Raw genomic sequence first — 144,179 nt, 5'->3', positions numbered from 1 at the left:
GCATCTTGGGGTTCCACAGCTGCTCTCTGGCTAATATAGTTCATTACAATCCAGGGCAAATGGAGTCTCTTCTCCTACTGAACTCAATTCCCCAACATTCACTGCGGTACCACAACAGAATGTAAACAACAGGTGGCTATAACCCAACTCAGCCACTGGAGGGAGCTGAGATCCTTCATGATCAGCAATCGTAGTCTTTATATCACATCAAAAAGGATAATACCCGCTACACAAATTTGACCACATTATTGTCTCAAGCAAGAACAAAAAGTCAAGAATTTTGAGGAGGGAATGTATTTCTGACACTTTTTAGCTTTACTTGTTAGCTTTTACTTTTTTTTCCCATGTTATCATTATTAATTATCATATATATATATCCTATAATATAAATGAAATAAAAATACATTTAACTCTGTTGGAGAGTCACAGCTGGAAATGTTATAAATAGTATTTGTCTTTATAAATCTCTCATTTCTAAATTGTACTGGGAGTTTCATGACAGGATTAACTTATTTTGCGAGAGGAAACAAAACAAAATGTGCATACACCAATAATATCACAGGGTTTTTTATAGTTTTATATTTTAGCAAACATTTTTTCTATACATTAATCATTATTTAGTCAACATGTATTTAAGAACAGCAATAATGTTTCACTTAAAAGGTCACTAAAGGCAAACTTTTTTTTAAAATAACAAACATGTTATACTTACCTCCACTGTGCAGCTCGTTTTGCACAGAGTGTCCCCTAACCCTGTCTTCTGGGGTCCCTCGGCGGCTGTCTCGGCTCCTCCTCGCAAAAGCTTTCCACCTTCATGCGAGCGAGCTTGCATGGTGGAAAGCTTTTGCGAGCGCGCTCCCGTGATACAGCAACGGGCATGGCCGCCGACTGTATCACTCGGCCCCGCCCCCTGGTGCGCCGCGTCATCCGATGTGATTGACAGCAGCCCCAGTCAATGGCTGCGCTGCTATCAATCCGTCCAGCCTAGCCAATCAACGGCCAGGCTGGGAACCGAAGAGGATCACATGTGATCTAGGGTGACCACGTGTCCCGGTTTGCCCGGGATCGTCCCGTAATTTAAAATTTTGTCCCGTGTCCCGGGAGCCTTCAATCCGGGACAATGGAGTATCCCGGAATCAAAGTATTAAACACATTTGACTGCCTGCCGGCTGCCACACTCACTGCCGCAGTCAGTGCCGCTGTAATACATAATTCTAAGTCACTGGTTGCTAAGGCCGCCCGCTTGGCGTGTAGCAACCAGTGACGTCACCGTGCCCAACTCTCTCTCTCTCTCTGAGGCTCTGACTCCACCCCCACCTCCTCCTCCTCTCCTCCTTCAGCCGCGGTTCTTTCGAGAGAGCAGCTCAGCAGCACTACCGTGGCGCAGACCGAGCCCTCCGAGCTCTGACCTCTTCCACCACACTCCGCCTCCACTGCTCCAGGCTCCAGCCCACTGCCCAGCCCAGCGCATGCCACCACCGTCCGTCCCGCAACCTCCCGCTGCTGCAGGGCAAGTGGGCAACTCAGTGCACTGCTGTAAATTTCAGGCCTGGCTCCTCCTCCCCCCGCCCGAGCGGCCCGACTGTCTGAGTTAGAGAAGACCGCCCGGCGCTGGTTGAAGACTGCCCCCCTGCCCCACCACCAACAGATGCAGACTTCATCCATATTATCATCATCTTAAAAGGTGAGCAAATAGGGGCAATTGACACTGGCTGGCAGCATCTGATGGGGCACAGTAGTGACAATTCATGGGCACACTGGCAGCATTTGATTGGGCACTGTAGCGACAATTCATGGGCATACTGGCAGCATTTGATTGGGCACTGTAGCAACAATTCATGGGCACACTGGCAGCATCTGATGGGGGCACAGTAGCGACAATTCATGGGCACACTGGCAGCATTTGATGGGGCACAGTAGTGACAATTAATCGGCACACTGGCAGCATCTGATCTGATGGGCACAGTAGCGGCAATTGATAGGCACACTGTCAGAATCTGATGGGGCACAGTAGCGACAATTCATGGGCACACTGGCAGCATCTGATGGGGGCACAGTAGCGACAATTCATGGGCACACTGGCAGCATCTGATGGGGCACAGTAGTAACATTTCATGGGCACACTGGCAGCATCTGATGGGCACAGTAGCGACAATTCATGGGCACACTGGCAGCATCTGATGGGGGCACAGTAGCGACAATTCATGGGCACACTGGCAGCATCTGATGGGGCACAGTAGCAACAATTGCTGGACACACTGGCAGCATTTGATGGGGCACAGTAGTGGCATTGATGGGGAACAGTGGCGGCATTTGATGGGAACAGTGGCGGTATTTGATGGGAACAGTGGCGGCATTAGATGGGGCACAGTGGCTGCATTTGATGGCACAAGTGACTGCATTTGATGGCACAAGTGACTGCATTTGATGGCACGAGTGATTGCATTTGATGGCACGAGTGATTGCATTTGATGGCACAAGTGATTGCATTTGATGGCACAAGTGATTGCATATGATGGCACAAGTGACTGCATTTGATGGCACAAGTGACTGCATTTGATGGCACAAGTGATTGCATTTGATGGCACAAGTGATTGCATATGATGGCACAAGTGATTGCATATGATGGCACAAGTGATTGCATATGATGGGGCACAGTGGTGGCATTAGATAGGGCACAGTGGTGGCATTTGATGGGGCACAAGTGATTGCATCTGATGGGGCACAAGTGATTGCATTTGATGGGAACAGTGGCGGCATATGATGGAAACAGTGGCGGCATTAGATGGGGCACAGTGGTAGCATTTGACGGGCACAAGTGACTGAATTTGATGGGGCACAAGTGGCTGCATTTGATGGGGCACAAGTGGTGGCATTAGATGGGGCACAGTGGCAGCATTTGATGGGGCCTAGGGCCCTCTTTTGATCTTGCACACGGGCCCGCTGATTTCATGATACGCCCCTGCCCCCAAAATACGCAAAAAAATATGTAAAAAAAAACATATATTTTTTAGGGGGGGGTGTCCCTGAATGGCAGTTTGGAAATGTGGTCACCCTAATGGACGCGCGCGGGACTTTCGAGGGGTCAGGTAGGTAAAACGGGAGTTCGGGGGGGGGGGGGGTTACCGTTGGATGTTTTTTCACCTTAATGCATAGGATGCATTAAGGTGAAAAAACATTTACCTTTACAACCCCTTTAAGATATCTTCAAAAGGCTATACATCGCGGCCAAGTAATACGTATTGCAATTTCCAGCAGGAGAATAGGTACCAGTTTTAGTTTTATTTGTCTTTAAAAGGAACTTTTCACAATAGATCTATGGAGTTGTCAGGACTGACGTTTTTGAAGGCACACACTGCAGGGCTGTTATCCAGAACCTGCTTTCTTGTTTTATTAGGCCACATCAGATGTGCCCACCAGAGCTCCCTCTTACATCAGGTGTGCCCACCAGAGCTCCCCCTTACATCAGGAGTGCCCACCAGAGCTCCCCCTTACATCAGGAATGCCCACCAGAGGAGCTCCCCCTAATATCAATATGTTTTTAGAACACAACAACCCCTGAGCCACACTAGCTGCACATCAGTAATAAAAAACAGGGCTTTATGATCGTAAACCAAAGGTAAGAAAGGTTACTTTCAAAGAAAAATCAATTTGAGAGGATATATGTGAAACAAGCAGTAAAGTTTACATTTTTGTATTAGATTAACTAATTGCTTATCAGTATACAGTAACTACAGTATATATGACGCAGGAAAATGTCTAGTGATACTTGTTGAGTGTGCAAGGTTCAGGGGAAAAGAAAGAGCATTCATTTTAATGAAACAGTTTTCGTAAACATATACATTTGCATGATTGTGTTGGTCCCTAGCATTTGCAGTGCATGGCCTAAATAACAATTTGCATCATATTGCTCTTCAGAGCTCATTTAACAGTATTATGATGCCTCCCCAGTCCTAAACTGCCGGTTTTAACTCTTTAAACCCTGCAGCAGCACACCGCAACCACATGCATTGCATGCAATTGCAGGTTAATTGCAGGGTGCCCCATTCAACTGAATGACGTTCCCAGCATATGTACTGTTATACCTGAAGGGTTTCACATGTACTGGCACTTTAAGGCTGGCTCCACCCAGCAGTGATGACAAGGGTCAAGGGGTATAGTAGCCATCTTAGAGAGACCACATGTAGGAAGCAGAGATATGTAATGTCCTGAGATGCATGTTGCAGTGTACATCCTGTACTGAATAAACATCGTTTATACATTGTTCCAGCCCAGAGTCTTGTGTCCCTCACAACACAGAGGATATAACAGTGGCGACGAGGATGGGATTTACAAAGTGTCTATCAGTCTGAGAGAGAGACAAAGACATTGTGGATTGTCACCTGGATTAAAGCAATCACAGATCCCAGCAGGAAAATGTCATTAATCGGGACATTAAGTGAGTTTGGAGAACAGACATCCTGGAGTTCCTGGGTTGAGAGACTGGAACAGTATTTCAGTGCAAATGCCATCCCAGACAACAGGCAAGTAGCAGTGTTTCTGACAGTGGTTGGGGCCAAGACATATGACACTCTGAGGGATCTGCTTTCCCTGTAAAACCAGCAGCTAAGACATTGGCAGAGCTGCTGACACTGCTAGAGGATCACTTCCAGCCTAAACCATTAGAGATTGCAGAAAGATTTTGCTTCTATCAGAGGCAGCAACAGACAGGTGAAGAGATTAAAGTTTATGTGCTCGCCCTTCGCAGACTAGCCTCGACCTGCTCTTTTGGGGACTACCTACCTACTGCACTGAGAGATAAGTTTGTTATGGGACTGAATTGTGAGTCAACACAAAAGAGACTGTTAACAGAGAAAGACCTTACTCTTACAAAGGCAGGAATAGCTTCAGTGATGGAAATGGCTGTGAAAGATACAGAGGAAATGAACCCCCAGAGCAGAAGGGAAGAGGTGAAGCAGGAAGTTTTCAGGACAGCAGTCAAGCCAACTGCTGCAAACTGGAAATACAGACCCCCACCAAGCCGAGAGTCAGCTTGCCACCGTTGTGGCAATACAGACCATGACCAAAAAATCTGCCGGTTTAAGGATCATACCTGTCATAATTGTGGTAGGACCGGCCATCTGAAACGAGTTTGCCGTAGCAAGAAGGTGCAAGATAAACAACCTCTGAACCCCAAGACAAAGACATATATGGTGGGAAGATATACATCATCATCTGAGTCAGAGCATGAGGAAGTGCTCCACAGGTTAGACATACATCATATGCATTCAGCACCCTCCGCAATGACTGTAGATGTAACCGTTGAGGGAAAGAAACTCAGGATGGATGTAGACACAGGAGCAGCAGTTTCAGTTATCACCCAGAAACAATGGAGACAAATTCAGACCCGAAAAACTGTCCGCCCAACACCAATCAAACTGCAGACATACTCAAAGCAGATACTCCACCCACTGGGTTACGCAAAAGTAAAGGTATTGTACAAGGGTCAGACAAAGAGACTGCCATTATATATCCTAGAAAATGGGGGACCCCCTCTCTTTGGGAGAGACTGGATTGCTCACTTTGGTATGCCAGACATCGCCATAAGTCCCTGTAAAACCCTTACCATTCCATTAGGAGATAATGAGGGATGGGTGGTGTCCCTGAAGCAGCGGTTCCCAAAGATTTTTGATGACCAGTTGGGAAAAATAAAGCATGACTGTGTGAGACTCAAGCTGAAACCCAACGCTCAGCCTAAGTTCTTCAAAGCTCGGACAGTACCTTTCGCACTCCGAGCAGGTGTGGAAGCAGAACTAAGTCGGCTGGAGGAACAAGGTGTCATCTCAAAGGTAGAGCACAGCGAGTGGGCATCACCAGTTGTACCGGTAAAGAAATCGAATGGGGACTTGCGCATTTGTGGTGATTTCCGCATGGCACTGAACTCTCAACTGGAAATAGACCAGTATCCCCTACCCAGAGTAGATGACATTTTTGCCTCTCTTGCAGGAGGTCAAAAGTTCACCAAGCTTGATCTCAAACAAGCATATTTACAGTTTGAGGTCCATCCTTCTTCCCGCAAGTTTCTGACCATCAACACCCACAAGGGACTGTATCAATATAATCGGATGGTGTTTGGGGTAGCCTCTGCCCCAGCCATTTGGCAACGAAAAATGGATGAGATTTTGGCGGACATTCCTTTCACTCAGTGCCTGCTAGATGACATGCTCATTACAGGACGGACCGACCAGGAACACAAGCAGAATGTGGAGCTTGTGTTGGCGAGACTCCAAGAACAGGGTCTGAAAGTGAACTTAGCAAAATGCCAATTCATGGTGCCTAAATTGGAGTTTTGTGGCCACCTTGTGGATGCAGAAGGTATACACACCACGGAAGCCAAGGTTGATGCTTTAGTCAAAGCTCCAGCCCCAACCAACGTCCAGCAGCTGCGATCATACCTTGGCTTGCTGAACTATTACCACAAATTCCTGCCAGATCTGGCACACACCTTGTTTCCGTTGAACAAGCTTTTGGAGAAACACTCCAGATGGGACTGGTCGGCTGCATGCCAACGTGCTTTTGAAGTTTCTAAGCGGAAGCTGTTGGCGTCACGCATGCTCGTGCACTATGACCTCCAGAAGCCTCTCACCTTGGCTTGTGATGCCTCACCCTATGGTCTGGGGGCGGTACTATCTCACATCTTACCAGATGGGTCAGAAAAACCAGTGGCATTTGCCTCCAGGTCTTTGACAAAAGCAGAAAGCAATTACTCACACATTGACAAAGAGGCTCTTGCGCTGATATGGGCAATTAAGAAGTTTCATCTTTACCTGTATGGTAGGGAATTCACCATACTGACGGACCATAAACCACTCCTTCAGATCTTTAGCCCTGACAAAGGCATCTCCCAGACTACTGCGGCCCGCCTCCAACGCTATGCCCTATTCTTGGGGGCATACAGCTACAAAATTCAGTATCGTGGTCATGATGCCAATGCTAATGCGGACGCTATGTCCCGACTGACAGGGAGGTCCATGGACTCTTCTCCACCGGTCAAGAGTTGTCGTTACACCAGCCTGTCCTTCTTGTCTTCTGGGGAGATAGCAGCCCATACAAACAAGGATACCTTTCTGAAAACAATGCTCTCCTGGGTACGGTCCGGTTGGCCTGCAACTGTCACACAGGAGTATGAACCTTATTTCCGTAGGCGTATGGAATTAACTGTGGCTGGCAACTGTGTTTTATGGGGAGACCGAGTGATCATTCCACAGACCCTCCGGAGACACATTCTGGACTTGCTACATACTGGTCATCCCGGGAGCACACGTATGAAACAAAAGGCCAGAGGCTATGTGTGGTGGCCAAACCTAGACTCAGATATCACAACATATGTGAATGCTTGTGCTGGATGTGCACAAACGGCAAGAGACCCTCCTCGAGGGTGCGTCCAGCCCTGGACTTGGCCCACGGTTCCTTGGTTTCGCCTACACTTGGACTTTGCAGGCCCGATCAGAGGACACACCTTCTTGATCATAGTGGACGCCCATTCAAAGTGGCCTGAGGTCATTCCTGTTACTCAGCCAACGACTAAGGCAACGGTTTCCATACTGTTACATCTCGCTGCTACGTTTGGATACCCCAGAGAAATCGTCACAGACAACGGTGCACAATTCACCAGTCAGGAGTTTCAGCGTTTCCTGACTGCCCACAACATCAAGCACAAGTTGACCGCACCTTACCACCCGGCTACAAATGGTCAAGCAGAGCGGTTTGTGCAGACTTTTAAACGCTATTTCAAAGCTACAGTGGCTGCAAGTAAACAACAGTCTCTGTCACCCCAGCAGCTGGACTCCTTCCTTTCTGCTTACAGAAACACACCACATGCAACCACTGGGAAAACTCCAGCAGAACTCCTTCTGGGGCGGCAGCCATGGACTGTTTTGGATATGCTCCGCCCTCAAACAGTCCAGGAACATGTACTACAGTCCCAAGACAAGATGGTCCAACACAATGAGCTCCCCCGATTCACAGCCCAACAAAAGGTATGGGCCCGATCTTATGGGGCTTCCAACACCCGTTGGCTTCCTGCTGTCATTGCAGAGACCTTGGGACCCAAGATGTACAAGGTCCGCCTGGAAGATGGTTCCATTTGCAGACGTCATGCGGACCAACTGCGTCCTCGTTCTCAACTGCCCGAATCCCTGATGCCAGCTGAACCACCAGTGTCTCAAGGATCTGCTCCCAGCGAATCAGGATGCACAGAGACTGATGATTGTGGGGACTCTGAACTTTTGAACTCGTCTCCAACAGAGCCCTCCAGCTCTGGTCCGGAGGTCTGTTTACCCTCTGAGCTGGGGGATCCCTTCTTGGCCCCGCCGGTACCCATTCCGGCCAGCCCTGTTTCCTCCGGGCCCGAATCGCTGGATGCCCGGCCTCAACGACACTGTCGCCCTCCTGACCGGTTTCAGTTGCAAGAGCGGTTACGAGACTTTCGACGGGGCCGACGGAAGTGATCCGATGACATATTAACCCCGCAAGCTTGAAGTCCCGTAATTCTCCTGTGTTTGGAGGACTGTTATTGGACAGTTATCAGTTAATGTTTTGTGCCTGTTATTGTTTTGTTGTGTTTTTTTTTTTTTTTTTTAGGGATGGATGGAAGGTGTTATACCTGAAGGGTTTCACATGTACTGGCACTTTAAGGCTGGCTCCACCCAGCAGTGATGACAAGGGTCAAGGGGTATAGTAGCCATCTTAGAGAGACCACATGTAGGAAGCAGAGATATGTAATGTCCTGAGATGCATGTTGCAGTGTACATCCTGTACTGATTAAACATCGTTTATACATTGTTCCAGCCCAGAGTCTTGTGTCCCTCACAACACAGAGGATATAACATGTACAATCCACTATGCTGGCCTAATGGTGTAAACATCAGACATGATAAATTAATTAATGTGCATCCCCCTAGTGTGTACTAGCCTGATTTCAATACACCCAGTGGCCCGGATTCAGAAACAAGATACGACGACGTATCTCCTGAATACGCCGGCGTATCTCTGAGTGCAGGCCGTCGTATCTATGCGCCTGATTCAGAGAATCAGTTACGCATAGATATCCCTAAGATCCGACTGGTGTAAGTGTCTTACACCGTCGTATCTTAGGCTGCATAATCACGCTGGCCGCTAGGTAGCGCTTCCGTATAGTTACGCGAGGAATATGCAAATTAGGTATTTACGCCGATTCAGAAACGTAAGTCCCGCCCGCGCATTTTTTACGTCATTTACGTTAGGCTTTTTTCGGGGTATAGTTACCCCTGCTATATGAGGCGTAGCTAACGTTAAGTATGGCCGTCGTTCCCGCGCCGAGTTTTGAAAATGTTACGTTGTATGCGTAAGTCGTTCGCGAATAGGGCTGGACGTCATTTACGTTCACGTCGAATCCAATACGTTCTTGCAGCGTACTTTGGAGCAATGCACACTGGGATATTTTACGGACGGCGCATGCGCCGTTAAAAAAAAACGTCAAAAACGCGGGGTCAAGTAAAATTTAAATAAAACACGCCCCCAACATCCCCATTTGAATTAGGTGGGCTTACGCCGCAACACATACGTTACGCCGCCGTAACTAAGGGCGCAAGTTCTTTCTGCATACGGAACTTGCGCCCAAAGTTACAGAGATACGTTACGCCCGCAGAAAGATGCGATCATCTTTCTGAATCCGGCCCAGTGTGTTTTCTCTCTGATTGTTCATCCCTCTGCTATCTGCATGCGTCTCTGATATGACTTTAAGCCAACACAACAGCCTCCAGCACACAGCAGGTGACTCAAAAACTCAGCTCTGTATGTTGTTCTAAGAGCCTATAAGCCTGTGTAGACGAGAATGTGTCCCGTTCCCTCCATTCAGATATCAGGGGACTCTGTGCTCTAGCTGTGCAGTGTAAGACATCAGATCTCCACTCCTGCCTTCTAGACCTGAAAAAATCTTCTGACCTGTGTTGTTCTAGAACAATCTACAGAAGAAATTGTGGCAGATAAATGGGTACAACTTATGTAGGGAGATTTGTATTATTCCTGTGTATCACCTGAGATTAGTCACTTCACTGTGTTAATGTAATGGTTTACAACCATTTTGTTGAGGATAATTTTATTAATATTTTCCATTATATAAAGCACGAAAAAAGCACAAGTACAAAAACATATACTCAGTACATATGAAGATGAGAAATCCTCAATAGATAGTGTACACTTTTGAGTAACATTCTTTAACTGCATTTCACATGGCACAAATTGTGAGAATGTAGCTCCTAGTATACATCCAATAGACATAGTGGGGGTTATTTATTAAAGGCAAATCCACTTTGCACTACAAGTGCAAACTATGGGCCAGATTCACGTAGCCCGGGCGCAACTTAACTTTTCCGATTTAAGTTACACCGCCGCAAATTTTCTGCCTAAGTGCCCGATCCACAAAGCACTTACCTGGAAATTTGCAGAGGTGTAACTTAAATCCGTCCGGCGCAAGGCGGGCCCAATCGAATGGGGAGAGTCCCATTTAAATTAGGCGCGCTCCCGCGCCGGACGTAATGCGCATGCTCCGTCGGGTAAATTACCCGACGTGCATTGCGCTAACTGACGTCGCACCGACGTCATTTGCTTAGACGTTAAAGTAAATGGCGTCCAGCGCCATTCACGGACGTCTTACGCAAACGACGTTGATGTTTAAATTTCGACGCGGGAACGACGGCCATACTTACCATGGCTTAAGACAACTAGGGCTCAGCCCTAGTTTTACGCGACGTAACTCGACGGAAACGACGTAGATTTAGATCGACGGGCCGTTCGGGACGTTCGGGGATCGCCGTAAGTCTTCATTTGCATATTCTACGCCGGCCGCAATGGCCTTGCCACCTAGCGGCCAGCCTAGAATTGCATCCTTAAGATCCGACAGTGTAATTCAATTACACCTGTCGGATCTTAGGGCTATCTATGCGTAACTGATTCTATGAATCAGTCGCATAGTTAGAAATAGAGATACGACGGCGTATCAGTAGATACGCTGTCGTATCTCGTTTGTGAATCTGGCCCTATAAGTGCAAAGTGGAAGTGCAGTCGCTGTAGATCTGAGGGGAAGATTTGAAATGAGGGAAATATCTGAAATGAGGGGAAGCTCTGCTGATTTTATCATCCAATCATGTGCAAGCTAAAATGCTGTTTTTTATTTTCCTTGCATGTCCCCGTCGGGTCTACAGCGACTGCACTTCCACTTTGCACTTAATGGCCGGGATTCAGAAAGGACTTACGACGGCGTATCTCCAGATACGCCGTCGTAAGTCCAAATGCGCGCCGTCTTATCTATGCGCTTATGCAGGAACTGAGATACGCCTGAATTTTTCAAGATACGACAGACATAAGTCTCCTTACGCCGTCATAACTTGGGTGCATATTTACGCTGGCCGCAAGGGGCGCTTCCGTAGATTTACGAGTCGAATATGCAAATGACCTAGATACGCCGATTCAGAAACGTACTTGCGTCCGTCTGATTTAGCTACGCCGTTTACGTAAGGCGTATGTCCGGTGTAAGTTTATCCCTCATAAAGCAGGGGTAAGTCATGTTAAGGTATGGACGTCGGAAACGTCGGAACAGCGTCGTATTTTACGTTGTTTGTGTAAGTCGCACGTGAATGGGGCTGGGCGTAAGTTACGTTCACGGCGACAAAGCATTGAGCCGACGTATCTTAGGGAGTATTTGCGACGTGATTCTGAGCATGCGCGCCGTTCGAGCGGACATGCATTTACATGGGGTCACGCTTCTTTACAATACAACACGCCCACTGTTTTACTGGCTGGTATCAGCCAGGTAACACACACAACTGAAACAGGAAGTGACCTAACCCTCGTAGCTTCCGGCTTCATTTGTCAAAGACGGGAAGGAGAAACGGAAATTCTTTCCTCTACTCCACAGATGTCAAACACAAAGCCCGCGGGCCATTTCATGTGGCCCTCATACCTCTCCTGCTGCTTCAGGAGATCTCTAGCCCCCCTCTGGTCCTCCTCCAGACCCTTACTTATTGCTTCCCAGAAGCAGCATACGGTAAGGGGGGCGGTTTAGAAATTAATGGCTGTGTGTTGCGTTATTTTGAAGGGACAGCAAATTTACACTGTTGTACGAGCTGTACACTCACTACTTTACATTGTAGCAAAGTTTAATTTCTTTAGAGTTGTCACATGAAAAGATATAATAAAATATTTACATAAATGTGAGGGGAGGGGTGTACTCATTTTTGTGATATACTGTATATATAAGCACGACTTTTATGCCTCGCTGAGCCCGACTCTTTCCTTATTTGATGCCAGGTGCACATTTGCCGAGGCCCTGCCGGTCTGTTCCTTGACACCCCCTCCCCATTTCTCTTGCCATCACCCTTTGGGGCTATGATGTATGCCTACTGAAATGGCACCTGAATGAATCTTCTTCATGTCTTTATTTTCTGTGACCGTATTTGAGCCATGAGTTTGAGGACACTGTAAGTACCGCATGGAAATCCACTCTCTGCTGTAAGGCCTCGTACACACGACCGAGGAACTTGTCGTAAATGAAACATCGTTTTCCTCGACGAGTGCCTTGTTAGGCTTGTCGAGAATCTTGACAAGCTCTCCTTGCGTACACACTGTCAAGACAAAATCTCGTCGTTCTCGAATGCGGTGACGTACAACACAAAGGGGAAGTTTGATTCCACTGGCGCCACCCTTGGGGCTGCTTTTGCTAATCTAATTTTACTGCGTGTAAAGTAAAAGTTTGGTGAGAGACGATTCGCGCTTTTCAGTCTGTTACAGCGTGACGAATGTGCTATCTCCATTACGAACGCTACTTTTACCGAAGGCACGCTCCCATCTCATACTTTATTCTGAGCATGCGCGGGTTTCTAACCATACACACGAACCAGCCTGACAAGAAACACGACGAGGAAATTGAGACTCTCGACGAGGAAAAAGAGAACTTGTTCTCTTTTTTTCTGGTCGAGTTCCACAACAGTTTTCTCGACGAAAAACATACACACGACCGTTTTCCTCTGCAAAAAAGCTCTGCCACCAAGTTTCTTGATGGATTCTGTCGAGGAAAACGGTTGTGTGTACGAGGCCTAAGAGTTGCCTATATATACATACAGATAGATGTTTTAATTTGATTTTCACTTCGTAGATCATACCCACACTAACTGCAAAACTATGCCTGAAGAAGGAGCCAAATTATTACAAAATGCGTTGGATCTGTTTATGCAACTTTTCTTATAGCTAAAAATCATAGGGCCAAATCCTCAAAAAAGCTGCCTAACTTAACTTTCAGCAGTTAAGTTACACAGGCGTTACATTTCTACCTAAGTGCCCGATCCACAAAGCACTTACCTAGAAATTACACGATGTGTAACTTAAGTGCCTCCGTCGCAAGGCGGTCGTCTGATCGAGGGGGCGATTCCTATTTAAATGAGGCGCGCTCCCGCGCCGGACGTTCGGCGCATGCGTGTGACGTCATTTTTTCCGACGTGCATCGCGCGAACGTACTTTACGCCGGGCTTTGTGGATTGCGACGGGACAATAAAGTTGCGTCGGGTAAAAAAAAAAATACGCGCCGGGAATTTTTTTTCGAAATTTAAAAAAAAACGCGGTGATCGAAAAAAAGGTTTGTTTTTACAAGGTCTAAACAGTTTTGGCCTTGTAAAAGCATCCCTAATTTTACGCATGCAAAACGTAACTTACGCAGAAAACACAAAGCTAAAAAGCTTTGTGGATCTGCCTAAGTACTCATTTGCATACGCAAAGCGGCATTTCGACTCGAAATGCCCCCAGCGGCGGATGCGGTACTGCATCCTAAGATCCGACAGTGTAAGTCTATTACAGATGTCGGATCTTATGCCTATCTTTGGAAAAATCCTTCTGAGGATCGTTAACAAAGATAGCCACAGGGATACGCAGGCTGAACAGCAGTTCCGCCTGCGTATCTCCTTTGAAGATTTGGCCCATAGTGTGGTTATATGTACCTCATTTTTTTACGATGTTATATGATTATTTATTTGATAATTACACATTTTTACATTTTTCGAAAATTTAGCTGGATAATAAAATGTTAAATTTTAATGAAAATACTGTGTACTCTCCTATGTCTTTAAAGAGGGAGAGTTTGGTTTTTTCCATATATCCCTTGAATTGGGCTATAATAAGCAGATATTTGAACCTCCATTTTTTTTTTAATATGTATGGAATGTACGGAACATGTACTACTGAAACACATACAAGAGGCCTACAACACAGCAAACCAAGCTTCACCCCAAACAAAACTCCAACCTTAAACTGACGCCTGTAACACCCTGCGGCCGAGGGAGGCATCAAAAGATGCACTCACATCCACCTTGTAAAACTTAGAAAAAGTGTGGACAGTCGACCAGGTCGCTGCCTTACACACCTGTAACACAGAGGCTTGATGTTGGAAAGCCCAAGAGGCCCCGATCGCCCTGGTCGAATGCGCCGTGACCCGAAAAGGAGGAACCCGGCCCTTCAGGGCATAGGCCTGGAGCACAACCTGTCGGATCCACCTGGAGATGGTGGCCGACGAGACTGCCAGACCCTTTCTGGGACCACACACCGACACGAACAGTGAGTCCGACTTCCGGAACGGAGCCGTCGCCGATAAGTAAACTCGAAGGGCCCAAACCACATCCAGGGAATGTAAAATGGCCTCCTTCGGGTTCTTCGGCTGAGGACATAAGGATGGAAGAACAATGTCCTCATTAATGTGAAAAGCCGAAATGACCTTTGGAAGAAAAGAGGGCTGCGGACGCAGCACCGCCTTATCCTGATGGATGACCAAGTAGGGGGCCTTGCAGGACAAGGCCGCCAGTTCAGACACCCGTCTGATAGAGGTAATAGCTACCAGAAAGACCACCTTCTGCGACAGAGTCAACAAGGGTATTTTCCTGAATGTCCTCAAAGGGAGCTCGCTGAAGCACCCAGAGGACCAAATTCAAGTCCCATGTGGGCAGTGGAGGACGCACCGGAGGAGCCACATGGCGGACCCCCTGCACAAACATGAGTATCAAGGAGTGCGCTGCCAAGGGACGCTGGAAGTAAGCAGCCAGAGCAGATATCTGGCTCTTGACCATGCTCAAGGCGAGAGCCTGATGCCACTTCATCTCCTCACACATAGAGATGTAGGCTTTCCACGTACGATGGTAAATCTTTTGTGAAGTAGACTTCCGCGTGCGCAGCATGGTAGAGATCACCGAGCCCGACAGGCCTCGGTCCTTTTAGTACCTGGCTCTCAACAGCCACGCCGTTAAAGCCAGCGACTGTAAAGCAGGATGGAAGATCGGACCCTGCGACAGAAGATCTTCTCTCAGGGGTAGACGCCAGGGGGCGTCTGCCACCAGACGCACCAGGTCCGCGTACCAGGAGCGGCACGGCCAATCTGGGGCGATCAGGAGTGTTGGAATCCTCTCGGCTTCCACCCTGCGCAGCAGGCGAGGAAGAAGCTTCAGAGGAGGGAAGGCGTAAATCAGGCGATAGCGACCCCAAGGAGCCACCAACGCGTCTGATGCGTCCGCCCACGGGTCTCTTGACCTGGCCACGAATCAGTTACCAGGCATCATAATTATAGGCAGTCGGCAAATGGTTACTTAAAAGAGAAGTATGGGTTTCTTTTTTTTTGCTTACATCTATTCTATGTGAGCTGCTGATATCTATAAACCCTTCCAGCCCTCTCAGAAGTGCCCCCATTCTGTTAAAATCAAGATAAATACTTGTGGGAGGTTCTACAGTCTTTCATACAGCATCATCCAGGCTATGGTGTGAATATAGATTCTGGATCCACCCCCTTTCCTGTCATTTTGCTTGATTGATGTCGGCTCTCCTCCCCCCAAACTATCTAAAGTATGGCAAACAGGTATTGAAACATCCTAGGGATAAGCTCAGCCCCGCAACCGTCAGATTCTCGTTGCAGGTTTTATGCCCTGCATGAAATGTATCAAATTCTCTAGCAAGTATCCAAATAAAATAGAAACATTCACAAAGGTGTCAAACTCAATTTCATCATGGGCCGCATCAGCATTATGGTTCCCCTTAAGGGGCCTGTTGTCTCTGTAAGACTAGATGTTGAGAGTTGAGATGCAGTGGAATTTCGGTGGACGCAACGTTTTCGGCATATTGCTGATAGAGAAAATGGTGCCAATAATGGCACATGAATTTGGCATGATTTTATGGTGTGATTTTCATGAGTCATGTGATTCAAAAGCTACATTAAATTTGTTACCACGGGTGTGTTATCGATGCATTTTTGCTGCGTTTTCAATGCATTTCAACGGGGAGCAGTGTTTTTTTTAACTGACCAAAAATGTAGCAAGCAGGATTTTTAACACCACAACGAAAATGCAATGGACCAGTGTAAAGACCAGGGGTGTTGCTAGGTGGGAAAAAGACCAGGGGCATCAGCCTGCAAAGCGTCCCCAGGACAGTCTTGCCTGTCAAGCCCCAAGTTCCCCGCCAACCCCGCCAACCCCAGGCCTTGGGACTCAGGCTAATAATTCTGTTAAAGACATAGGCCTAGATTCACGTAGGAGACTTACGCCGCTCGTATCTTAGCCTAATTTAAGCGTATCTGGTTTCCAGAATACGCTTAAATATACGATGGTGCAGATTCGGAGTTACGACGGCGTATTTACTTAATCTACGCTAATAGAATTTAAAGGGATGCATTTTTCTTGAACTTTTCTTGCACTAAAAGTACCAATAATGTCCGACAATAAGTTCATATTAATTAAAATTTGTGATATTAATTAAAATTTGGAATATAATACAATTATATATAAAACATTATATATATATATATATCTATATATATATATATATCTATATATATCTATAGATAGATAGGTAGATATATCTATCTATATATATATATATATATATATATATATATATATATATATATATATTTATAAAAACTGTAATTTTCTGTTTCGACCAAGTGCAGCCTGAATTTTTGGTTTCAGCATCAAAATTTCCATTCGGTGCCCCCTAGTTTAAAGCACCCCATGGGATGTGTTTAGAGCCCCCCACCATCAGAAGTCAGGAGTCCCCACCCTCACTTACATCAAGGTGCACACCCATAACCTTGTGCTGCTGCAGGGACGAAGCTGGGGCAGAGCTGAGAAGCAGAAACTGTAGAGTCTGGAGGAGGGCAGGAGTCAGCTGCCAGAGTCTGCTGAATGCTGAGACCAGGGGAGGCGGAGAAGAGAGGGTGCTGCAGCTGCAAAGAGAGTCGGGGGATCTATAGGAGGAGTTCTGTCCTTCTCCCTGCTGCCAAATGCTGAGAAGGCGGGTGCGGGGACAAGCCTCTCTGCCATTGCACAGAGAAGCAAAGGATCTGGCAATGAAATGTTGTTCTCCTCTCTGCTGAAGACTACTGAGACAAGGTGGGGGCATAGACGAGGAGGGTGCCATAGCTGCAAAAGATGTGTGAGGGCCAAATGAACCACACATGTGGCATAGTATGTTACCACCAAAGGAACCAATTTATTACAAAATAACTATACTCAACACATAATTACAAGCCTCAAGATAAATCAGTGTGGAGTCCCGCTCTTCCTCACCGAACACAGGTTACTATCTCTCAAAGAGGCGGCTGCTGTTATAGGGGTGACTGGTTCTGTTCTGTAATTTCATTTACGGCTTTAAGGCATTTTTTTCACTGTCCTGTAAGCCACTTCAAAAGCCTTTCTCTCCCTGAATAAAATGAACATGATGTAATATAATGAAATGGAAATGCATACCAATAGGTTTACAAACCATAAATATATATAAATAACAGCATGGCATATTGCACTGTAAATGTGGAAGACCATCCTCCATTTTTATAAGATTGCTTAAAAATTGAATAGTAGAATGTATGCTGAATAAAAATGACATATAAAGCCACTCTATAAAGGCCAACGGGTTTCTGTGGATACATTCCACTTCATATGGGGCAGATGCATCACTCATCTACAGGAAAAAACATAATTGTGTCAATGCAATCTATGGATGTAACCCCCCCCCCCCCCCATTGAGAAGGAAAAATAGGTGAGGGAAACAACGTTATCCATCCCTGAGAGTACTAACATATATCAACTGTCTATGGGAAATGGAGGCTGCTTGTAGTGTCCCTCCCGGGAGCTGTGGTGAAGGAAGTCCGCAGGGACGCCAGAAGCATACATATGATCCCCAATGGGAAAGAGATATCCAAGTGGTAGTGGGTGTGGACTCCAAGTGTCTAAATATGAACGTAATTGTATAAATCAGTGAATATGCAGGGGTATTGGAATATTGGAAATGAAAGAACCCATAGCCAAGTGAAATAAAAAGCATGTGTAATAAGGTGAGGGACAAACAAAGAATAGCCAAATAGGGGAAACAGAAAAACAAATCAACAGGTTGGTATGTGCTATACTGTAGAACCAACCATAATGACACCAAGAAAAAGAAAATTAAACCAAGTGCTTAAGAGACCAAAAAGGTGATTAAAGAGATGATTAAACTTTTTGCATTGTTACATGTCCCCTAGGATGTGCCCAGCTGAGCTCCCCTTGCTCTTTTTTAGGAAAAGCTGTCAAGTTTACCCCCTTCATGACCAGGAGAGGTTTTTGCTACAGGTAAGCCTATAATAAGGCTTACCTGTAGCTTCCCAGGATATCTCCTAAACCTGCACAGTTTAGGAGATATCCCCTGTATTTGCATGTGCCAATGTCATTGGCACATGCCCTTTGAGAACGTCATATATCACGAAACATGTCAGGGCGGAGCCACACACTGACGTCACCGCGTTAACGTGATCCCAGAAGCACGGGTGTACGTTTTCTTTTAATTTTTCTGCCGGCAATTTTAAATCGTTTTTTATATATGTATCGTGATATTATTTAATAAATACACTAGTACGGTATTTCACTATTGTGAGTCTCCCATCTTTGCTGTGGTTCCCTTCGTGACGCTGAGTCTAGGAGCTGATTGCTTGGTGAAGGGGGAATCATCTACTTGAGGGTTTTTATCCGGATGGGATATATACAGCCTGGAGCCAAGCGAGGATCTGCTGGGAGTGGAGCAACGCACAACCGTTGGGATCTTTCATCACCTATCAGGGTGGATGTTCATGCCTTCATAACCTCGTCTAACAGGGGGTCCAACTATTCTGGTAAGGGTACTCACTTACCACTTTTTTTCTGGTGTGATCGTGAGGAGCAGTTACGTCCAATCAACTCATAATCAAATTGGTGGTGGACTTTTCCTTCACTTTATTATAGTTTTCCTGATGTCACCATTTGAATTGGACACTTCAACATTATTAGGTTTTGGACATTAATTTATCAATCATTTTGGATCTTGTGTGATACATTGCCATTATACCTTGAGAGGGGTGTTGACCTTATTTATTTATTTATTTTATTTATTTACACTTATTTTGCACTAATTTCAAGTTGTGTTTAATTTACACTTATTTCGCACATATTTCAAGTTGTGTAGATTTTTAGCGCTACCTATCTCCCCTTCTTTCCACATCGGCACATGCGCACTGAAGCAAACTGACGCAATGGCACCTATTTGACGTTATTTCAGTGAGTGTGAAAATACCGGCAGCTCCCGCGTGCATGCGTGGGAGCGACGTCATCGCAGCTCCGGCCAATCACATCGCCGGAGCCTGTGATACCCGGAAGTAACTCCGGGAGAGAGTGGGGCTACTAGGACCGCTGCAGGGGGTTTGATGTAAAGTAATTAATAAATTATGTCTTTGTCTTGCAGGTTTTTTTTTTACTAGGGTTTACAACCACTTTAACTGCCAATTGCTGGGTTATGCAACACTGTACCCAAACTACATTTATATCAATTTTTCAAACTAATAAACTTTATTTTGGCGGTATTTAATCACCCCTGGGTTTTTTATTTTTTGCAATATAAATGAAAAATATACCAAACTTTTGAAAAAAGTTTTTCTTAGTTTCTGTTATAAAATTTCCAAATAAATAATCTTTCTTCAAAAACGGAGGGCAAAATGTAGTCTGCTACATTTCTTTGGTAAAAAAAATAACCCAAATCAGTGTATATTATTTAGTCTGTGTGAAAGTAATAGAGTCTACAAACTATGGCATATATACTGTATATTTTATCAGTCCTGATGTACTGACAGCCTATCTCATTTCTTGAAGCCCTAAAATGCTAGGACATTACAAATACTCCCCAAATGACCTATTTCTGGAACGTAGACAATCCAAGGTATTTAGTAAAAGGCATGGTGAGTTTTTTGAAGTTGTATTTTTTTGCCACAATGTTTTGGAAAATGAAAAAAAATGTAAATAGGTTTTTTTTTTTCACTTTTTTTACATACTGACACCAGTGTAAGTAATTTTTTTATGCAATTCTTTAAACTTTTTTCTTTTTTTTAAGATTTTTTTCTTTTTAAAAGATTTTTTCACATACTCTCATCAGAGTAGTTTGGTGTCACCATAGTGAAACTGTACTACTCTGGCGTGGGTAATCATTTTTTTTTTTTTTACACTGTTATTGCTTATAACAGTGATGATCACTGAATCACTGTTATAAGTTAACATTTTAATTGTCATGAATGGCTTTCATTCATGGCAGCTTGCATACTTTTGTGATCTGTGATTGGCTACAGCTAACCATATGGTGCAGGGTTCGGTGATTTGCCTAGGTACCATGTCATAGCTGTGGGCCAATCACAGCATCACAATAGTAAACAGGCAGTTGTGAATGATAGCCATTTGCTTACATGTCATCATGTGATTGATATGATTGGTCATAGCAATCACATGATACCCCAGCCCCTCACAACACCAGTGTGCATGTGGTTAGAGATGTACCAGTATGTCGCTTAGCCTGCTCCCATTTAAACGTACAAACTGAACTTTGCTCGCCTATTCCTGGTGACAAGGTGACAATGCAGGAGCACAACGTCAAAACAGTGGTCACCCTATAAGGCTGAATTCACACCTATGCAGTTTTAGTGCTTTTTGCATTTTGCAGATTTGCAATACAGTCCATTTTATATAGTTAAAAATAAATAGTGCAGCGCTAAAAAAAAGTCAACAAACATAATAAAAGTAATGACTCAAAACCAATATATGCTATGTGCACAAACCACAACTGAATATGATGATGTAAAAGTCCATGTGAGGAAACCACACACTGTGGAAAATGGCACTGGGCAGCACTGAATAAATCAAACAAACATAATAAGTGCTGGGTGTAAAGCAACAACTGTATTTAATAAATGAAAGTCCAAGTGCGGTAACCACACAATGTGAAATATTCTTCAAAGGACAGCACAGGATGTTGAATAACAGGTTGCCTAAAGAAATCTCAGTAACTTCATATATGGAAAAAATAAGGTACTCTTACCGTATGGTGTGGACTCATCTGTTTGGATAGCAGTGAGTCTGATGTGCTTATGGTTTCAAGGGACCTAGGTTGGTGCAACAAGATCTCATCAATTGGCAGAGCGGTCGTGATGCCTCCGGTGCGGTGGATCACAGAAGCTGAAGAGATGAACCAATAGGCCTCCTGCTGCATGATAAGTATGGACCAATTCTTGTAGGCTCAAAAATAGAACAAATAGAATGGCAACTCCCAAAATTTGACGCGTTTCGGCTCAGAAAGCTGTCAACAGGGGCATACGTATGCCCCTGTTGATGGCTTTCTGAGCCGAAACGCATCGGGTTTTGGCTTCACAGCGCCCTATACTGCTTTTATTTTGTTATTCATGTGATCACTTTTACCTTGTTTGTAATTTTTGTATGAGCCCTTTTTTTATTTACCAATTAGCGCCCGCCGCACGCCTATTTACATCCACAGAATGGGACGTACAGGCAGATGGGCGTATATATACGTCCTTGCCTTCTAGCGGGTGGGGGGTCCGATCGGGACCCCCCACTGTGTGCGGCAGGCGGCTTACCTCGGGGAGCGATCCGGGACGACGGCGCTCCGTCGCGATCGCTCCCCGGAGCTGAAGAACGGGGAGAGCCGTATGTAAACACGGCTTCCCCGTGCTTCACTGTGGCGGCGTATCGATCGAGTGATCCCTTTTATAGGGAGACTCGATCGATGACATCAGTCCTACAGCCACACCCCCCTACAGTTGTAAACACACACTAGGTGAACCCTAACTCCTACAGCGCCCCCTGTGGTTAACTCCCAAACTGCAACTGTCATTTTCACAATAAACAATGCAATTTAAATGCATTTTTTGCTGTGAAAATGACAATGGTCCCAAAAATGTGGCAACATTTTCCAAAGTGTCCGCCATAATGTCGCAGTCACGAAAAAAATCGCTGATCGCCGCCAATAGTAGTAAAAAAAAAAAAATTAATAAAAATGCAATAAAACTATCCCCTATTTTGTAAACGCTATAAATTTTGCGCAAACCAATCGATAAACGCTTATTGCGTTTTTTTTACCAAAAATAGGTAGAAGAATACGTATCGGCCTAAACTGAGGAAAAAATAAATTTATATATGTTTTTGGGGGATATTTATTATAGCAAAAAGTAAAAAATATTGCATTTTTTTCAAAATTGACGCTCTATTTTTGTTTATAGCGCAAAAAATAAATTCCACAGAGGTGATCAAATACCACCAAAAGAAAGCTCTATTTGTGGGGAAAAAAGGACGCCAATTTTGTTTGGGAGCCACGTCGCACGACCACGCAATTGTCTGTTAAAGCGACGTAGTGCCGAATCGCAAAACCTGGCCTGGGCATTTAGCTGCCTAAAGGTCCGGGGCTTAAGTGGTTAAATAAACCTTTCATGGTTTTATATGACCTGCACCATCTGGAGCATTCTTTTTGTTCTATTTGTGAGCCTACAAGAATTGGTCCATACTTATCCTGCAGCAGGAGGCCTATTGGTTCATCTCTTCAACTTCTGTGAACCACCGCACCGGAGTCATCTAGACCGCTCTGCCATCTGATGAGATCTTGTTGCACCAACCTAGGTCCCTTGAGACCATAAGCACATCAGACTTACTGTTATCCAAACAGATGAGTCCACACCATACGGTAAGAGTACCTTATTGTTTCCGTATATGAAGTTGCCGAGATTTCTTCAGGCAACCTGTTATTCAACATCCTGTGCTGTCCTTTGAAGAATATTTCACGTTGTGTGGTTACCGCACTTGGACTTTTACATCATCATATTCAGTTGTGGTTTTTGCACATAGCACATATTGGTTTTGAGTCATTACTTTTATTATGTTTGTTGACTTTTTTTTCCTGATTTATTTTGTTTGTTTGAGTGCTGGCAGCTTTACTTTCACTTGTAGGTTAGCGCAGTTTTTTCCTTCTTCACATTTTATATGGTTTACTATGGAACACAATCTGTAGTGCAAACCTGCAAAATGCAAAAAGCACCAAAAATGCATAGGTGTGAATCCAGCATAACAGGGAAGGGTGTTCCTAGTATGAGCTGCAGATTAAAAAATATTGAAAACAAGCTTTGATATTACCCTAATATGGTAAACCTCTGATGAAATTTAAGATTTTGGGTGTAGAGCTACTTCCAAAGCAAGTGAATGTAGCACGTTTCTTGCATATGCATATTTCTCCAAAAGAAGTGAAAGAAACACGCTATTCCACTTTATTCTGATGTCCAACTTCAACAACCCTGTTTTCTGACTCTAACTTCAATTTTTACTAGACTTTTTGTCTGATTGACCACGTCAAATTTAGAATGCTTATTATATAGACCAGTCCATCAAAAAGTGATATTTCAGATAAAAAATGAGCCTGTGAGATGAGTCATCCCCTGGCTTCGTATATGTTTTGGATGCCCGATGAATGAGATCTGTCTGCTACAGCTAGCAACTCTGAGCACTTGGGACTTTTGGGAGTTGCCATCCACCTCTGCATGTTCCATCTCCTGTTATATTCTAAGTAGTATAACATAAACTAAAAATCCAACAGGTAGTGTGGAAACTATTCATATTGATCACAGCAGATATGTAGACCCAGAAACCTTGAGGGTCTGAAAGAAAAAGAACATTTCAGGTGGACTTCCTGGTTGCTTAGGAAAACGTTTTTATTAGAATTTGTATTGATTCTACTGTACATTGAATATTATTTGTTCACCTTTTTAGCCCTAGTCATGATTGAAGCAAAAGCAATTATTCATATATTATCAGTGGGTGAATGGTCATAAATCATTCCCTTGAATTCCTATGTAGTTATAAGTACATTTATAAGGCTGACTAACAAGAAAATGTGTCTGTAAAATGTTTTATTGATAACAGTAGGATTATATCAGCATTTGAAAGATGAACAATGGAAACCAAAATACAATTTTCTAGAACAGATCAATGATTTCACTGCACCCATACGATACTGTTGGGTGCATATTAACTGCAAATGTATTACTCTAAGCCCATTGTGCTAGATTTCTATTCTGAAAAAAGCAAACATTTGTGTGCTACACAAGTTATATTTTTAAAAATATACCATATAAAAAATAATATTTTTATCCTATGACTATTACATCTTATTTTATATATTGGCACCGTGCAGTAAACATAAAGTTTTGCAAATTAAGTAAAAATGTTTTTGGCACCATTTATTACCATTTAAATGTATACAAATGATGGTTGCATTTATGGATGATAATACTGAAGTCCAGTGGCGTTGCTAGGGGGGTGCGGGGGGTGCGGGCCGCACCGGGTGACACCCACTAGAGGGGTGACACCATCCCGATTTAAAAAAATAATACAATTTTTTTTTTTTTTTTTTTTAGCTGACATGACCAGAGGTGCAGGTGGCTGTGTAATGTAAAAGGGGTGCAGTGATGCAGGGTGTTGTGTAATGTAAAAGGGTCCAGAGGTGCAGGGGGCTATGAGATGTAAAGGGGGCCAGTGATGCAGGGTGCTGTGTAATGTAAAGGGGTCCAGAGGTGCAGGGTGCTGTGTAAAGTAAAGGGGTGCAGAGGGCTGTGTAGTGTAAAAGGGTCCAGAGGTGCAGGGGGCTATGTGATGTAAAGGGGTGCAGAGGTGCAGGCGGCTGTGTAATGTAAAAGGGGTGCAGTGATGCAGGGTGCTGTGTAATGTAAAGGGGTCCAGAGGTGCAGGTGGCTGTGTAATGTAAAGGGGTCCAGAGGTGCAGTTGTGGAGAGGGGTACACAGTAGTAACAAAAAGATATTGAAGGATGCATAGGTATGCAGGGGGCACAGTGGGGTGTTTTTACATTTTAACGTGTGGGGGGGGTGCCAGATATTGGATCGGCCCCGGCTGCCAAATGCTCTAGGTACGCCCCTGGCCTATAGGCTCCTGAGATGTGAATTCGGGTTCTGGAGAAAGAGAGGTGGGGGGAGGGGGACAAAGAAAAATGGAGAGAAAGAAGAAGGGATAGAACGAACAAGAAAGATGGATAGGGAGAGAGAGAAAAGGGGAAGAAAGGAGAAGAGAGAGCAAACAGTAGGGTAAAAAATATTTGAAATTTTTTATTGGGGGGTGGGGGTGACACCATATTTTACCGCACCAGGTGACACCAACCCTAGTGACGCCACTGCTGAAGTCTATGGGGTTGATTTACTAAAACTGGAGAGTGAAAAATATGGTGCAGCTCTGCATAGAAACCAATCAGGTTCCAGTTTTGCTTTTTTAATTGAACAAGCTGAAGTTGGTAGCTGATTGGCTGCCATGCACAGCTGCACCATATTTTGCACTCTCCAGTTTTAGTAAATCAACCCCTACCTCTTGCCAAAACCTCTTTATTGGGTAAATTCTATGCATGAAGTTAAAAAAACATTCTCTGTGCAGCAGCCCCCCAGCCCCCCCTTATATTTACCTGAGTCCCATTGTGACCCAGCAATGTGCACAACAGTCGGGGACTCTCCTTCCTCATTGGCAATTTGCTCCCACTGCTGTTAATCACAGCCAGTGAGCCAATGAGGAGAGAGAAGGCACAGGGCCAAGCCATGGCTCTGTGTGCGAATGGACATGCAGAGCAGCGGCTGGGGAGCAAGCCTGCTTGAGTACCCCATAGAAAACTGCTTTCTCTGGGGGGCACTCGGCGGGAGGGTGGGGCCAGGAGTGCCAGCGAAGAAACCCAGGAGGATCAGGGCTGCTCTGTGCAAAAAGACTGCAAAGAGCAGGTAAATATAACATGTTTGTTGTTTAAAAAAAAATTGCCTTTATTATCACTTTAACTTCTCAGATTCTTATTTTTACCACTTTGACCTAAAGAGGTTGTAAAGGTACAATTATTTTCCTAAATAGCTTCCTTTACCTCAGTGCAGTCCTCCTTCACTTACCTCATCCTTCCATTTTGCTTTTAAATATCCTTATTTCTTCTGAGAAATCCTCACTTCCTGTTCTTCTGTCTGTAACTCCACACAGTAATGCAAGTCTTTCTCCCTGGTGTGGAGTGTCGTGCTCGCCCCCTCCCTTGGACTGCAGGAGAGTCAGGACACTCTCTACGTTGCAGACAGAGAAACGGGCTGTGTGTTAGTGGGCATTCTGACTCTTCTGTAGTCAAAGGGAGGGGGCGAGCACGACACTCCACACCGGGGAGAAAGCCTCTCATTACTGTGTGGAGTAACAGACAGAAGAACAGGAAGTGAGGATTTCTCAGAAGAAATAAGGACATTTAGGCCGGAATCACACTAGTGCGTTGCGTTTTGGAGCTGCGTTCTCGTTGCGAATTTCTCTAGAGGGTGTTCTGTGGATCAACTGCGGTTTAGCTGCGGATCGTGTGCGATTTCGAAGAAATTATTTTCTGAGCTGCGTTTTTGGTGAGGGCCAATCATTGTTAGCTGTGTGATGATGTAGGTAATAAAAGGGAGTGACCTTTCTTGGACTCTTCCTTTTTCACGAGCATTCAGTATTGTGTGGAATTGGATTTGGATTTCTGAAGAAATGTGTGCTGCCCTGCCCATGATCATGCCTACAGTTGTTGCTGCAACAGCAGCAATCTTGCTAGAAGTTGAGAGGAGGAGAAGGAGGAGGAGAAGAAGAAGATACTGGGTTCATCCTATCATTGCAAATAGGGATGAAAGAGAGCAGTTCATGATATTATATGAAGATCTCCGTGGGCATGAAGACAAGTTTTTTAATTATACACGCATGTCAATAACCAGGTGATTTTTTTTTTCATTTTGCTAAACATTTTCTTTCTCCATTGTTCCATAGTAAATATTTATTTCAAATTTTTTTTTTTTCAAGTTTTGATGAATTGTTAGGACTAACGTACCCTAGTTTGGAGCGACAGAACACATGCTTCAGAGCAAGCATCCAGCCTGCACAAAGATTATTAATCACATTAGGGTACTTTTCCACACCTATGTGCATTTAAAATTTTATGTTGAAGCATGTAATCTTTTTTGTGTTCAACTATCCAACATCTGTAATTAGAAATGAACAACCAGACATAAGATGCCCAAAAATATCTTTATTTTTTACTTTTCTCCCAAAAATAAAGAAATATACAACATATATTTTCTTGTAATAATATAAAAAATAAAAACTTTGCCTTCAAGTTTAACTCAGGACTAAACTTTGATACAAAATATGCACACATGCTTGTTTACTGTGGGCATAATGTAAACTTTAGAGATGTTGATATGTTTTGGTAAATAATGGTGTGTCTGAGGAGTATTGACTTGCTGAAGTAGTTTCATCAATGTCGGTGCTTGAAGCATGGCTAGACTCGCCATGTGTCTGAGGCCCATGTTGCTGTGGCACATGGTGCTGTGGCACATGGTGCTGTGGGCCATGTTGCTGTGGGCCATGGTGCTGTGGGCCATGGTGCTGTGGGCCATGTTGCTGTGGGCCATGTTGCTGTGGGCCATGGTGCTGTGGGCCATGGTGCTGTGGGCCATGGTGCTGTGGCACATGTGTCTGAGGCCCATGTTGCTGTGGGCCATGGTGCTGTGGCACATGTGTCTGAGGCCCATGTTGCTGTGGGCCATGTTGCTGTGGCCAATGTTGCTGTGGCACATACATCCCCTGCATTTGTGTTTGGGGCCTAATTGAAGGGATTGGGGATGGGATGGGATATGGAGTTCGCCTCTGTTGTACCTCATATATTGAAGTTGGCTCCTGAAAGCTGGAAGTGTAGGATGGAGGAACATAGGGGTAAGGTTGGTTTCCTGGGTCCGGGTACTGGCCTGACATTGGTAAGTGTATGTGTGTTGTTTCTTTTGTTACATATGGCCTTTCCAATGTTGGTTGCTCGCTTGGTACTGTAAATGACTGCAGAACGTGTTCTACTGTGGTTCGCATTTCTAAATATCTCTCAGGTAGAACTTTTTTGATCAATGGTACACAATTAAGCGCCAGTATTGTAGCTGGACATAAGAAAGCATCCACCTTTCCAGCCATTTGTTGTAACATCTCTAGAAGACGCTCGCTTATGTCCATCTGCGATACTGGCGTTCACTTTGGCAGGCCGAGCAATGGTTGCCGGAGCAGAGGAGGGTCCAGGCATAGGCTCAGCCAATCCAGACTCATTCTCTGGGTTTGTGACCCATAGATTTGACCCAAGTTGCATTTCTGGTATTTCCTCATTTGGATCAATGCAAACTGCTGCCACCAATTGGGCCTCAGAATGGCTCTCTGGTTGATCCTCCAAGACATCCTGTTCTTCCCAACTTGCTTCGGTCCTGTTTTTACAAAAAAAAAAAAACATTAATAATGCTAAATATATAGTCACGATACATAGATGATGTAGAGGATAACTTACTCTCTCATCTCTATGAGTGGTTTCAAGAAGGCAAGGTCCTCTGCATACATATAGGGTACTCTAGCTGGTGCCCCCTAGCCACTCCTCACTTCTCTTAGATGTTTGTTGTATTTCTTGAAGGCATCACGCATGCTTCGCCACCTATTCTTGATGTATACCACTGAAAAACAGAGAAGATAATAATTATTTAATATTTCTTATTTGTTGAAGGTACCTAGCTACAGGAAATTCATTTGGAAGTCTCCACTATGAGTTCAAGGTCACTATGTCACTATGTGTAATTTGAATGCAGCTTGAAAAAAAAAAAAAAAAAGATTTTTTTTTTGAAAATATTAAGGACTCCGAAGTTATTCTCTACCTGAAATTGAAAAAAAAAAAAAAAACGTTGCTTTGTGACACTGTTATGTGTGTTCTGCTGGGTGTCATTGTACAGAAGATGATGTCTTTGTAAGACCAGCATGGCCAATAATGTCAAAATAGGATGACAAATACAGATAGTCACTCCCCCAAGGATCTGCAAACATACTTGGTAAAGTGAGTTTACATATTTTGGTGATAGACACACACGCAGACTCATACAAACAATGACCAAGGGTGTGGGAATGAGTCCCTTGCCACCAGCAACACGGGGACAGGGTGCATTAGGATTTTGCTAAAACACCATGCCAAGATAGAAAACATGTGGCATGGTATGGGTTAGCACACTTTACATTCCCTGACAGAATGCATGCTTGGATAAAGGCCTGCTCTGGATTTGTGGGGGGTACGCACTGTAGTTATTGGGGTCTACTTAGAAATATAATTTTAGAAGTTAGGGAATGAAAAAATAAATCAAACTTACCTTTGTCAGCTTGAACTTGGGATGAGCACATGCTCCACTCTGGCAAAAGGCTTTTGGTAATTTCAACCCAGGTAGTTTTTTTCAAAACATTGTCCTTATATTTAGTATGCCGGGTGTCATAGAGTTGTGGGTTCTCCCTGACAAGGCGGATAAGCTCCTCGGAATCCACACAGTCCTTCACCTTAGCAGTGACTTTTTTGCTCCGTCTTTTGGACATGGCTACTCACCTCAGCAGCATGAAACAGACAGAGGAGGAATTAGGAAAAGGGGGAGGTGGTGGAGGAGGAGAAAAAACTTCCGTTCAAACCGCAACACATCTGCGAATTAGATGCGTACCCATAGAAGATAATGGGACTGAATTCGCACCTGAGCCGCACCGCAAGACATAAAAACCGCACACGGTTTGGAGGCAATGCGCAGTGCGGATGCATCGCACATATGTGAACCAGCCTCATTGAAAACAATGTATTTTGAAATGTCCTGCGATTTGGATGTGGTTGAAGCCGCACTCAATTCGCATAGGTGTGAACCTGGCCTTAAAAGCAAAATGGAAGGATGAGGTAAGTAAAGGAAGCTATTTAGGAAAAAAAAATTGTACCTTTACAACCCCTTTAATCAATAAAGTGCAGCCCACCACCAGCTCATACACTCACCAGCTACAGGTGCCCAAAGTCTGTACATTTTGTCTCTAACAGCATAAAACATGCATGAATGGATGGATGGAGCAATCAAAAGCCTCATAGCATGTCTCTTCTCTTTGGCTTTCAATCCAGGTATCTACTATAAAACAAAATACAAACATTATTAAAATTGCATTCACAATTTTGTACCAATATAGATTAAAGCGGGAGTTCACCCATTTGTAAAAAAAATGTTTTTCTCCCCTTAGCTTCCTGCTCGTTCGGTCTAGGGGAATCTGCTATTTGTATTAAAATATGAGCAGTACTTACCCGTTTTCGAGCTGCATCTTCTTCCGTCGCTTCCGGGTATGGGTCTTCGGGAGCGGGCGTTCCTTCTTGATTGACAGCCTTCCGAGAGGCTTCCGACGGTCGCATCCATCGCGTCACTCGTAGCCGAAAGAAGCCGAACGTCGGTGCGGCTCTATACTGCGCCTGCGCACCGACGTTCGGCTTCTTTCGGAAAATCGTGACGCGATGGATGCGACCGTCGGAAGCCTCTCGGAAGCCTGTCAATCAAGAAGGAACGCCCATTCCCGAAGCCCATACCCGGAAGCGACGGAGAGGATGCATCTCGTAAACGGGTAAGTACTGCACATATTTTAAAATAAATAGCCGATTCCCCTAGTAAAAACGAGCAGGAATCTAAGGGGGAAAAGTGCCCTCTAAGGGTGAACCCCCGCTTTAAGTTCGCAATAGTGTAATACTATGAAAAAAAAATCATTTATTAAAATTGCATTTACAATTTTGTAAATGATCCTTTTGTTTGTATTCCTGATAGGGAATTTTCCTAGAATAAATACAGTGGGATAATAGGGGAAAAAAACTGTTCTATCCCCTCTATACTCTATCCAAAACAAAATGAAAACGTTTAGCTAGAGATACATTCTAACATTAACGTGGAATTAAACCTAAGAACAAAAATGAATGTATTATAGTGCAGCTTACCAGTACTTAGATGTGGTGATGGCATTTGTTTTTTAGGCTTTTTTCTTTATTTTCAGATTACTTTTAATTAATTCCAAGGGAAATTATTAAAGCGGTTGTAAACCGCATAAACTTTTTTTTTTTTCCCCCCAAACCTGCAATGCAAAAGGCATAATAGGCTAGTATGCACCGCATACTAGCCTATTATGAAATACTTACCTCGGAACGAGGTGTGTACCACTTACCTGGTCCACGCCGAGCAGGATGTCATCTTGCTCCGGCGTGTCTTCCGGGTATCGCCGCTCCAGCGCTGTGATTGGCTGGAGCGGCGATGACGTCACTCCCGCGCGTGCGCGCGGGAGATTTAAAATCGGCAGGGTCCGGCGATGCCGGTCCTTCAGCCGTGGATTCCCCCCTGCGCATGCGCCGCCCGCATTGCGGGGGTAATATCTCCTAAACCGTGCAGGTTTAGGAGATATTCTCCTTACCTACAGGTAAGCCTTGTTGTAGGCTTACCTGTAGGTAAAAGTCCAAATAGTGGGTTTACAACCACTTTAAGAAACGGTTACATTCAAATAACACACAATAACTAATGGAAACAAGACACAATAACAAGCAAAACAATTACCACCAACAGTAAGTTAATAATAAATAACAAACTAATTAAAATGTAATTAATGCTATTCTGTAATAAACCATACTATCCTATTAAAACACTACATAGAGTAAATAGCAACAATTAAAAAATTATAAAAAAAAAAAACTACCAAAATGCAAAAATCCTCCTCTCTGACACTGTTGTTAAAGACCCCAACTCCAATCCTACAACATGATTGGCCTTGTAAATCAGTTTATTGAGTCTGTTAATATCAGCTACCTTAAAGGGTCACTAAAGGAAAAAAATGTTTTTGCTGAAATGACTGTTTACAGGGTATAGAGACATAATAGTTAACTGATTCCTTTTAAAAATGATTAAAAATAGATAAAAAACAATCATAAACATGTATCACAGATGAATGTATGTTCAACTGGCAGGTGACTGGGGCTCCCATCTAAATTAGATAATTGATAACATTAATGAAACCCAAATGGGTAAGTAGTAATTGGGTTATATAGTTAAATAGTTTTAAATGAGCGGCAGCTGCTGCTTTGATCCAGACACTCTTTCCTGGTGTCATACCAGCATGACGCTGGTCGGGCTGGGTGGTTAACATCGGGAGCATTCACTTAGGACATCAGCTTAAGGCTAATCCTGCTTTACATATCCCTATTTACTGGGTCTCATCTCCATACAGGGTAACAATTGCCTCTTTATTATCCCCAGCTACTACCTGGGTTAGGGGCTTTTACTATATAACCCAATTACTACTTACCCATTTGGGTTTCATTAATGTTATCAATTATCTCATTTAGATGGGAGCCCCAGTCACCTGCCAGTTGAACATACATTCATCTGTGATACATGTTTATGCTCTTGGTTTTCCCACTGGCCCTACCTCAGTTCCCGGTTGCAGACAACCCTAGCGACCCGTGCGTTCCTGGTTGCACATCCTCACATGCTGGGATTGAGTACGTTTTTTGGAGATGGCCTTTTTTTCATCTCTTATTGTTTCCCATTATTTGGGTGTTATGCTAAAACTTACATATTATACCTGTGTCCTTCTGCAGATCTTACCCCACTACGCATCCGCCCCTGAAGATTGGCTAAAATGCCATGAAAGGCGTCTCGGGCTTACACAGATGCTACATGTTTCAGTTTTAGGACCTATCTTGGGTTTAATGATCCTATGGGCCAGATTCACGTAGCTCAGCGGATCTATAGATCCGCTCGATCTACGTGAATTAAGATCCGCTCCCGCAAGTTTAGGAGGCAAGTGGCTAATTCACAAACCACTTACCTCCAAACTTGCGACGGCGGATCCTAAATCCCCCAGCGGAATTCAAATTCCGCGGCTAGGGGAGTGTCATATTTAAATCAGGCGTGTTCCCGCGCCGATTTAAATGCGCAGGCGCCGTCCGGGAAATTTCCCGGCGTGCATTGCTCCCACTGACGTCGATAGGACGTCAGTGGTTGCGACGCTTACGTAAACGACGTCCGTCCGTATTCGAGAACGACTTACGCAAACGACGTTAAAAAATTTCAATTCGACGCGGGAACGTCGGCTATACTTAACATTGATAAAAGATAAAAGAAAGGGTAAGTATACAACGGAAAACCGCTACAGAAACAACGTAAGAACACTGCGACGGGTCCGCGTACGTTCGTGAATTTGCGTATCTCGCTGATTTACATATTATTTATCGTAAATCAGCGGGAACGCCCCCGGCGCCATTTTAAAATTGAAAAAAAGATCCGACAGTGTAACACATTGTAACACTGTCGGATCTAGCCCTATCTATGCGTATCTGATTCTATGAATCAGGCGCATAGATAGGACCAGTTTACGTCAGAGATACGATGGTGTATCTGTAGATACACCGTCGGATCTCTTTGTGAATCTGGCCCTATATTTTTAAATAATGCAATGTACAAGTTGTTATACAATCTTTATGGTTTTTGCATCATGCTTTTTATATGCACTGTCATGTATGTTTACTATTATGTATACATTCGAAATCTCATGCTCTGCTATGTGTTTTAGACAAATAAACACATCCATATTACACTGTCTTATCTTTGAGTTCTCTCATGCATACCTCATTTAAAGTCCCAAACCCCTCTTCTTTTCTACATATAACAGGGATGGAGATATATGTTAACATATTTCTCAAGTATAAAGCTGATAGTATCTCAAATTTGCTGCAAAAGTGGAAATACCTTTTAGGCAATAAATCTGATGTGACCCACCTTTGCAGCCTGAAAAATGAACATAGTATGTTGTTCTATAGTATGTAGATGTCTCTCTCCAAAGCAAAGTGTGATTTCTCTCTGCTGTCTCTTTCCTCTGCTATCAGCATAAGTCACTGCTGATTGGTTTACCTGACACCTGGAGGAGGGTGAAGGAGGATGAAGCTCAGCACACAGCCTGTGATTGACAGCCTCAGCTGTGAATGTTTCTTATGTGCTGTGTAGAGGGAGATGTGTCCCTTCTCTCCAATTCAGGGTCAAATTTCACTGAACTCTGTGCTTTAGCTGTGTAGTGTATGTGTGGCATCATATCCACACCCTCTGCTTTCTGCTGCTGAATTAAAAACCTTTGATCTGTGTGTATTATAAGACTGTAGAAGACAGAGGGCTGCAGATAAACAGGTACAACATATGCAGGTGTTTCATCTATGTGTATCACCTGAGGCTAGTCACTTCACTGGGTATATGAAAGGCTTTACAACAACTCTACATTTTCATGTTGAGTTTAATTTGTCCGTGCTGTGTGTGTGTGTGTGTGTGTGTGTGTGTGTGTGTGTGTGTGTCTGTCCAAATCATTACTGGATGACATACAGCTTGATAGGGACATGATCTTAAACCAGCAAGAAGTAAGTTCAAAACTAATCTTTGAAAGTATCATTTTACTAAAAGAGTAGTTGATGTTTGCAATAGACTTCCAGCAGAGGTAGTGAGTATGTCAACAGTAAGTGGATTCGAAAAAGCTTGGGACAAACATCAATCTATACTCAACAACACAGTTAAAAAAAAATCATATAAATAAAAAAGATGTGGCAGACTCAATGGGCCCCTTTGCCTTTCTTCTGCCATCATGGGAATGGTAACACAAAGACAAAGGTAGCTATAAAAAAAAAATTGTCATAATAGATGGAAATTAAGGAACAGTGTGATGTAAACTACCAAAGAAATGTGTTAATGGTTATTCTCCACACTTAAAATCAGGTATATATCCTAAACCATTTAAAAAATGCCTACAGTGCAGGCTTGTTTAAGTTGACATGCCCCTAATTACAAAGTATTTTGGAACATGAAAAAAATATAGTGATCATTTTCTAATAAATACTTTTTTGATTACAACCTTGTGAACTCAAAGTTCAAGAGTAGCCAAACTTCTTGTATGTTAAAAAGATAAAGTTAATCATTACCTCTAACAAAATATGGCAACACCTCCAACATTATATGGAATACTCTTTAATGAAAACCATCCAGTTCTTAGTGGAATACCAAGAAAGGTAAGCAAATGGAAATTTGAATTGGCTTTTAAAATGTGGAAGGAAATGCTAGGTACAAATTTAAATTATATCGCTTTATATTACATGTTATTAGATTATATTTACATTGATTCTTGGTTATGTGAACATGACCTAGCATTATTGAGCCATATGTTTGCTACATACCTAAAAACACATAATATAATATAATAATAATAATAATAATAATAATAATAATAATAATAATAATAATAATAATAATAATTTTGTCTTACTAAGTTATCTTTATTTAGTAAAACACATTTAAAATAATTCAAGAGAAGATATAACTAAAATGTTGTATAATTCTGTTTTATTTCCTGTATAGGATTTGCTATTGATAATGTAGTTTTCCTCCACCATCCTCTGTAACTTATCATTATTTCTATTACTATTATCATAGTTTATTTATCTAAATAGTGGGGCAGATCCACGTACATCGGCGCATATTTGCGTCGGGCGTAGCGTATCTAAGATACACTACGCCGCCGTAACTTACTTTTTTTTTGTATCCTCAAAAGAATGCGCGTCGTAAGTTACGGCGGCGTAGTGTATCTTTGGCGGGGTAAGGGCGCGCAATTCAAATGGATGTGATGGGGGGGTGTTTTATGTAAATACGTCGTGACCCGACGTAAATGACGTTTTTTTTCAACTGCGCATGCGCCGTCCGTCGGGGTATCCCAGTGCGCATGCTCGAAATTAAACCGGAACAAGCCAATGTTTACGACGGTGATGTCATTCTACGCAAATCCCTATTCGCCAACTACTTACATAAAACCCCGTTAAAAATTCAAAATTTGACGCGGGAACGCGGCCATACTTAACATAGGATACGCCTCATATAGCAGGGGTAACTATACGCTGGAAAAAGCCGAACGCAAACGACGTAAAAAAATGCGCCGGCCGGACGTACGTTCGTGGATCGCCGCATCTAGCTAATTTGCATACTCAACGCGGAATTTCGACGGAAAAACCACCTAGCGGCCGGCGGAAAAATGCACCTACGATCCGACGACGTACTAAGACGTACGCCTGTCGGATTGATCCCTCATTCCGTCGTATCTTGTTTTGTGGATGCAAAACAGATACGACGTGGAAACTTTGAAATTACGCGGCGTATCAATAGATACGCCGGCGTAATTAGTTCGTGGATGTGGCCCAGTGTCTTTAATTTAGATTATACTATACGAAATTGCTTTACAGTAGGGCAATTTGTAAATGGATATTAGTAATCATATAGTACTATGAATAATAGAGGTATGAGGGTCCTGCTTATTAGAGCTTACAATTTATTAGAGAAGTGTAAAAAATACATAAGAAATATAAAGTCTTAATTGTAAACCTGTCACACATGTGATGCAAGATCATGGTGTTCTAAATCAGGCCGAGACAATGAAAAATGTACCTTTACTTTTTAAATCCATGATGCTGTTTACCAGTAACCAGAAGGAAGGTCAGCAATTACAACCATTCTGCTTAAATTATTGAAGAAAGCACGCTACTAGCAGCATAGAAGAACCATGGAGTTGGGTCACTCAAAACTCTTCTGTGTTTGGATGCCTTAGATAATTTAACATACACTATATTGCCAAAAGTATTGGACCGCCTGCATTTACACACACATGAACTTTAATGGCATCCCAGTCTTAGTCTGTAGGATACAATACTGAGTTGGCCCATTCTTTGTAGCTATAACAGCTTCAACTCTTCTGGGAAGGCTGTCCACAAGGTTTAGGAGTGTGTCTATGGAAATATTTGGCCATTCTTCCAGAAGTGCATTTGTCGGGTTAGGCACTGATGTGGACAAGAAGGCCTGGCTCGCAGTCTCCACTCTAATTCATCCCAAAGATTAACAGGTTGTGGTCAGGATTGTGTGCAGCCCGTTCAAGTTCCTCCACCCCAAACTCACTCATCGATGTCTTTGTGGACCTTGCATTGAGCACTTGTGCGCAGTCATGTTGAACAGGAAGGGGCCATTCCTAGTCTGTTCCCACAAAGTTGGGAGCATGAAATTGTCCAAAATGTCTTGGTATGCTGACGCCTTAAGAGTTCCCTTCAATGGAACTAAGGGGCCAACCCCTAAAAAACAGCCCCTCGCCATAGTCCCCCCTCCACCAAATGATTTGGACCAGAGCACATAGCAAGGTCCATAAATACATGGATGAGTAAGATTTGGTGTGGAGAAACTTAACTGGTTCTGACTTTAACCTGATAGAACACCTTTGGGATGAATTAGAGCAGAGACTGTGAGCCAGGCCTTCTTGTCCACATCAGTGCCTGACCTCACAAATGCACTTCTGGAAGAATGGTTAAACATTCTCATAGACACACTTCTAAACTTTGTGGATAGCCTTCCCAGAAGAGTTGAAGCGGTTATAACTGCAAAGGGTGGGCCAACTCAATATTGAACCCTATGGACTAAGACTGGGATGCCAATAAAGTTCATGTGCGTATAAAGGCAGGCGTCCCAATACTTTTGTTAATATAGTGTAGATACGACTATAGATCAACATTATGAAAATTCGTTCAGTGTATTAATGAATTGCCTTAACCACTGATGCTGTTTGTTTATGCCTCTTATCACAAATGGTCAATAATTGTACACAATGCCCAAAATCAGAAGCATCAGTTGTAATTTATGGCCACTATAGAAGTGCCAGTAGCGTAATGATTAGCATTGGGTCTGGTTAAATAAATAATGTAATTAGAGACACAGATGTCATGGGTAAGTAGTAGGATAGATCGTGAAGAGGAGTCACCAATAAATAAGTAGGAGAAAATCAAAAAGTGGATTGGGATGCACAGTGGAAGAGAATGTGAGCATAACCAATGAGCTAGAATGCAAAAGGGTTTCCTTAAGTGGTGTGTTTTCTTAAGCCCTGTACACACGATCGGATATCTGATGGAATCTAATCCAATGGATTTTTTCGTCGGATATCCGATGAAACTGACTTTCATCAGTCTTGCCTACACACCATCAGTCAAAAATCTGACTGTGCCAAAACGTGGTGACGTAAAAAACTACGACGAGTCGAAAAAAATGAAGTTCAATGCTTCTGATCATGCGTCGACTTGATTCTGCACACGCGTGGATTTTTATCCGATGGAGTTCCACACAGACGATTGGATTTTTCTATTGTTTTTTTATCCATAGGAAACATTTAAAACATGTTCTATTTTTTAACACCGATGGAAAAAAGACCGATGGGGCCCACACACGATCGGTTTGTCCAGTAAAAACAGTCAATCGGTCTGTTTCCATTGGACAAACTGATCGTGTGTACACAGCTTAAGGGAAAACTTGAGGTAGTCATAATTATAAAATGGTCTGATACATGGAGCGAGGGCATTCCATATTAAGGTGCAGCACAGCAGACTTTTATCCCATCACAATCATTAGAACTGAAGAACTGATTTGGACACGCTGCAAAGCGTCCTCAACCTTACGGAGCAAGTTTACTGTAATGTGGCTGACTACTACTAGTTATACCATGACCTCGATACATTTAAATTTTCACAGACACATTATGGTTTTAAATCTGTAGAAATCTTATGAAGATTCTCATGCTAATAATTACATTTTTCAGTATTTGAAATATTATAAAAATACAGTGGATGGTCCATCTTTTCCTACCTGATTCCACATTGATGGTCACCTACTTTTTTTTTCTACTCGTACATAAGACGTTGGTCTCTTATTTTTTGTGCCTAACATGTCTACATCAACATAGTCTGTACGTATTGTCCTATCCCCTTTTTTCCCATTTGAAAGTTTCTTTATATATTCTACTTAGAAGTTTTATAGATCCTTCCCTATAGTCCTTCTTATTTACCATAATTTTGCTGTAATTATATCTTCACCCTGTGGCTTGTTTTATTCCACATGTTAAATGAGTTACACTATAATGCAGCATATAACCTGTGAGTGTAGTATTCAGTGTTGCCAACCTACCAGACTGAAATGTACTGACAAACCACCCATAATTTACTGACACAGCCATTTTTTTTGGGCATTTCCAAAAGTTAAAAAAATGACAGATTTAAGTGCAAATTTCAGTATTTAGGCTACAAACAAGTACAATATGCAATTAGCAATATGATTTAAGATACATAATAATGCAAAGAACATATGTCTTATTTTATTTTCGATATAGCAAGTAAGTACCTCAGGGACAGGTCTCAGGAGGGTAAGAAATTTGATTGGGTTAGGCACACACATATGAAACTGACTCTCCCAGTGACAATGACAGCAGTGTGCAGCAGCACAGATCACCGACACGACGTGTCCCCTCCTGAGTCACAGCGACAGTCCTAAGCATGTCAGTGCTGTTTAGACTGGAGGGTCCATGTGCATGGAGAGTCTAAACAGCACTGACAGTCCCGCTCCCGGCATGCCTTGCTCCCGACCCGCACACGAGGCTCTGGTCACTCTTGGCTCCCTTGCACCATGACCATAACAGGACATGCTCAGGCACCACCTCCGCCAGAGCCGCCCAAACACACTGTAGCAGGCATTCGGATCGTCTCGGCTGGATCTGGACCTAGCCAAGCATCACAGCCATAATTTTTACTGGCAACCTTTTCCTTTTACTGACATTTACTGGCAGGAGAAAACTGCCTGTTTTTTACTGGCTGACAAGTAAAAATACTGACGGTTGGCAACACTGGTAGTATTGGATGTTTACAGTATTGTCTGAGCTCTTAAAGAAGTATTCACAGGCCATTATGTCTCTTATTTTCCTATTAAAAAGTGGAATACTGAGGTTACCCCATGAAATACAAAGCTTTCCCGTGTGCCAAGGTTAGTATATATGTAAAAACATGCTTCCTTGGTGATAATCATATAAATAAAATTAGACAGTTGAAATATTCTCAAAAGAGCAAGTAATAATGTTTAAATAAGTGTGAACCTTTATTAAAAGATATTGCTTGGTAATTCAATACTTTACATATTTTCTTCTTCTATCATAGAGCTACAAAAATGAGCAACATCAGAAACTGGTTTGATAGGAACAATCCATTGAATCGATTCAAAAAAGGAAATGCCAACTCTACAGAAGAACCTCCAGCTGAAAAAGTGAAGATACATTTGGAGAATAAATACTTGGTGGCCAGACCCATCTATTCAGATGATGGCTTCCATGAACAGAATGAAATAGTAGACAGACATCACACCTCAATATTGGACCATTTAAAGAGGACATGTGGGCAAGTAACACTTCATTATACTGTGAATAAAAAAATCTTCGTCTACTAGGAACAAATATATGTAGATATAAGCAATATAAGCAATGTGTTTATTTTTAATTTTTTTTGTATTTTAAGATTTTTACGTTGGATTTTTTTTTCTCCTGTCATGCACTGAAAATTTTAAAACATTATCTAGCAGTTTCAGTATTTCCTAATCTTTTTCCTTTCTTCATTAATCTTTGGGTCAATCACCCTTGTGTGCCCCTTAGGGAATTCACTCACAGGATTTCACTTATCACTTATTACTAAGAAAGGTCAAAGATTGCTTGTGTGTATTCTTATCCTTATTGTCTCCTTTTAATTATAATATAACATTTGATAAACCATGCTTACCCAGTTTACATTTCACCTTATAAATTCATAGGTCCATGTATAAAAGAATGTAAGGGAAGATCTCATACTGTAAAAACTTCCAGACAAACTATTAATATAAAATACAATGCATAAAACTTGCATTTGATGAGTTTTATCCTCACTCGTATTATCCTGAACACTGAAAGAAAACACAGATGATGTTTATAATAAAGTTTCAGACTAGGTTCACACTATTGCAGGTCCTGCATGCCATGTTTGTGCGGGCACAGCAGCCCATTTATTGGAATGGGCTGCTGTTCCTGTGAGAAATGCAGTAAAAAGGTATATTTTCAGATGCATGCGGGTGCCATTAGGCACATTTTGGCTGTGGACGCAAGAATGTGTGTGATTTGTACCCACAATAGTGTAAACCTGATCTTCAGATGGTTTCTTTTATTTCTCAAAGATATTACTTTTGTTTGGTTTATGTAAAAATAGAAAACATTGATTTAGAGATATGGGGCCAAATCCTCAAAAAACGGGCTTAACTTAACTTTTCCGAGTTAAGTTACACTGCCGCAAATCTCCCAAGTTAGGTGCCGATCCTCAAAGCACTTACCTGGAAATTTTCGGCAGTGCAACTTAACTCCGTCCGGCGCAAGGCGTTCCTAATACAAATGGGCGATTCCCATTTAAATTAGGCGCGCTCCCGCGCCGGACGTACTGCGCATGCCCGTGACGTCATTTTTCCCGACGTGCATCGCGTGTTTTTATGATACGCCGAGTTTTGAGGATCGCGCCGGGTAAAAAAGTTGCGTCGGGTTAAAAAAAAGATACGGTGGAAAAAAAAAATCAAATTTAAAAAAAAATCGCGGCGATCGAAAAAAAGGTCTGTTTTTACAAGGTGTAAACAGTTTACACCTTGTAAAAGCAGCCCTAATTTTATGCATGCAAACGTAAACTTACGGAAAAAAAACAAAGCTGAAAAGCTTTGTGGATCTCCGTAAGTCCTCATTTGCATACACGAAGCGTCATTTCGACGCAAAATGCCCCCAGCGGCGGATGCGGTACTGCATCCTAAGATCCGACAGTGTAAGTCTCTTACAGATGTCGGATCTTCTGCCTTTCTTTGGAAAACTGTTTCTGAGGATCAGTTCCAAAGATAGGCACAGGGATACGCAGGCTGAACAGCAGATCCGCCTGCGTATCCCTTTTGAGGATTTGGCCCATTGTTTGCATGCATAGGCGTGGGCACAGGGTGTGCCAGGTGTGCCCAGGCACACCCCAATCACCCGGTGTAGCGCAGATTCCCCCTGTTTAGACAACTGATATTTCACCCAAGCCCCCTAAAAAATACAATTGTAAAAAACAATAAAAAAGAAAATAATAAAAATCAAAACTACTGACATCGTCCACTGCCCTACTGACACTGTCCATTGTGCTGCTGTCAGTCATTATACACATGAACACACCAAATGGGTTTGAGCTTTGGGGTGCACACCCTAATGCAATAGGCTGTGCACACCTATGTTTGCATGTATATGCATTTTGTGTACATTATATTATTTTATATTGTAAGTAAATATCTGCACAAAATTTAATTTAAAATCTAAGGAAATTAAAAAACTACATTTGCAGTGGGGATTCCCTCTGTACTGCAAAGTTTAAATGCTAGGGTAACATTGAAAAGCACCTTTTCCTTCCTTATCCGTCACTGTCACAAGCTTCCTCCTCTCAACCGGTACACTAAACTGCTGCTCTTTGCCATCACATCTATCTGGTTGCACTCTGATGTCTTCACATATAATGCAGGACCAGCAGTTCTGCATTGTGAGGACATTGAAAGTTCACCCACAATGTGGAGAGTTAGGCCTCGTACACACAGACGGACTGTCCGATGAAAACGGTCCACCGGACCGTTTTCATCGGACATGTCCGCTGCCGGATTTTGGTCTGATGGTTGTACACACCATCAAACCAAAATCCCCACGGACAGGATACGCGGTGACGTGGCCGCGCCGTCGCCGCGCCGATGACGCGGCGACGTGCGCGACCCTGGAAGGTCAATGCTTCCACGCATGCGTCGAATCACTTCGACGCATGCGAGGGCTTTCGGCCAAGCAGACATGTCCGGTGAGTCTGTACAGACGACCGGACATGTCCGACGGAGAGGCTTCCAGCGGACATGTTTCTTAGCATGCTAAGAAACATTTGTCCGCTGGAAACCTGTCCGATCCGCCGGAAAATTGTCCGGTCGGACGTACAGACGACCAAACATGTCCGCTGAAACTGGTCTGCGGACCAGTTTCAGCAGACATGTTCGGTCGTGTGTACGGGGCCTTAGAGGAAATCAGAGAACGCCAACTCCTAGGAGAGCAAGAAGTAATGGCCTGTACACACGTTCCGAAAATCAGATGACAGATTGTCTGTTTTTTTTTTTTTGCATGCTAGTCGCATATCAAAAATGGAGAGGTTACTAAAGTGATGAAAATTCTCGCACGACAGAATAAAAAAATTGGAAATGATGTCATGTGTTGTAATGCATTTCTATTGTATTTTCGGACAACAACTATACTGATTAAACGAAAATCGTTTTGGTATTGTATGAGAATTTTGTTTGTTAGTTCGATCGGATAATATCAGATCAACTCTCGTGAACGGCTCTCGAAAGGTCCGTACTAACAATCCAATTATCGTATGATCGATTCGAAAGCGGTATTTTCAGTCCGATTTTCGGATCGTGCGTATGGGCCAGAAAGTGAAAAAATTGCATTTAGCCCTTGCAGTGCCTGGGGCTCTACTGTAAGGGTGTTTTTTTTAATTCCCCTGGAGCTCACCTTTAAGGAATATGTGTAATGTAGACATTATGATACTCACTCCCCACCCCAACAAAAAGCATTAAATAAAACTGTGGAAGGAGGAGGACTGATGTGAAAATTGCATTTGCCATATCCATAAATGTGAGGCCGCGTACACACGACCGGTTCATCCGATGAGAATGGTCCGACGGACCGTTTTCATCGGTCCACCGCTGAAGTGGCCTGATGGTCTGATGTGTGTACACACCATCAGTTCAAAATCCGATCGGGTCAGAACTCGGTGACGTAAAACACACAACGTGCTGAAAAACTAAGTTCAATGCTTCTAAGCATGCGTCGACTTCATTCTGAGCATGCACGGGTTTTGAACCGATGCTTTTGTGTACTAACCATCGGTTTGGACTGATCGGTCAGCGGTCCATCGGTTCGATTTTAAAGCAAGTTTAAAAATTTTGGTCCGTAGGACCAAAGACCGATGGGCCGTAAACACGGTCGGTTTGGACCGATGAAACTTAACTTCGGTCCATTCTCATCGGTTTTGACCGACCGTGTGTACGCAGCCTAAGTGCCTTTTTCAATCATAGTCAGGAAAACGATTACAGTTAGGCAGTGGCTACAAGTAACAGCAGGGTCCTCACTGCTATAGGCTCAATACATGTGACTTTAACACTAGGAAAGAATCATTAATTTAGCCATGACTGTCATTTTCAAATTACAAAGATGAAAACAAATGTCATTTAAAAAAAAAAAAAGTATCCTTCTCCTGGTGTGTTTGTTTTGTGAACTGAGCCTATAGGCTAACTCCACAAAGCATTACACAAAGATAAATATCTTTATTTTCTGGCACATTGTAATGAGAGGATAAGTATGTATATTTTTAGTCACATGTCATTTTCAAATCATATTGAGCTCAACTGAAAATACCTGTCACTTTAAATAAAAATAAGTATCTTTATTCTAGTGTTTTAGCTTTGTGAATTGAGCTTTACATGTTTTAATAAATCCGTTCCTATCGTATAAATTGAATCCAGATAGATAAACATAGACAACCTCCTGTTCCTACTCTACTCTCTCTCTCTCTCGCATTTTTGTGTCCTTTAACCAGTTACCTACTGCCCTATAGAGCTTTAACAGCTACAGGGTGACCGCGCTGAGCTGCATTTCCGGGTATCGGGTACAAGTGTGAGCTGCCGACGGCTCACTCCCGCTCGATTCTACACAGTCAGAGCTGATCATGGACCCAATGTCCGCCAGCACCCACTGATCATTCTGTACACAGGAAGAATGGTGATCTGCCTATATAAACAAGGCAGATTGCTGTTCTGTCACCAAGGAAGGCATGGATCCTGTGTTCCTGTAAAGCAGGGACACAGATCCATGGCTTTCCCTAGTACAAGCACCTCCCCCATTACAGTAAAACACCAGCTAGGCACACAGTTAACCCTTTGATCACCCCTGATGTTAACCCCTTCACAGCCAGTGTCATTAGTATTGTGACAGTACATATTTTTAGCACTGATCGCTGTATTAGTGTCACTGGTCCCCAAAAAAGTGTCAGTTTGGTGTCCGATTAGTCCGCCAGAATATCGCAGTCCTGATATAAGTCGCTGATCGCCGCCATTACTAGTAAAAAAAAAATCCATAAATATATCCCATAGTTTTTTATTTTACCAAAAATATATCCCATAGTTTTTTATTTTACCAAAAAACATGTAGCAGAACACATATTGGCCTAAATTGATGAAGAAAATAGATTTGTAAAAAAAAAAATTATGGCATATGTTCTATAGCAGAAAGTAGAAAATATATTTTTTTTTCAAACCCGTCAGTTGTCTTTTGTTTATAGTGCAAGAAATTAAAAACACAGGTGATCAAATACCACCAAAAGAAAGCTTTTGGTTAAGTTGATGCAGTGCGGTATAGCAAAAAATGGCATGGTCAGTAAATCTTTCAGAGCTAAAGTGGTTAATGACCAGAGCTCACACTAATCGGGAGCAGGACTTCCCCATCAGTAGATAGATGATGAACTAGTTCCTAGACCACAGGCTACAGCAGGCTGTCCTAGACCCACGTCCAGGGCCGGAAAAAGGGGTGAGCAGGAGGAGCAGCTGCACAGGGCACAGGGCACCACAAGGAGATTGAGAGGGGATTTTTGTTGGGAGGAGAATTTGGGAGGCAGCAGGGGGGTAAGAATTGCTCTAGGAGGGGACATTTGAGGGGGTGCTAGGAGTGGTTATTCAGGGGTAATTTGTGTTGAGAGGATGATGCGAGAAGAGGAATTGTACTAGGAGGGTTGATTTGGGGGGTTTGTGCTAGAGGAGGTGATATGGTAGAGGAGGGAGGGAATTTGTGCTAGGGAAGATTTTTGCTGACACATAATGCTCATACATCTTTGAGGGGGCACCGTTTGGCATGTTCGGGACCTTGTCACGGCACTGCCCACATCGCTAACCTTTCTCCCTCTCTTCACATCATTGGTTCATTCTTGACACTCTCTGGACTAATAAAGCAAAGGTAAACCCATCGATTCAACTGTTTCTCAAGACAGTTACATTCAAGGCATATTCAAATGGTGGGACTAAGACAGCTGCTTGTGCCCTCAACCAAACTGTCAAGCCCATGGAGACTTCAGGCTAAGATGGCAGCTTCCTTAGCTGCATAGGATAGAATGGTTTTAGGTGCCCTTTACCAATATTCCTTTAATTCAAGTAGAACACGTCAAGTTGGAATGGTGGATCAGTAGTGTAACTTCATTCATAAGCATCATTAGCTCAAACACAGACCCCTGGGGAAGCACCTAATACTTATATTATCTACATTTATATAGTGTAAAACGTTGTTATGTGCATCGTGGCTACAACAAAGACATTTCAGAATTGTTGTGCCATCTACTTAAATCATCTACTGCAGCTACAGTTTGAATTGTAGTTTTAGTGCCATTAAATTTCAAAAAAGAATTATGTAACGGTTATATCACTTTTTTAAATTAAAGGAGCATTGCCTTTTAAGTAGAAAGTTGCATGGCTTGGTGATATGTGTTGACACTGGCCCTTTTCTCTGTTTTAAATGTTTATACATGTGCCCCCAGTTACAAAACATGTGTATATATTGCAGTATACAAGTGAATTTTTTTTTTCCATGACCGGTTACCTTTAAGCCTAATGTAATTGGTATGTTGGTGATCTGTAGGTTTCTTTACATGTATGTTGTCAAATGGTTCAAAGTACACAAAAAAAACACATTTAATAATTAATCGGTTATTGTCTTCATACATAGGTGTTCTGCTCAGAAAGCAAAGAGAATTGCATTTACTTATTTTCCAATTATGGCCTGGCTTCCACAATATACATTCAAGGAATGGATTCTCAGTGACATCATTTCTGGGGTGACAACAGGCCTTGTTGCTGTTTTGCAAGGTTTGTTATTTTCATGTTTTTTATCCAAAGTACTCAGTAATAAATTAAATGGCTATGGCTATAAGAAAATATTTCTTCTCTCAACAACACTAACAACATTCAGTAACACTGTTCCATGGGTCACTGGTGGATGGTATATATGTCACTACCAATGGTAGAGAGGTCAGTAACCCCCTTATCCACACAACTTGTGCTTAGCAGACACTTAAATAAAAACTAAACCCACTGATTTAAGTGTTTTACAAAATAATTGAAAACAGGCTTCTGTTGATGACTATCGCAATTTTCAGTGTGCTTATGTCAGCTCTCAGCAGAACTGTCTAACCCTCAAAGGACTGGAGCCATAGTTGGTCATGTGCGCAGCACCATGCAACTGCAGATCTAAATAGGTGCTTAGATTGGGTCATTGTCAGCTCTAAAGGATAGAAATGTTTAGATCTGCTTCAAATATCTAAACTGATCAAGCTGTTGGTATGGATTTAGTCCAAAATATGGGTTTAGGAAATATTGTAATTGTAGTGCAACTTAAACCTTGATACCATGGGAGAGACAGGACAACATGAAGTACCATGGTCCTAAATACCACACCACTCTGACCAGATGTAGAATGCAGCCTGCATGTACAACAAGCAAATCTTAGTTCATAATGAGCACAATTGTGTCAAGAATCATTAATCAGACTGAGACAGAAATGCAGAAAGAATCACACCTTTTAATGTAATCATAAAAATAGTACAGATCAGAACACGTAGTCAAAGCCAGGGATCGGAAGCCAATGCGGGTAGTCAGACAAGCCAGTAATAAGGAAACCAGAGATCAGTGTAGTCAGTGGCAGAGAACCAGGATCAGGAACTAGAAGGGATGTCAGCCGGCAAATTCTTTCACAGGAACACAGCACAGAATCTCCAGATATGTTGACCAAGGCAAAGGCACAAATGAAATGAACAAGGCAGTTTGACAAGCAGGAAATGATCACCAGATGAGCCACTGTGGAAACCATGAGTGCTGACAATTATCTGACAGCTGAGCAGCCTGATCACAGAGAAGAGAACTGCCAGCCCTGACAGCACTCCCTCTTAAACTACCCCCCCTCGGAGGGGCATTGGGTTTGAGGTGAAAATGTTTATGGAAAGCAGGGAGGAGGACAGGAGCATGCACATCTGAGGATGAGACACAGAGCATTCTTCCAGACTGTACCCTTTCCAAAGAACAAGGTACTGTATGTGCCCTCGGAACCTACAGGAGTCAATGATAGATTGTATCTCATACGCCTCATGATTCTCAACCTGAACCGGGCGAGAATGTAGTACCGAGGGGGTGAAGAGGTTGCACCCCAAAGGTTTTATTAATGAAACACGGAATACGTTAGAAATACGCATGTTGAAAGGAAGATCTAAAGCGTAGGACACTGGGTTGATCCTACGGAAAATATAGAAAGGCCCAATATACCGCAGTGCCAGTCTTGGTGAGAGAACATGGAGTCGGAGGTTACGGAATGACAGCTAGACTCTCTCTCCAATGTGGTAGGAAGGCACAGGTAGGAGTCGGCGGTCAGCATGAAGTCCGTACCTATCACTTGGCATGTCGCAAGGATTCTTGGACCTGCACCCAAGTGGAACGCAGATGTTCCTCTAACGCAGGAATTCTTTGAGAAACAAATGTGTCAGGCAACATGGATGACTGGAACCCATAATTTGCCATAAACTGAGACAATCAGGAAGCAGCATTGACTGCACTATTGTGAGCAAACTACGCCCAAGGTAAGAGGTCTGACCAGTTGTTATGGTGGTCAGAATTTTTGCAACATAGAAACTGCTCCTAGGCTTGGTTGGCTCATTTTGCGGCCCCATTGGACTGTGGGTGATACGCCAAGAAGGAAAGCTGAATTCCCAACTGTGCATCAGGTGAGCCACTGTGGAAACCATGAGTGCTAACAATTATTGGACAGCTGAGCAGCCTGAGCACAGAGAAGAGTGCTGAGCACAGAGAAGAGTGCTGCTGAGAGCCCAGCCCTGACAAAATGTCAATATTTTTTGATAAATAGGAATGAGAGAATATTAATTAGTGTTCCAATAGTGCCTAATGTGCAATGTCACATATAATTTATGTCAATCTGATTTGATGGGCTCCTGTATCTTGTTTTAGTGATCAATATGTAAGTATTATGTTTGGAATTTCATGTATGTATGTTTTATGTATTATAATGTAATTTGCAGTGTTGATGTATATTATTGATGTAAAATGAATGCAATTATCAGTCGAGGTAAAATGCAAAGGTAATCAAAGGTCCTAAAATATGTCAGATTGAATGAGTCACTTCTTAACTACTACAGAAACATGGCAATTTGTTACTTTAACATAGTATGAGAAATGTATGTACTAACAGGATATTGAAACTTCACTGCCTGCTGTGTGTCCTGCTGATCACCTTCAGCATCCTACACTACCCTCCACACATTTTCCTTGCTAGTGAGTGAGGCCAATGTCTGGCTGCCGATGCAGCCAATTAGAGTTCTCCTGTCCCTGATGCACTGTCCTACTAAACTATGCTTAAAAAAGTACCCTGTTGATAATTTAAGATATAGTTGTTAAGGTTGCATAAAGACTATCCAGTTCAACATGAGTGTGTGTGTGTGTGTTTATGTCACTACCATTTTCCACATTCCTCTACATTGTAACACATCTAAAAGTTTATTGAATTCATCTAAACTCCCTACTGACACTACCAATTGTGAAAGGGATTTCCATATCCTTACCACTCTAACAGTAAAGGACCTCTTACGCAGTTTAACCCTTTCATGCCTAAGCCTATTTCTGGCATGTGTTGCTTACAAGTTAAAATCCATATTTTTTGCTAGAAAATTACATAGAACCCCCAACAATTATATATATATATATATATATATATATATATATATATATATATATATATATATATATATATATATATATATATATATATATATATATTTTAGTAGAGACCCTAGAGAATAAAATGGCAATCGTTGCAATATTTTATGTCACACTGTATTTGCGCAGCGGTCTTTCAAATGCAATTTTTGGGAAAAATACACTTTCCTTAACTAAAAAAACAAAACTAAACAGTAAAGTTAGCCCAATTTTTTGTATAATGTGAAAGATGATTTTACGCCAAGTAAATATATTTCTAACATGTCATGCTTTGAAATTGCGCATACACTCAGGGAATGGCGACAAACTACGGTACCTAAAAATCTCCATAGGCTTCTTAGAATAACAGCCAAAAGGTTTTTAAACACATCGGTTGTTATCACTAAAAAGCCAATCACCCTCTCTACAAAACGGTACCAGGGTGATGCCTGAAGGGGTTAAGATTGAACCGCTTCTCATCCAACTTCATTGTGTGGCCACATGTCCTCTTTAGAGACCTTAGGTTTCTACCCGATGCTAGACTCCCCTTTTAAAGATTTGTTTATCATGATCACATCCTCCTTTAAGTGCATCTTCTCCAGGAAGAAAAAGTTTGATGTTTGGAGTCAGTCCTCATAACTGAGGTCCTCCAGCCCCCTTATTAGCTTTGTTGCTTTTCTCTCTAATTAAAGCACATCCTTCCTGAGGACTGGTGACCAAAACTGGACAGCATACGCAAGATGTGGCCGAACCAAAGTTTGTTGTTTGACTTTTGTCTAATTTTGCAGCAATACCCTATATTAGCTGCCAATTTAGGCAAGAGGAGGTAAAAAATTTAGTTTTTATTAGTTTTCTTCTGGAAAAAAAAGTCAGCTGTGTGTTTGAAAAAAATTACTCCCACTAAGATCTCTTAACTTTAAAGGTCGACTGAACCCAAAATAGATATTTTAGTTACATTGTAATTATGTTCTGAGCAGAGCATGTAAAGGTTCATAAATGAAAACCCTGTCTTATTTCTACCCTATACAGTAGGTCCCCAGGTTACAAACAAGATAGGGACTGTAGGTTTGTTCTTAAGTCAAATTTTTTTGTAAGTTGGAACAGTGGCGCAGGATAGAGCGGTGATGTGCATGCTTCACTAGACCGCACTAGGCCAGACCAGGCCGCGACGGGCGGTTTTAGCGTACCAGGCCTGTGGATGGGCAGGCAGGATGATGAGGGGGCCCCTTAACTCACAGCCAGGACAGGAACGGCTCACTCCAGCAAGGCACAGGCCAGGAAGATGGCAGCGGCTGCGGGTGTGTGGGATCGCCGCAATACAAGCACAGGACACAGCAGGGTATGTTGAGGAACAGGCAGGTAAATCGGTTGTTTTTTTAGCGTTTATGTGCACGGATGGCTAAGGATGGAGTGCAGGATTCTTGGAGCTCCTCACTAACAAGTAGGAGTCGTTTGCAACTCGGATGTTCGTAACTTGGGGACCCCCCTGTAGTAAGTATTAATAAAGAGTATTTTTGGGATATATTATTTTAATACATTACAGTCGTCTTAAAAAAGGTAAAACAGTGTTTTGCTACATGTTAATCCTTCAGGAAAAACTGTTTGATTTTTAGCACTAAAAGATTTCACTAAATCAGTCATTAAGAAAATGCCAAACTGCACTCTATGAATTGGCATAATTTTCTATCTGTAATAGTCTGCCTAAAGCACCAGTGTTTTTTTTAATGGCCAATATTGCATACAATATAACTGTCTGGTTTATTTAGGTTTGGCATATGCTCTGCTAACAAATGTACCACCAGGGTATGGACTGTATGCAGCATTTTTTCCAGTTGTGGTTTATTTCTTCTTTGGAACTTCTAGACATATTTCTGCTGGTGAGTATTTTTTCACATTTTCCTGTTTAGATATACAGTATTAATAATATATTTTTACATTAAACATAATATGCTGGATACAAACCTTGTTTCTATTAAGGGTTAAACTACATGGGCAACTTTTAGCTATGTAATTGCACTACTAAAATCCCCCTCTATTTTGGAGCACATTGCTTTCAGTGGGGTTGGCTACATGGGAACTTAATGTAATCTCATGTATATTTGCAGGGTTTTAACAAGCAATGCGCTGGAATGAATGGGTCCTACATCATTTAGCCAAAGCCAGAAGAAAGTATAGGTTTATTTGCAGAGATTTCCTAGAAAGCACCAATATTTCATACTTCCTTTAGTTTTCACTGAAACGGGGAGAGGAAAAATCTCCCAAATGGGCCACAACCATACACTAGTAGATTTTTTTTATTGTTAATTTTAGTATGTTTATTTATTTTTCAAATCATTAGCCAAATTGATGTTTGTTGTTGACCGCAGTGACAAGAGAATCAAAAACATTTTCTCGAATGAACACATTTTTAACAACGTATGCTTTTTATTTGGTAAGGTCCGCTTGTTCTGAAATTTAATGTTAAAGCACTTTTGAACAAAACTTATCAAGTAATAAAATGCACTTGTAATTTTGTATGAATTTTCACACTATTGTTTTAAGGATTAGGGATGAGCCGTACACCCCATCCCCCCGGTTCGGTTCGCAGCAGAACATGCAAAATAGGCAAAAAATTAGTTCGAACACGCGAACACCGTTAAAGTCTATGGGACATGAAGATGAAAAATCTAAAGTGCTAATTTTAAAGATTAATATGCAAGTTATTGTCATAAAAAGTGTTTGGGGACCTGGGTCCTGCCCCAGGGGACATGTATCAATGCAAAAAATGTTTTAAAAACTGCAGTTTTTTCAGGAGCAGTGATTTTAATAATGCTTAAAGTAAAACAATAAAAGTGAAATATTCCTTTAAGTTTCGTACCTAGGGGGGGTGTATAGTATGCCTGTAAAGTAGCGAATGTTTCCTGTGTTTATAACAGATTCTGCACAAAATTACATTTCTAAGAAAAAAAAGTAATTTAAAACTACTATAATGAATAAACTACTATAATGAATTGTCGGGTCCCGGCAATACAGATCAAAGTCATTTAAAGTCATTGAAAAGTAACTAAAAAAAAGTGTGGGTGCCCCCCTAAATTCCATTACCAGGCCCTTCATTCAGGTCTGGTATGGATATTAAGGGGAACCCTGCGCCATAATTAAAAAAAATGGCATGGTGTTCCCCCAAAAATCCATACCAGACCCTTATCTGAGCACGCAACCTGGCAGGCCACAGTAAAAGAAGGGGGGACGAGAGAGCATTAGAGGGGGTGGGGTCACCCATCCACATCACGGATGGCCCCTCCCTTGGTTATAAAAGAACCATCAAACAGCTTGCGCTTCATTAGGCCGGGTGCCTCAGATGCAGGGAGGATCGTGTGTCGTTCCTTGCTGGAGTGGAGAGCATCGCTGGAGAATAAGAATTTGCTGGAGCATCACTGGAAAATAAGCCCCCCGCCCGCAGATCCCCACAACCACCAGGCAAGGGTTGTGGGGATGAGGCCCTTGTCCCCATGTTAAGGGCATGTGGCCTGGTACAGTTCAGGAGGAGGGGTGCTCTCTTGTTCCCCCTCTTTTCCTGCGGCCTGCCAGGTTGCATGCTCGGATAAGGGTCTGGTATAGATTTTTGGGGGGAACCCACGCCATTTTTTTAAAATGGCGCAGGGTTCCCCTTAAAATAATCATACCAGGCCTGAAGGGCCTGATATGGAATTTGGGGGGACCCCTACGCTTTTTTTTTATTTTGGTTTGGGGTTCACCTTAATATTCATAACAGACCCAAATGGCCTGGTAATGGACTAAGGGGGGAAGCCATGCTGTTTTTTTTTTCAATGACTTTTATCTGTATTGCCGGGACCAGACAATTCATTATAGCCGCGAATAGTTTTAAATTACTTTTTTTCCTTTAGAAATGTAATTTTGTGCAGGGACTTTTCTACAGGCATACTATAGACACCCCCCAGGTACGAAATCTAAAGGAATATTTCACTTTTATTGTTTTACTTTAAGCAATATTAAAATCACTGCTCCTGAAAAAACGTCAGTTTTTAATACTTTTTTTGCATTGATATATGTCTCCTGGGACACAGCTGGCAAAAAAATGAAAAAAGGAGAGGTTTTAACAATTACTTTTGTTATCCAAATGTTTTTTTATAAAAGACGTATATACTGTATGTTCTTGTTTATTTTGCCCTTTTGTATTCCGTCTCTAATGCAAAGTAGAATATAGAGAGATTCAATGAACCAAGGACAGCCATAATAAGGCAGCACTGTGGTTAAAATAATAGAATACCTGTTTTAAAAATATGGTTCAAGATGTCAGTACTATGGGCCAGATTCACAGAAGAAGTACGCGGGCATCTACTGATACGCCGGTGTACTTTCAAATTTCCCCCCGTCGTATCTTTGTTTTGAATCCTCAAAACAAGATACGACGGCTTCTGAGTTAGATCCGACAGGTGTACCTCTTCGTAAGCCTTCGGATCTAAGATGTAATACTTCGGCGTCCGCTGGGTGGCGGTTTCCGTGTCGGGTATGCAAATTAACGTTTTACGACGATCCACAAACGTACGCGCGGCCGTCGCATTTTCGAACGTCGTCTGTAGTCGGCTTTCTCCGGCGTATAGTTAAAGCTGCTATTTTGCGGCGTATAGGTAGACTTGCCATGTTAAGCATGACCGTCGTTCCCGCGTCAAAATTTGAAAAAAAAATTGCGTAAGTCGTCCGTGAATAGGAGTTAAAGTTAAAAAAAATTAAAAAAAAAAGTTAAAAAAATGACGTCAGTGCGACGTCATTTCACGCAAAGCACGACGGGAAATTTAAAAATGGAGCATGCGCAGTTCAATCGGCACGGGGACGCGCTTCATTTAAATGAATCACGTCCCCTACCCGCCGATTTGAATTAAGCGCCGAGAGATACACTACGCCGCCGTAACTTACAGCGCAAAATCTTCCTGGATTCGACTTAGAGCCAGGTAAGATACGGCGGCGTAGCGTATCTCTGATACGCTGCGCCTGGGCATTTCTATGTGAATCTGGCCCTATATCTTTAATCCTAATCAATAATATATTGATATATTGATATATTGAATGTTGGCTTAAACTTGTGTTGCATACAAATGTTGTTGAAAATTTTGATCGTCAAGAATGCGGTGACGTACAACACGTACAGAAAAATGAACTTCAATAGGCAGTGCGGCTCTTCTGCTTGATTCCGAGCATGCGTGGATTTTTGCGCATCGCAATTGCATACACACGATCAGAATTTCCGACAAGAACTTTTGTTGTCGGAAAAATTGAGAACCAGCTCTCAAACATTTGTTGTCGGAAATTCCGACAGCAAATGTCTGATGACACACGGTTGGAATATCCGACCAAAAGCTCACATCGAACATTTGTTGTCGGAAATTGTGATCGTGTGTACGTGGCATTGGTTTAGCCAATGAAAAATCTAATGTTTGCAACCTGAATTTGCAGTTGTATTTTACACCTCTGCTAAGTTCAAGATAATTTGTTGTGAAATCTCATTGTGATTGTCCTAACATAAGATCAAAATAAATCAAATCATAAAAGAATGCTTGGAAAAGCAGCTGGTCAATGTTTAATTTGCTTGTGTGTTATGAATGTGCAATTCTGCATTAAACTTCCTTTGGCAATTATTTCTATTGTACAATCAGATGTGCAGAACATCGTAAAATTCTTCCACAGAGTGGTTTTATATGCAGGTTTATTTTTCCTGCTGTGTCGGGTGACTTTGCATAAAATATGTTGCAATCTAAAAGTAAATTGAACAGTAGATTTGTTGTTACTGTGGATTACTGCTCATCACTGCGCTTTGTATTTTGCTGCTAAAAAAACACATTTAACATTAATCTCCAAACTGCCTAAATCATTGATGTTTTTCTGTGTAGGTCCCTTTCCTGTCACATGCCTAATGGTTGGCTCAGTGGTGACAAATCTTGTAGGCAGTGCATCCACGAGCGCCGGCAATTCTACTGCAGGCAACAGCACAGATGAAAATTATATAAATGAACAAAAAGTTATGGTGGCAGCATCTTTAACTTTTCTTGTTGGAATAGTGCAGGTTAGTTGTGTCCATTGTTAAGAAAGCTCAAACTTTGCAAAAATATTTCCAAACTAACTTTTTTTTTCTTTGATACAGTTGGCTTTGGGGTTTCTGCAGTTTGGTTTTATTGTTATATATTTGTCAGAGCCATTAATTAATGGATTTACAACTGCTGCAGCCATTGAAGTTGTGATATCTCAACTAAAATATGTTTTTGGATTAAACATTCCTGCTTTTAATGGACCACTTGCCAATTTTTATGTAAGTATTAATAGTAATCTATAATTCATGATTCATAATTCAACATTTAAAATACAACGATTTACATACATTGCAGATTTTAGAACACACATAAAAATACATACCACCATTAGAAATGTTGTAAAATTTTTAAATTTTCACAGTTTCAAACGAAATCATGGGATTTTGGTGAAATTCTACTACTAGGCAAAACTCATTTGAGTCAATAGGGAAAGTAAAGTTAAAGTGATTGTAACTCTTAAAACACCTTTTACTGGCAGCCCCTCCCTTTTATCTGGTGATAACTCACTCTGTAATGCCGCGTACACGCGATTGGTCAAACCGATGAGAACGGTCTGATGGACCGTTTTCATCAGACCAAACCGATCGTGTGTAGGCCCCATCGGTTATTTATCCATCGGTTAAAAAAATTCAACCTTGTTTTAATTTTAAGCAATGAATACATAACTGATAGAAAAAAAACGATTGTTTGTAGGCACGTCCATCGGTTAAAAATCCACGCATGCTCAGAATCAAGTCGACTCATGCTTGGAAGCATTGAACTTCGTTTTTTCAGCACGTCGTTGTGTTTTACGTCACCGCGTTCTGACACGATCGTTTTTTTAACCGATGGTGTGTAGGCACGACTGACCATTAGTCAGCTTCATCGGTTAACCGATGGAAAAATTCATCAGACTGTTTTCATCGGATGGACCGATCGTGTGTACGCGGCATAAGTGTTTGTTTAAAAAGATAGCTCTAAATACCTTTTTCTGTTATCTTCAGGCTGGTCATGTGACTCCTGACCGCTCTGCTACTACGATTCAGGGCTACAGTGGGAGGGGCTGAGATCTCCCTCTGATGTCAGCCGGGAGTCAAGTGACCGCTGTGTTGGCCTCTCGGCACCTCTCACTGTAGCCTTGGATCGTAGTAGCAGAGTGACTGGGAGTCAAGTGACCAGCCTGAAAATAACTGGAAAAGGGTATTTAGAAGCATCTATTTAAACAAACATTTCCAGGATAAAGGAGAAGGGCTGCCAGGATATTTTGTAAAGTTTTTTATTATGAATAGCAACAGGAGTTGGGGCGGAAACAGAGTAACAGACACGGGAGCTGACAGGCAGGAAGGGAGGAGTGAGGAGGACAGAGGAGAGCTGCGGATGATTGAGGCAGGTAAGCTGACCACTGTAGTCAAAGTTTAGCAGCCAAGATTATGGTGGTCAGCTCACAAAGGGGGACACAGGAAGTGTTTTTTTTTAGAGAGGGACTGATTAGACAGCACAAGCATTGTGCTGTTTAATCTTCTATAAGGGAACAGGATCTCTTTTTTTTAGGGTTACAAACACTTCAGGGTGTTTTTTGGGTGATTCAGGTGCAATGATCTTTAAAAAACTCTTGGTGGTACTAGAAGCTCTTTTCAATTATCATGTACCAGTTCCTGTGCCATGACTGGCCTCTCATTAATCTCATTAAAAATGTACTGACACTATATTAATAATAAAATACACCAAAAGTAAAAAGATACAAACAAATCAAATTAAATAAGCTAAAGTACCCTAAATATACCCCCATCCCAAAAAAGATCAAATAAATCTGTTAATTACAATGACTGAATAAATACTGCAGAAAATAATGCAGTATGTAATTTATGGGTATATTATATTCATTACCATGAATGTATTTCCTAAAGTTTTCGTGATTGTTCTTAAATATTGTCATTTTTTTTTTCAGTTTAAATTCATATTTCTACATATTTGTTTTATTTATTGCTATTCTGTATTTGTTTTAGGTGCTTAAAGCTATTTTTGATAATTTACGAATTACAAATATCGCATCTCTAATTATTTCCATTATTGTAATGGTTGTAGTTTACATTGTGAAAGAACTCAATGATTATTTTAAAGCAAAAATGCCTGTTCCTATTCCAATTGAAATCATACTGGTGAGTATCAGATTTTCCTTCTGCACCCTATGATCACAAACATGTCTCTCACATTTTACAATAATTCTCAATCAGCAAAAAGAAACAAAAAATCACAAATACCAAAGAGCATTGTTTAGATATGCAGGGATTATCCTGACAATTTCACTAGTCATTAAAGTTAAAATAAAAGTTTTTGTTGGGCTTTACTCATGCATTTAGGGTTGTCCAGCCATACAGACTAGAATTTGATGAACTGGGATATAGACACATTTTTAGTTGCTAGCAGTCTCTCTATGTAGTATTGGTGAATTAGGGTTAATGACGTGTCTCTAAGGATTCACACCTATGCATTTTTAGTGATTTTACATTTTGCAGATTTGCGCTACAGTGCATCTAACATGGTTTCCTATGGAACATGCAAATGCAAAATGCAAAAAGCAGTAAAAATGCATAGGTGTGAATCCAGCCTAATGCCGCATACACACGATCGCAATTTCCGACAAGAAATGTTCGATGTGAGCGTTTGGTCGGAAGTTCCGACCGTGTGTAGGCCCCATCAGACATTTTCTGTCGGAATTTCCGACCGCAAAAATTTAAAAGCTGGTTCTCAAATTTCAGATGGGAAAAGTTCTTGCCGGAAATTCTGTTTGTCTGTATGCAATTCCAACGCACAAACATCCTATGCATGCTCGGAATCATTGAACTTAATTTTTCTTAGCTCGTCATAGTGTTGTACGCCACCGCGCTCTTGACGTTCGGAATTTCCAGCAACATTTGTGTGACCATGTGTATGCAACACAAGTTTGAGCCAAAATTTCATCGGGAAGAAATCCACAGTTTTGTTGTCGGAAATTCCGATGGTGTGTACGCGGCATAATAGTAGGTGTGTCAGGGGATTTCCAAAGTTTAGTGATGTGAAGTTTGGTCACCAGGAAAAGATGGATAAGTACCACCCTAAAATGGGGAGGAACTTGATCAATCCCCCTAAATATAAGATTGAGGAACAGTTTCTGTTTTAGTTCCTACAAGGTCAGACGCTAAAGAAAGAAATGTATTCCAATACGAGTGCAGAGATTTACACTTCCACAGAACATGAAATATAGAGCCAGTATCCCCACATAGCCTCCAGCATTGGTCTCTCATATTTCTTGAAGGAACATTTTATATAGGAATGGATATTAATAAAGGGAAAAAGTCTAAAACATTAACTGCTTGCCGACCAACCGCCGTTATACGGCGGCAGGTCGGCTCTGCTGGGCGAGATCACGTAGCTATACGTCATCTCGCCGAGCAGCCAATAGGGGTGCCCCCCGCTCGCCCCTGACTCCCGCGCATGTGCTCGGCAGGCGCGGTCGCTGCCGGGCACCCGCGATCGCTCGTTACAGAGCGAGGACTGGGAGCTGTGTGTGTAAACACACACAGCTCCCGGGCCTGTTAGGGGAGAAATGCCTGATGTTCTGTTCATACAATGTATGAACAGCGATCAGTCATTTCCCCTAGTCAGTCCACCCCCCCTTCAGTTAGAACACACCAAGGGAACATACTTAACCCCTTCCTCGCCCCCTAGTGTTAACCCCTTCCCTGCCAGTGGCATTTTTATAGTAATCAATGCATTTTTATAGCACTGATCGCTATGGTCCCAAAAATGTGTCAAAAGTGTCCGAAGTGTCCGCTATAATGTTGCAGTACCGATAAAAATCGCTGATCGCCGCCATTACTAGTAAAAAATTCCATAAAACTATGCCCTATTTTGTAGACGCTATAACTTTTGCGCAAACCAATCAATAAACGCTTATTGCGATTTTTTTTTACGAAAAATATGTAGAAGAATACGTATCGGCCTAAACTGAGGAAAAAAATAGTTTTTTTTATATATTTTTGGGGATATTTATTACAGCAAAAAGTAAAAAATACTCTTTTTTTTTTCAAAATTGTCGCTTTATTTTTGTTTATAGCGCAAAAAATAAAAACCACAGAGGTGATCAAATACCACTAAAAGAAAGCTCTATTTGTGAGGAAAAAAAGGACGCCAATTTTGTTTGGGAGCCACGGCGCACAACCGCGCAATTGTCAGTTAAAGCGACGCAGTGTGGAATCGCAAAAAGGGGCCCGGTCATTGAACAGCAATATGGTCCGGGGCTGAAGTGGTTAAGGTGGTGGTAAACTCTGTTCTATCACTTGTGCCTACAAACAAGCCTATAGTAAGGCTTACCTGTAGGTACTGTGAATATTTCCTAAACTTGTTTAGGAGATATTTAGAGTGCATGAAGCTGGTGACGTTACCGGCGTTTGCACTCTGATGGTCCGGCATGCCGCGCAGAACCTTCAAAAACCTGTGCCGTAAACAGCGGCTCCCGTGCATGCACAGGAGTGACTTCATTGCGCCCCTGGCCACTTAAGTAGCCGGAGGACGTGAACCCGGAAAAAAGACCAGGGGAATATGTCAGCCCTCTCAGTGGTGACTGAGTGCAGCACTGGAGGGCTTCATTCTAAGGTAAGTCTCTCATAATGTGCTAGTATGCAAGGCATACTAGCACATTATGACATTGCCTTGCGGGGGATATGTTTCCCATCCACTGCGGTTTACTACCGCTTTAACATTTTTTTTACCCTTCAAAGTAGTTTTAAAAACAACATGTTCATCTAAGAGGGTGACATAGTTGAGGCATGATTTAAATGGTGAAGCCCCAGACCATTTGGCTGGCCAAAGACCAGGCCACTTTTTGCGATTCAGCACTGCGTCGCTTGAACTGACAATTGCGCGGTCATGCGACATGGCTTCCAAACAAAATTGATGTCCTTTTTTCCCCACAAATGGAGCTTTCTTTTGGTGGTCTTTGATCACCTCTGCGGTTTAAATTTTTTGCGCTATAAACAAAAATAGAGCGACAATTTTGAACAAAATGCAATAATTTTTACTTTTTTCTATAATAAATATCCCCATAAAATATATATATATATAAAAAAACATTTTTTTAGGCCGATACATATTTGTCTACATATTTTTTGGGGAAAAAACGCAATAAGCGTTTATTGATTGGTTTGCACAAAAGTTATTGGGCTAGATTCAGTAAGATTTCGGCGGGCGTAGTGTATCTCAGATACACTACACCGCCGTAAGTTAGAGCAGCAGATCCTGTATTCACAAAGAAGTTGCGCTCTAACTTACGGCGGCGTAGTGTAACTGGGCTGGTGTAAGCCCGCCTAATTAAAAATAGGCTGGTTGGGGGCGTGTTCTATGCTAAATACTGTTGACCCCACGTATTTGATGTTCCTAACGAACGGCGCATGCGCCGTCCGTGAACGTATCCCAGTGCGCATGCTCGAAATCACGTCGCAAATAGTCAATGCTTTTGACGTGAACGTAACTTACGCACAGCCCTATTTGCACACGACTTACCCAAATGACGTAAACGATGGAAAATTTGACGCTGTCCCGACGTCCATACGCCTCATATAGCAGGGGTAACTTTACGCCGGAAAAAGCCTTATGTAAACGAAGTATCTTTAATGCGACGGCCGGGCGTACGTTCGTGAATAGGCGTATCTAGCTGATTTAAATATTCTAGGCGTAAATCAGCGTACACACCCCTAGCGGCCAGCGTAAATATGCAGTTAAGATACGATGGCGTAGGAGACTTACACCGGTCATATCTTAGCAATATTTAAGCGTATCTCAGTTTGAGAATACGCTTAAATATACGACGGCGGGGATTCGGACTTACGACGGCGTATCTACTGATACGCCCGTCGTAAGTCTACATAAATCTGGCCCATAGTGTCTACAAAATAGGGGATAGTTTTATAGCATTTTTATTAGTACAGGTTGCCATTAGAGTCCTCCTTCTCTCCTTCATGACGACATCACAGAGCTGGTGGATGTTAGGGACGCGAGTGTCTGATGTGGAAGGTCCCGGGTTAGCAGCTTGTCAGGGTTCTGCAGACTGGAGTAGGCTGCGGTGTGCAGAGCAGGAACAGGAGACAGCCAGGCAGGCAACCAAGGGTTAAAATCAGCCAGGATCAAGACAGTAGCAGAGTTTCAGGAATAGCTGGGGTCATCAACAGGCGGGCAGCAAGGAACCAAATCATAAACAGAGCCGGGTCAGAGGTGGGTCTGAGCACAGGAACAGAATACGGAGCCAAGGTCAAGAACAAGCCGGGGCATAAACTAGGAGAGCGCACAGGATGAGATCAGGATACAGGACACAGCTGTAGATCAGTCAGCACTAAGACTCCCTTTAAATAGGCCGTTGGGTGCCAGGGGGAATTAAGCCCGTGCGTGTGTGCACACGTGATTGCAGACTCCTGCACGCATGCGTGCTCCTGTTAGCCGTTCTATGGGTAAACCTATGATCTTGCGCACATCTATGCACCAGACGTCTCACAGGGATTCCCTGACAGTGGGTGGGGAGATACAGGTTTACTTGCACTTTGTCTGAAGTACTTTTGTTTGTAGATAATTTTCCAGTTTCTGCCTTAGTTGAACTGCCATGTTAAACTTCAATGACATTTATGTAGAAATTTTTAGAACTTGTAGGAACTATCATAGCATAAGTGCCTGAGCCACCTGGCAAAATACCTTCCCTAAAAGCTGGTCTTAATTGGGTGGGAGAGTGTTTGTCAACAGGGACTGATTTAAGACACAAGGAGGAAAAGGGAAACTTTTACACTAGAGCTGGCCATAAATGTTTCATTTTTTTTTACTTCATCCAGAGGGCTAGGTGAAAAAAATCTGAACTGATTCCTCCAGTCACACATTTGAGGTGGATGGGAGAATCCTATCTGTTGAGCTATTCTATTCTGATGGCAGGGGGACTCCTCCACTGTCAGAATACACAGATCAGAGCTACATTCATTGGCTGCAGGTGCTGATCAAATGGCTTTTATCTGACAGGGTGTTTAAACTGCAGTCAATCAATAGAACAACTTCTGTTCAACTGCAGTGACCACACAAGGATCAAAATACGGCTGGTCCCTGCTGAACTGGCAACATTTTGATCCATCTATGGCCACCTTAAGACAGACCCCCTAAGACAAGCCAAAGCCATAAAGATAACATCAGCTCTCTGACTAAACAAGATAACAGGAGGGTATATTTATACCAATATAGATATAAGATAAACAGCGGTAGGTTAACCACTTTCCGCCCGCACTCTAGCTGAATGATGGCTATAGCGCGGGCTTCCAGCACCGGGAGGTCAATAGACGTCCTCCTGTGATTGCTCTGCCCGTGCACACTCTGTGACTGACGAGTCCTTCCAGCTTAACTGATCACAGAGCAGGTTAAAGGGCCAATCAAAACGGCCCTTTACAAGATGATCAGCTGTCAGCCAATGACAGCTGATCACGGATGGGATTTGTAGTTCCGTAACAGCACCCATGATCTATGGTCTTCTCATCACAGTTTCCCACTCTGAGCTACTGGGAGAATCTCAGCAAAAACTGTATGGGAAGAACATTGCTCACCGCATGGAGCCATGGAGCCAAACACCAGGAGGGGTCAGATATAGTGTAGTTTTTTTAGACTAACTTCACAAGCAGAAAAAATCATAAAAACACATCCAAATGCTCAGTACATGTCAAGAACAGTAGTGCACCTACTCGTATGGCCGCCAACTCCAAGATCGGAAATGGCGGTGTGACATCAGCTCATAGCCCCACCCGACATGTTTCGTGCCAATGCACATATTCAGTGAGTCGACATTCAATACTCTTAAATAACCTGTGCAATTAGCGAAAACAAACACTAGGGCCAGAGGAACTATCGGGCATCATTTTCCTGTAGTCTTGCCAGCCGCAGCGATTTCCCTTAGTCACTATAGTGTATAGAATTAGCACACATATGCTAGATTCAAAGGGAGCATTAATCAGGCGGCATTTTGATGTAAACCTGCAGGCAAGGTAATTTTTCTTTAGTTCACATAAATCAGCAGGACTTCCTGGCCCCATCTTAAAGAAATCTTAACGACACAGGTCCAAATTTTAGGTATTGACCTTAAAAACAATTTCCGGTGTATCAAAAATACATTATTATTACAAGAAACAATTCACATTATAATATAACATTAGGAAAAGACTATGCATAAATAATGCAACTTATACCTTATGTTAAACAGCAGTCTTCTGTAAAATACTAAACAAAATATTACATAGAATATTGTGAAGCTTCGAACATCAATAAAATAGATCATTAAATAATTAATTAATACAAAGAGGAAAAGAGGAAATTCCATAAACTGCAAATATAAATGTATTACAAGTCCTCTGTACTGATGAGCAGCTCCTTCTAGTGGACACTTTAGTAATTAGCCACTATTTTTTAGCGTAATGGTCATAGTTACTTAGGGCCAGATTCAGGTAGAATCGCGGCGGCGTAACGTATCGTAGATACGTTACACTTCCGCAATTTTTCATCGCAAGTGCCTGATTCACCAAGCACTTGCGTGAAAAATTACACGTAAGCCCGCATAATTTAAAGGGGCGTGTGCCATTTAAATTAGGCGCGCTCCCACGCCGGACCTACTGTGCATGCTCCGTTTCGAAATTCCCGCCGTGCTTTGCGCGAACTGACGTCATTTTTTCGATCGGCGACGTGCGTAGCGTACTTCCGTATTCCCGGACGTCTTACGCAAACGACGTGAAATTTAAAAATTCGACACGGGAACGACGGCCATACTTTATACAGCACATACGTGAAAACGCGAAAATCCGTCGTGGATCGCCGTAACTCCTAATTTGCATACCCGACGCTGGTTTACGACGCAAACTCCCCCCAGCGGCGGCCGCGGTACTGCATCCTAAGATTCGACAGTGTAAAACAATTACACCTGTCGGATCTTAGGGATATCTATGTGTAACTATGAATCTGAGATACTCCGTCGCATCTCCGCTGTGAATCTGGCCCATAGTTACATAGTTAGTCAGGTTGAAAAAAGACACAAGTCCATCCAGTTCAACCAGAAAAAAAATAAACAAACAAAATAAAAAACACAGTACAATCCCATACACCCAACTCCATACCCACAGTTGATCCAGAGGAAGGCAAAAAAAAACAGCAGAGCATGAGATCCAATTTGCTACAGCAGGGGAAAAAAATTCCTTCCTGATCCCCCGAGAGGCAATCGGATTTACCCTGGATCAACTTTACCTACAAATCTTAGTACTCAGTTATATTATGTAGTGCTTAACCATGTCATCAAATATAATTAAAAATTCAAATCACTCCAAATTTATACACTATAGGCAACATTATAAATGAACAGGGTGTATACACAAATACAATTAACTATTTAAAATATAACCATTGATATTTAAATCAACGTTCAAGCCAGAAGAGGCCAATTTATTCATATAGTAGATCAAGCAAATCTCCATATTTGAGATCTTGCGGGTTCTATTACATTCCATCCAATGAGGTTTTCATTTTCTATAGACATAAAGCTTGATCTCGAGGAATCTCTATTATGGTAGCTCCTAAAGTGAGCTGATAGGCTGTGGGCATGTAAACATTTCCTAATATTATCCCTCAGCCTATCCTTCAGCATTCTGGTGGTCCTACCAATGTACTGTTTATTGCAGGAACATTGCAGGAACTATACAGGAACTATACAACATGTCTAGTTTTGAAAGTAATGAAATATTTTACTTCATATTGAATACCTACCAGTACTGGCTGAACTAAAGGTAGTGCATTTCTTTTTTTCTAGAGCGATCTAGTTTACAGATTGTGCAATTGTTACACAGGTAAAAGCATTTTGTGTTTAAATAATTCTGCTCTCGCTGAGGGTTCAATAATATTGGATACTATTTTATCCCTTGAGTTAGGTGCTCTATGGGAAATTATTTTAGGGTTTTCAGGGTTTTCTGGGTTTTCAGGGAGTAATGTGTTTGAAATAGGGTCCCTCTTCAGAATATCCCAATGTTTAGATATTATGGGCCAGATCCACAAAAGGGATACGCCGGCGTATCTACTGATACGCCGTCGTATCCCTGTTTCTATCTATGCGACTGATTCACAGAATCAGTTACGCATAGATATTCCTAAGATCCGGCAGGTGTAATAGTTTTACACTGTCGGATTTTAGGATGCAGTACCTCGGCCGCCGCTGGGGGCATTTCTCGTCGAAATTCCGCGTCGGATATGCAAATTAGCACTTACGGAGATCCACGAAGCGGTTTCCCTTCGTGAAGTCTCCGTAAGTTGTTAGTTTGCAAACGCAAAATTAGGGCTACTTTTACAAAGTGCAAAGTTAGTACACCATGTAAAAGTAGACCCTTCTTTCCCGCGACGCTGTCAAATTTTTTTTTTTTTTTTTTTTTTTCCCGCCGCATCTGTTTTTTTTCCCGACGCAACTTTTTTTACCCGGCGCGATTCACAAAACTCGGCGTAACGTAACTTCGCGCAAAGCACGTCCGGAAAATCGCGTCGGGAGCGCGCCTAATTTAAATGGGACTCGCCTCATTAGATTGGGCACGCCTTGCGCCGGACAGATTTAAGTTACACAGCCGAAAATTTCTAGGTAAGTGCTTTGTGGATCGGGCACTTAGGTAGAAATTTTGCGGCGGTGTAACTTAAATAGGAAGATTTAAGTTAAGCCCGCTGGCTGTGGATCTGGCCCTATATTTCTAATCTGTTTCTATTGAATGTAAACATTTGTAATAAAAGGGCAGAATATATCAGGATTAGTATATATAAGGACTTCAGTTAAATCAGTAAACCTGTCAGAAGAAGAATATGGAGACTGCCATTGCTTACCTCCTTCTGGAAGGTAGGATAAAAAAAGCAAAATATACACTATTGTTTCTTGGCCCTACTACAGGTATAACTATAAACAATAATAAAGTGCACACATACGTGGTGTTGCTGCAATCACCAGGAGCATTTATTTTGGGTTGTTCTTTGGTGGTACATTATGTTAATAGCAAGAAATATACAGCTACGTTTAAAAAAAATATATATATATATATATTATGTTTTCTTTTGATAATAATAAAAATCAGGAGATATCCATTACCATTCACCACCAAATTAAAGCCCAATTTGTCCTGAAAAAACAAGGTATAATCTACGTAAATATACTAAGTAGTTGCTATGGTAGGTACAGTTTTACATTGTACTAACACATGTCAAAGTTTTAAAACTGTGCTCAGGCATTAGGATTTGTTTTGCTTTGCCATGAAAGGGTTAACAAACAGCAAAAACACGTCAAAGACAGGAAAAAATTATTGTACATGCATTTCTGGTGCATTTCCAATGAAATCTTTGGGGCCAAAATTATTATTATTATACAGGATTTATATAGAGCCAACAGTTTACGCAGCGTTTTACATTAGGGCAACCGGTACAGTAATACAATTCAATACAGGAGGAATCAGAAGGCCCTGCTTATTAGAGCTTACAATCTAGAAGGGAGGGTCAACGGATACAAAAGGTAATAACCGTGGGGATGAGCTGATGAAGAAAATAAAAGTTCAAATGTTAGGTGGAGGCAGGATGGGCTTCTCTGAAGAGAAAAGTTTTCAGGGACTTCCCTAAAAGTGGATAGAGTTGGAGATACTCAGACAGATTGGGGTAAGAAATTCCAAAGGATGGGAGAGGTTCGGGAGAAGTCCTGGAGGTGAGTATGGGAGAAGGTGATGAGGGAGCTAGAGAGGAGGAGGTCTTGGGAAAAATGAAGAGGACGATTTGGTTGGTATTTTAAAACTAGGCTAGTGATGTAGCTGGGGGCCAAGTTGTGGATATATCTGTACGTTATTGTTAGTATTTTGAATTTAGGTTGTTGGGTGAGTGGCAGCCAATGCAGGTAGCGGATGCCAAGCGGTTTGTAAGGTGGATGATAACACCTAACACCCTGGCATGTGGAGATGGGTTGACGGTTGTGCCATTAATCTTGACAGAGAAATGAGGGGAAGTGGCACGAGGGGGGGGCGGAAATATTATGAGCTCAGTTTTGGACAGGTTGAGTTTAAGGAAGTAGTGGGACATCCAGGCTGATATATCTATTAGTAAATTATTGCTATGTGAGGAGGCTGAAGGCGTCAGCTGAGGGGTGGGGAGAGATTTGGGTGTCATCAGTGTAGAAATAATAGTGAAAGCCATGGGAGACTATTAGTTGACCAAGGGAGGAGGTGTAGATTGAGAACAGGAGAGGTCGAAGAACAGAACCTTGGGGGACCCCGATGGAGAAAAGAAGAGGAGAAAATAAAAATGTGAGTGACACTAAAGGTGCGGTGGGATAGGTAGGATGAGAGCCAGTGAAGAGCACAGTCACAGAGACCAAAGGAATAAAGTGTAAAAATGTTATACTCAGCGCTGTTCCAACAAAATGTAACAAACAATAAAGTGCCTATGTTAATATATGGTGTAACCAATACAATAAAGGTTAATCAATAATATAAAGTGCTTAGTGCAAATATAGTGCAAACATATAAAGTGCAATCATATAAAGTCCATCCATATATATGGTGTGCTGAACTTGTGCAACTTGTAATGTGCAGATACTGGTGACACTTCGTGCTTCCCTCCTGGGTCCCCACTCATGAATAATTGTCTTTCAAATTGCCTGCTATATGGGTTAAAGTATCACCTTCCACCAATAATGTGGATTACCGGATGTATCCTGTATAAAGGTGAGGATGTCACCTTCCTTCCACTGATAAACTGTTAGGCCTTGTACAGACGGGCAAACATGTACAATGAAAACGGTCCGCCGGACCGTTTTCAGCGTACATGTCTGCCCGGGGATTTCTGTATGATGGCTGTACACACCATCATACAGAAATCCGCGTGTACTCGATGACGCGGCGACGTTCGCGGCCCTGCCAGTTCAATGCTTCCACGCATGCGTCAAAGTCATTCGACGCATGCGAGGGATGGCGGCCGCTCGGACATGTACGGTAGGTCTGTACAGACGACCGAACATGTCCGACGGGCAGGATTCCAGCGGGCATGTTTTAAAACATGTTCAGAAATATTTGCCTGCTGGAAAAAGGCCCGGCGGGCAAATGTACACTGGAATCCTGTCCGCTCGGGCCTACACACGACCGAACATGTCTGCTGAAACTGGTCCGCGGACCAGTTTCAGCAGACATGTTCGGTCGTGTGTACGGGGCCTAAGACGTCAGGTATATCCTGTGTGCGGGTGAAGATATTACCTATCCAGCTCTCCCAGTGATCAGATATCCATGTTTTGGGCGTATAGCAATGAAGAGAGAGAGAGAAGCTTCTGAAGACGCCCAGTGGGAGGGGCAAAATATGTCAAGCGGAGGAGACCTAGTGAAGGTTGTTTGCACACCAAGGCAGCGATTTTTGCTGGTTTTAAAATCTTTGATGTAAGTGTATTGATATTTGATTTTTAACAATAAACCTAGCAGTATTACACTATACATCTTTCTCTCTTCATTACCATACACCCAAAACATGGATATCTGATCACTGGAAGAGCTGGATAGGTGATATCTTCACCCGCACACAGGATATAGCTGACGTCTTACAGTGTCACCAGGATCTGCACATTACAAGTTCAGCACACCATATATATGATTGCACTTTATATGTTTACAATATATTTGCACTAAGCACTTTATATTGTTGATTACCCTTTCTTGTATTGTTTGTTACATTTTGTTGGAGCAGTGCTGAGTATAACATTTTTACACTTTATTCATTGTTTTTTTTTTACCTTGAACAGCAGCAGCCCTTAAGCCCCGTACACACGACCAGTTTTCCTGCCAGGAAAACTGCGGGAAGAACTTTTGGCCGGGAATCCCGGCGGTGTGTATGCTTCCTTGCAGTTTCCCTGGCAGTTTTCCTATGGGGAAACACCGCGAGGGAGCATACACACGGCCGGGATTCCCGGCCAAAGCTCTCCCCGCAGTTTTCCAGACGGGAAACCCAGCCGTGTGTACACGAGGAAACTTACCAAGCAGGTTCTCGGGTTTCCCGTCGGGATTCCCGGCGGACTTTATACCGCCGGGAATTCTGGTCGTGTGTACAGGGCTTTAGAGTTCTTTTTCTTTTATTTATGTTTCTATATTTGTTTTGCATATCGCAGGTATTTCTCTTATTATTTTTTACACAGAGACCAAAGGAGTATAGTTTTTTTTTGAGGAGGGGGTGGTCAACCCTATGTCAAAATCAGCCAAAATATACAGAAGTAGGAGCACAGCATCTTGCTGCAATCGCACCAATATAACACAGGACCCTGTTCCAGAAACATGCTGTGCTGCATTGATGTGAACCACAGAGAATAATGTGATTTCCATCGCTATGCGATTCTGTGCAACTTAGATTACATCTGAAATCGCACAAGTGTGAACCAGGCCTAAACAAGCGCACATTGGTAGAAGTAGATGTTCTCAAATCAGCCATCAAATACATGTCCAGAACTATGTTGTTTTTTGGTTGACTTTAGCTGCATACTTTGGCTTGTCATCTTACATATTATTTCATAGAGACATTTTATTTTGCAGACAATAATTGGTGCTGGAGTGTCTTATGCATTTGATTTCCAACACAGATTTGGTGTACAAATTGTAGGAACAATTCAAAGAGGGTAAGAATTTCAATTAATGTATTGCTGTTTGATTAATGACAAAACATAGTGATACTACATGCAAACACCAGCATAATCAATGCTCACTATACCCAATATTGAGCATCTGTGGGGCATCCTCAAGGTGGAGAAACGCAAGGTCTCTAACATCTACCAGCTCTGTGATGTCGTCATGGAGGAGTAGAAGAGGACTCCAGTGGCAACCTGTGAAGCTCTGGTGAACATGCCCAAGAGGGTTAAGGCAGTGCTGGAAAATAATGGTGGCCACACAAAATATTGACACTGTGGGCCCAATTTGGACATTTTCACTTAGGGGTGTACTCACTTTTGTTGCCAGAGGTTTAGACATTAATGGCTGTGTGTTGAGTTATTTTGAGGGGACAGCAAATTTACACTGTTATACAAGCTGTACACTCACTACTTTACATTGTAGCAAAGTGTCATTTCTTCAGTGTTGTCATATGAAAAGATACAATAAAATAGTTACAAAAATGTGAGGCGTGTACTCACTTTTGTGAGATACTGTATTACAATTTTTTTTAAATAATCCACTGAATATGTTATATCATAACGGACTGCAAGATTGCATGAGGTCTGTTGTGTGGGAGTTGAGACAACTAATCCAAAAAGGAGAAAAGTACAAAATAAAGACGTGTTTCATTAGCAAGCTGAAGAAACAAAATGAAGTGGCTGTAAAAGATGGAGGGGGAACACCCTACGTCAATACATTTTTTAGTTATAAAAACAAAGGTGTGTATAAGGAGATACACTCATTGTCATCTCATTCAAGGAGGCATCAAAGAGGATGGCAAAGAAGAAAAAATACATTTTCATAGAAAAACTGCTCTACTCTTGGTAGTTCTCTATTTTTGCTCTTCTTGTGTCTTGCTAAAGCAAAAGATTGTACCATAGTGTTGAAACCCTGCAGAGTTAGATCCCTATAAAATACTAGAGATGCACTGAAATCCAAGGTGTGTTATTCGTTTTCAATGCATTTCATTTGGGAGATGTGTTTTGGTATTTAAAAAACTGTCATTTTTGGTTTCGTTTTTTGGCAAAGTGCACCCTGCATTTTCGGTTTCGGCACCAAAATTTCCATTCAGTGCACCTCTATAAAATACCCATGTCTTCTGTGAATAATGCACCATTTCAAAAATGAAAAATAAAAAGGTAAACAAGGGATATAACATAATATTTAACTTTAAACAGGGAAATCACTAGGCTAATAGGCTGTAAGGCTAAATTTAAATGACTGAAAAATGTTGTCAGGTTAAAAAAATTTACATTATCTACACCAAGAGAAAGGAAAGGAAACACATAGATAACATTAGTAGCAGGGAAATGTAAGGTATACATGTAGTATAACTTAACATTGATCTGTGTCCCTACAGCCTATGAAAAAATGCCAATATGATCTTTACTGAAAAAAAATCCTGTTTCCTGGTGCCTCCATGGCAGCATACAGGTGATAGAGCTTCACATCTACTCCTCCCCCAGGACTAATGAAAAGCATAAATTAAAGACACAGTCCCTCCTACAACATTCTCCTTTTTTTTTATACCTCTTGAGCTGGTGAAGAGTAGCAGTATGTCTATACCTCTGCCTTTGGCAGCTTCCCCTGGTTCAGCCTCTCCCGGGTGCAGTCCCTGTTCTTGGGCCGCTCACAGCACTGATAAGACTGGGAGCCCCTTCTGTGGATCTTTTGGGGTCATCTTGCAGAGTTTCCTTACAGGACATATCATCATGATGAATTCAGGAGGGTTCACAGAAGGATCAGCTCTCATATCCCAGGCTTGTTGCTTTTTCTTTCATTTATTTTTTTTTTTTTTTGTTTTTCATCCTTCCCCTGTATTTTTTGTTATTTGTTTGTGTCATTTCCCCATTATTTTTTTGCATAAGCGCAGTGTGGCACTGATCGGCCCGTTCTTGGTGGGCTCTCTAGGGCTATGTGTTAGTTTCTGGGGCAGCTGGGGGCTTCCTCTTGGGGTTGCTTTTGTTCCCTTGCTATGGAGCTTTCATTGTCGGATACACAGTAGTGCTGGAAACTGGAGTGCTCCCGCAGCGTTACCTGGCCAACATACTGCTGCCTGGCAGTTTTGGTTTGGGTCGCAAGGTCGGCAAATGCGCAGTCCTGTGGCAGAACTCGTGCACGCCAGCCAGCAAACTTCTCTGACCGAGAGCCTCTGTCTGCGGTAGGCAGTGCGGAAGACATTTTGCTTTCTGGAAAGGATAATTTTGCCTTTGCTGTTGGTTTCTAATTAGATGGGTGAATACAAGAATTAACCCACCCACCTCCTTAGTTATAAAGTGTCAGAGTCTTTCAGGGCTAGGGCTGTCAGCAGTGTTCAGCCGTGCCCGGCAGGACTCCTCTGGTACTGCTTAGTGATAGGTTAAAAAAAAGGGGGAGTAAAAAAAAAAGAAGGGGAAAGAAAAGGGGTAGGGCATATATATATATATATATATATATATATATATATATATATATATATATACATACATATATACATGTATTCAGAGTCAACTCTTATTGAATTTTGAAGTTCTTTCTATCTCTTGCTATATTTCCACAGCTGATCCTCCTGTCCAAATCCGCCATGAGCCATTTATCTCATAATCAAGATCCTCCCACTTCCAATAGGTATGAGACCAACCGTACGGAAGTATAAAAAAAAAGAGTGCGCTTCCGGTGAAGATTCCTTTCATCACAGCCCTGCAAACTCAAAAAAGTCCAGAAAGTCCTTAAGACACTGTGATGATTACATTCCAGACTATAGGTCCTGTTCCTCACCTCTTCATTTCCTGAAGATCTCTCGGAGGACTCTTCAGAGGAATCATATCCTTCTATGTTCAGTTATGCTCTGGTGCAACCTTTCATCCAGGCAGTCAAGACCGCAATCGCCTGGGAGGCCCCCGAGGAACCACCTCAAGAAAACAAGAGGTATTTTCCATTCCTTAAAAGGAAACAGATTGTCTTTACTTTAATGGGCGAGATCCGAGAAATCATTGAAAACTAATGGATTAAGATGGATAAGGAATTTTCCTTGGGCTGGCTTAACAAATTGTATCCATTGGCAGAGTCAGAAACACAGTCACTAAACTCCATGCCGATAGTAAATGCAGCAGTAGTACGCCTTGCAAAAAATATCACTCTCCCGATGGAGGATTCTGCATCCTTCAAGGACCCGCTTGACAGACAGATTGACTTCAATCTTAAAATAAGCTACTTAGCCGCAGGCGCAACTTGTAAATCAGCTATCGCCCTTATTTCTGTTTCAAATGCCATCAGAGCCTGAACAGAAAATATTGAAACAGCCTTACGCCAGGATGGATAAATTGTCGGCAGACTTTGTCGGGGAGGCAGCCATTGACACAATTCGTTGTTCAGCAAGATCCATGCTGCACTCAGTTATGGCAAGAAGGGCCTTGTGGCTGAAACCCTGGATGGTCTGACCCTTCGGAACAGAACTGGTGCAAAATCCCATTTGATGCTAAGGCACCATTTGGAGACAAGTTGGATAAAGCTATCTCCAGAGTGACAGGAGGTAAATCTGGCATGCTCCCCCAAGACAGAAGGGTGCGAAGATCCAGAGTCAATTCATCTAGATTCCATCAGTCAAACTCAAGAGATTTCAGGAAGTCAAGGTAGTTCAGAGACAACAGAAGGCCTTGGAAGGGCACTCAGGCATCCTTTTTGAACACCTGGAAGAATAAGACTCTTACAACTCCACAAGAGCAAATGCAGTCTTTTTGACACCAGGTTTTACGTTCCGGTCTGGGCCCATTGCCAGACCCCTGGGTTCTGTCAACAATCCAGTGGGGGCACTTTTGAAAATGTTATCATCCTCTTTGGACATCTTTCAAAAGAACAGAGGTTCCAACCTCTTCACTAAAGGCTCTGGCATTAATACAACTTCAGGGGGCATCTGTGCTGGTTCCCTTGGCAGAACGCTTCACAGGTTTCTACTCCATCCTGTTTCTGGTGCGAAAAAAGACAAATGGGTGGAGGCCTGTGATAAACCTAAAGAGGCTCAACCAGTACATCCACCTCGAGAGCTTCAAGATGGAATCTCTGCAGACGATTTTTCAGGCAGTCCAGCCAACAGATTGGATGGTCTCAGTCGATCTGAAGAATGCTTACCTGCACGTCCCAATTCTCCCTGCATTCCAGAAGTACTTGCGGTGGGACGCAATCCACCTAGTGTTTCAGGCCCTGCCTTTTGGTCTGTGCACCTCTCCCCAGGTATTCATCAAAATACTAATATCTGCTTCAGCCATTCTGCGGAAGAAGAGCTTGAGGATATACCACTCTCTGGACGATATCCTCCTCCTGGCAAGCAATCCGGATCAGCTGATATACCACAGAGATACTGCTGCAGTCCCTGATGGAACTATAAACTTCGACAAAAGTCAACTAGTGTTGACACATCCGATGGTCTACCTGGGCGCAATGTTCGACATGCAACAAGGGACAGTGTTGTTACCACCTTTGAAAGCGAGGATTGTCATTCAGAGGATGGTCAAGGTCCTCCGGAGCCCACATCTGATGGCTTCACAATGCCTGAGCCTCGTTGGCACGATGTCCTCATTTATACCCCTAATTCCTTGGTCTTATTGACATGTGAGGTGTTTCCAGACAGGTTTCTTGGCACAGTGGAGGAGACCACAACTCTTTTAGACGATCCTACTAATGGGAGTAATGCGCAGGAGTCTACACTGGTGGACCGTTCCAGAGAATCTCTCCAAACCTCGTCACCTGGGCACCCTCTCCTGGACCATGATTACGTCTGGCTTATGACGTAGTGGACTAGGTTGGGGAGCCCATTTTGGGTAAACAAGAATACAAGAATATGGTCTTGTCCCACCCTGGGAGTGGTATCCATTATCTTGGAGATGAGAGCAGCATTCCTAGAGCTGACTTCATTGGCATCTCAAGTCAGAGGGCAGAGAGTACTGCTACACCTGGACAACAGGGCAGAAGTTGCATATCTGCAAAAGCAAGGAGGCACTCGCAGCAGAACACTTCTCATCCAAACCCTCAGAAGTTGGAACTTCGAATCTGGAAGTTGAGAGGCGAAGGTTTGAGGGCCTAAGTTGTTCCTCAGGGGTCATATCCACCTTTCTAAGAGCCAAAAAACCTGCAATAAATGCAGTATTTACAAGGATCTGGGACAATTTTTTGTCATTTGCTGCCAGGAATGACTTTAATCCAATCTTCCCCTCTACGTCCAATATTCTGGGATTTCTTCAGACAGGTCTTGATCTAGGACTTGGCTTGAGCTCCCTCAAGGTGCAGGTAGCAGCAATTTCTGCAACAACAAATAAAAGATGGACAGAGAATCCTTCGGTGGTCACTTTCCTCATAGGAGTGTTAAAGATTCATCCACCTGTCAGACGCTCATTGGGATCAGTGGGATCTGTCCATAGTCCTTGAAGTTCTGTCTGGCCATACGCTCGTTCCAGTGGAATAGGTAGCCATATGGAATCTAACCCTGAAGACTGCTTTCCTTTTGGCCATTAGAGCAGAAGAATCTCAGAGCTTCACTCTTTATGGATAGGTGATGACCATACCTCCTTTTTCCCAGACAGAGTGGAACTTTGACCTCTTCGGGGGTTTACACCTAAGGTCGGTACTCCAAGCTACCTGTTGGATCCCTGGGTGTTACCAGTATTTACTTATGCAGATTCAGAGTCCTGTCAATCTCCAGAGTGCTCAGGGCCTACTTAGAAGCCACTAGATTCTTCAGAAACTAATTTTACCATTTGGTAAATACAGAGGTAAAGAAGCTTCTATCAGAATTCAGGCATCTTGGGTTGTAAAGTTGATTCAGGATGCCTACAGGGCAAAGAATATGGAGCCTCCGTCCTGAGTGAATGCTTATTCTACAAGTGTGATTTGGTTTTAATCTGTGTTATGTTCCATTTTAGAATTTTTATATAGTATAAATACTCCATATGGAATGCCCCTGAAGAAAAGAGTCCTAATCGGTAGACATGTGCAATTCGTTCTGTTTCTAATTAGTTTTTTTACGAAAATGCGGAAATTCGTGAATTACGAATTTTCGTATTTACAAATTTTTTATTTACGAATTTTCGGACTTCCGAAAATTTAGAATTTTCGAATTTACGAATTTTCGTATTTCCGAAAATTCGAATTTACGAATTTTCGTATTTCCGTTTTTTTTTACGAATTTCGGAAATTCGGATTTTCGGAAATTCAGAAATCCGAAAAAATTTCGGATTTTCGAAATTCCGAATTTTCGAATTTTTCAATTTAAAATTTTTCAATTTTCGAGTTTTTCAATTTTCGAATTTTCGAATTTTTCAATTTTCGAATTTTTGAATTTTTCAAGTTTCGAATTTTCGAATTTTTCAATTTTCGAATTTTCGAATTTTTCAATTTTCGAATTTTCGAATTTTTTAAGTTTCGAATTTTTCAATTTTCGAATGTTACAATTTTTCAATTTTTCAATTTTCGAACTTTTCAATTTTCGAATTTTCGAATTTTTCAATTTTCGAATTTTTCAATTTTCGAATTTTTCAATTTTCGAATTTTTCAATTTTCGAATGTTACAATTTTTCAATTTTCGAGTTTTCGAATTTTTCAATTTTCGAATTTTCGAATATTTCAAATTTCGAATTTTTTCACTTTTCCAATTTCGAATTTTTCAGATTTCGAATTTTTCAAATTTCGAATTTTTCAAATTTCGAAATTTCGAAAATTGAAAAATGTTTCAAATTTCGAATTTTTCAATTATTGAATTTTTCAATTTTCGAAAATCGAAATTTCGAAAATTGAAAAATTCGAATTTTAGATTTTTTCCAATTTCTCCATTTTCGAATTTTTCAGAAATTTCGAATTTCGAATTTTTCAATTTTCGAAATTTTCGTATTTCCGGATGGAAGATGGAAACATTCGAAATTACGAAAATTGAAAAATTCGAAAATCTAAATTTCGAAAATTGAAAAATTCGAAATTTCGAAAATTGGAAAATTCGAAATTCAAAAATTGAAAAATTCGAAAACTGAAAAATTTGAAAATTCGAAAACTGAAAAATTCGAAATACGAAATTTCGAAATTTCGAAAATACAAAATTTCGAAATTACGAAAATTGAAAAAATTCGAAATTTGAAAATGGAAAAATTCGAAATTCTAAAATTTAAAAATTCGAAATTCGAAATTTCGAAAATTTCGAAAATTCGTAAATTTTCGAATTTCCGAAAATTCTTTTTTTTTTTCGTTTCATTCGTTTTTTTCGTTTCATTCGTTTTTTTGCTTTTTCGGAAATCCGAAAATTTCCCGAATTTACGAATTTCCAAAAAAAGCAAAAAAACTAAAAAAAATTTTTTTTTCAAAATTCACGAATTTCCGAAAAAATTAAAAAAACGAATGAAACAAAAACGAAAAAAATTTTTTTTCGAATTTCCCGAATTTACGAAAAAATAAAAAAAACGAAAATAACATAAACGAAAAAAACGAATTTTTTGGCAGTGCACATGTCTACTAATCGGTTCTAAAACGCGTCGGTCTCACTACTAGGAAAATTATACTCATATGATCCAACTCTGCTATTGTTTTTATGTATTTTGATATATGGTGATGTATGCACCACATTTTTTTATATTTCTAATAACATTTCTATAGTTCTATAATTCTGTTGGTTATTAGTTGCCATTAAAGTCCCTAGAGTACATTTTTGGGGGGTACTGTTTCTATATCATTTTACAAGTGTAGTCTCAACTTCTTGGGCACCAAGGGCTAATGTTTCTTTGGAGATGGTTTGCAGGGCCGCCACCTGGTCTTCTTATCATACGTTTCTCAGACAATACCATATTGATCCGAGGGCTCTCACGACTGTAGAGTTCGGAAGGAGGACGGTTCAGGCTGCAATGTCCTTTTAAAATGAAAATACTTATTATTGGCATTATCCAACCAGTGTCAGCTAGTTATTTATCATCTGTATGCTGCCAGGGAGGCACCATTAAAACTGAAAATTGTATCATACTTACTGTAATTTTCCTTTCCTGGTGCCTATCCATGGCAGCATACACTCCCACCCTCGGTATTCTATGTTATGTTGGGGGAGGGGCTGTGTCTTTAGTTTATGCTATTCTCTAGTCCTGGGGAGGAGTGGAGGTGGAGCTCTATCTGTATGCTGCCCTGGATAGGCACTAAGGGCCAGATTCACAAAAGGGATACGACGGCGTATCTCCTGATACGCCGTCGTATCTCTGTTTCTATCTATGCGATTCATAGAATCAGTTACGCATAGATATCCATAAGATCCGACAGGTGTAATTGTTTTACACTGTCGGATCTTAGGATGCAGTATCGCGGCCGCCGCTGGGGGGGGGGGGTTCGCGTCATAAACCAGCGTCGGATATGCAAATTAGGAGTTACAGCGATCCACTACAGATTTTCGCATTCGCTACGTCGCCGCTAGTCTAGTTTCCCGTCGCAAAGTTAGTCGTCGTTTTGGGTGCCCTAACTTTAGTCAGCAATCGTATTGCTGTCTAAAGTATGGCCGTCGTTCCCGCGTCGAAATTCAAAATTTAACGTCGTTTGCGTAACACGTCCGGGAATACGGAAGTACGCTACGCACGTCGCCGTTCGAAAAAATTATGTTACGGCGCACAAAGCACGACGGGAATTGCAAAACTGAGCATGCGCAGTAGGTCCGGCGCGGGAGTGCGTCTAATTTAAATGGCACACGCCCTTTTGAATTGGCCCGCCTTGCGCCGGAGGCTGCCAGCGTAGTTTTCATCGCAAGTGCTTTGTGAATCAGACACTTGAGTATGATACTAATTTCAATTTTCCAGCAGCATAGCCAGGCCTGTATTTTCATACAGCTTTGCTGAAAACATGCTGTTCCTGGTCACCACAAGAGGGTGCTGTTAGGACACCAGTGGCCTACTTGCCTACTTTGCATTGAGCTAAAAGCTAAATGGTAAACCTGCTTTTTCAGTAAAAGTGATCTGTCACAATGCAGGCGCGAAGGTGGATTCGGGCCGACTTTTGGGGCCTATGCTTCACCTCAGGACGCTTTGGCGCAGACTGTCCCGGACGCATAGCCTGAGCTCGGAGCGGTCTCTTTTGACCTCTTTCCTATTCAACCCCAGGATGCCTGATAGTTTGATCCACCAGATGTCGTCACCTTGGGTGTTGCGTGACCTTTTTCACTTTGGCCACTTAGTGGACCCCATAACACGGAAACTCCTATCATTTTCTGATTTACAAAAGAAATTCAACCTACCCCGCCAGGTGTTCTATGGGTATCTGCAGATAAGACACTATGCACAATCATTTGCCCCCGGGCTCCAATTCTCAATGCCAACGCCTTTCGAAAAACTGGTACTGGAGGGATCGGCTCGCCGCGGGTTGATATCTGATATGTATCGGTTGTTGAACTCTCGCTCTTTCCCCACCCAGGGTAAGCATGCATACATGCTGCGATGGGAGAGGGAGCTCGGGGAGGAGATCTCGGAGACGGAGTGGCAGACGATCTGGTCTCAGGCGGCTAAAAGCTCTCTTTGTACGTTGTATGAGGAGAATGCTATAAAATACTGTATTTTTGGTTCATGACGCCAGCTGTCCTCCACGCTATCTATCCATCCAGCTCAGACAGGTGTTGGCGTTGTCAGGGAGCCAAGGGAACCTTGTACCACATTTACTGGACCTGTCCCAAGATAGTACTGTTTTGGACGGAGACCCAGCAGTTGTTGTCTCGCCTCCTGGGAGTGCCGGTTCCCTGGTCCCCAAAACTGTTTTTAATAGGGGTGTCAGCCCTGCGGATCCCCAAGTCCTCCCTTAACCACCCCCCCCCCCTCATCTTCTCTCCCTGTCTACCTGCGTTTGCAGTCTCCTTTCTCTGCTCTTTCTTCTTCTCTTTTTTTTTCTTTCCTTTTTTTTTCTTGACTCCCTCTTTTTGTTTCTTCTTATGCCTCTGCTACTTAGGGGCTTGTTCTACATGTGCTTACTTTTGTCTTTTGGCAGATTGTGTTTTTAGGTTGGCTGCTTATGAGTGGAGTTACTGAACTCCCCCTGATATTCGCCTTGTATTGTACTGTTATATGCTATGCACTGTTTTCATTTCTGCTGATGTTCTGCTGACATCCCTGTACTGTTCCTTTTATGGCACGGGGGTTACCTCGTGTCTAATAAAAATTGTTAATTGAAAAAAAAAAGTGATCTGTCACACTGACATTTTTAGACACTGCTGGCACAAAAACAAATGCAATTTTTTTTAGGGAATGTGCAATTATACCTTCTTTCCCATAACTACTATTTTGTTAAAGCATTCTCAATAGAATTCATTATTTTCTTGCAATATTAATGCAATATTATTTCCAACAGTTTCCAACCTCCTGTTTCCCCAAGTACTGCTGTTTTTCAAGCAAGCATAGCCAATTCCATCTCCACTGCTATTGTTGGTTTTGCTGTGGCTTTTTCTGTGGCTCAGGTGTATGCAGTGAAGCACAATTATACCATTGATGGTAACCAAGTAAGACACAAAGTCATATATGCAAATCAATTATATATATTTATATAATTATTCAATTAAATATATATTTCAAATCAATTCCCTTTACAGTGTTTATGTAGAACCAGAAAACAAAATCACATGTTTTGTCTGTTCTGTTGTAGGAATTAATAGCATTTGGATTGTGTAACGTAGTATGTGGTGCATTCAAAGGCTTTGTAGCAAGCACATCGTTAGCCAGGTCATCAGTACAAGAGAGCTCAGGAGGCAAAACCCAGGTATGTATCTCTTTATCAAACGTACTTACTTATTTACTTACTTATACTATACCTCCCAACTTTTTGAGATGGGAACGAGGGACGCCTATTAGCAGAAGTATGTAGGCATAGGTGTGGAACCCCCCTGCCACACCACCTCAAATGAGAATTGTAAAAAAAAGGGATTGGTTAAGTGCTTTTTTTTACTACTACTATTTCTTTATATTGGCTTTTGGAATTTACAAATGCAGCAATTTAGTATTTGGATGGAATGTTTAGCACTGTAAAACTTTTTGGGATAGATAAGTAGTGCATTTTATATACAACTATATACTGTAGATCAGACCAAAATGAGGGACAAATGAGAAGGAAATAGGGACAGAGGGAGTTTGTTCTGAATCAAGGATAGTCCCTCAAAATCAGGAGAAATGTGGGAGCTATGCTTATACCAGACTAGTACACCATAGAATGCCCATTTTGCATATGTATGACTTATTTTGCCAGTTTTTAATGCTATACTTGCAGTTTTACACTTCACAACCATAATTCATGACACCCTGTTTGGAGTCATTACATCAGTCAATGTAATATTTATCTTCTCAACCATTATAAAAAATGTATTGATTACACTAAATATAACATTTAGCATTAAAGGTAATTTGGACTCAAAGAAAGAGCCATTGTACTAGGCAGGGCTGGTACAAAGGGTGGGTGGGCAGAAGGAACGAGTGCCCTGGGCTCACTGGAGCCGCTCTGTTCTGAAGCTGCTTCACTTACAGAATTAACAGTCATTACTGTCAGGCAGAGCAGAGAACGCAATAGCTGCAGAAGGGAGGAGACTGCTCTCTCCTCCCTCCAATAGCAACACCTCCGTCTGTGTATAGAGAGCTGGAGAGTGAGGGAACTGCACCCTAAGTCTGTTTCCACAGATCAGAGAAATGTAGCCTTTTGCCAACATTCGGATTAAAAATAAAATGTATGTGTGTGCAATCACTGCCCCCCGCATACCAGGCTTCTGCTAATCTCTACAGTCAGTCTATGTGTGTCCTATGGAGGGAGAAAGCTGCAGAGAACCGATTGGCAGCATTTCCAGAAGTTGATAGCAGCATGGAGGAACTGAGCTGAGCCACTGCCCTCTATTACTGTTACTGAAAGGAGGGAAGAAACAGCTTCAGCTACAGCCAATGGTTATTATTATAATACAGGATTTATATAGCGCCAACAGTTTGTGCAGCACTTTACAATAAGAACGGGGACAGTATAATTACAATACAGTTCAATACAGAAGCAATAGGAGGGAGCTGCTCGTGGAGCTTACAATCTAAGGGAGGTGGAGGTAATACAAAAGGTAATGGCTTCAGGGGATGATCTGATGGAGGGGAGGGAGCCAAAAAAAATAATTTCTCCAAGATCATCACCAATGCCCTAAACCGTCCTCGCGAACTCTTCAAGTTGGTTAGTCAGACCATGAACCCAGCCTGTCTTGAAGCCCCCAATTCTGATACCCAAGAATTTTGCAATGAATTATCGGACCATTTGATCAACAAAATTGAAAGGATCCGTGTAAGCATTCTGCAAAACAGTATCCCCCTCAACCCCCTCAGCAGTCCCCAGCCCAATCATCACAGGAATCAGGCCCAAGTAACAATGTTTACTCTAAAACCCGTCTCCCTGGATGCCACTAAAAATATTATCTGCACTCTACGAAATAGCACAGCGCCTAACGATATTATCCCCACCAAACTGCTGAAGGAATGTGCTGATATTTTGGCACCACCCATCAAGCAGCTGATTAACCAGTCATTCAGGGAAGGCATAGTGCCCTCCCTATTGAAACAAGGAATAATCAAACCCATCTTAAAGAAACCCACCCTTGACCCCAAAGACCCTGAACATCGTCGTCCCATAACAGGCCTGAACGTTTTCTCCAAGGTAATGGAGAAAGTGGTGGTACAACAGCTGCAACAGCATTTAGACACCCATAGTTTGCTTGATCCTTATCAATTGGGTTTCCGTCCAGGGTACGGGACGGAAACAGCATTGCTCAAAATATGGGATGATGCTCTTGAGGCCGCAGACGAAGGAGAACCTTATCTTCTAGTACTGTTGGACCTTAGCGCAGATTTTTATACGGTTGACCACAAACTATTGCTAATTCGGCTAGCTGAAGTAGTCAAGATCGCGGAATGTGACTTACCCTGGTTCTCCTCCTTTTTGGAAAACTGATCACAAGTAGTGAAACTGGGACCGGTGTCATACGGAGTCCCTCAAGGATCACCTCTGTCGCCGGTGCTGTTTAATATCTATCTTCACCCTCTTTTTGAAATTATCAGCAGCCAAAAGCTGCTCTATCATTCCTATGCGGATGACACACAATTGTATTTTCGTATCTGCAACAAAAAGGATCACCATCTCAATCTAGAGAAATGTCTCTCTTTGATAGAGAACTGGATGACAAAGAGTTATCTTAAACTCAACGGCTCAAAAACAGAACTTCTCCTGTTTCATGCCAATTGGAAGAATCAACTGGCAACAACCTGGACTCCTCCACCCATTCTAGGAAAAATCATCACCCCTAGCACCAAAGTCAAAAGTCTCTGGGTCTTCTTTGACACCCACATGACAATGGATGCACAAATAGGGTCAGTAGTCAGCGGATCACACCATCTGCTACGCTTATTACGCAGACTAACCCCATTCCTAAAGAAGACATAGCAGTCGCGGTGGGAACAATTGTTAACTCCAGGCTGGACTATGCAAATGCCCTCTATCTCGGACTCCCAAAGTACCAAATCACGCGCCTGCAGGTCGTTCAGAACACGGCTGCGCATCTGGTGACTGGGAAAAAAACATGGGAATCAATCTCCCCATCACTGAGAAGCCTTCACTGGCTACCAGTGAAAGACAGAATCACTTTCAAAGCACTCTGTCTAACGCATAAATGTATTTGGGGAAATGCCCCCGATACCTATGCGACAAAATAAAAGCCTACAACCCCAATCGCGCTCTGCGATCCTCCAACCAAAATTTACTCCAAATCCCCAAAACCAGTTACAAGTCCAAAGGAGAAAGACGATTTGCTGTCCAAGGCCCTCGACTTTGGAACACTTTGCCAACTCCATTCGGTTGGAGGAAAACCACTTGGCCTTTAGGAGAAAGATCAAAACCCACCTTTTCTGAGCTCAAGGGAGAAGTGCTCAAACAAGCGCCCAGAGGCGATTCAGTTCGCATGTGTAGCGCTCTTTACATTTTTCACTCACTCAATCACTCAAGTACAGTTCTTAGGTGGAGGTGGAGTGGGCTTCTTTGAATAAGTGAGTTTTCAAGGATCGCCTAAAGATGGACAGGGTAGGAGCTAACCAGACATACTGGGGCAGGGAGTTTCATAAGGATGGGAAAGGCCTTAAAGAAGTCCCATAGGCGAGCATGGGAGGAGGTAACAAGGAAACTAGAAAGCAGGAGGTCCTAAAAGGAGCGGAGAGAGCGATTTGGGCGATATCTGTGGATGAGATTGGTGATGTAGCTGAGGGCAATGTTGCGGATGGCCTTGTATGTTATGGTTAGCATTTTTAATTTTATACGGTGGGGTAGGAGAAGCCAGTGGAGAGGTTGGCAGAGAGGGGCAGCAGTCATGGATCAGTTAGTAAGGTGTATTAGTCTGGCAGCAGCATTCATGATAGACTGAAGGGGGATAGCCTGTGTAAAGGTAGGCCAGTGAGGAGGGAGTTGCAGTAGTCAAGGCAAATAGGGAACAGGAAAATAACCAAGGTGTGAATAAGTTGTTCTGTGGTGTCGTTAGTCAGGAAGGGGCGAATACTGGAGATGTTGCGGAGGTTAAGGTGGCACGATTTTAGCCAGTGATTGGATGTGGGTGATGAAGGAGAGGTCGGAGTCTAAGATTACACCCAGCACCCTAGCATGTCTGGAGGGACCAATGGTTGTGCCATTGATCTCAATGGTAAAGTCATGGGGAGGGGATCAGGGAGGAGGAAATATTACAAGCTCAGTTTTAGAAAGATTGAGTTTGAGGAAGTGGTGTGACATCCATACTGATATGTTGCTCAGTAAGTTTGTGATGCATGAGGAGATCGATGTGGTGAGTTGAAGAGTCGAGAGATAGATCTGGGTGTCCTCGGCATAAAGGTGGTATTTGAAGCCATTGGAGGTTATCAACTGGCCCAGGGAAGAGGTATAGAGAGAGAATGGGAGGGGCCCAAGGACAGAGCCATGGGGAACCCCAACCGAAAGAGGAGCGGAGGAGATGTTGTTGTATGTGACACTGAAAGTGCGCTGAGAACCAGGAAAGAGCAAAGTCACAGAGGCCAAGGGAGTGGAGTTTTTGGGGAGGAGTGGGTGGGCAACTGTGTCAAAGGTAACATAAAGGTCTAAGAGTATGAGTATGGAGTACTGCCCATTGGTTTTAGCAGTTAGAAGGTCGTTGGTGAGTTTTAGTAGGGCAGTTTCAGTGGAATGTTGTGGGCAGAAGCTGGACTGTATGGGATCGAGAAGGTTGTTGTCAGTGAGGTAGCAACTCATACAGTTGTGGACAATACGTTTAAGAAGCTTGGAGACAAACGGGGGCAGGGATAAGGGTCTTAAGTTATTCAAACAGGTGGCGTCCAGTGACGGTTTTTTAAGTATGGGGGTAACCAGTGTATGTTTGAGAGGAGAGGGAAAGGGGCCAGAAGAGAGGGAAAGATTGAAGATGTGGGTTAGAGAGTTTAGGATAGAGCAGGAAGGGGGTCACAGTAGTTGCAAGGGGACAGGATCTAGGGGACAGGTGGTAGGGTGGGCTGTGGAAAGGAGTTTCAGAGCTAACAGGATTGAATGAGGAAAGTGTTGAGTGTGGTGTTGGACTTGGTGCATTGGTTGGTGGAAAGAGCTGGATGCTGGATATCTCATAACGATTGCATATGGTTTTTGGGTGGCCGATTAGGTCATATTCTGCAGGTAGTACTGCCCAACGAACACTACAGGGGATTTTTTTTGCCATACAAAGCATCACAGCCTGGCATGTGTATATCTCCATATACAAAATAATTTACAAGATTTTTTCCTTATATCCAATATTTACTATAATCTGTACCCAGGACTAGCTACATGTTCTAATGCATATCAGGTCTGGCATGTGTACTACTACTCTCTAAGAATAAGGATATGACTATACTCTGATAGGTGTAGACATACATAAGAGGAAGCATGTCAGACCTGCTATGCATTACAATGTATACCTCCACATAGCTGCTCTTGCAACTTATGAGGTCATTGGGGGATATGGTAGGTTGTAATCATTGCAGCACATGCTGTAACCAATGGATGCATATGTTTCTCTACCCCCCCCCCCAACTCCTTGGGTGGGCACAGTTTGGCATTTTCACCCTGGGCACTAGTTTAACTTTGTCCCGCCACTGATTGTAGGTTCAGTGTAAGCATTGGTATTTTGAACAATCTTTAGTGTCCAGGCAGAGAGCAGGTTTAAGAATCCCTATGTCATACAGCTTGTTGATAAATTGCCTCCATTTTAAAAAATGACTGTAAAACTGCTGGATTTTCTAACACTGATTATGAGGTATCAGCAGCATAGATACAAAATACAAAAGAGGGTTCTATAATTTCATTTTTTTTAAAGACCTGGCTTTGTATGTAAGGATCACTTTTAAATTCCTCATCTGTAAAATTTGTGCACAGGCATAACTTTCAAAACACGTTCAATTTAAATGACATTGATATTTCTACAGATTGCTGGGATACTATCAGGTGTAATAGTTTTGATAGTAACACTCGCTCTCGGATATCTTTTGGAACCTCTACCAAAGGTAATGTACATGCTTTTCTTATTATAAACTTGTGAGTCTAGGTTCACACTGAGAATTACACAGGAATTGCACCGCATTCCTGTGCAGATCTCATGCGATTCTATGCGGTGTGATTTGAGCCCATTCATTTTTGATGGCTCAAATCGCACTATATCCACCATAAAAAGGTGCAGGCACATTTTTAGTCACACTAGAATCAGATTGCATGGTGGTTTATACCCATGTGATCCTGTTCCGGTTAGCACACTGCCATTGCACTGCCATTGCACCCTGCTTTTGTTGGGGTGTCATTAATTTAGAATTTTGAGTTCCCAGCGTTTCCCGCTTCACACTAGTGTGAACTGGGGCCTCAGATACTGTAACAACTCAAATATTCTATATATCCTTTTGAATATGCTTATCCAAAGTGTATAAGGAATTTATGGATGATGAATCACCTTCTCTTTCACCATTTTGCAGCAGTGTCAGCCTTCTTTGAATTGTTTTTATTAAAGGCTTAATAGAGGTAAACATTTTGATTAGAATTATTGCTGTGTCATCATCTTATGACTGCCCAGCAGTCTTATGACTTCAGGGTATGTCTACAAGAGATGAGGGGAACTTTCCAGAGACAACGAGAATATGTAAATTATGTAAAGTAATTTCTCTTATCGTCCATGGATGGACACAGCTCCTTAAATCTTGACAAGTGGGTTATGTTCCTGTGAACAGGAACATAACCCACTTGTCAAGATTTAAGTAGCTGTGTCCATCCATGGATGTCAGAGAAAGGGATTTTACGGGGAGTACAAAAATCCTATTTTCTCTAAAGCCCTGTACACACGATCGGTCCATCCGAATCGGTTAACCGATGAAGCTGACTGATGGTCTGATGTGCCTACACACCATCAGTTAAATAAACGATTGTGTCAGAACACGGTGACGTAAAACACAACAACGTGCTGAAAAAAACGATGTTCAATGCTTCCAAGCATGCGTCGACTTGATTCTGAGCATGCGCAGGTTTTTAACTGATGCTTTTGCATGCTAACCATCGGTTAGGCGTCCATCGGTTCAATTTTAAAAGCAAGTTCTAAATTTTTTGACCGAAGGTTAACTGACCGATGGGGCCCACACACGATCGGTTTGGACCGATGAAAAGGTCCTTCAGTCTGTTTTCATCGGTTTTGACCGACCGTGTGTACGCGGCCTTATCGTCCATGGACGGACACAGCTCCTTAAATCTTGACAAGTGGTGTTCCTGTTCACAGGAGAGGTAGTCCTCTCCTGTCAACACTAACATAACCCATTTGTCAAGATTTAAGGAGCTCTGTCCGTCCATGGACGACAGAGAAAAGAATTTTACAGTGAGTACAAAAAATTATATTATTGCCAAGGACATCATCCAGTGGAACAGAAGAGACTTGAATGCCTTACTGCCTTAGCTTGAAATACATATGGACTTACAGTATGGTGGTTGGACTGGAATTAAGTAATTCGTTACTGTTAACCTATGATTGGATGACTATATTGTATGACTAATTGTAAGAACCAATAAGCTTATACTTTATTATCTTGTTAGTAGAGTACATAAAACAAATACGGTGTTGAGTGTGGTCAGTCATTGTTTACAGCTCATGTCAAATAAATCATTATCTGATTTGGATTTACTCACAGACTGCTACTGTTTACTTCAAACAGAATCCCTATTCAAAAGGCATACGATGACTTAATCTCTAAAGAGTTGATTTCTTTAAAATGCCTTAATTCCTGCTGGACAGTCAAAGTTTGAGGGAGCAGCTCTAGGCTCCCCCTGATAACCCATTACTGCTTACATCTAGCGTGTCCCCTTTGATACCAGGCTCATGTAGAAATGAAAGCTACATAATTAAAAATAATAATAAATACAAACACAACCAGAGTTTATTGCCCATAGGACTTTAACAAGTCACACCACAAAGTTAGACATTCTTTGCTCCTTTTCTCTTTACATTTTGAAAGATTAAAAACTTGCTTCCTCAGGAGAGGCACAGGTGAATATCTGGAGATAGAAACAAAATATAAAAAAAAAAAAGGAGGGGAGGGAAGGGAAAAGCAAAGGAAGAAGCACCCAGCCCCACAGTCTGAACTTACGGTTATAAAATCATTTCAGAAGACCTCCACATATGTACAGTGGTCGTGTCAATAAACAAATGAATACAATTTACAGATCCGCCAAATGTAACTCGACAAGGCAGACTGGACAGGAACAAACAATGGTCTTCAAAGTTCACCTCGGGAGTTGAGGAGGGAGGGGAGATCAGACACTCACTGAGCATGAAAAACACCCCCTTACTCTTTCTAGCAGTGACCATCAATGCCATCTTTAAGGCTTTGATAAAATCGAAGCATCCTTGGATCGTGAGCGGAATCGCCGCAATCTTGGCAAATCGCAGGATGCTCTTGTGATTCCCAAATGGCATCCCAATTGACACAATTTTCAAACAAATCACGTTAAAATATGCGGAAAAAGAATTGCGTTTGCTTGTCACCCAAAATAAGTTCTTGAAAGAACCAATGAATCGCGGTAAAATCACACAAACAAAATCGCGGTACGCCTGTCACCCTAAAAAAGTTCTAGAACTTCTATTGGGCGACAGGCGTACCACGATTCTGTTTGCATGATTTTACCGCGATTCATCGGACGACAATAGCGGCAAAATCATGCCACAATTGGGGTGCCATTGGCAGTGACAAAAATCGCAAGGGCGTCCCGCGATTTGCCGTGATTCGGGATAGTGGGTAGAATCGCTGCAATTTCCGCACATGATCCAGGACACCTAGATACGAACGGAACCTTATACACCTGCCCTTAGCTTAGGCATGAAGGCAGGAGGGTGTGCTTAGCTGAGAAAGCCCCTCCTCTAGATGAAATAAAGTAATATATGCCCATGAAGACTCATGGTATATATGGCATTATTTTGGCCTAGGTCAGAAACCAGAAATCAACTGAAAAATTGTAAAAAAAATTGTAAATATAATAAACCTTCCTATCTATGTACTAATGCTAGTAGCATAGTTCATGTTGATTGAGAGAATGGGTCCTAAGGAGTCCAAAAGGTGCAATATTAAAGCCTTGTCTTTTTTTTTAAATAACAAACATCTTATACATGTTATACTTACCTGCTCTGTGCAGAGGTTTTTCACAGAGCAGAACCAATCCTCCTCTTCTAGAGAGCAACTGTCTCCTCCCTCCAGCTAAGGGCACCCAAGCAGGCTCATTTTATTCACAGACAGACCCGTGGCATGGCCCCACTCCCTCTCTCTACTGATTGATTCACTGACTGTGATTGACAAGTAGTGAGAGTCCCTGGAGAGCCGAAGCTTTCGTGCACATTGCTGGATTGAAATGGGGGTCAGGTAAGGGCTGGTAAGCAATGGAATAGATGAAGGTAAAAAACCTTGAGCCTTTAGAAAAACTTTAACTAGGTCACCAACTGCCGCGGCCATCCACCCCCCAGCCCAAACAATTCCCCCCCCCCCAGCCTGCACAATCAAACATCATGTGCCTGACTGTGTACTGTGTTTGGGGCGCCGGACCAACAGGTCTCTACCAGGTTCGTCACCCCCCTCACAAGCACGTGACCAGAGCCTGAGGCCCCAGTTGGCCTGTTTCATGATGTCCTCTGCCCACTGTGCCTGACACCATCCCACCCTGCAATACCAACAAATGTATACTTGGCTTCCTGCCCCGGCCAATCAGGACCGGAGGTCGAAGACCCAGAACCCGGTAAGAAGATCAGGTCAACACAGAAGCCACAGTGCCGGCACCAGGGGAGACGGGACCACTGGAGGGCTCCGCCCAAAGGGTGAGTGTGGACCTGGAGGGTGGAAGCACTACCCCAAAATCCTTCAGCACCTGCTGCCACTGGTCACCAATGGTAGTTGGTAGAAACGTATCTATTCCCACAGCGCAGAATCATACAAGTTATCCACCAAATGCCCACACTTCCTTTTTTCTGGCACACAGACTGATATCAGTGGGGCACTACCCCACACGTAATTGCATTTAACAGGGGAAATAGCATCTTGTACTAGCCAGACTGGTGCTATCATGAGGTGAGGACAGCATATCTTTATAATTTTAATAAAAAGCTGTGAAAGTAAAACCAAAATATTAATTATTGAAAGAATAATGGATGAGAACCCAACACATTGAATTATAGGAACGATTGTGGGCATTGCTGGAAATGTGGGCATTTTAGTTATTTGCTCTGTAATATAATGTTTATTGTTACAAAAATAATTTATTGATAAAATACTGGCTCACTCTATCAAAGATTTGTTTTTTAAATTAAATTTATAAGGAAATCGTGTATAGTATTTTTAATATTTTCCTTTTATTTCAGGCTGTTCTTGCAGCTATTATTATCATAAACTTGAAAGGAATGTTGATGAAATTCAATGAAATTCCTATATTGTTAAGGAGGGATAAGTATGATTTGGTAAGTATATGATATGTAGTAAAACCTAACTAACTCATTACTGATCTCCACAGGTTTGTATCAGACAACGATGGTGGTGTTTTGGAGTTGATTTTTTTGCTCTGTGTATAAATACGTGCTTTTCAGAACCATTTTCTGGATACACCCAGAAGAGGGAACCTAAGAGGTTCTGAAATCTTGCATCCTTAACCCACATAACACATATGTGCGACAGCCAGGAGTGTGCGTCTTGATGCCCACATGCCACACATATCTGTCAAAGAAGGTGCCACCTGAGACCCTATTTCTACTGCTGCCATGGTGCTTCTATAGGAACCAGCTATGACACCAGTTATTTGAGGCTTTAAAGATTATGAGCTGACAGAAGCACACAGACAACTGTGAAAGTTATCCAGAGGCATGCCTGAAAGCCTTGAATGTAGCATACATTGCCCATTGACTAAATTATAACTTTTTTGATGGAGCAGTGAGAAATTAGAACACCTGTCAGGCTTTTATTGTCTGTGTCCCCATTAGGGAGATTCATCCTCTCTATATGTCCTATTTACTGTTATGATTGAAAGTGAAAGAAAATACAAAATTTTGAGTTATCCCCAGAAACGTAAACTCTTCCAATGGGGGCACTAGTTCTGGTGACCTCGGGGTCCCCAAGAGATTCCCTTAATTTTCATGAATTTCCACCCACTGCTTGCTTTGGCTATGGGACAGTAAGTGAAGGGAAATCTCCTAGATATGTGCACTGCCCAAAAATTTATTTTAGTTTCATTTGGTTTCTTTTTAGTTTTTTCAGGTCATTTGTTATGATCGCAATTTGTAAATTCATAAATTCGTAAATTAGAAAATTAGTAAATTTGTGAATTAGAAAATTCATTAATTCTTAAATTCGTAAATTTGAAATGTCATAAATTCGTAAATTAGAAAATTCGAAAATTAGAAAGAAAATCCAAAAATTAGAAAGAAAATCCAAAAATTAGAAAGAAAATCCAAAAATTAGAAAGAAAATCCAAAAATTAGAAAGAACAAAATCTGAAAATTCTTAATAATAACTAACCTACTAATAATAACTAACTATTAAATTATAGGTATTGGAATTTCCTTTTAAATGTTGCTGTTAGTGAACGTAACAAATAAGAATTTATCCAAAGTTACGAATTATCCAAAATAACGAATGCCGCATCTAAACAAATGAAACAGAACTAATTAATAATAAATAACAATAAAAAAATATTTTTATTATTATTAATATTGTTATTTATTACTATTAATGCATAACGTTCCATTCGTTTAGGTACGGCATTCGTTATTTCGGATAATTTGTAACTTCGGATAAATTTGTATTAGTTACGTTCACTAATAGCCAAAGGCACACCTCCCCCTTCCACATAGACAGAGCTCTCTGCTGATCTATTTATAGCAACCTCCCCACAAATTTCAGCCTGCTTTTATCTCGGTTGACGGAGAACTTGACAGAAGTTATAATGCTGATGACAGAAAAAGAAACAGCAGCTACACACTGGACTCAGGTCTTTGAAAAGAGATAAGTAAACGCTACAGATAGATATGCTATGGCCTGTTCCATGAATCAGGTTTACATCCACTTTAAAGAGTATAACTTACACCCTAAATGCTCTGTGTCATTGTTAAAATCCAAAGATGTTGCACGGATAGTAATGTGGTTAGATTTCAAATGTCATAACAAGAATAGACTTTCACTACAATCACAGTAAGACAGTAATGTCTAGAGTAAACATAATTGCATAACAGTTGAGCTAGTTTAAGCAATTTGCCATTGTGCTACTGTATGGTGGAAAGCTAAGTTACAATGCTTGTCACTGTCTTTATGCAAGTGGCTAGCATTTATGGAAGTCTGATTGTTACATGAAAATAAAAAGGTCTGATTGTGTTTCTTTACACATACTGCGTTTCTTCTCTATGTACCTTTTCTCATGTCTGTATGAAGTTGCCCCTATCTATAATATTTCAGTATAAATATTCATGATCATAGGTTAGATAAATACATGCGTTTTAGGCATGTATCCCTTTCTACAGTCACACAGTGTTAAGATGATTTTTTTTATATATATTAATAAATGTTCAAAGAACTGGGAACACATTATCTGCTATTATTTTTTTGCAGCTTTAGGTTTGGGTCACGTTAGTTAGGGCTGAGGGAAGATGTGCATTCCATTAACCCAGAAGCTGGTCATGAGACCAACTTCTGTTGGACAGGGAGCTGTTTGCACGCGTCGAAAGTCAGCCGGTTCCTGCCTAACCAACTGTTTTCGGCCACTTATTGGCCTGTGCGTACCCATGTCTACAGAGATCACAATTGCTGTAACTTTTAAATTTGTGCTGGAAAAATGCATTTAAAATTATTACACTTTTGTATAATACTGTATGACAAAAATCTCCTGCAATTGGTCAGGGATCCCATTAACAATCACACCGATCTATTCTCATTTGTTACTATTGTGAACAACACTAGATGTGTTCCTGTGATTATCCAGGATTGATCGACAATGCTTTAAGATCAGCGATGGACAATCATAGGAAACCTGCACATTGACATGTTCTTTCCTTGATCACCTGGAATTAATTGCACAATTACATAATTTTATATTCAATAAGAGCTAATAACATTAAATGGAAAGCAAGTGTGTAGTAATTATAGTATTTTTTTTACAGGTTGTGTGGGTGGTAACATTTTGGGGTTCAGTCATTCTTGGCCTGGATATTGGGCTTGCAGTGGGTGTTGGAATTGAGCTGCTGACAGTGGTTTTCCGCGTACAGTTGTAAGTACCTGACCAAATCATGTGGCACTCATATGTAAAAGCACAGCAAATTGCATTTCAGTACCTGTTTCTCAGCTGTGCTTAATTTTAAAGTGTATGTTATCCAAACATTTCATATTCCTGATATGTGTATGCTGTACCATGTACTTGTATTAACCACTTGCCTACTGGGAACTTTACCCTCTTCTTGCCCAGGCCAATTTTAAGCTTTCAGTGCTCTCACACTTTGAATGACAATTACTCAAACATGCAACACTGTACCCATATGAATTTTGCGTCCTTTTTTTCACACAAATAGAGCTTTCATTTGGTGGTATTTAATCACTAGTGGGGCAGATCCTCAAAGAGATTACGCCGGCGTATCTGTTGATACGCCGCGTAATTTCAAATTTTGCGCGTTGTATCTTTTGTTTGGTATCCACCAAACAGATACAACGGCATCTGTGTTAGATCCGACAGGCGTACGCCTTAGTACGCCGTCGGATCTAAGATGCAATTTTCCGGCAGCCGCTGGGTGGCATTTCAGTCGTTTTCCGCGTTGAGTATGCAAATTAGCTATTTCCGACGATCCACGAACGTACGAGCGGCCGTCGCATTTTGTTACGTCGTTTTGTTTCGGCTTTTTCCGGCGTATAGTTAAAGCTGCTATTTGGTGGCGTACTCAATGTTAAGTATGGCCGTCGTTCCCGCGTATAATTTTGAATATTCTACGCCGTTTGCGTAAGTCGTCCATGAATGGGGCTGGACGCCATTTACGTTCACGTCGAAAACACTGACGTCCTTGCGATGTCATTTGGAGCAATGCACCCTGGGATTTTTGACGGACGGGGCATGCGCAGTTCGTTCGGCGGGGGGACGCGCTTCATTTAAATGAAACACGCCCCCTACTCGCCGCATTTGAATTCCGCGCCCTTTCGCCGCGAGAGATAGACTACGCCGCCGTAACTTAAAGCGCAAATTCTTTCTGGATTCAAACCAAACCCAAATAAGTTACGGCGCCGTAGCGTATCTCACATACGCTGCGCGGGTGCAGATCTTTGTGGATCTGCCCCTAGTGGGTTTTTATTTGTTGTGCTATAAATAAAAAAAAATGAAAATGTTGTGTAAAAATGCCCTTTCCTTTGTTTATGTCATAAAATTATCAATTTCTGTCTTTTATCATAACGTCTGTGTTTTTAATTGGTCATTGCACTTACACTATTGCCAGGTGTGCCAAAGGTGGCTGAGAGCACAGAATAAGTTATCCTCGTCCCTCAAGGGACTCTTGTGGAGCCTGACCTTCTCACCACCGATTTGGTGAAAGGCAACCTTAACTCACTACCTGGCACATCTATGTGCACATTGAGAGGCAGAGTAACGGACTGAACAAAAAAAGCAGCTCCTGCAGGGGTAGCGCTATATATATATATATATATATATATATATAAATAGCTTCTTTAAAGTTTATTTAATTTAACATCTTTTTTACTTTACAGCCCGAAATATGCATTATTAGCTAGCGTTAGAAGAACAGATATCTATAAAGACAAAAAGGATTACAGTGATGTAAGTTGGTCAGTCGCAATCAAAAATGAGCATTGAAGTAATTTCAATACTTAAAACCATGTATATATAATATATGTTTACACTGTCCACAGATCTATGAGCTAGATGGAGTGAAAATATTCAGATGCCCATCTCCTGTCTTTTTTGCTAACATTGATGCCTTTAAAGAAAAACTTATTACCTGTGTAAGTTTATGTTTACTTCTTTTATTTTTTTTAATACATGTTAACTACTGCCTACTAAAACAATTATATCTTGTAGGTTGGTTTTAATCCACTGTGGCTCCTTCGTAAACGCAATAAGGCTCTCAGGAAAATTACAAAATTAGTCAAAAAAGGAGAATTACGTATGACACCGGTAAGTCTAAAAAAATAACCTGTTGTATAAAACTGTCAAAAATCTTATACCAACTTTAGATGGATACAGTAGATAGATAGATAGCGAGATAGATAGATAGATAATACCACTAGAGATAATTATGCATAAAACCCAACAATTCAGAATGAACATTATAATGCAAATAGTATAATGCAAGAATAATATAATATATTTTTGGATCGTTTTTTTATGTTCTCTCTTACTTGTAAAATGAATGATCTACTAATACAAATACAATACATATACAATAAAATTAATACAACATTTTAACTCTTTTCGAAATTCGAAATTCACTCTAAAGAAAGGTTTGGTCCCAACATCAAATGACATCGATATATCTGATGATGAAGAACTACACAATAACAGAATAGAAGAGTTGGATGAACCCCCTGAGGATTTGCCCATTGAAGTGAACTGGAGTCAAGATCTTCCCAATAACATTCTAGTTCCAAAAATTGATCTCCACACATTAATTCTGGATTTTACAACAGTGTCATTTATTGATATGTCAGGAATGAAGGTTCTTAAAGCGGTAAGCACATTCATTTTTTATGTAAGCAATAAAAACATCTGTGCTTCTGTGCTAACCCAACTTATCTTTGGTCCATCAAGGGTCATTTTGTATAAAGATCAGACACAAAGAAAAAATAATTTAATAGTCATGATGAAATTGTCCTACACCAATTCATATTGGCTGCAAGCTGGGACATTATGAAGTGACCAAGGTGCTGGCAATGCACTAGGCAAATGTGGAATTTCAAAAGGGATGGATAGCCGCACTCCAAAGAAACTTCAAAAGTTGTCTTTATTGGTAAAAATTAGGGTTGTCCCGATACCGATACTAGTATCGGTATCGGGACCGATACTGAGCATTTGCGCGAGTACTTGTACTCGCGCAAATGCTCCCAATGCTTCCCCCGATAATTTATTTTTTATTTTTCTCCTGAGTGGGGGCGGAGAGGGGCGGGGAGCGGTCGGAGAGGAGACCGAGAGGAGACTGAGGGGCGGAGAGGAGGTGGGATCGGAAGGCGGAGAGGAGGCGGGATCGGAAGGCGGAGAGGAGGCGGGATCAGAAGGCGGAGAGGAAGGCGTAGAGCAGAGCAGTCCTCGGGTATGTATAACATACCACTGTAGGACAGCTGCTGCCGCTGCCACCGTCTAGTTGTTCGGCGCTCAGGGAAAAACATAACAGCTTTCATTTGAATAGCTGTGTGTTCCCCGCCGTGCGTCGTCATAGCCCCTCCCCCATGTCCGGGCACTTTGATACACAAATGACCCGTCCCAGGATTGGACGGGTGATCTGTCTATCAAAGTGCCTGGACAAGGGGGAGGGGCTATGACGACACGCGGCGGGGAACACACAGCTATTCAAATGAAAGCTGTTATGTTCCCTGAGCGCCGAACAACTAGACGGCGGGGGGGATGAGACCTACACAAAGCTGCATTTGGGAGGGGGAGACACAGACAAAGCTGAATGGGGGATACACAGACAAAGCTGAATGGGGGAGACACAGACAAAGCTGAATGGGGGAGACACAGACAAAGCTGAATGGGGGAGACACAGACATAGCTGAATGGGGGAGACAAAGAGAAAGCTGCATTTGGCGGGGAGACACAAAGCTGCATTTGGGAGACACAAAGCTGCATTTGGGGGAGACACAAGGCTGCATTTGGGGGAGACATGGCTGCATTTAAAAAAAAGTATCGGTAATCGGTATCGACGAGTACATGAAAAAAAGTATCGGTACTTGTACCTGGTCCTAAAAAAGTGGTATCGGGACAACCCTAGTAAAAATGGACAAGCATCACAAAATACGGCCAAAGAAAGGGACAGCTGATGCGTTTCACACTAATTCAGTGCTTAGCCATGACTAAGCACTGAATTAGTGTGAAATGCGTCGGCTGTCCCTTTCTTTGGCTGTATTTTGTGATGCATGTCCATTTTTTACCAATAAAGACAACTTTTGAAGTTCCTTTGGAGTGCGGCTGTCCATCCCTTTTGAAATTCCACATGAAGTGACTAGATGTTCTCTAAAGATCACTGATTTACTGAAAAGGGATCTTGTGGACCTCTCGTCAGTCCACTTTTAATTAGAGAGTGTGCAGCCTGTCCCCTATCTATAAAGCCCACATTTCAAGCCCAGCCCAATCACCACAGGAATCAGGCCCAAGTAACAATGTTTACTCTAAAACCCATCTCCCTGGATGCCACTAAAAATATTATCTGCACTCTGCGATATAGCACAGCACCTAACGATATTATCCCCACCAAACTGCTGAAGGAATGTGCCGATATTTTGGCACCACCCATCAAGCAGCTGATTAACCAGTCATTCAGGGAAGGCATAGTGCCCTCCCTGTTGAAACAAGGGATAATCAAACCCATCTTAAAGAAACCCACCCTTGACCCCAAAGACCCTGAACATCGTCGTCCCATAACAGGCCTGAACGTTTTCTCCAAGGTAATGGAGATAGTGGTGGTACAACAGCTGCAACAGCATTTAGACACCCATAATTTGCTCGATCCTTATCAATCGGGTTTCCGTCCAGGGTACGGGACAGAAACAGCATTGCTCAAAATATGGGATGATGCTCTTGAGGCCGCAGATGAAGGAGAACCTTTTCTTCTAGTACTGTTGGAACTTAGCGCAACTTTTGATATGGTTGACCACAAACTATTGCTAATTCGGCTAGCTGAAGTAGCCAAGATCGCGGAATGTGACTTACCCTGGTTCTCCTCCATTTTGGAAAACCGATCACAAGTAATGAAACTGGGACCATTCACTTCTGAAAAACGCACGGTGTCATGCGGAGTCCCTCAAGGATCACCTCTGTCGCCGGTGCTGTTTAATATCTATCTTCGCCCTCTTTTTGAAATTATCAGCATCCAAAAGCTGCTCTACCATTCCTATGCGGATGACACACAATTGTATTTTCGTATCTGCAACAAAAAGGATCACCATCTCAATCTAGAGAAATGTCTCTCTTTGATAGAGAACTGGATGACAAAGAGTTATCTTAAACTCAACGGCTCAAAAACAGAACTTCTCCTGTTTCACGCCAATTGGAAGAATCAACTGGCAACAACCTGGACACCTCCGCCCATTCTAGGAAAAATCATCACCCCTAGCACCAAAGTCAAAAGTCTCTGGGTCTTCTTTGACACCCACATGACAATGGATGCACAAAGAGGGTCAGTAGTCAGCGGATCACACCATCTGCTACGCTTATTACGCAGACTAATCCCATTTATTCCTAAAGAAGACATAGCAGTCGTGGTGGGAACAATTGTTAACTCCAGGCTGGACTATGCAAATGCCCTCTATCTCGGACTCCCAAAGTACCAAATCACGCGCCTGCAGGTCGTTCAGAACACGGCCGTGCGTCTGGTGACTGGAAAAAAACATGGGAATCAATCTCCCCATCACTGAGAAGCCTTCACTGGCTACCAAAGAAAGACAGAATCACTTTCAAAGCACTCTGTCTAACGCATAAATGTATTTGGGGAAATGCCCCCCAATACCTATGCGACAAAATAAAAGCCTACAACCCCAATCGCGCTCTGCGATCCTCCAACCAAAATTTACTCCAAATCCCCAAAACCAGTTACAAGTCCAAAGGAGAAAGACGATTTGCTGTCCAAGGCCCTGGACTTTGGAACACTTTGCCAACCTCCATTCGGTTGGAGGAGAACTACTTGGCCTTTAGGAGAAAGATCAAAACCCACCTCTTCTGAGCTCAAGGGAGAAGTGCTCAAACAAGTGCCCAGAGGCGATTCAGTTCGCATGTGTAGCGCTATATACATTTTTCACTCACTCACTCACTCAATGGATCATGGACACTCTACCCTTCAGAGACCTCCAGTAACCAGTGTAAGCAGGACCCAGGGACCAGGGGGGATTCCCCTCATTTTGTGGGGGCCATGCCCTAATAAAGAAGAACAGTATTTTCCTAATTAGTTAGCACCAGAAAATCCTTTTCCAAAATATCCTGCCCTCTAAATATAACAGGATTGTTTATGACATTCCACCTGCATTTCTAACTGGTGGTCAATGGTGAGGAGGTAGAAGACCTGTGCTCCAAAATAGACTGTGGCATGCTAACTGTCTTTTACACCAAATCATTGGTACAGTTAATGTTCTGAGATTCAATACTCTTTTTTTTATTTTATAAATGAAAGGAAAGAATTTAGAAAGCACAGAAAGAACATAAGCTCTACCATAGACATAACTAAGTGATTCCAGCGGTTACATAGAAATTAACAATGCTGACCATATATGAGCAAAAGCTGCTGCATGAAATAGATGATATTAACAGAAATTGATTAGAATGTCACCATATATTTGATATGAGCATACTACCATCTATGGTTAAATAAAGAAAATGGGAACAAATTAGACTTATAGGCACAAGATAGTACCGCTATATACTCATCCACTCACTCCAAATAGGAGTGGACTCAGTGGCAAAGCCAGCATATAAAAAGAACAGAACTGTACCAAGGTAGAGGATACGGTTCAAAGTATCACATAATAGAGCCACAGGGACATAGTGGGGGTTATTTACGAAAGGAAAATCCACTTTGCACTACAAGTACAAACTACAAGTGCAAAGTGCACTTGAAATGGCACTGAAAGTGCACTTGGAAGTGCAGTCGCTGTAAATCTGAGGGGTAGTTCTGAAATGAGGGGAACTCTGCTGATTTTATTATTCAATCATGTGCAAGCTAAAATGTTTTTTTTTTTTTTTTCCTTGCATGTCCCCTTCGGAACTACAGTGACTGCATTTCCAAGTGCACTTTCAGTGCAATTTCAAGTGCAATTTGAACTTGTAGTTTGCCCTTGTAGGGCAAAGTGGATTTGCCTTTCGTAAATAACCCCCAGTATCTCAATAATACAAAAAATCAGTGATCAAAAAATACAAAAGTTTATTAATAACCAATTAAAGAAAAAACACTTGTTATATGCACATCCTACACCTACCACCATCTTAAAGTATTTTTTTCTATTTTTTGATCACTGTTTTTGTATTATTGAGATACCATGGGGGTTATTTACGAAAGGCAAATCCACTTTGCACTACAAGTGCACTGCATGTGCACTTGGATGTGCAGTCACTGTAGATCTGAGGGGGACATGCAAGGAAAATAAAAAAACAGCATTTTTGCTTTCACATTATTGGATGATAAAATCAGCAGAGCTTCCCCTCATTTCAGATCTTCCCCCCAGATCTAAAGTGACTGCACTTCCAAGTGCACTCGCAGTGCACTTGTAGTGCAAAGTGGATTTGCATTTAGTAAATCAAACCTTATTTCCCCGTGGCTCTATTTTGTGGTACTTTGAACTGTACCCTCCCTCTACCTTGGTACAGTTCTGTTCTTTTTACCATCCATGGTTATTTGACTTGTTGAATATTGTTTTTTGATAAGCTGTTTTTTACTTGGGATTGAAAGTCTGATGTATAAATGACTACTTCAACTACCTACGATCAGTCCATCCGATGAGAACGGACTGAAGGACCGTTTCATCGGTTAACCGATGAAGCTGACTGATGGTCTGATGTGCCTACACACCATCAGTTAAAAAAACGATTGATTCCAACGCGGTGACGTAAAACACAACGACGTGCAGCGAAAAATGAAGTTCAATGCTTCCAAGCATGTGTCAACTTGATTCTGAGCATGCGCAGGCTTTTAACCGATGCTTTTGCATACTAACCGTTGGTTTTGACCGATCGGTTAGGTATCCATCGGTTGAATTTTAAAGCAATTTCTAAATTTTTCGACAACAGACAACAGATAACGGACCGATGGGGCCTACACACCATCGGTTTGGACCGATGAAACGGACCTTCAGTCCGTTTCCATCGGTTTTGACCGACCGCGTGTACAAGGCCTTAGGGTGATTGGAGAACATCATGTAATATGTGTCGGATATTAGATGTCTTTGTGTGTCCTGTTTCCAACAGATCACTTCAAATGGTGTTTTTTGGCAAGACCAGATTGGAATAAGATCAGGTTTATTAACCCCCCTCACGGTAAACCCGAGCGTGACTCGGGGTTGGTTTTTCATGTTAGGATCGGTAACCCCGAGTCACGCTCGGGCTGGACGGGCTTACCTTTCGCTGGATCCACAGGCTTGGTTTACTTACCTTGTCCCTGGATCCAGCGATGCCACCCCGCTGTGTGAGTGAGCGGGACCTCCTCGCTCGATTCACAGTCCCCGTGTGCCGCCGATCTCCATTCCCTGCGACGTTACGACGCACGGGGGCGGAGAACGGCGCCAAATTCAAAAAAGTAAACAAACACTTTACATACAGTATACTGTAATCTTATAGATTACAGTACTGTATGTAAAAAATACACACCCCCCCTTGTCCCTAGTGGTCTGCCCAGTGCCCTGCATGTACTTTTATATAATAAAAAATGTAATTTCTGCCTAAAAACTGTAGATTGTCCAAAAGTGTCCCTTTATGTCAAAAATGGTTTTAGATCAGCTAGAAAACAGCGATAATAAATTATAATCACTTGCAGAAATGTGCGATAGCGATTTGCGGGGAAATTATGACAGCGACAATTCTGCAACTGCAAATTTCAGTGATTTTGAGTTGATTACATTATTGAATAATTTTTATTATAATTATATTATTATTTGTTATAATTATTTATAATTATTTATTATATTATAATTTATAATTTTGTTTTAAAAAAAAAAATCATACCCGGGATGCCTACAAGACTCTTGCTTGGACAGATTTAAGTGAGTTATTTCTAAAAATTACAGGCCTACAGTATAAAACGCCAATTTCCTTGCAAAATAATTGTACCGCTTTTGGTACGTAATTCCAGACAGAATCATACCGCCAGGGAGGTTAAGGAAGTGTCGGATTTGGACTTATGTCCAAAATGGGAATGTGTGCGCTGTCATGCGAGAGGAAAGTGAATGAAGGGTTACAAATTTCCCCTTTTTGAAGAAGTGTTCCGCATCTGTTTTGTCATGTGGCCAGATCTCCATTAGAAAGGTATTGGACAAACCAGGGGAGACGAGAGGATTGTGGCGTATGGGGGTCAGAGTACCTGGTACTGAGGAAAGCTTGTGTTTTACACATGCTTCTTTAAAGATGTGTAAGATGGTTCCTATTAAGGGATGGGATTTGCATTGAGGCTGTATATGTTCCTGAACTGTGCAAGGGAGTTTATATAAGGGTAGGGAGGAAAAAGAGTGTTCCAGCTGTACCCAGTCTTTAACTTCTGAGTGGATGTTCCAGTCTATTATCCTCACAAGGCTGCATGCTCGATGGTATTTAAAGATGTCAGGAAGGCCTATGCCTCCTTTTAACTTCAGTTAAGTTAGTTGATCATAGCTTATTCTAGGTCGGTTCTTACCCCATTGGTGCACACTTTTTTACACAAAGAGAAAAAGGTGGGTGGGAGTTTAATTGGCAAGGTTTGCATTAAAGAGACTATCTTGGGGAGAACGGTCATTTTAATGATGGCTGCTCATCCAAACCAGGAGAAGAGCCCAGTTGACCAGGATTGTAAGTTTTGCGTAAATTTTTGTGCGGTCGGGAGTTTTTGGCATATAAGTTGGATAGTTTGGAGGTTAGTTGAATGCCCAGGTATGTAATCGCTTCTTGCTGCCATTTAAATGGGAAGTTAGTTGTATTACCACATCTTGTTTCAATGAAATATTCAGGGCGTGGGATTTTGAGAAGTTGATCTGTAGGTTGGTCATGGTTTTGAAGTCAGAAAAGTCTTTAAACAAGTCTTTAACCACTTCCATACCAGGCACTTACGCAGCTTCCCGCCCAAGCCAATTTTCAGCTTTCAGCACTGTCGCACTTTGAATGGCAATTGAACGGTCATGCTACACTGTACCCAAACAAAATTGGCGTCCTTTTTTCCCCACAAATAGAGCTTTCTTTTGGTGGTATTTTATCACCTCTGCGATTTTTTTTTTGCGCAACAACTAAAAAAAGGCTGAAAATTTGGAATTTATTTTTTATTTTTTTCTGTTAATTTTTTTGTAAATACGTTTTCTCTTTCAATTACGGGCACTGATATGGCGGCACTAATGGGCACCGATGAGATGGCACTGATGGACATCGATGAGGTAGTACTGACGGGCACAGATGAGGTGGCACTGATTGGCGGCACTGGTATGCGACACTGATGGGCACTCATAGGCGGCACTGATGGGCACACATAGGCGGCACTGATGGGCACACATAGGCGGCATTGATGGGCACACATAGGCGGCACTGATGGGCACTCATGGGCGGCACTGGGCACTCATAGGCGGCACAGATGGGCACTCATGGGCGGCACAGATGGGTGGCACTGATGGATACTTATGGGTGGCACAGATGGGCACTGGTAGGTGGGCACTGGGCATGGATGGGCACTGTGGGGTGGCACTGATGGACACTGTGGGGTGGCACTGATGGACACTGGGGTGGCACTGATGGACACTGTGGGGCAGCACTGATTTTGCCAGGTTGCCAGTCAGTGCCCATTTGTGGGCACTGATTGGCATCTTTTTTCTTTTTTAGACTTCTTTTTTTTTTTTGCAGGCTTTTTTTTTTTTTTTTGGCAGGCTTTTTTTTTTGCCTACCCTTGGGGTTCCAGGGTTGGCATCCTTGGTGATCCAGTGTGGCGATCAGAGGGGGGGCTGCGCTGATAAACAATCAGCGTGAACCCCCCCCCTGTCAGGAGAGCCGCCAATCGGCTCTCCTCTACTCGCGTCTGTCAGACGCGAGTGAGGAAGAGCCATCAACGGCTCTTCCTGTTTACATCGTGATCAGCCGTGATTGGACACGGCTGATCACGTGGTAAAGAGTCTCCGCCGGAGGCTCTTTACCGAGATCGGAGATGCAGGGTGTCAGACTGACACCCCGCATCACCGATCGCCGCGATGCGCGCCCCCACGGGTGCGCGCGGCATGAAATCCTGCAGAACGTTCTAGAACGTCCTGTCAGGATTTCATAACCACTTCCCGGACGTAAATCGGCTATAGGCCGGGCGGGAAGTGGTTAAACAAGTTTGGAATTGTCGTGATGGGATTGGTCAAGAAGAGAAGAATGACATCCGCGAACGCGGCCAATTTATATATTTTTTTGACAATTGTTATACCTGATATATCAGGGTTTGCCCTGAGTCTTCTGAGTAATGGTTCAAGTGTGAGGACAAAAATTATGGGGGACAGTGGGTAGCCCTGTCACGTTTCACAGGATATTTAGAAGGCATTCGATAGATGGCTGTTGACGCGTAATTTCGCTGTTGGTGAGGAGTATAAAGCTAGTATAAAGTTCAGTATGCACCCCCTGAGTCCAAGGGCCACTGGTGTTTCCAACATAAAGTCCCAGGCCACTCTATCGAATGCCTTCTCTGCATCAAGGGACAGAAAGAAGCCAGGGTAGTGATTGGTGGTCAGTCAGTGGTGTATATTGATTGCTTTTAGAGTATTGTCCCTGGCTTCCCTTCCTCTAATAAACCCAACTTGATCAAGGGAGATAAGTTGAGGTTAAAGTGATAGTAAATGGTTTGCAAGGATTTTGGTGTAGAGTTTGAGGTCTATGCTGAGTAGGGAAATGGGTATGTAATTTGTGACCAAAAAAGGGTCCTTACCTGGCTCTGGAAAAACTGTTATGTGCGCTTGTAAGAGATCCTTTAGTGGAGGGATGTGTGCTGAAAGTGTATTAAAGGCTATCAAGAACTGGGATAAGTGCATGTCTGAAAAGGTTTTGTTGTAGCACACTGTCGGTTCATCCAACGGCGGATCCAGGGGGGGCAACAGGAATTTTTTTTTTTTTTTTATGATTTTCTTTTTCAAAACTGCTTTACGGTGCCTGCAGCTGCCTATGCCAAGTCTCTCACTCTCTCTTTCTCATCACCAGGGCCGGACTGGCCCAGCCCAGTAGGCTGCCTGTCCTGAGGCTGCTTTGAGCTGTAGCTGACTGCAGCGCTCCTCCTCTCTCCTGCGTGTATGACACCGGGCATCTCTCGCTGTGTGTGAGAGCTGGGTCTGTGTTCGGCTGTGCTGCCTGTGCTAGACCTGCTTGTGTGATAGTAGATGGAGATGGAACACTGATTGAATCAGTGTTTTGTCTATCACACAAGCCCGTCTAGGGGGGGACCTTGCAAGAGCACACTGCCCTGCCGAACACAGACCTACAGCTCCTGTTTGTTCCATGACACACGTCGGGAGAGGAGATACCTGCTGTGTGTGATCGAGACAATGCCATGGTGATGCACAGTGGGGCTTCATTTATATACAAAGTGGGGCTGCATTAATATACAAAGTGGGGCTGCATTAATATACAAAGTGGTGTTGCATTCATATACAAAGTGGGGGTGCATTTATATACAAAAGTGGGACTGCATTTATATACAAAAGTGGGACTGCATTTATATACAAAAGTGGGACTGAATTTATTTACAAAAGTGGGACTGCATTTATATACAAAAGTGGGACTGCATTTATATACAAAAGTGGGACTGCATTTATATAAAAAAGTGGGACTGCATTTATATACAAAAGTGGGACTGCATTTATATACAAAAGTGGGACTGAATTTATATACAAAAGTGGGACTGAATTTATATACAAAAATGGGACTGCATTTATATACAAAAGTGGGGCTGCATTTATATACAAAAGTGGGGCTGCATTTATATACAAAAGTGGGACTGCATTTATATACAAAAGTGGGGCTGCATTTATATACAAAAGTGGGACTGCATTAATATACAAAAGTGGGGCTGCGTTCATATATACAGTGGGGCTGCATTCATATGTACAGTGAGGCTGCAATGATGGGCACTGATGAGGCTGCATTGATCTCTTGTACCATGTCTTCAGTCTCTGACCATCCCTTGTACAATATCTGCAGTCTCTGACCATCTCTTGTACCATGTCTGCAGTCTCTGACCATCCCTTGTACCATGTCTGCAGTCTCTGACCATCTCTTGTACCATGTCTGCAATCTCTGACCATCTCTTGTACCATGTCTGCAGTCTCTGACCATCTCTTGTACCATGTCTGCATTCTCTGACCATCTCTTGTACCACGTCTGCAGTCTCTGACCATCTCTTGTACCATGTCTGCAGTCCCTGACAATCGTCTACAAACTATGGGATAGATTTATGGCATTTATATTTAAATATTTTTTACTAGTAATGGCGGCGATCATTGATTTTTTTAGCAGTACTGCAACATTGCAGCGGACACACCGGACACTTAACCTCTTGACCACCGCCCCATGTCAAAAAGACGTCCTCTTTTTAAAGTTGAATATCTCGATAACGGCAGCAGCTGCTGCCACAACCGAGATATTCATCTTTTCAGGGGGCGGTGGTGTACACGATAACGGCGGTCTCCGCGGCGGATTCGCCGCGAGATCGCCGTTATCGGTGGCGGGAGAGGGGCCCCCCCCTCCCGCCGCTCTCCCGCGCCCTCCGCCGCTTACCGGAGCCGTCGGTAGCGGCGGAGGGGATCGGATGTGTCCGGCAGCTGAGCGGGGACGGGACTGAAGGAGAAATCTCCTTCACCCGTCCTCATAGCTCTGCTGGGCGGAAGTGACGTCAAAACGTCAGTCCCGCCCAGCCTCTTAAAGAAACATTTTTTTTTTTTGTCATTTGAAAAAATGACTTTTTTTTTTTATTTTATTTTTTTGCATTTAAGTCTAATTATGAGATCTGAGGTCTTTTTGACCCCAGATCTCATATTTAAGAGGACCTGTCATGCTTTTTTCTATTACAAGGGATGTTTACATTCCTTGTAATAGGAATAAAAGTGATCAATTTTTTTTTTTTTTTTTTTCAGTGTAAAAAATTATAATACTAAATAAAAATAAATAAGAAAACCAAAAAAAAATTTTTTAAAGCGCCCCGTCCCGACGAGCTCGCACGCAGAAGCAAACGCATACGCGAGTAGCGCCCGCATATGAAAACGGTATTCAAACCACACAAGTGAGGTATCGCCGCGATCGTTAGAGTGAGAGCAATAATTCTAGCCCTAGACCTACTCTGCAACTCAAAAAATGCAACCTGTAGAATTTTTTAAACGTCGCCTATCGAGATTTTTAAGGGTAAAAGTTTGACGCCATGCCACGAGCGGGCGCAATTTTTAAGCGTGACATGTTGGGTATCATTTTACTCGGCATAACATTATCTTTCACAATATATAAAAAAATTGGGCAAAATGTATTGTTGTCTTATTTTTTAATTTAAAAAAGTGATTTTTATCCAAAAAAAGTGCGCTTGTAAGACCGCTGCGCAAATACGGTGTGACAAAAAGTATTGCACTGACTGCCATTTTATTCCCTAGGATGTCTGCTAAAAAAAAATATATAATGTTTGGGGGTTCTGATTAATTTTCTAGCAAAAAAATTGTGATTTTCACATGAAGGAGAGAAGTGCCAGAATTTACCTGGTGGGCAAGTGGCTAATTGAGTTCTGTAAGCAACACCTTATTTTCTGGCAGTGCCCCTTTCCGAGACTAGACTCTGGATCCGCCCTTGGGTCCATCTAGGCTAAGGCTTTTTTCAGCTTTTAACTGTTTAAGGACTTATTTTGTTTCCTCCACTGAGAGAGGACGCTCCAGATCCTCCGCTTCCCTGTTGGATATCGACTTGGGGCTACACTTTTGTAGGAATTTATTGAGCTGTTGAAGTTTGGCAGTATCCTCTCTAAGCGGGTCCAATGGGGGTAGGTTGTAGAGGTTTGTATAGTATTGGTCAAATAGGTTGTCTGAATTTGTCATAATTTTGTATCCCAAGGAGTGTGTCAGGGCGTGGATTGTAGTGGCCACTCTTTTGGTTTGAAGTGATTTTGCTAGCATTTTCAAGGATTTATTTTCGTATTCATAAAACACTTTTAATATAGAATATACTTACTTAAATTGTTTTAATTAACTCCTCTACTAGTTCAGTTCTAGCTTGAATAAGGTCTGAGAGATTGAGAGGCCTGTGGTATTTTGCGACTATCTCCAAGTCATGGATGCGGGCAGGGGCGGACTGACAACTCATGGGGCCACCGGGCACTAGGGGATCATGGGGTCCCTAGGTTTAAAGCTGGCCACCACAAAGCAGCCATATTTCTGATGCAAAATTAATGCAGCACAGCCTTTGTGGAGGGGCACCTAGCTTGGTGACATGAAGAGTGGCAGGAAACTTAAAGCTGGTGAGCCAATAAATGTACTGGGAGCCTACTATGGGCAGTGCCACCTTAACAGAATGGGCTTTGAAGGTCCGGCACTGTAAGCCGGACTTTCAGAGTGTATGCGCTGATAATGTCGTGGGCAATCAAGGTGTCGAGGCGTGATTGCCGTTCACACCTACGCTAGGTTGATAGGGCTATTAGTTCTCCCCTCACCACACATTTGTGTGCTTCCCATTTGATTAGCTGGGATGTATCGGGAGATCATTTTGCTGGAAGTATTGGAGTAGATGGGTTCGTATCTTCGTTATCATGGTGGGGTCCGTAAGGAGGGAAGGATCTAGACAGCAAATTGAAGAGCGGAGGGAGATTTCTGGAATTTCCAGGGACATAAATATGGGGTGGTGATCTGACAGGAACATTGGGTCAATAGTTGTGCGGACGAGAAGTGTTAGGTTTTGCTGAGATATGAAAAGGTAGTCAAGTCTTGAGTAACTTTGGTGAGGGGCCGAGAAGAATGTATAATTTTTATTATGTGGATTTAGAGTGCGCCAAGAGTCATGCATATTAAGTTCCTTCAGACACATTTTGATCGCTCGTAGCGCTTTATAGGGAAGAGAAGATGTACCATTGGACAGGTCTTGTAGTGGGTTCAGGGCGACATTGAAATCGCTCCCAGTATCAGAGCGCCTTCTTTTAATGATGCCAGCAGGTGGGTGATTTTACAGAAAAAAGTTATTTGGTAGGAATTTGGAGCATAAATATTGGCCAAGGTGTAGGGCTTCCCTAGTATCTTACCTTTCAAAAAAATATATCTAGCCTCCGTATCAGACAAGGAGTCTGAGGTGTGGAAAGGATGATTTTTGGCTAATAGTATCGATACTCCCTTGTATTTGGACATTGGGTTACTGGCATGTATGGCTGTAGGATTATGTATGGCGGGGATTAGACCGCTTGGGGATATCGCCCTTCCGAAAGTGAGTCTCTTGTAGGAAGACTATGTCCGCCTTGCTTCGCTGCATTCATAGAAGTAGTTGTGACGGTTTTTCTGGTATATTGTGGCCGCGAGCATTAAAAGAGATAATTTTAAGGGGGTCCCGTTATCTTTCGGTTGTGTAACGGCCATATTTGTGAGGCTGTTCTGCTTTGAAAACCACTATAGTGCCAAGCGTGTGGTGTATAGTGGCGCTGTAAACTTGCCACTAGGTCAGCAGCAGAGAATAGATAGGGGACGGGGGTCGGGTGGGAGAAAGTCTCAGGGGTGTGGTAGGAGCAAGAGAGTAAGTATCTAAAAGGAAAAAACCTTTTACATTTATACCCTTTGTAAACTGCCCATTGCTAGTTGTAGTAATACATAGAGTAGGTGTCCTGGATGGTCGCAACACCATACTCTCCCTATGTTTTGATACAAAAGTGTATCGAGACCTACATTTCCTGGATCCGTGTTTGTTTTTCCGCGTTTAGACAAATCATCTCTTTTTCTCAAGAATGGCTGTGCAGGCAAGTGGTCAGACTTTTATATCTAACAGATTGTCTGCAGTCCATTTATTGGTCAAAGCCATATAAAATCATTACTTATTAAAATGAATCTTAAATAATCTTTATTATAAGAATATGTAAATAGTTTAAAAGCTAAAAAATATTAAAACAAATATTAAAATCCAAATTCTATTCAAATGCAAAGAATATTATATTAATGTTTAATCCTTTAATGAATGAATGAATGAATGAAAAACTTATAAAGCGCGGCGCATGCGAACTGAATCGCTTCTGGGCGCTAGTTGTTCGTGTCTCATGACATCAAAAGAGCAGAGTTTTGATCCGTCTTCTGAAAGTCAGGTGGTTTTCCTCCAACCGAATGCTGGTTGGTAAAGCGTTCCATAGTCTAGGACCCTGAAAAGCAAACCTTCTTTCTCCTTTGGACTTGTATTTGGTTTTTGGTACCCTGACCAGATTTTGGTCGGTGGATCGCAGAACGCGATTCGAATTGTGAGGTTCTATCTTGTCGCAAAGATATTGCGGAGCCTTCCCATGGATGCACTTATGTGTCAGGCAGAGTGCTTTAAATGCAATTCTGTCTTTTACTGGCAGCCAGTGAAGGGTTCTCAACGAAGGTGAGATTGATTCCCATTTTTTTTTCCCAGTCACCAGTCTGGCGGCCGTATTCTGAACGACTTGCAGACGGGAGATTTGGTACTTTGGGAGTCCGAGGTACAGGGCGTTAGCATAGTCCAGTCTGGAATTCACGATTGTTCCCACCACGACTGCTACGTCTTCTTTGGGGATAAATGGAATAAGTCTGCGTAGTAGGCGCAACAGATGGTGCGCTCCGCTGACTACTGACCCTATTTGTGCGTCCATTGTCATGAAGGTGTCGAAGATGACCCCGAGACTTTTGACTTTGGAGCTAGGGGTGATGATTTGGCCCAGAATGGGCGGGGGTGTCCAGGTTGTTGCCAGTTGACTCTTTCGGCTGGCGTGAAACATAAGGAGCTCTGTTTTTGAACTGTTGAGTTTAAGATAACTCTTAGTCATCCAGTTTTCTATCAAAGAGAGACATTTCTCTAAACTGAGATGATGATCCTTTTTGTTGCAGATGCGAAAATACAGTTGTGTATCGTCTGCATAAGAGTGATAGAGTAGTTCTTGGCTACTGATAATATCAAAGATAGGGCGAAGATAGATGTTGAAAAGCACCGGTGACAGGGGGGATCCTTGGGGGACTCCACATGACACCGTGCGCTTTTCCGACGTGAAACAACCCAATTTAACTGTTTGTGATCGGTTTTCAAGAAAGGAAGAAAACCATGGTAAATCACCTTCTGCGACTTCTGCTACCTCGGCTAGTCGCATTAGTAACAGTTTGTGGTCTACCGTGTCAAAGGCTGCGCTTAGGTCCAGCAGAACCAGGAGACAAGATTCTCCTTCGTCTGCGGCCTCGAGGGCATCGTCCCATATTTTGAGTAAGGCCGTTTCTGTCCCGTGTCCGGGACGGAAGCCTGATTGTAATGGATCTAGTAGATTGTGGGTATCTAGATGGAGCAATAGTGTCCATTTCATAAATCCATTTGGATTCTTTTCTCAGCATCTTATACATATGAATGCCTCCTTGTCAATCTGGTTTCACTACCTGTATTACACTGAATGAGATCCTTTAACCATTGTTTTAAAATGTTTAAAGGGTAGGGATTTAACATTTCTTGATAGGATTTTACAGAAACGTTCCTTGATTTTTTTTTTTTATTATTATTCTCAACTCCTTTAATGGGCATTGTATACCATAGATAACTTCTTTGGTGGTAAATTAATATAACTTTTAATATGATACTTCCTATAACCCTGTTACATTGTAAACCCTTAATTTACCACTCCTTGCAGCTTGTTTGCATGGCATACATACATTGCTTGTAAATGTTATCTTATCTCTTAGAGTATGTGTCTTCTTAGTTTTTGCCCATGTTAATGGTGTAATGTTAAGGCTCAGATTATTGTCCTTATTGTCTTTCTGATAATAGTTCCAACAAACTATGTTTGTGCTTTAGGTTTCTCCAATTAAGTTCTCTTGTATTGTACCCTTTTTCACTGAATTGTAAAGTCAGCTCTTTATCACTTTACTGCTTCTACACAAATGTATAAATTGGCCCTTTTGGAATGTTCATTATGCATTTTAGAAGATGACAGCTAGAAGTCTACAACTGTTACAGTCTGCTTCTTTTTTGTAGGTGTTTGTTCACAGTCTATTATTTTCCACAAAAATGTTTAAGTCCAAGGAACTAACCTCAGGATACATAAAGTGTAATAACATTAATGTTTGTTACCCTATGACCACAACGCAAATGCAATTCAGACAACTGGCCAACTAGGAATAAATAACGCAATTGTTTATCAACACATGGCATGTATAACCATAGCAAAATTATATTTAATACTCTATATCGGAATTAGTTGCAGGATAGAAAATGCTCCATGCCTGGCACTTATTTTTTAAAGCAATTTCCATTTCATTATTTTTAATAGATATTAAAGGAATTCAATAAAGTAGAAGTGGATACATATATTGCGGGTGCTGATTGTAAGTACAATTTTGTAAATTAAATTTGGAATCTGCTAAAACCAATTATATTTTTGCAACCCTGTCTAAAAATAATGCTTTTGTGTATCATTTTATGTTATTCACAAACATTTCTAACTTATGTATTGTATTGGACTCTCTGGGCCAGATTCACAGAAAAAGTACGCCGGAGTATCTGCTGATACTCCGGCGTACTTTCAAATTTACCGCGTCGTATCTTTATTTGTCATTCACAAACAAAGATACAACGGCTTTTGGCTAAGATCCGACAGGCGTACGGCTTCGTACGCCTTCGGATCTTAGGTGTAATTCTCCGGCGGCCGCTGGGTGGAGTTTGCGTCGTTTTTCAGCGTCGGGTATGCAAATTAGCTGATTACGGTGATCCACGAAGGTACGCGCGTTCGTCGCATTCTCTTACGTCGTTTTTTCATGTCGTAAAGTTAAGAGTGCTATTTACATGGGGTAAAATTACTCCTCCATGTTAAAGTATGGCCGTCGTTCCCGCGTCGAATTTTAATTTTTTTTTTTTTGCGTAAGTCATCCGGGAATACAAAATTACGTTACGCACGTCGCCGTTCAAAAAACACGTCGGGCCGCGGTAATTTCGCGCAAAGCACGGCGGGAAGATTTAGAACGGAGCATGCGCAGAACGTTCGGCGCGGGAGCGCGCCTAATTTAAATGGTACACGCCCCATTTGAATTAGGCGGGCTTGCGCCGGACGGCTTTACGTTACACCGCCGTAAGTTTACACGCAAGTGCTTGGTGAATCAGGCACTTGCGCTGAAAACTTGCGGCGGTGTAACTTAAAGACGATACGTTACGCCGCCGCAGATCTCTATGAATCTGGCCCTCTATGTGTTACCTTGCAAAGGTTCCCTACTCCCTAACACTTCTTATATGCATCAGCACAGGGTTGCCAACTCCCCACAACTTTTTATAGCAACAAACCAAGCTAAATTTACTTACAGAACAAATTTTACTGACAACCTAAAATATATAGTACAATTTTGTAAATTAAATTTGGAATCTGCTAAAACCAATTATATTTTTGCAACCCTGTCTAAAAATAATGCTTTTGTGTATCATTTTATGTTATTCACAAACATTTCTAACTTATTTATTGTATTGGACTCTCTGGGCCAGATTCACAGAAAAAGTACGCCGGAGTATCTGCTGATACTCCGGCGTACTTTCAAATTTACCGCGTCGTATCTTTATTTGTCATTCACAAACAAAGATACAACGGCTTTTGGCTAAGATCCGACAGGTGTACCGCTTCGTACGCCTTCGGATCTTAGGTGTAATTCTCCGGTGGCCGCTGGGTGGAGTTTGCGTCGTTTTTCAGGGTCGGGTATGAAAAATAGCTGATTACGGTGATCCACGAAGGTACGCGCTTTCGTCGCATTCTCTTACGTCGTTTTTTCATGTCGTAAAGTTAAGAGTGCTATTTACATGGGGTAAAATTACTCCTCCATGTTAAAGTATGGCCGTCGTTCCCGCGTCGAATTTTAATTATTTTTTTTTTTGCGTAAGTCATCCGGGAATACAAAATGACGTTACGCACGTCGCCGTTCAAAAAACACGTCGGGCCGCGGTAATTTCGCGCAAAGCACGGCGGGAAAATTCAGAACGGAGCATGCGCAGAACGTTCGGCGCGGGAGCGCGCCTAATTTAAATGGTACACGCCCCATTTGAATTAGGCGGGCTTGCGCCGGACGGCTTTACGTTACACCGCCGTAAGTTTACACGCAAGTGCTTGGTGAATCAGGCACTTGCGCTGAAAACTTGCGGCGGTGTAACTTAAAGACGATACGTTACGCCGCCGCAGATCTCTATGAATCTGGCCCTCTATGTGTTACCTTGCAAAGGTCCCCTACTCCCTAACACTTCTTATATGCATCAGCACAGGGTTGCCAACTCCCCACAACTTTTTATAGCAACAAACCAAGCTAAATTTACTTACAGAACACATTTTACTGACAACCTAAAATATAACACTCCTGATACAAACAACAAACAATCTTGCTTTATAGTAAGTCAAACAGTCAACAGTCAAAACGTTTTTGGTTAATTGGATGCTTTGAACTCATTATTGAGAACTGATGTCTAGACTGCTATTTGTATCTCCTCTTTGTTGCACTGATTATTTGCGGTTTGTTATACATTAATATTTTAATGTCACAGAGATAAATGTGCACTATTTTTAGTGATCTAATGCTTCACCTTGAAACTATTGATAATGTTGATCAAAGAAGGAATGCAACCTACACTAGACAATGACTTCAAATAGTCTGGACTGATCACACATTATTATTAATAGAAAAATTGGGCAATACAATTTGATCGTTCAGGTTAGCATGGTAAACAAATACTACATAGTACTATGGCCTTATCCAACCATTTAATCTATGGCAAACATGTTCAGTTACTGATAATTTATTTCTTACTTACACAATAAAGATTAAATGACAACAAATAGGTGATAATAAATAAATATTTAGAATAGGGTTGATTAACATAATGAGTTGATAATCTTAAAGCAGAGCCTAAGTTCCACTGTCACAAACAGCGAGCAGGTAAGCTCTTTACTGCAGAAAAGGCATGCAATGTTTATTCTGCAAAAAATATGCTCCTACCTGCTTGCTTGCTGTCTTCTCTAGCATGTAAAATGAGCTGTGCATGCGCAGTTCAGCTGACACTACCAACCAGGTCTCTGTGGGCAGGATGACTGACTCTTGCACATGCGCAAAAGTCTAACAATACTATGAGGGCTCCGTCTTTAAAAAATAGTAACTAAATGATAAATTGAGCACTGTATGACACTTCAACTATACAAAAAGCAAAAAAAGGTAGGCGCTAGCCCTTCTGTTAAATTAAATATACAATAACCTGTGAAAAAAATCTATCAAAATGTCCATAAGTGTAATATAAAGTCAAGCTATTTCATAAGGAAATCCCCAATCATGTGATATTTTGAAATCATGTACATAAACATAAACCGTAATTTTTCTTCTTAATATAACAAAGTACTCTTCCACGCGCCGTAGTGAAATTTACGCTTATCAGATGGTAGCGACCGTCAAGCAGCCAACAAGCCTATATATTAAATCCTGTGAACTGGCTCCCAAATCTTCTTCATAGAAATCCAATCATTAGTCCACTTGTGGATGTTTCCAATCTAAATTATCATTCACTCAAGAAGAGTAAGAAACCCCAGAGATAGTATCATAGTGTAATATCATAGTGTAGTAGGTTTTATCACAACAACAGTAATCATATAAAAAATACACTCACATTTAGCAGGTGCCAGCAGGGCACCAACAAATACAGCTCAAATGCTTTTTCCTTGCAAAATGAGACCAGATGGGTAAATGAGCTCAACACTCTCCTGGTAAGAAGTAAATAAACTCACATGTTAAGGTATCTATATTCTGGCACCTGGTGTATGCAGCATTGCTGATTTTTGAAGACCCTCAGACATTGTTATGGGTGGTTTTGTATTCTAAATTGAATTATGGGTATATGTTTTTTTTTTGTTTTGTTTTTAACTCTATCTATTATTATTAAATACAGGATTTGAGTATACCCTCATTAGATGATATCTGAGAACTTAATATCATTTATTTGTTGGAATATTTGGGCTGCTTATCACTATTCGTATTTTAATAAAAAAAAATTGGATATTTTCATTTTTCTACATTCTATTTTTTTGTATTTTTTATGTCATATTTGTATATATATACACATATACATATATATATATATATATATATATATATATATATATATATATATATATATATATATTTTTTTGGTGAGGTGTTTTTTGCAGCCCACAGAAATATATATCCTTTGGTGGATTGTAGTTCATGATTTTGAACACTAGATGGAGGTGTGTGTATGTGTATATATATATATATATATATATATATATATATATATATATATATATATATATATATATATATATATGTATATATATATATATATATATATATGTATATGAGAAGGTAAGGAACTGTTGGCTAGATGATAACACCACGGCAACTAATGTAGTAGCTAATGCCTAGATTGACAATATGTCTGCAGTTTGTTAGTGTTTTGACCCAACTATTCTCATGCTGCACTCTCCTGTCGGTACCAATTTGAGCACATATTATCCTGAAATGACCCTCTCCCCACATTGGGGTTATAGTATAAGTTAAGTTAGGATGTTTAAGATGTGTGTTGTGCCCTGTTGCGGCATGTTGTCGCAACAGAGGAACTGCCCTTGCGTGGGCAAATATTCGGCCCCTGCGTGAGGCTAGTCTTGTATGCCAATGTAAACTTCAATAAAAAAGATTTTGCAAAAAAAATAAAAAATTAAAACAATTGAGATGACTTAGATACGACTAAAACTAAAATGGCATTTTAGTCAAGACTAAGACTAAAACTAAATTAAATTTTCGACTTCAAAATGAACACTGGTCTGTAGTGCATGTTTATATCTCAATACCATAAATAATAACACATGAGATTTTTCACTCCAGCAGTATATAATGAGTTTGGAAATTGTAGAGGAATGTTCACTAATGCATTACACTTTCATTATACCCATTAGATTTTAGACGACTAAAATGATTCTAAAGCAGGCCATACACGGTCGAATTTCGAACAAATTTTTTTTTTTAAATCAGAAATTTTTTTTTTTTGTGATCCGATGATGCCACCATTGATTTTTCAAAATTCGGCCGACCAAACCTTCATGTTGCCGGGAATATTCTTTTCTCTCTGGGAATATTCGTTTCTCTCCCTGAATATTCTTTTCTCTCCGGTAATATTATTTTCTTGCACATGCACATTTTCTTTTGCATTACATTTTTCGCACAATTCTCCCATAGTTAATCAGAAAATCATTTGTTTTTCCAAAAAATTCCAACATGTCGGATTCCTCAAATTTGATTGCCGCACGAACATCGGCTGTTGCTGCAGCCCACTAACGGTGCAAAATTTGTTACAGTAATTCTTTGATGCGATTTTTGAAAGAAAATTATTTCGAAATTCGAACCGTGTATGGCCGCCTTTAGTCGACTAAAATGTACAGTAGATTTAGTCGACTAAATATGACTTAAACTCAAACAATTGCAAAAGACTAAAATGGAACTAAAACTAAAATGCCATTTTAGTCCTAAGACTAAAACTAAATCAAAATGTGCTGCCAAAATTAACACTGATATATATATATATATATATATATATATATATATATATATATATATATATATATATATATATATATATATATATATATATATATATATATATATATATATTGTCATATTTTTTACAATACGTGTATTTATATGTAAATACAAAGAATAGGTGTGCAATTCCCAAGCAATTACAAGTACAAGTGATAAGTGCTAATTGAAATAATGTGAGCGTGTGATATACACATAAAAAGTTTGTAAACCAAAGGAAGTCCCAAAAAAACAATGGGCCAGATTCTCAGAGATTTGCGTATCTCTGCGGCGGCGTAACGTATGTCATTTACGTTACGCCGCCGCAAGTTTTACAGGCAAGTGCTTTATTCACAAAGAACTTGCCTGTAAAGTAGCGTAAATCCTCCGGCGCAAGCCCGCGTAATTCAAATGAGCCGGGTAGGGGGCGTAGAGCATTTAAATTAGGCACGTTCCCACGCTGAACGTACTGCGCATGTGCCGCCCCTAAAATTTCCAGACGTGCATTGCGCTAAATGACGTCGCAAGGACGTCATTGGTTTAGACGTGAACTTGGTTTTGACGTAAATGGCGTCCAGCCCCATTCACGGGCGAGTTACGCAAACGGCGTAAAAATTTCAAATCGCGACGCGGGAACGACGGCCATACTTAACATTGGCTGCGCCTCATAGACCCAGGGGTAACTATACCCCGGAAAAAGCCGAACGCAAACGACGAAAAAAAAAAGCGACGGGCGGTCATTTGTTTCTGAATCGGCGTAACTCCTCATTTGCATATTCGTCACGTAAAAAAAAATGAAACGCCACCTAGCGGCCGGCCTGGAATTGCAGCCTAAGATCCGACGGTGTAACACAGTTACACCTGTCGGATCTTAGGAATATCTATGCATAACTGATTCTATGAATCAGTCGCATAGATACGACCGGCATAACTCAGAGATACGACGGCGTATCAGGAGATACACCGTCGTATCTCTTTGTGAATCTGGCCCAATGTGTGCGTCTCATAAATAAATATATAATATATATTGATCAAGTGAAAACAGTCCCATAACATATATCCTTGTGAGATAAGATAAGTGGGTTCTGATGACAGAATAATATCCAGAAATCTGAAATCATAATGATTTGTGGAGAAATTGTGACTATGCAATAAGTACTAGAGTTATCCAAAAACAGTATAAAAATTTTACACAAAATTTTAAATAAGTTGATAAATAGAAAATGTTGTCTTAGGCAACCACTTTTTTTAACATTTGTTTTACTTTTGTACATTTGTTTCCCCAGGTTCCATTCTGGACAAATTAAAGAGAAGTGAATTTTTTGATAAAGACATCAAAACATCAATATTTTATGTCACTGTCCACGATGCAGTTTTACATGTACTTGAAGCAAAAGGCATAGAGGATGCATTCAAGTGTGACCCAGAAAAGGTAGCATCTGATTTAAATGTTCATAGTATGTCAAAGACAAAGAATACACGATAAAGTACTGGTACTTGTTACTTGGTCTGGACCTTCTCATTGTCCAGGGGGAGTAGTTTCCATGGGTATGATCCCACTTTCAGCAAGGGCCATGAAGTTCCCAGTAAGGAGTGTATTCCAATTGTTAGGGCTGGGGATGATCACATAATCCATATAGAAGGCATGGCTCCAACCTTAGCAGGAATGAGATTTTCAACCATTGCTTCCTTGTATCCTGCCTTTGTTGCTAGGCAATCAATCATGCTTTTCGAGATACAAAGACACAAGCTGAAATCAGCCAGTAAGTCAATGCTCCACTGATATACAGACAGCAGTAAACTGATAGCAATTAGTGGCAATGAATAATAACCCAAAGTCCAAAAATATAGTGGCATCCAAACAGGTCCATGTAGAAACAGTGTGGATACTATTATCTGCAGTCTCCGGCAGCTCCTTACAGGTATGGGAATCCCACAGGAACATGCAACATAAAGAAATGGCGCTAGATCAGATGGAGTAAGATTTAGGTCAATTTATATAGTCACTATATATAGTCACTTCCATACAAACTTTCAGAGTCCGTGTACAGGGTGGGTTTGAAGAGCAGAGCGATTAAACAGCATTCTGGATGGACTGGTGAAGCCACAAGTAGTATGATCAGGACCCATTGTGGAAGATGGAAACTGGCAGCATCTCTAGCAAGCACACACATGCCCCACAGAAGTTGGGAACAAACAGGAGCGGCCCACAACGCGTTTCCGAGGCTCAACTTCCTTCATCAGGCAAAACAGTGAAAGGGACTCTGGAAAAAATGTACCTGAAGCATGCCTTTCAAGTAGAACTAAAGGCAAAACTTTTCTTTTAATTTTTGATAAAGCAAGGGAGGGTTATAACCCCTGTCATGTTTTTTGCAACCTGTGTCCCATTGGAGAGATTTCCCTTTACTTCCTGTTGCATAGCCAAAACAGCAAGTCAAAAGAAATCCCTCCAAAGTGAAAGAACCAGTACCTCTCAGTTGTGACCAGGGACACAAGAATTATTCCCTGTACACACGATCGGTCCATCCGATGAAGACAGTCTGATGGATTTTTCCATCAGTTATCCGATGAAGCTGACTGATGATCAGTCGTGCCTACACACCATCGGTCAAAAAAACGATCGTGTCAGAACGCGGTCACGTAAACCACGTACGACGGCACTAAAAAGGGGAAGTTCAAATCCAATGGCGCCACCCTTGGGGCTGCTTTAGCTGATTTTGTGTTAGTAAAAGACGATTCGCGCTTTTCTGTCTGTTACAGCGTGATGAATGTGCTATCTCCATAACGAATGCTAGTTTTACCAGAATGAGCATGCGTGGATTTTTAACCGATGGATGTTCCTACAGACGATCGTTTTTTTCTATCGGTTAGTTAACCATCAGATAATTAAAAAAAAAGTTCCTAGTTTTTTAACCGATGGTTAAAAACCGATGGGGCCCACACACGATCGGTTAGTCTGATGAAAACGGTCCATCAGACCGTTTTCATCAGACAAACCGATTGTGTGTATGCGGCATTAGTGTCCCCATAAGAAGATTTCCCTCTATAACTGGTCTGGGGGCAATCTAAAATTTAGGATTTACTTTCACTATTGATGATAATAGTTAACATGACAATAGGGTAAACCTCTCTAACAGGGACACAAACAGCAATACAAACCTGACAAGTGTTCCAATCCCTAACAACTCTAACCAAAACTAAAAAGTTATACTTTAACTTTGCACATTACTCTACAAAAGCCTTATCCCAAGGAAGGCCATGGAGACATAAATGTTTTTGATTTTCATGTCCTCAGTCCACCAGTACCCTCTTTAATTTACAGGCCTTTGCCAAGACATGTAGCCTGCACCAAAATCATTCAAACCACAAAGGCTGAAGTATAAATAGTGTGCTATAGGAAAGTTCCTTGTTGCTAAAAGCAACCAATCAACTGCCATTCCAGCAGTCCGTGTTTGAAAATAAAGTATTCTGACTGGTTGCTAATGGAAACAGAATTTTTTTCTGTAGCACATTTTTATACAGCAGCCCTTTAAGGGAAGTTTATAACAGAGGTTGGATATTGCTTTCTGCTCTCATCTATAAAGCAGAATGTAGGTATACATTACAGCCCAAAGACCATTCATTAAATGCAGGCTGCCATGTGGAGCCTGCGGTCTGTACAAGAGATCGGCTGTGACCTCTCACCATGTTGTTCCCCTTTTGCCACAACCAACATGGTGCTTGGTGGAGTCCTCTTTCTCTACCTGGCTGTGCTTCTGGCCCATCTCCAGCAACATGGCATGCAAAGCTTCCCTATGACAATGGGTTGTCTTTCTGCACAGATATATTAAGGTCATTGGAACATAGACAGAGGCTGCAGCCCGAAACAATGGTGCACCATGGGAGTTGAAACTCGGGGAGGCGCTTCATGTGTGTATTTATGACAGGTCTATGGTGCAGGCACACTGATTTATGTCCATCATATGATGGAGGCAGAGAAACTCACATTTACATTGGTCCCTCTGGTGCTGGCATAATCTCCTGTGTGCCAGTTTTTGGGCCTCTTCCATGGCCAGCGTGGAATCACATCACTACTGTGCATGCATTGGAGCTAGTCATCCCGGCACACAGGATCAGTCCAGCCACTGTAGGCTTGCTCAGCTCAGCTTACATTCCAGGGATTACTGTGATCAGGTGATCATTGCAGAAGACACATTGCATGTATTTTCTGCAATTAATGCCTGCCTGCTCACACAGAGTTACAATGACATTTTATTTCTGCTTAGAGAATTGGTAAACTGACATATATTCATTTTTTGGTACCACATTATGAAAACCACTGCACATCTTTTACACAGACAACACAAAACAATAAAGAAATACACACATGAATACTAGTTTAAAGCCAATGAGAATAAAATAGGCAGCTCTAAAATAAAGAAATGATCTAATGAATAATCCCAATAAAAACTTTAGGTGGGAGCCCACCACTTCAATAAGCAAAAAAAGAGAAAAGAAGATTCCACAGTGCTTATACCTGAGTGGCTGACCCTGGTAATGTGTCTATGTTATTGGTGCACTATACATTGTCAGTGATGACCAGGGATAGAAAGTCAGGCTCCGGTCACCATCTTCTCTGACTAGGGGAAAGAATATTCAGAGCCCCCTGAAATTACACAGCGTTCGGGCTCTTTTTCAGTTTCTTCCACTTGCCGGGTAACAAGTTCCAGCAACACCAGTATCTCCTGCAAGTGGATTGGTGTGTCTGTGTGCACCCTCCAAAGTGGTCCCCAGTGTACTTTGTCGCTGAAAGAAAAGTACTGGGTTTTCCATTCACAGGATGTGTTAGTACAGTACCGAGAAGTGTATTGAGCTTTACATTTTTTAGAGGACATGCGGCCTCTAAATTGGGCCCAAAGTGTCAATATTGTATGTGGCCACCATTATTTTCCAGCACTGCCTTAACCCTCTTGGGCATGGAGTTCACCAGAGCTTCACAGGTTGCTACTGGAGTCCTCTTCCACTCCTCCATGACAACATTACAGAGCTGGTGGATGTTAGAGACCTTGCGCTCCTCCAACTTCTGTTTGAGGATGCCCCACATATGCTCAATAGTGTTTAGGTCTGGAGACATGTTTGGTAAGTTCATCACCTTTACCCGCAGCTTCTTTAGCAAGACACTAGTCATCTTGGAGGTGTGTTTTGGGTCGTTATGTTGGAATACTGCCCTGTGGCCCAGTCTACGCAGAGAGGGGATCATGCTCTGCTTCACTATGTCACAGTACATGTTGCCATTCAAGGTTCTCTCAATGAACTGTAGCTCCCCAGTGCTGGCGGCACTCATGGCGCCCCAGATTATGATACTCCCACCACCAAACGCATCAGTTTGTATCCTGTACCCTGCTTTGGTTTGTACTTTTGTTATTTTGCACAATAAAGCTGTTTTTATTGGAGTGCGGCTGTCCAGACCTTCCCTCTTCTAATGGCTGCATGTTGAGTTATTTTGAGGGGACAGCAAATTTACACTGTTATACAAGCTGTACACTCACTACTTAACATTGCAACAAAGTGTCATTTCTTCAGTGTTGTCACATTAATAGATATAATAAAGTATTTACAAAAATATGATGGGGTGTACTCACTTTTGTGAGATACTGTATGTATGTATGTATGTAGATAGTGTAGAAGTGGGCCACCACACAAGCTTGTAGAGATATTGGCTCAGGTACAATCCACAGAAAAAATATTTAAAAATATAAAGCAGGTACCGTAGTAGTCACACTCAGCGGGAACTTACAACAGGAGGAAAAGGTTTATTAAACTATGTTGGAAAATTCCTCCCTGTTGTAAGTCCCACTGAGTGCACCTACGGCCTGCTTCATATGTATGAATGTTTTTAATGTATGTAAGTCGACATTACTTGTGAATTTAAACTTTTTTGTTTTTTCATAGGATCCTGGAACCATTTTATCTTTATATGGTGTTACAAATGGAACCAACTACATCCAAGACCACGTTGTAAGTAAAATAAATATGTCAGACTTCATATTTAATACCCCTCATTTTGAATTAGTGTGCATACTGTACTGCAACAATAACTGCTTCCACACAACAGATGTCTTTTTAGGGTGACAAAGTCATGTACCTGTTGTAAACTGGTACATGAATTGTAAAGCATGCACCACATTTAGAGGCGCACCAATACCGGAGAATCCATACAGGAACTATGTGCTTAGTGGAGCTGAGCTTCCTCCTTTCAACTGCAATTGTCACACAGACAGTGCAGCAGCCAAGGAGTTGTAAAGCCAGGTGGGAGGAGCCCGATGGAGCCTGATGGGGATTCACAAACACTATTTTACCATCAGGTTCACTTCCTTTGTGATTAACAGCAGGCAGTGGGCAGATGCATATATAATAGAAAGCCTGCTATTGGCTATAGAATCTGCCCACTACCTGCTGTCAATCAAAAGGAGAGAGTGGACCTGATGTTGAACTAATGTCTCAGCTTCCTCCTCAAATTCCCCCACAGGCAACATCACTAGTAGACATGTGCATTCGTTTTCGTCCGAATGCATTTTCGTCCGAATTTTCAGGTATTTCCGTTATCGTTTTAACAAACGATAACAAAAGGGCAGAGAACGAAAACCGAAAGATCCAACATAAACAAATGCTTTATTTTTATTTTCGACAAAAGAGAGAAAAGATTCGACATAGAGAGACAAGATTTGACATAGAGAGAAAAGATTCGACATAGGCTATAGAAGAATTCTAATGTTGGTTGACTAGTAATAATAATTAATAAATATAATTATTATTAGTCATACAACATTAGAATTCTTCTATAGCTTGTAGGTGGAACATTCGACCGGAAATGTACGATTGCAGCGTCGTACAGTTTCGTTGCTCCGTCAAATCTTTTTTTTTTAAAAAAGATTCTGTCAAATCTTCTTTTTTTTTTAAAGATTCTGTCGAATCTTCTTTTTTTTTTTTTAAGATTCCGTCGAATCTTCTTAGAACATTCAACAGACACCATAAGCCTTCAATGACAGATTCGACCTTAACTAATTTGGATTTTCGGACTAATGCGTTTTTTTAAAGAAAACCAAATAAATAAAAACGAATTTCGGGAGTAACTAAATAAATAGATTTTTCGAACGAAAACGAAATTCCAAAACAAAATATTTCAGTGTGCACATGTCTAATCACTAGTTGGTTGGAGGCTGTCAGCCGTAAAGCCAACACTGTTCTTAACAAGCAGTGACAGATGAGGGGGGCAGGAAGTAGTGGAAGCAAATATGTTGTCTGCTACACCGCGTACAGAGACAGGAACTCTGCCTGTCTCTGTATGCCAACTTAGAGTTCATCTTAATTATCTGCAGTTTTATTATCTGCAAACAGGAGATAATTATTTTTGAAATTGATGCAGTAATGGTAAATTTGGCACTAATAAGAACTACCTAAACCTGAAGCATGTATTTATAAAGCCATCAAAATGGACCACAGGGACTTTTTTTAATCTAGTGCAGGCCATTTCAAAGGTCCATACTGCCAGAAAAAGATTGCGAAGACTTTATTGAATTTCCCCAATTAACTTTTGTTTATATTTTTATTGTATATATACTTGTGAACTGACATTGTGTTTCTCTCTTCCAGGTCTCCTCTGAAACGAAATTCTAATCTGTTGACTGTATTATAAAAATATCAATGAAACGTTTTCTGCTGGAATCACAAATGTTTTATATTATACAGTATATGATGAGTAAAAATGAATCCTAAATACATCAATCTGTTATCTATGCTATGTTCCCTAATATGTTATCTATGTTATGTTCCCTAATATGTTATCTATGTTATGCCATTATTGTTAATAGGAATCATTGTGTACATTATTATCCTTTACCAACATATGCAATACAATACAGCCTTGGCAAGTGGGTTCTTCTTATCAATCAATATCCTAGAGTTTCTATAGGAATCTCATACTCATGTCTATGTGAGTATAACACTTGTTTACCACCTCCTGTATTCAACATTTAATCAAAGTATAGCTGTTCTTGGTCATCACTGAATATCAGTTTGGACAGTACATCCAACTGGTGTTTTTTGGGCTACACGTGACCCTCTTTCCTTTAGTGGTTTAAGGATAAAAAAGGGATACACCCCAGTTGTTGTTCTTTATCTGATAAATTATATGTCCTTACATAAGTTTGTAGTTTAATATTTCAGGAAATATTTCATTGCCCCTTTCTCTGGGATTACAATTTACAATTACAAATTGTAAATTTAAATTTGAACTATAATATTAAATTACAAAGTACCCTAATCTTTTTCTAGAATTAGGTAGGTACTTCTCCTAGTAGACAAAATGCAGACTTCTTAAAGATTTAATACCCTGTGTCCTGAAAAATTATAGCTGGGGATTTTAATAACATATTAGATGGGGCGCTAGACACTACTAACCCATCCAGGCTTCCTAGGTCAGACTTGACTTATTGTGCCACAGCTTTTAATCTTACAGAGATCTGGTGGTGGAAACATCCCCAGGATAAAAGGTTCTTGCACCTCCCTGCTGCCCATCTTTCTGGCTCCCGGATATACCTTGTTTTTTGCACCACATCCACTCTATCCATTCCCTCCTCTGGGATCTCAGATAATTTTCCACTAAAGGTCATCCTGCGGCTGGGCGGGGGCAGAGGGGGAGGTTACTGGAGGCTTAATACTGGCTGGTTTCGGCATAGTAAAGTGGGGGAATTTATGAATGGGAAAGATGCGCACTATTGGGAGCTAAATGAAACCTGGTGACCTGGGAAGCCTTTAAAGCCACTGAGAGAGGCGACTACATTTCAGCTACTAAGGGGGACTAGAGTCACAGGTGTGGGATGCTGGGGCTAATTTTGCAACAAACCCTTCTTTAGAGAGTATGCGTTTCTTGCTCAGGCAAGGAGATCTCACTCCATGCATTACACTGAATCGACCACCTCAGATGCCAAGCTTTTAAAGGTCAGATTTTCGAGTCTGGGGACAAAAAACAGAGGCTCTTGGTCAATCTGGTGGCTGACCCTAAATTCCAAATGGTAGTATGGTAGTTCTTCTTGTCCAAATGGCAGGGGGGCGAAGTCTCCTCAGATCCCACTGTTATATTGCAAAAATTCTGCTCCTATTATACCTTTTGTAACATACTGTTCCATTCCCTCCCACCTCGGATGACAGACATTCTGTTTTTCAGCAGCTATCTTTACCCTAAGGCCCCTTTCACACTGGGGCGGGGGGCGACGTCGGTGCTAAAGTGCCGATATTTTTAGCGGCGATTTACCTTCATTTTCACTGCGATATTCAGCCGCTAGCGGGGTGGTTTAACCCCCCCGCTAGCGGCCGAGAAAGGGTTAAAAACCACTGCAAAGTGCCTTTACTTTGGCGGCGGTATAGCCGCTGTGCACAATTGATTTCAATGGGCAGGAGCGGTGGAGGAGCTAGCAGGACTTCTTTTACCGTCCTGCTAGAGGTAAAAGATACACTATATTGCCAAAAGTATTGGGAAACCTGCCTTTACACGCAAATGAACTTTGATGTCATCCCAGTCTTAGTCTGTAGGGTTCAATATTGAGGTGGCCCACCTTTTGAAGCTTTAAAAGCATCAACTCTTCTGGGAAGTTTATCCACAAGGTTTAGTAGTGTGTCTATGGGAATGTTTGACCATTCTTCCAGAAGCGCATTTGTGAGGTCAGGTACTGATGTTGGGTGGGAAGGCCTGGATCGCAGTCTCTGCTTTAATTCATCCCATCGAGTTGAGGTCTGCACTCTGTGCAGGCCAGTCAAGTTCCTCCACCCCAAACTTGCTCATCCCTGTATTTATGGACCTTGCTTTGTGCACTGGTCCAAATCATTTGGTGGTGGGGGGGGATTATGTTGTGGGGTTGTTTTTCAGGGGTTGGGCTTGGTCCCTTAGTTCCAGTGATGGGAACTCTTAAGGCGTCAGCATACCGTAAAGCAAGGACCATAAAGACATGGATGAGCGAGTTTGGGGTGGAGGAACTTAACTGGCCTGCTCAGTATTGAACCCTGGCAGTCTCCGTTACATTTTTTTTTAAAATGGCCTAGGAGTGATACTGTATTTAAATAGTCCCCTGTCTTTTATTGCTCAATTGACAATTGTACGGTTCATGGCTCATGGTTTTTTGACGACTCAGCACTTAGGATAGTGGAGAGGGATAAATTCCCCAGGATACATTATACTGTCATTATACTGGTCCTAGAAGTCCGGGGAGTTTCCTTGAGTTCTATGAGAAACAAGGGTGGGGTTTCTTTTTTGTTTTTTAATTTAAGTTCATCTGTTACTGTTTTTGTTTCTTTGTTTATGTGTGTTATTGTATTACCTTGAGCTGGGGTCTACCCAGAGGCTCTGTTTTGTACCTTACCTTCCATTTCCTTCCCTTATTTTTGAAAACAATAAAAAATAAGTTAAAAACATGATTTACTCCCCTAATTGTTGCATCTGAGTTTGACATGCCTGTTCTAGACCTTATTCAGAAGTACATGTATATTTTGTGTAACTATTCTGTGTTTTCTACACTCCAGCAGATGCAAGTACAGTATGTGTCACATATGTTAGGGAATGACTACTACCATTAGGCCCCATACACACCATAGAATCTATCCGCAGATAAATCCCATCAAATGGGTTTCTGCGGATAGATTCTATGGTGTGTACACTCCGTCGGATATTTATCCGCGGATAAATCTCCCCTGGGATGGATTTCCAGCAGATGGATATTTGCTGACATGCTCAACAAATCCATCTGCTGGAATCCATTCCAACGGATGGATCCGCTCGTCTGTACAGACTTACCGGATCCATCCGTCCAAAGGGATTCCCCGCACGCGTCGTAATGATTTGACGCATGCGTGGAATTCCTTATATGACAGCGTCGCGCCCGTCGCCGCGTCATAATAGCGGCGACGGCGCGACACGTCATCGGCAGAGGATTTCAGCGTGGATTTCAATGCGATGGTGTGTACACGCCATCGCATAGAAATCTTCTGAAATCCTCGAGAGGATTTATCCGCGGATACGGTCCGCTGGACCGTATCTGCGGATAAATCCTCTCGTGTGTATGGGGCCTTAGACGCATAAGGTTTTAATTTTGACATTCCCTAAACATAATACAAGCCTTCTTTGCCCAGCATTACTGCCTTGTACACTTTTATTTTTTCGTTTTACACACTGAGTTTTTGATGTGATGATGTCATTACTCTACACTATTTTTTATGTTTTGCCACAAGGTGGTAGAAGTGTTAAATGCCTGTGAACATTTTCCATGGCAATTAAAGGAAACAAAAAACACACATTTCATTAAAAAAAAAAATAATAATTTGGAGAACAAATCAAAGGAAGGGAAATTTATAAATCAGGAATTTAATGTATTTAATATTCTTTCAATTGGTATTTAGCTGAAATAAATACTATACATTGCTAATCAAATTTTATTTTCATTAATATTAGGGCCAGATGTAGAATGTCTGATGTAGGGGTGCTGTCAGGGGGCAGAGGATGGGAGGTCAGCAAGGCAATGGATAGTGTTGGCAGGTTGTAGGACAGTGTACAAAGGCCATTTGTTTGTAGGGCAGTGTACAGGGGTCAGCATGACAGAGGATATGGGTCAGAAGGGCAGTGTATGGAGCCTGAAAGATGGAGGACAGGGGTCAGAAGGGCAGTGTATGGGGTCAGCATGGCGGATGTCGGGCGGAAGACAATGGTCAACAGGGCAGTGTACAGGTATCCCAAGGGCGGAGCGCAGGGGTCAGCAGGGCAGAGAACAGGGGTCAGCATGGCGCAGGACAGGGGTCACTGATGGCAGAGGACAAGAGTCACTGCTGGCAGTGGCAGGGCATGGGACAGGGGTGACTTCTGGCAGGGCACTCTGCTGAGCTCCTTCTCCCATCCCTGCACTGCATACAGCCTGGGCAACTTTAGCAGATTTCCTCCTCTCCATACAACACATAGCTGAGATTGGATTCCCTTACACACAACCACAGCACTGTGTGAAGCTGGCTACTGCAGCTGCGTTGCCATTCCGACCATGGAACTTAACAGGTCAGAATTGCAGCCAGCTACAGACTCATAGATAGGCCATAGATAGGCAAAGGTTAGGTAGTAAGTGAGGCAGAGTTCCAGAGTCAGTAGAAGATGAGGAAGATTTTAGTGGGCAGTAGTAAATTAGGCAGAGTTCATGGGTCAGTAGTAAGTGAGGCAGAGTTCAGGGGTCAATAGTAAGTTAGGCAGAGTTAAGGGATGAGTATTAGATGAGACAGAGTTCAGGGGTCAGTAATAGATGAGGCAGAGTTCAGGTACCAGTCGTAGATGAGGCAGAGTTCAGCGATCAGTAATAGATGAGGCAGAGTTCAGGTGCCAGTGGTAGATGAGGCAGAGTTCAGGTGCCAGTGGTAGATGAGGCAGAGATCAGGTATCAGTAATAGATGAGGCAGAGCACAGGTGCCAGTCGTAGATGCGGCGGAGTTCAGGGATTAGTAATAGATAGGCAAAGTTCAGGGATCAGTAATAGATGAGGCAGAGTTCAGGAGTCAGTAGTAAGTGATGCAGAGTGCAGGGGTCAATAGTAGATGAGGCAGAGTTCGGGGGTCAGTAGTAAGTGAGGCAGAGTTCAGGGGTCAGTAATAGATGAAGCAGAGTTCAGGGGCCAGTCGTGGATGAGGCAGAGTTCCGGGGTCAGTAGTAAATGAGACTAAGTTCAGGGGTTAGTAGTAGATGAGGCAGAGTTCCGGCGTCAGTAGCAGTGTTAATTTTGTCAACTAAAATATTTTCGTCTACTAAATCAACACTATTTTTGTAGACTAAAATACCACTAAAACAATTCAGATGACTAAAATACGACTAAAAATGGCATTTTAGTCATAAGTCTAAAATACGACTAAAACTAAAATGGAATTTTAGTCAAAGGACTATGACTAAAACTAAATCGAAAATTGACACTATTCTGCTGGCCATTTCTAAATTGGCAACACAATTCCATCCAGAGCCTATAATAATAACGTTTAAATATGTATTGCACTACCGCATAATGATATTTTTTTCTTATATTTTTTCTTAATATTTGTTGTTATGTGCAATTCCATTACAGCCAATAGAATTTACAGTTAGGAATACGCAGAACAACCACCTACTTGGTTCGCACCAGAATTTTGAAACATCACGAAAGTTCGGAACGGAAGAATGAACCGCATTGAAGTCTATTGGACCCGAACTTGAGGGGTCTGCCCTGGGGGACATGTATCAATGAAAAAAAGTTTGTAAAAACTTCAATTTTTAAAATGAGCAGTGAATTATTGATGCTTAAAGTGAAAGCATAAACATAAAACAATAAAAATGAAAAATTCCGTTCAATATAGTGCCTGGGGGCTCCCCTTAGTCTGCCTGTAAAATCCCTGCAAGCTTTCTTTATTTTGTAAACAATGGTTTGGGGAGCCAGTCTGTATGATGAGGCCTAACAAGATTAGAGATTTTTTTGGTAAATTCTGGTGTCTCTTCCACAGTAGTAACAGGTGTGGAAAAAGTGGTCATCGGGTGTCCAAGGTGCCTTAACACCGTAACCCTATTGAGGTACTCTTGATTAAAGCAAGAATTGCCTTGCTGTCAAAAGTTGAAATGATATGCACCTGTCAAATAGGTGTGGAAAAATAGTTTTTTGGGTGTCAGAGGTGCCTTCACTTCGTAACCCTATAGAGGTACTCTTAATGAAAGCAAAAATTGCCCTGCTGTCAAAAATGTTAATGATATACACTTGTCAAACAGACAAGGAAAAATTATGCCCATGTGTCACGGTCTGGAGTCAGGCTCAGAGGCCAGTAGCTATAGCAGTTGATGACAGGTGTGCAGACAGTCACTTCTGGCAGATGACACAGGGTCACCTGAGGTGCGGAGTCTAAGCGCTAACTGGTGTTCACCAGAGCTCCTGAAGGTGGAGATGGATTTTGCTGCGTGTTAGCACCAGGTCGCAGTCCTCAGGATCGCCCCACCAGGAGGTGAGCAAGCCGGGGTACAATAGAGGATGAGCAGGTAAGGATCAAACAGAAGCGTGGTCGGTAAACAAGCCAAAAGGTCGGTAATCAGTATCTGCAGGTTGGGATCAAGCAGAAGCGTAGTCGATAACAAGCCAAGGGTCGATAACGAGCAGTAGAAAATATGGATGGCAGCAGGGAAGACAGGAGCGGGATACAGGCTGGAGATTGCACTTCCTCCTTGCCAGAATATTGTGCTGAGACATGGCTTATATCAGAAAGTTTGTGGGAGGAACAAGGGGTTCAAGGTTCAAGGCAATCAAGACACAAGGCAGGAATGTCCAACGGATCAGATGGGTTTGTCCAGCAGATCAGACAGGGAGCTGTCCAGCATCCCAGATAGCTCAGTGAGAAGGTTCACTGCCAGACACAGCCGAGGTCCCAGGTTCAAATCCAGGTCCTGACACCATGAAACCTACACCAAACAATTTCTTCCAGATAAAATCAACACCCATAACACTAAGCAGCCTAAAAGTCTTGCAGAGATTCCACATCCCAAAAACACCTCATCAGCATCAGGGCCTTTATAGCTGCTGGTAATTCAGGACTGATTCATTTTGATAAATGTCAGCCAGTCCACAGAGTGTTTGGACAGATGCACTTTATTATCAGTAACAGTTAGTGTCAGTTTCAGTAAGTGTCAAATTGGCTGCCACAATATCAATGTCCCACTATAAGTCGCTGATCGCTGCCATTACTAGTATAAAAAAAATGAAATAAAAAAAATTCCAATTTATAAATAATAGTTTGTACACGCTAGAACTTTTGCACAAACCAATCAATGTATGTTTATTTTATTTATTTTTTGAAAATACATAGTATTACATATTGGCCTAAATTTATGAAGACATTTGATTTTTTACATTTTTTATTGGATAAAATCCAATCCATCCTTGCTTAAAAATATAAATACTGTAAATAGATTTTTCTTTTCTTGAACAGTTCACAAAGGCAATATATTATTCATTACCTCTAAGCATCTAAAAATCAATTGTGACCTTTGATAAGAACGGGACATCAGAATTTGTATTGATTGAAACACTTTTATTTACACATATATGGAATTTTTATTATGACATCTAATCTCTCAGTATCATAGGATAAAGGATATGTGAGCTCACCGCTGCTCAACAGGTCATCAACTTTTGCAAATAGTTATGACCTGGCTGGCCTTATGGAAAGTTTTACATAACTGATAACAGAAGATGGAGGTGTTACTGGCTCATCGAGTATTACAGTTTGGGAGACCAGATCTTTAAAAAATAATACACAATGCATTTGCTGAGTTATGATTTGCCTGGATCTTGGTACGTTTAAATACATTTTAATAATTCTTACACATAGGTAAAACATATTTCTTGTGACAGGATTTAACTTTTGATATTCAGATTATCAAGTTTTTGGAACATTTGCCATGTCCGTGTCTTAAAACTCTGACATTTTGCAATGCAAATGGAAAGAATCAAAGTGGACCAGGGATCTAACACTCAGAATATCTGCAGTGACCAGAGATCATACAGCAGTTTTTGGACTCACGACATTGGAAAGATAAGCATACAACTTATTTTACAGGCTGCTTCTAGCTTACATTGGAGCTCTAAATGCTAGAACCTCTACTGTAGCTGACCGCGATATTGTGTCAATCTCGCTCCCTTTCTCGGCGAGATTGACCACCTACGAGCCCCGTCACGGGAGCCATGGGAACAAGCTGTCATAGAAGCGACAGGGATCCGACTTGGATTCCCGCCAATTCTAGCCGCGGCATTTGGTATGAATCATGCCAAATTTTAAATAGAAAAACGGCATGGGTCCCCCCCAGGGGCATGCCAGGCCCTTAGGTCTGGTATGGATTGTAAGGAGAACCCCCTACACCCCCACAATCCATACCAGACCCGTATGCAAGCACACCGCCCGGCCGGTTAGAAAGGAGGGGTGAAGAGCGAGCCCTTGCCCCCCCTCCTGAGCCGTACCAGGCCGCATGCCCTCAACATGGGGTGTTGGGTGCTCTGGGGCAGGGGGGCGCCCTGCGGCCGCCCTACCCCAAAGTACCCTGTCCCCATGTTGATAAGGACAGGGCCTCTTCCCGACAACCCTGGCCGTTGGTTGTCGGGGTCTGCGGGCGGGGGGCTTATCGGAATCTGGGAGCCCCCTTTAATAAGGGGGGCCCCAGATACCGGCCCCCCACCCTAGGTGAATGAATATGGGGTACATTGTACCCCTACCCATTCACCTGGAGGAAAAGTGTAAAAGAAAATAAATACACAACGCAGGGTTTTAAAATAATTTATTAGTCAGCTCCGGGGGTCTTCTCCGCTCTCCGGGGGGTCTTCTCCACTCTCCGTGGGTCTTCTTCCATCTTCTCCGCTATCCGCTGTCATCTCGGCGCTTCCCAGTTCTTCTCCCGCTTGCTCTCCGGTGCCTTCTTCGGGGCTGGCCGCCGCTATCTTCTTTTTAGCTCTATTACTAGCAGCGGCGTGACGTCATAAAAGGCCTATATAAATTGGTGCGAGCCGCGCACCCGGCATTACAGCGGGAAGAATCGTCGCGTCAACATCGGAAGAAAAGAAGAAGGCAGAAGACGGCAAAGAAGAGCGGGCTGCGCCGCCGCTAGTAATAGAGCTAAAGGTACTGAAGGAACCATGTACCATATTTGGTGGACTTGCAAGAAAGTGAGGAAGTTCTGGATACGAACCTATAATTTTATATATTCTCTAACCACGGTGAATCTCGTCAAATCGCCAATAGATGCACTCTTAGGTCGCCAGGTGGAGGGCACATCAAAACCAGTGAAGAGATTTGTTACATTTATATTTATTGCAGCTAGAATTACTATTGCTAAATCCTGGAAATCCCCTATAATTTCATTTTACCTATTAAAGACCAAGCTGTCTTGGATAATGGTCAATGAACATTTTGTCAGCTTTCAAAGATGATAAAATTGATTGGTTTAATGCAGTCTGGGAACCCTGGATTAATTATCTAACACCCAATTAATATTTTTATTTTTGTTCTAGAAGCTCTTCTTTTAGATTGGAGTACACCCTTTCCCTCCCCCCCTCTTTTATTATTTTATTTATTTATTAATTTATTTATTTTTCTCTCACTTTAAAATTAATCCTGTTGCTACTGAATTGGTCCTTAAAACTATAAATAGATTTAGTGTTATATTTTTAGTCTGACTTGTATTATAATATAACGGCCTCATGTAACAACCAAAGAAACTCAAAAACAAACTTTTCTTTGAAATATGATTGTATATTTGTTTTTTGCAATACAAGATATAATTTGTTGCACCTTTATACTTATAAAACTTTAATAAAAACATTGAAATACAAAAAATACAAGGCTGAGGGATCATCATCAACATTCAGACTTTACAAAGAATGCAACAAGATCTGTAAGGGTGCAATTAGGGCAGCTGAGATAGAACACGAAAGACACATAGTGGAGGAGAGCAAAAAAAAATCCCAAGAAATTCTTTAAGTATATAAACAGTAAAAAAGGGAGGACAGACCATAAAGAATGAGGAAGGACATCTGGTTACAAGGGATGGGGAGATGGCGAAGGTATTGAATGTATTATTTTCCTCAGTCTTCCAGAGGGAATCGGTGGGCTTCAGTAACCAGAACTGCAGTGTTTGTCCTCATGACACGTCACAGAAAAATTATTGTAAACTCTCACCTTGTAAAACAAACTATTCAGTTTAAAATAGAAATTAAAGACCTTGGAGGGCTCCATCGAACAGCTGTATTTATACTGAAATTAAATTACACACGGGTGGACTCTATTTGCTAATTAGTAACTTATGAAGGCAATTGGTTCCAATAGATTTTAGTTAAGGTATCAGAGTAATGGGGGCTGAAATGCACGCCACACTTTTCAGATATTTATTTGTAAAGAAAAATGAAAACATTTATAATTTTCCTTCCACTTCACAATTATGTGCCACTTTGTGTTGGTCTATCACATAAAATCTAAATAAAATACATCTACGTTTTTTGGTTGTAACATGACAACATTTGGAAAATTTCAAGGGGTATGAATACTTTTTCAAGGCACTGTATGTTAGAAAAGCTTCTGATCATTTACTCGGCTCTGGGACAACTGCTCTTTGCAAAGTGCACAGTCTTTTTGCCTTCAACCCCATTATCATTATCATGTTGATACCATACATTTTAGAATCCGACAACTTCTAAAGTTCCAAAAAAAAAATGCTTTATTTTCGTATACATTATATATTCGTTACATTGCAACAACAGTTTGATATATATAGATAGAAGATTTGACATGACGGTGACAAAAGCGATCTGTGTCTGACAAACCTGCGGTTGAATGTGCCTAACCTAACTCTATTAGTCCAAGATTATTCGACATAGAGAGAAAAGATTCAACATTATAGAGACATGAAGATTCGACGAAGCAGCTAAAAACATACGATCACAGCAAGCGGACATTTACGATTAAATGCTCCGCCCATAGGCTATAGGCTATAGAAGAATTCTAATGTCATTTGACTAGTAATAATAATTAATAATTATAATTATTACGGTACTAGTCAAACAACATTATAATTCTACTATAGCTTGTGGGCGGAGCATTCGACCAGAAATGTACAATCATGGTGTCGTACAGTTTAGCTGCTTCGTTCAATCTTCTTAGAACATCCAACAGATACCATAGGCCTTCAACTGACAGATTCGACCCTAATTAATTTGTATTTTTGGACAAATGCATTTTATTTAACCACTTACCCCCGGACCATATTGCTGCCCAAAGACCAGAGTACTTTTTGCGATTCGGGACTGCGTCGCTTTAACAGACAATTGCGCGGTCGTGCGACGTGGCTCCCAAACAAAATTAGCGTCCTTTTTTTCCCACAAATAGAGCTTTCTTTTGGTGGTATTTGATCACCTCTGCGGTTTTTAGTTTTTGCGCTATAAACAAAAATAGAGCGACAATTTTGAAAAAAATGAATATTTTTTACATTTTGCTATAATAAATATCCCCCAAAAATATATAAAAAAACGTTTTTTTTCCTCAGTTTAGGCCGATACGTTTTCTTCTACATATTTTTCGTAAAAAGAAAATCGCAATAAGCGTTTATTGATTGGTTTGCGCAAAAGTTATAGCGTTTACAAAATAGGGGGTATTTTTATGTCATTTTTATTATATTTTTTTTACTAGTAATGGCGGCGATCAGCGATTTTTTTTTCGGTACTGCGACATTATGGCGGACACTTCGGACACTTTTGACACATTTTTGGGACCATTGGCATTTTTATAGCGATCAGTGCTATAAAAATGCATTGGATTACTATAAAAATGCCACTGGCAGTGAAGGGGTTAACACTAGGGGGCGGGAAGGGGTTAAGTATGCCTGGGTGTGTTCTTACTGTGGGGGGGAGGGTGGCCTCACTAGGGGAAACACTGATCCTCGGTTCATACATTGTATGAACCGAAGATCAGCATTTCCCCTGCTGACAGGACCGGGAGCTGTGTGTTTACACACACAGCTCCCGTTCCCTGCTCTGTACCGAGCGATCGCGTGTGCCCGGCGGCGATCGCGCCCGCCGTGCACACGCACGGGAGTCGGGGGCAAGCGGGGGGCGCGCGCGCGCGCCCCCTAGTGGCGGCTGGGAGAGAGGACGTCATACTACGTGCTCTCGCCCAGCCGAGCCAACTTGTCGACGTATAACGGCTGTGGCCGGTCGGCAAGTGGTTAACTAAATTAATGTATTTTTCGGACGAAACCGAAATTCTGAAACAAAACATTGTAGTGTGCACATGTCTAGCAATGACTGTTATTTGGGACTTCTCAAATGAACCTGGATTTTTGGGAATATTTATTGTCATAATAATATATATATATTCCTATAAAATAATGACACAATCATTGCAAAGCACACAAGTTCCTTAATTGTAGCTATCATTTGTATAACTAATTTCCATGTCGTTGGACACACATTCATTTATGACTAAATCAATAATCTAATAAGTAATTAAGATAAAAAACTGGAAATACTGAGACTGCAATTATTTCGTCATTTAGTTACATGTAGAAAGTGACGTGAAAAAAAAAATAGACGTTATTCCTTTCTATTAGCAAAATCAATATATTTTACTCAAAACTTCTAAGAGAACTTATTTTTCCTTGCCAGGAATAGTGACTTAACAATAATAAAATATATACATATATGTACATGTACAATCATCAAAGAGCAAATATTAAATCAACAAGTAAGAACAGATGGATGAGGATAGATATACAGCAGTGGGAAAAGTAGACTATTTACAATGGAGCCCCTTAAAAAATGCAGTGATTTGAAAGCAGTATGTTTTCTTCAGTTCAAAACTATGGGGTTAATTCACTAAGAGTTAAATAACAGCAACTAAAATGTGGTAAAATAATGCATGCGGTAAATCAGTTGTGAAAGTTCAGTTCACTAAGAATTTAGCGTTAAATAACGAATGCAGTATTTTTTTGATTGTTCGGTAACTACTGCATTTTCTCATGAGGTAATTTATCGCACGTGTCAGTGGTTAAGGGTTGTTTAAGGTAATTTCCTTATTATATTTAACTTTTTAACATTAATTTCTTTTGTAAAAAAATATTTTTTAATCTAACATTTTTTACAGTACTGTATTTTACTGTATTTGAAGGCATTGAAATTTGAACTACCTTCTCAAATATCTCCTTAAGCTTGGTAGTGCAAGCTTCTTTACTAAATCCATCATGCCATAGATTCATAAAAATGTGTTTTTGTTTTGTAAATGTATGGCTTACTAGAGTTGTTGAAAGTGCTCTTTTCTATGTTTTTGGCCCAATTCTGTGCTGCTGCCTATGTTTATATTGTGGAAACTAAAGAATACTTGACTATATATTTTTTATAATTTATTTAAAAGTTTTTATGTATTTTTTATGTTCCTATCCAAGTTCAACGTGTTGTAATAGTTTATATATAAACAAAAGTATTACAGTGGCCACTTCAAGAGGTCACTTTTAGCTGGAGTAATTGTCATGGTTGACAAACTCCATTGTTACATTTTTATAAAAGTGTAATGCCCCTTTCTGAGGGTTTGAAAGGCCCCTCTTTCTGGTACCGCACTGGCTACCGCCACCAGAAGGTTGGTGTTAAATATTGCACCCTTTTTTAGTTCCATTTTTGTTTGTAAATTCTACTAAACAGATTACTGCACGATTTTTTGCAATATTGACTTTTTTATTATTTAATTGTCCTTAACTTACCACATGCAATAATTCATGCAAATGAGTAACATGATACCCTTATCGCATGCGGTATATATTAGTGAATCGACCCCTTTATTTACTATATCTATTTTGGAAAACCATGCTTATGTCTTAGCTTTACCAAACAAATGCAGATACATTTTACTTCCTAGGATACCAAGAGATGCTAGATAACTCCCGATCTGCACATTTTCTTCCAGTTCGACTATATGGCATGAATATATTTTTTTTAATTTTCACCATGCAGTTTAAATTCTCAAATCCTATTAGACTCGAAAACAACTGTCCAATTTTTAGGTCATAATCATTTTACTGATATTTCAGCTTTGTGATTTGAACATTAAAGTGTACCTGTACCCAGACTTTGAACATTAAAATATGCACACATACATATTAATCAGTAGAAGAGATTTAGGCCTCATGCACACATGGAGTTTTTACAGTTGTTTTTTACCAGCATCAGACTTTTTCTTTATTTGCAGCTTAAAAATGCCTCTCAATGATATTCTATGTGTCCATGCACACATAGGCGTTTAGGAGCTGTAAGTGGCATAGGCATTTTTAAGCTGCAAAAAAAGAACCCAGGGCCACCATGTTCTGAAGACCAGCTGTAAAAACACCTGATTTGCTAAACGCAGCTAAATACGCATTAACACCCATGCAAAAAGCTACTAAAAGCACATTTTTACAGCTGCTTTTTTCTGGCATCGGTACTGGCTTTGCAGCTTATTTTTTAATGCCCTGTGTGTATGAGGCCTAAAAATGAGTCATTCCTGACCTCTCTAGCTTCTCTTTAGTACTATCAGGTCATTCTCAAGATGCTCAGAGATCACAACAAAGCCACTGAAGTTAACTTTAGGCAGCTTGCCAAAACTCTACAGCAATAGAAAATAATTGGCCAGATAATTTTATTTCCTGTGATATAAATGTGAACTATTGCAAAACAAGCAGTAATCACAAAGTAATTTAAAACAATAGGTAAACCATTTATTTACAAAACGTTGCTGGATTAGGGGTTACAAAATAATCTAATTGCGTAGATATACGAGCACTGTATTTTGTTGGAAATAGTGAAAGTCCACTGTGCAACCAGACCCAGCCACAGCCTTGCTCAACTTAAAACTGGATCTCATTACACATAAGCAATTCAAACTTCTCACTCAACTTCTTACGGCAGCTAAGCAAACAATAGCAAGTGCATGGAGGACCCCTAACTTGGAGATATCCGAGACCATACGTAGAGTGAATGACTTTATGTCTCACGCCAAAATGCTAGCTATAGAAAGGGATCAAATTCCAGTCTTTGAAAAAATCTGGAACCCTTGGATTAATTATCACCTTCCATCATTCCGCGACAACTCAATTCTTATGCCATGGTAGCTGAAATATTCATTTGGTAATAAATGACTTACAAAACCAAATTTCTAGAGCTTGGGTGTTACCCTACTCATTCTCGTGAACATTATAGTGTTCTGTTCAAACACTCAGGCTGTAGGCCAACTTACTCAAACCATCTCAGTGGATTTCTACACTTCCTTCACTATTTTCCTACTATCCTATCCTATTCATTTTTATTTTTGTTTTTTTGTCTATCCTTTTATTTTTATTTACTTTTATTTTATAACTCATTTTATTTAAACTGTAATAAAGTACTGTTTTACATAATTATACTTCAATATTCCAGGTCCAAGTAAAACAATTTATATGATAAATAGTATTTCCATGTAATGATTTATTTACTTTTCTATTTTCTGTTGAGTTTATATAATTTACTTATCTGTACATATATAGTGGACCATAAAGGTTTTTGTTTTTTTTCAAACCTGTTGTAAGTTGGGTAACTTATTACAACTTGTACTTGGATTATCATATTCATTCAATAAAATACTTTGACAAGGAAATAGTGAAAGTCAGGGACATATAAAGACATATAGGGGTTTATTTACCAAAGGCAAATAGGTTGTTTACTTTGCAAGGGATTATTTTACTTTTCAAATTAATTTACTCTTAGCTTAGTAAATGTGGCAGAAATTCACATTGCAAAAAAAACCTAATACCGAATCACTCCTCCATGACAACATCACGGAGCTGGTGGATGTTAGAGACCTTGTGCTCCTCCACCTTGTGTTTGAGGATGCCCCACAGATGCTGAATAGAGTTTAGGTCTGAAGACATGCTTGATCAGTCCATCACCTTTACCCTCAGCTTCTTTAACAAGGCAGTGATCATCTTGGAGGTGTGTTTGGGGTCATTATCATGTTGGAATACTGCCCTGTCTCCGAAGGGAGGGGATCATGCTCTGCTTCAGCATGTCACAGTACATGTTGGCATTCATGGTTCCCTCAATGAACTGCAGCTCCCCAGTGCCGGCAGCACTCATGCAGCCCCAGAACATGACACTCCCACCACCATGCTTGACTGTAGGCAAGACACACTTGTCTTTGTACTCCTCACCTGGTTGCTGCCACACACGCTTGACATGATCTGAACAAAATACGTTTATCTTGGTCTTATAAGACCACAGGACATGGTTCCAGTAATCCATGTTCTTAGTCCGCTTGTCTTCAGCAAAAGTCCACAAACAGGCAGGCTTTTTTGGGCATCATCTTTAGAAGAGGCTTCCTTCTGGGACGACAGCCATGCAGACCAATTTAATGCAGTATGCAGCATATGGTCTGAGCACTGAAAGGCTGACCCCCCCCCCCCCCCACCCCTTAAATCTCTGCAGAAATGCTGGCAGCACTCATGCGTCTATTTCCCAAAGACAACCTCTGGATATGACGCTGAGCACATGCACTCAACTTCTTTGGTCGACCATGGCGAGACCTGTTCTGAGTGGAACCTGTCCTGTTAAACCGCTGTATGGTCTTGGCCACCGCGCTGCAGCTCAGTTTCAGGGTCTTGGTAATCTTCTTATAGCCTATGCCATCTTTATGTAGAGCAACAATTCTTTTCAGATCCTCAGAGAGTTCTTTGCCATGAGGTGCCATGTCGAACTTCCAGTGACCAGTATGAGAGAGTGAGATCGATAACACCAAATTTAACACACCTGCTCCCCATTCACACCTGAGACCTTGTAACACTAACAAGTCACATGACACTGGGGAGGGAAAATGGCTAATTGGGCCCAATTTGGAAATTTTCACTTAGGTGTGTACTCACTTTTGTGCCAACGATTTAGACATTAATGGCTGTGTGTTGAGTTATTTTGAGGGCACAGCAAATGTACACATGTGAGGGGTGTACTCACTTTTGTGATATAATGTATATATATATATACACGAACATAGGGTGGTCACACATATGTAAACAATGCCTGCACACCACATATGGAGTACTGCCCCAAGTGTCAGAGTGAGAGGAATAATTCTAGAGACTTTTTATTTCTAAAGAAAAAAAACAAGACTTTAGTATTACTTTAAGTCTTGACATTTTTTGAATATATTTACTTGACTCTATTTTATTTTTTATACTTTATATAAAATTTGGAGAGTTTATTTATTTCTGTCCATTTAAATTACTTTAAGTGTATTCTTGCTGAAAATAGAGGTTGTACAAACACAGTTGCACTAATATAGTATGAATTAAGTAATGCAACGACCATCATTTAATTGTAACAGTCCTCTGTTCTCATAGAATAAATAATGTTTGGGCTCTTAAGGGCATTTTCATGAACGCAATGCAAATTTTAGCATGTGTGCGCAAAATGAAAAGAAAATTGTCTCAGGCAGAGAAAAGGTAAATTATTATGTCAAGAATTCATTTGCATTTGATTGTTATGTAAAAATATATGCTTTAATATTTCAGGCGATTCATAATCACCATATGCACCTAGGATACTGCTGATTTTTTAATAAAGCCCCATTTATGATGGAAGATATAGACTTATCGTCAGCAAAAGCAAAAGTTCAAAAGTAAAAGAATTCATTTGTTTTAATAAGAAAAATAGTCCATTAGTATAGGTAAAAACT

General features: G+C 41.7%; 1 protein-coding gene across 1 annotated transcript; it reads left to right on the top strand.

Annotated features, from left to right (window-relative positions):
- Positions 1–35,215: 35,215 nt before the first annotated feature.
- Positions 35,216–126,820, top strand: LOC120931781 (chloride anion exchanger-like). Its single transcript, XM_040343546.1, has 21 exons — positions 35,216–35,287; positions 40,277–40,513; positions 46,945–47,084; positions 51,740–51,850; positions 55,859–56,031; positions 56,110–56,274; positions 58,042–58,194; positions 70,648–70,730; positions 81,082–81,229; positions 81,373–81,486; positions 87,204–87,281; positions 91,649–91,744; positions 94,430–94,536; positions 96,012–96,081; positions 96,174–96,266; positions 96,343–96,438; positions 96,761–96,991; positions 113,633–113,687; positions 120,194–120,339; positions 124,839–124,904; positions 126,540–126,820. The coding sequence occupies exons 1-21, from the start codon at positions 35,235–35,237 to the stop codon at positions 126,561–126,563; spliced, it is 2,439 nt and encodes an 812-aa protein (XP_040199480.1). The 5' UTR covers positions 35,216–35,234; the 3' UTR covers positions 126,564–126,820.
- The last annotated feature ends 17,359 nt before the right edge of the window (positions 126,821–144,179 follow it).

This window comes from Rana temporaria, chromosome 3 (assembly GCF_905171775.1).
Source record: "Rana temporaria chromosome 3, aRanTem1.1, whole genome shotgun sequence".
Classification (NCBI taxonomy): Eukaryota; Metazoa; Chordata; class Amphibia; order Anura; family Ranidae; genus Rana; species Rana temporaria.
The sequence above is the reverse complement of the archived record's forward strand: the minus strand, read 5'-3'. Positions and strand labels throughout refer to the sequence as shown.

Bases quoted from the DNA above. Each gene is read 5' to 3' on its own strand.
- LOC120931781 (XM_040343546.1), top strand. From the start codon at position 35,235: ATGGAATACTCTTTAATGAAAACCATCCAGTTCTTAGTGGAATACCAA. The intron at 96,082-96,173 runs GTAAGTTGGTCA...CACTGTCCACAG, and splicing joins ACAAAAAGGATTACAGTGAT to ATCTATGAGCTAGATGGAGT. The intron at 113,688-120,193 runs GTAAGTACAATT...TTGTTTCCCCAG, and splicing joins ATATATTGCGGGTGCTGATT to GTTCCATTCTGGACAAATTA.